A 144,179-nucleotide genomic window follows, 5' to 3' on the forward strand; every position below is an offset into this window, starting at 1 on the left:
TTCTCACGTCTGCGCTGCTCGTCTACAATAGCCTCTTTTGTTGGGCATTTTGCAATGTAGGCATGCAACGACAATGAGTCCACTGGATCATTTCATCCTATTTTAGATGTATGCAATCACCTGCTTCATGTATAATCTCTTTCGTTAGCTTTCCCTTTTTAGCTAATTGCATGACATTTGGCCAAATTTGACCATGATGGTCACTCACCTCTTCATCACTAAGATGCTCAATTTTTACTCCATAAGTAGCTACCTCAACTGAAGAGGTGGCATGGTTAGTTGCCATATCTTCAACTAAGGTTTGCATTCGCCTCTTCCCTAAGTTAGTTCTCAAGGGTAGACCTATCTCTTTTAATTGGATTTTACCATCCTTAAAAAAGACAATATCTTTTGGCAAAGCATCACTAAAATCATCACAATCCCTTCTTACATGGTCTGTACTATCACACCAAATACATCTATTAACAAACCCTTCTTTGGGCTGTTGTCTTTGCCTAGGAAGTGGCCCTGACGGTTGGCCTTTTTCTCCAAGCTTTGCAAGCTTCACCTTCAAGTCACGCATTCCCTTCACAAGCTCATCTACCATGGACTCATCAAACTTAGGAGCGATAAAAGTAGGCTTTACCATTTTATTAGAAGTTGAGGCGGAAGGACTTGTAGTGTTTACTACCATCTTGTACCTTCTTCTTTGTCGTTTGTCAAGCAGTGAGATAGCACCTTCAACCTCATTCCAGTCGGTCTTTAGTCCTTACTCAACATTTTTATCTTGAAGAAGAAGCTCCAAATTTTCTTGAAACTCTTTATCTGCATCTTGTAAGAAAAGATCTGTCTTCTCTGCATCTAGTGTGGCCCTTTCTGTCCTGGTGAGTTGTGTATAGTGCTACTCAAATTCCCTAAGTAGCTCTGTTATTGATAGTCCTTGCTTTGGCTTGACTACCCATTCTAAGAATGTCCTTTTGGTCACTCTCTCAGAGTCGTCCATGAAATATTCCTCCTTTAGAGCTACTTTGAGTTCTTCCCAATTTCTCCCATGCCCATCTTTAATTCCCCTAACATGTTCTCTAATTTCTGGAGCAACAACTAGCACAAAGCTTTGAATCATCTCACCTTCTGACACGGGATGCAGCCCCATCTCCTTCACATACTCGCATAAGTACTTGGTTACATCTTTGCCATTAAACTGATCCATTCTGTTGATGACCGCTTATATGGCCTTCGTTGCTGAAATCTCCCTTCTTTCAGTGGCATGTTGTTGTTGTACGAACATTGTAAATGCTTGAAACATTTGTATTGTTGCTTGGTCAAAATGCATATCGTGTGTCATAAAATCTAATATCTAACCAACCCAAATGATTTTCTCATATTAAATTGATCACTTAATGTGGGAGAATAAACGGGAACAAGTGTTAAAATATAGATATGTGCTTATAGATCTATCTCAACACGGGGCCAATAGTAAAGGGGCCCAAATGGGAGATGGTCTATCAAGAGCAAGGCTAACCAATGGAGCATAAGACCTTAGGGTTAGCTTCATTAAAAACCTCCAATAATGTGTGTAAAAGTCCTTTGACCTTAGGTAAGCTAGGGTTGAGCTTGAGGTGGGAACCCGACCCAAGCTCAAGGTGCTTGTCGTGCTTAAGGTGCTTGATTAAGATGCTTGAGGTGCTTGACTGGCTCCATGCTTGAGGTGCTTGACTTGATGCATGATTAAGGTGCTTGAGGTGCCTTGAGAAGCTTGCCTGAGATGCTTGTGGGAACACCCCCTACTTCAAGTGCTTTGTCATGCTTGATGACTAAGGTGCTTGAGCTCCTAAAGTCAAAAGCATCCCTACAAGAGGGGGGGCGAGCCCTTTTCCTAGGGATTAGAGAGAGAGAACACACACTCACACTCACAAGGGAAGCCCCAGCTTGAAGAGGCAGCAAGGACACATGTCAGGTCCCTACCCATGTTACCTTCATGTGTTGCTTGAAGCCTATTGGCTAGGCTTCAAAGGGGTCCAATGATAAATTACTTGAATTATCTAATTGATTTTGCATTTATCAAGTCCTCTCTCTCAAAGGGGAAAGGGGGACGCTTGTCCCAAGGCTACCCATGTTGCTTGTAATGGCTCTCCTGCTTGTGATTGGCTAGGCCTGGAGGGGTCCAATGAGCTTCAAGCATGAGCTACAAGGGGGGGTCGAACCAAGCAAGCTAGGGCGGTGCTTAGGGGGTATACTCACCCACACACACTCACAAACACTCTCATTGTGTACTATGCAAAGTGCAAGAGCTCCCTCTCCTTCTCCAAGCAAGTAGAGGTTGAGAGCCTACACCAACACTCTTGGCTATGGAGTGCAAATCCAACCAAGAGCCATGCTTCAATGCTTAAGCTTGCCATCTCCTTCTTCTTCATTACTATGCTATTATGTATGCTAGCAAGAAGAGTATGATAAGTGAGGAACTAATTCTTTCTCCTATGAAATGTTTCTTCTTCCTCTTCCCTACCCTCATTCCCTGCTAGCTCTCTCCACCTTCGAAGGTGTTTGAGGTCTTGGGACTGAGGCTTGGGATAGTTAAAGATTTCTTCAAGTTTATTTTATGTTTATAATGCATGAAGCCTTCCATCTTCATGGCATCACCTAGGTCACAAGGAACACAAAAACTGTATTGTAACAAGTCTCTCTTTATGGGAGAAATCATAATACAAATGCCTATTGGAGGGGGGACCGGCTCCACATAAATCCGGTCCTCAACTGTTGTCATGTTCTCTAAACTCTCTCTCTTGCAAAAGTATTTTCTATGCCAAGTTAACTAATTGCTATGATTATGTTGCTATCTTCAATTATGTCAACCCGCTATGCTCACAAAATCATTTCTTGAAAGTACTCTCATTAAATTCTGCTACTCTCACATTGAATAGGTAAATTCCATTACATTGGTATCAGAGCATTTGGTTTCTCTTTTCTTGCTTAAGAAGAGAGGTCCTTAAGTAGCCTATAAATGGTTGACGTTGTTAATTATAATAGAGTAAGTGGAACTGTGATCTAATATCGGTTTTGTTAAGCCCACTATGTGGGGGATGGTGCACACCTCGGGAGCTTTGGACTTAATAATGGAGTCTTTTTAGACTTGCCTACGGCTTTACCATTATTGAGCCATAAGAAGTCCGAAAGGAGCTAGCCCTTGGCAACTCTTCTATGTTAGACCTAATCCTCTACTCTCTATAATTAACCACTTTGAGCCGTGGGTGTAGATACTTAAGAGCCGATTTTCAAAGGCTAAGAGGAGTGGCAACTAAGGTTTTGTATTGCCAAAGCATACACTAAGTATAAACATAAATTTTGTTAACATGGCTGACAATAATCAAGAGAGTAGAATGAACATTGATAGCTTTGATTTTGCACATGAAGGTGCTAATGATGATGCTCCCATGTTTGTGAATTATCTCGTCTCTAGGTTGCAACAAGCTATGGGCAACCCTGTTTTGCAAGCCGAAGTTACTCAACAACTTCGTGCTTATGGAATTTCCCTTCCTCTCCCAGAGGAGAGAGAGCTTAGGAGGCCTCTTGAAGAGACCCCCAAAAGAAGACTCTCTCCCATTCGAGAGGAGGAATCCAAAGAGAAAGAAAGCAATGACAGTCTAAGTTCTTCTGAAGATGTGGCTCCACGAAGACGGCGGTCTAGACGATCGCCTACTCCTCCCAAGAGGAAAAGAGCAACCTATAGTCCTTCTCCTCATCACTCTGAAAGGCAAGAGAGGAAACAAAGGAAGAAAAGGGCTAGGAAGAGGTCACCCTCTTCTCCTTCTTCTTCACCTTCCTCCTCTTCCGATGAAAGTTATGGCTATTCTCCTAGAGAATACAAGAGGGGAGGACATCGCAAATCATTTCCTGCATGGCGAAGGTCACAAAAGCGAAAGAAGTTCAAGGAGGGAGGAAAGAGTATCTCTTTTCTCACCGACGATGGCACCTTTGGTGCTACCGACAAAGTGTTGGCCTTCATCCAGCAATTTGATGCGGCCTTTGGGGACGAGGGCTTCACAGAGTCCTCCAAGATATGCCATGTAGCTATGCACTTCCAAAAATCAGCTCGTCAATGGTGGGCTAGCCTTCGTGGCAATGGAGAAGCCCCAAAGACATGGAAAACTCTACGAGTCTCCATCATGAAGCAATTTCTTCCAAGCGATACTAAAGATAAAGTTCTTACCGAATGGCGCGGCTTGAAGCTTCTCTCTCATGAGTCTATCAACAAGTATGTAGACAAGTTTTGGGATTTACATCTCAAAGCTACTGTCTTTCAAAAGATAGACTTTGCCGAGCAAAGACAACAATTTTGTGCGGGATTACCTGAAGAGATGGCCGAATACATCAACTCTCAACGGCCTGGTACTATTACCGAATTAATCCATCACACCATGGTTGCTTCACGCATCAATTTCCATCAAGGGGCTAGACGTAATGTCAAGCCCATGGAAAACAAAGATAAAAATGATGCAAAGGGGAAATCCAATGCTTAAAATAATTCCCAAGGCACTTCCAACAACAACAATCAGTCCAAGGAGAAGGGAGTTTACAAAGGTAAAAACAAACTCTCTCCTGAAGAGCTTGAAGCTTTTTGCAAGGACCATAAATGTTTCAAGTGTGGGGAGCAAGGACATGGCTATCGTTCTTGCCCCAAGAAGAATACTCGCAATGAGACTCCTAGGGCTTCCACCATCGAAGCTCCAAAAGAGGATGCTCATTGCAAAGGATCATCACTCTCCTATGCTTGGGGAAAGGTAAGAGAGCATGATGCCTTCATCTTGTTTGACCCTGGCTCTACTCTCAACTTCATATCAATAGAGTTGGCCACCAAGTTGGGCATTCAAGCTTTTGAGATGGGAGATATAGTAACAGCCGATGCAGCTTTCAAGGGACAACAAGCCTCTGTTACTCCCTTGATTGGGAAGTTGAGGCTTCATGTCCAAATCTATGTCGACAAAGAAGACTTCTTCATCTCTCCTCTCCAAGATCAGGATGTTATCCTAGGGGCACCATGGTTTGATCGCATGGCTGCCAACATGAAGTTCCCTAAAAGGAGAATTTACTTCACCTACAGGGGAAAGAACATGTATATAGATGCTAGTGAGCGTGGTTGCACTATTCCACTTGTAAATACTCTTTCTTTTGATAAATCAATGAAGAGCTCAGTTTCTGCGTAATGATTTATGTCAAAGAGTCTCTAAAAGCTAAGAATGTTTCATCAAATGAAAATGATAGGAATCAAGAAGAGTTAGACTTGTCTACTTTTCTAAAAGGATTCCAAGATGTGTTCGTCGATGATATCCCTATGGACCTACCTCCAAAACGAGGGGATGATGACCATTGTATTGAGCTCCTTCCAGGAAGCTAACCGCCTAACAAACCTCCTTATCGAGTCTCACAAGCTCAACAAGAGGAGATTATGAGGCAAGTACAGGAATTGGTAGACAAAGGGATGGTGAGGCCTAGTTCCTCTCCCTTTTGTTCTCCAGTCCTTTTAGTGCAAAAGAAAGATGGTACATACCGTATGTGTGTGGACTATCGAGCACTAAACCATATCACTATCAAAAACAGATTTCCCGTGCCTCGGGTAGAAGATCTGTTTGATAAGCTACAAGGCTCTACCTACTTCAGTAGGATTGACCTTAAGAGTGGCTATCATCAAATAAGGATAGTGGATGAAGATATCCTAAAGACCGAGTCTTGGGCATTTATGAGAAAGAGCTTTTAGCTGTTCTACATGCCCTAGATACATGGAAGCACTATGATTGGGTCTTACTCAAGTTTCCTAAGGCTCGATTAAGGCAAACGACGGGCAAAAATCCTACGGGCCATCAAAAGTATTATGCTAAACTAGCAAAAAGATACTATGGTCCTTTCCAAATCTTGAAGCCTATCAATGAGACGGCTTATCAACTCAAGTTGCCCAACCATTGGCTTATACACAATGCCTTTCATGTAAGACTACTTAAGCCCTACAAAGGTGAGCCACCAATTGAACCAATTATTGAAGACCAAGAAGAGAGGTGCTACAACCCGAAGCTGTCCTTCGGCATGAAGACAAGGTACTACGACATGGTAAGATAATCCGACGGTATCTTATTAAGTTCAAAAATTATCCTTTTGAAGATGCTAGATGGATGGAAGGAGTACAACTTAAGGATAGTATGAACCTTGTCAATGCTTACAATGCTACATTAGAGTAAGCAAATGTACAAATTTCTTTTAAATGACTCATATTTTTGTCTTATATGACTAGTCCTCTTTTTAATTGTGCACAAATTTAACTAGTATGCATGCTTAGAATCATGTTTATGATGACGACGTCTCTCAAACACCAAGTAGAATTTGTCACTCTACTTTGGGAGAATGAAATGGACTAAAGAGCAGACATGCTTGCGGCAGCTATGTCTCCCAAGCACCAAATGGATTAGTAATCCATCTTGGAAAGATGTCGTAGGGTAAAAAAGGGATCCTCTACCCGCTAAGTACGATTGACTAATAACTAAGGATTTATCTCTTCTACCTCATAGTCGAGGACGACTATGATTTCAAGAGAGAGGTAATGTCATAAAATCTAATATCTAACCAACCCAAATGATTTTCTCATATTAAATTGATCACTTAATGTGGGAGAATAAACGGGAACAAGTGTTAAGATATAGATATGTGCTTATAGATCTATCTCAACACGGGGCCAATAGTAAAGGGGCCCAAATGGGAGATGGTCTATCAAGAGCAAGGCTAACCAATGGAGCATAAGACCTTAGGGTTAGCTTCATTGAAGACCTCCAATAATGTGTGTAAAAGTCCTTTGACCTTAGGTAAGCTAGGGCTGAGTTTGAGGTGGGAACCCAGCCCAAGCTCAAGGTGCTTGTCGTGCTTGAGGTGCTTGTCATGCTTGAGGTGCTTGATTAAGATGCTTGAGGTGCTTGACTGGCTCCATGCTTGAGGTGCTTGACTTGGTGCATGATTAAGGTGCTTGAGGTGCCTTCAGAAGCTTGCCTGAGATGCTTGTGGGAACACCCCCTACTTCAAGTGCTTTGTCATGCTTGATGACTAAGGTGCTTGAGCTCCTAAAGTCAAAAGCATCCCTACAAGAGGGGGGGCGAGCCCTTTTCCTAGGGGTTAGAGAGAGAGAACACACACTCACGCTCACAAGGGAAGCCCCAGCTTGAAGAGGCAGCAAGGACACATGTCAGGTCCCTACCCATGTTACCTTCATGTGTTGCTTGAAGCCTATTGGCTAGGCTTCAAAGGGGTCCAATGATAAATTACTTGAATTATCTAATTGATTTTGCATTTATCAAGTCCTCTCTCTCAAAGGGGAAAGGGGGACACTTGTCCCAAGGCTACCCATGTTGCTTGTAGATATATCACAAGCAGGAGCCTTAATGGCTCCTGCTTGTGATTGGCTAGGCCTGGAGGGGTCCAATGAGCTTCAAGCATGAGCTACAAGGGGGGGTCGACCCAAGCAAGCTAGGGGGGTGCTTAAGGGGTATACTCACCCACAGACACTCACAAACACTCTCATTGTGTACTATGCAAAGTGCAAGAGCTCCCTCTCCTTCTCCAAGCAAGTAGAGGTTGAGAGCCTACACCAACACTCTTGGCTATGGAGTGCAAATCCAACCAAGAGCCATGCTTCAATGCTTAAGCTTGCCATCTCCTTCTTCTTCATTACTATGCTATTATGTATGCTAGCAACAATTAGAGTATGATACGTGAGGAACTAATTTTTTCTCCTACAAACGTTTCTTCTTCCTCTTCCCTACCCTCATTCCCTGCTAGCTCTCTCCACCTTCGAAGGTGTTTGAGGTCTTGGGACTGAGGCTTGGGATAGTTAAAGCTTTCTTCAAGTTTATGTTATGTTTGTGATGCATGAAGCCTTCCATCTTCATGGCATCACTTAGGTCACAAGGAACACAAAGACTGTATTGTAACAAGTCTCTCTTTATGGGAGAAATCATAATGCAAATGCCTATTGGAGGGGGGACCGGCTCCACATAAATCCGGTCCTCAACTGTTGTCATGTTCTCTAAACTCTCTCTCTCTTGCAAAAGTATTGTCTATGCCAAGTTAACTAATTGCTATGATTATGTTGCTATCTTCAATTATGTCAACCCGCTATGCTCACAAAATCATTTCTTGAAAGTACTCTCATTAAATTCCGCTACTCTCACATTGAATAGGCAAATTCCATTACATCCTGTTGCTCAACATGATCACCCATGGTTACCCACAAACTCTCACCCTGGCAGTTTCGCGTCGGGTTCACCAAAAATATGTTGAGAAATTTGCGGTCTTGCTAGGAAAGCACCGTATAATCGGGCTTTTGGCTGTGAGAGTTTGTGAGAGAACTCCAAAACTATATGAAGGAGTTAAACCATAGATGCCATGAAGTTTAGGGTTTGGAAAGAAGTGCAATCAAAGAAGCCCCACTTTCTCTTTGACAAACCCTTCGTCACCATTTTTGATGGAGAGAGAAGAAGAGGAAAGACTTTCACTTTGATTGATACACCAAGTTCAAGACCTTCTTTGATTACAGTTGATCTTCCAAGGATAGCTTACAAGAATGGCTAGTCTTCCTCTAGGAGAAAGTGTAGGCTTAGGCTTATGTTAATAGCTAAGTACAGTTAGGCATTACTACTCTCACTCCCTCATGAATTCATCTCATCAATGGCTTGAATGGTTTTCAAGGAAGAAGAGGTCCCCTTTTATAGGTGAAGGAAACCCCCAAGGGTTTACACAAGAAGAGAAGAGCCAGTGTGAACAGAAACTGGAAAAGTTTAAAATGAGTTGTCCCTGCATGATATGGGCAGACTTGGGTCCAGTATTTTGATCATATCTCCTCAACCATGGTTCCAAATAAAAAAGTAAAAACATGAGCAGAAAATTCAGCTCATTAGCTACGACTCCCATTTTATATACTTTTTTCAATTCAGATTGGAGCATTGTGTAAAAAAATCATCAAAATAGGGTACAGTTTTGGCAGCAAAAGTCTGTTTGTGGTCCCCTTAACTTAAACTTTTATTTGATTCCAATGAACACCTCATGCATGAAAGCATGACATTGCTCCTTGACAGTGTTTTGTAATCATGCTTGCAATAATGCATTAAAATAAGTGTATCTTTGAAAATCATGCCACCTAGTGTCCCACTAGGATTTGATTCCGTCTTAGTAGCTATTTAAAAAGAAATATAAAAAAAATACATAGAATATATATATATATATATTGTAATTTACCCTAGATATAAAATCTAGCTAGGTTGTGAGATGATAATGAGATAGTAGAAATATAGAATCAACGTTTTTTGCCCCAAGTTAAAGAGGCGGAGCTATTGACGCTTTTTTCATAGTACTTTTTGACGATAAAGTAAGAACATGTTACCCTTGAGATAAATATAGGATGAGATAGAAAGATTATTATATATTAGATATGCATATACATCATTATAAAAAATATAATTATGTATCTAAAAAGTTTCAAGATAGATCTTGTAGCATGCGTTCCCACTATGTACATGTCACATCATGACGGCGAAGTGTTGTAGTGATTAATCCATATCATTACCTACTCATCACCTACTCAGCATCCTAGTAGACACAACGGCTCGCATCCCAAGATATCACACGACCTCGTAACTCCCTTGTAACTTCCATGCATTTGTGTATATAACCACAGTCTTAGATTGAATACAGTATCACATTGTCTCCCGGCTTCTTGCCTCCTCAATTCTGCCTTAACAGCCTCTCTCTCTCTGGCCACTGCCTTCTCTACATGGTATCAGAGCCTTGCGAGCCTCATCGCATTGCACATTGCTTTCTTGTTTCTTGTCTACGCCTTTGCGTGCTCTCTCTCTCTCTCTCTCTCTCTCAGGCCACTGCCTTGTCACATGGTATCAGAGCAGTAGGCCATCTTGGCTGCCCTGTGAAAAACCCCACCGTGTAGCCTCACGCACATTCCTTGCTATGGCAAAGAACCTCCTTCTTGGTTCTCCTCGTTGTGCTAGAGAGGGCTCGCCATGATATGCCTCCTCCGCCAAGCTATTCGTAGGCACCAATGAGCATCCCTTGCCTAGCTCGGGATTTCTTTAAGCCTTTCCTCATGGACACTGCTCACGACCCCCAAGCCAGTAGACATCGACGTTGTTGCAAACTCTCTAGACAGGCCATTCACGAACCCAACATCCTGCTGACTTCCACATGCTGTAGTAGACAGAGGTGCCGTCGCACCAGTGAATGACGTTCGTGCAACACAATCTATCATTGCCAACATTGCTGCAGAATACGCAACTTACACCCCTCTTGGAGAAGAAGACGATGTTCAAACTCCTGGTGCAGACAACTTTGAAACTCCTACCGTAGATGTCACCTACTGCAACAGTACATCCCTATTTGAAGATAATACTACTGCAACTCTTATAACAACCTTTCTCTCTCTCTCTCTCTCTCTCACACACACACGCCACTGCCTTCTCTACAAGCGGTGGCCAGCTAAAGTTAGTAAGAGTGTATGTGCGTGGCCATGACGTCCATGCACCTGCCTCGACTCCAGTGCTATATTTAACCAGCCACCACAGCGCCGTTGTTTGCTGCAATGGAGGACATGCAGCAACCTGCACTGTGGAGCGTAATCCTCTTAGCCGACAATCATTAAGGACTGCACTCATGCTTGGGCACGACACTAAATTCCTTTGCTGCCAACTGCAGTTGCGCTATCAGTTGTTCACTCGTAGTGTCTAGAGACTTGTTCGCTCGTGGTGTTGAATGCACTGCTCGCAAAATCCAGAGTTGGCTGCTCGTGCGTGCAGGTCGGTAAGAGACTGGTAGAGCACTCACCGACGAGCATGTGCACTGTCTTGGCGGCCGGTGTAAGACCGGTAGAGCACTGGATCATCGTAGCGGCATGTGCGTGACAACGGGTAGTCCAACCGATGGGAGACTAGCTTGGAGCTATTGGTGGGCAAAGCGCATGTGCGCCGTCTATCGGTGCGCCGTCTAGCGCTAGACTTGATTTGGCTTGGGCAACAACAAAAGAAGGAGCATATGAAGAAAATTAATTCTCTCGCTCGCTATCTGTCTTCCTTCCCCTTGGACAATCTTACTCTGAGCACTAGCGCTTGCCTTGTACAACTATGAGTTTTGCATACTTCGCTGGCTGCCGGGAGGTGGCTCCAATATGGAAATAGAGGGTGGTAGGCTACCGAGAAGGAGTGCTGCATGCTCTATACGGGGGGTGGAAAGCTGCACGCCATAGAGGGGCCGTGAGCAGCAAGTGGGGAATGCAGAAAAGCTTGAGAGCAAGGCCTCTCGGGGCTACTGAGGTGGGCCATGAGCAGGCCAGGGGGAGAAAGGCGTAGCATCTAGACGAAAAAACGACAAGGGTAGGAGATAAGGCATGTGCTACTGCAAGTTCCAAGGAAGAGTCCAAAACCAGCAAAAAAATGCTAATGCACCATTAAGAGTTTGCAACACTGTGTGTGTGTGTGTGAGAGAGAGAGAGAGAGAGAGAGAGAGAGAGACATCTTCAAGAAACACTATTAATAAGAAGTAATTACGGTTATATTGCAAGCTCTCCCTCTCTTGCAAGTGAGCGCTACTTCCTCCAAACACAAGTGAGATAGAGTGGGATGGAGGGAGGGTGAGAGATTGCATAACTAATGATGTGCATTATTAATAAGCTCGTTCATTAACATAGCTAATGATCTTTGGAGAGAGAAAGGATTAGGAAGAAGAGATAAAGTTAGAGAGAGAGAGAGAGATAAACGAAGGAGATAGAAGGAGAGAGGGAAAGAGATAGAGAGAGATGAGGGAAAAATAGGGTGAAAGAGATACAAGAGGAGAAAAGAGAGGCAGCGATAGGGATATAGAGAGAGAAAAGAGGGAGGGAGAATGAGAGTGAGAAAAGAATGAGATAGAAAAGTAGAGAGAGGAGATAGAAAACCATGGAGAGAGAGAAAAGAGGGGAAAAGAAGGAGAGACAGAGAAATTGAGGAGGAGAGAGAGAGAGAGAGAGAAGGGAAAAGAGGGAGATATATATATATATATATATATATATAGAGAGAGAGAGAGAGAGAGAGAGAGAGAAGAGGTATAGAATGTGAAGGAGACCGGAGGGAAAGAGGAAAATAGAGAGGGAGATATATATTGTAGAGTGGAGGGAGATGGAGAGATCAGAGAGAGCAAGGGAGAAAACTAGAGAGAGGGGAAAAGAGGGAGAGATGTAGAGAGAGAGAAAGGAATGAAGAGAGAGAAGAGGTAGAGAATGTGATGAAGACGAAGGGAAAGAGGAAAATAGAGAGAGAGATATGTATAATGTAGAGTGGAGGGAGATGGAGAGATGAGAGAGAGCAAGGGAGAAAACTAGAGAGAGGGGAAAGTAGGGAGAAATGTAGAGAGAGATAGAGGAATGGAGAGAGAGAGAGAGAGAAAATGAGAAATGGCAGGAGAGGGATAGGGAAAATGATGATAGAGGTGTAGGAATAATGAAGGCGAGAGAAAAAGGGGGGTAAATAGAATTCCAGAGAATAGAGAAGAAGACAAATAAAGAAAGATTTCAAAAGATAGATGTAGAGAGAAGAGAGGAGAAATTGATACTGGTTGAGTCTTGGACCAACAGGGTTTCTCCTAGATCTTTTTGCAACTAGAGTAACATGGATAGAGCTTCATCGTATGTATTTGACTATGTGGATTGTCTATAAATATAAGCTAGGGCATCAGCTTAAATATAGATATCTAGACAGCCAGGAAGCTCTAAAATATTCAACAGATGATGGCTTCCTCTTCATCAAGCAAGGTGAGTTTGTTCTTGAATACTATTAGTGATGAACCTTTGTTTCTTGATTGCCCAACAAGATTTTCCATGGTGAATCATGGAGATTATGGGGATAATAGTAATAGTAAGATGTGTGCCATCATTCCCACTATGGATGGTGACATTCATATATTTAGCCATAAACAAGGGTGTTGATAATTCCTCAAAAACAAGTGTGGCAATAATGGACTTATTTGACAGCTCCATTGATGAGAATGAAGGCTTTTTTGGTTCGTAACTCACCCAATAAACATCGGGACTCATTTTCCTTTTGCAAGCAAGCAATAAGTGATGATTGGAGGCAAGATGAAAAGAAAGACCGCAAAATATCCTCCGGATCAAACGAGGTAGAAAAAACAAAGAGTATACTGGAGTACATTGTGCTAATTAAATAGCCACAAGTACCCAAAGTTGAGCCAAATTCTTTCTAGATGTTTGATTAAGAAAAAGGTTGATGAAGTTCTCCAGGTGTAAAATGGAGACTACGTTTATGAATTGGACGCAGTGCCGGGTGGTGTCCCCAAAGTGTAAGGGATGGATCAAAAGTATGATGGCCATCGTTAGGTTAAGCCTATTCATTCTAGAATGGGATCTACATCTTTAATCAAGAGAAGTAAACGTGGTAGACATCTCTTTCAATCAAAAGTATGATGGCCATTATTAGGTTAAGCCTGTTCATTCTAGAATGGGATACCATCTTTAATCAAGAGGAGTAAACTTGGCAGACATCTCTTTCAATCAAAAGTATGATGGCCATTATTAGGTTAATCCTGTTCATTCTAGAATGGGATATCTAGCTTTAATCAAGAGAAGTAAATGCCAAGAAGCAAAAAGAGGTTGGGACAACCGTTGTTGTATGGCATAAAACAAAAATGTGATTAGATTGTTTTGATCACATCCCCTAGTGTTAATTGTAATTGTAGGACACAAATTGTAACTTCAAATTTAATGGAGTCATTCTTTCTGAGGAAATTCATGATTTGAGAAGGTGGTTTGTGTCTTCCTATTCTTCTGCTATGTGGGAAGCATATTTTCTAGTTATTACATGTGAGCTACTAATGTAATAATGTAATTTTATTTGAAGAATTTTGTGATTTAATACGGTGGCTTGTGTATTCTTGTCCTTCCCCTATGTTCAAAGCATTTCTTTTTCCAGATGTAGATGTTAGTTTCAAGGTTCAATTGGATTGAGAAATAACAAAGAAAGCTCCCTCCAAAAAGCTATCTCCACTTTATCCTTGCAAACAGTACTGAAGAAAGGCTTAGAAAAAGCTCCCTCCAAAAGCTCTTTCCATTGATCCCACCCCCAAAAAATTTAACCTAGAGATTAAACGGATAAGCAATCTCTGTAAGCAATTTCCATGTACGAATGTATTGCAATGAGGGGGAGTAAACTCTTATACAAAAGGTAAGTAACCCAAGTTTACATCCGCAACAAGGTCTAAAATGCTCTTTTAATCTCAGGTCCCTAGATTAATGGAGGCCTTTGATCCCATCTCCCATGCCCGTGTGAGATATATATCACCTACTACCACTACAAGAGGTACTTCACATTAGCGATGCTCGCAGTGCGACGCTCAAAAATGAAAATCCACAGCGTCGCTATAAGCGTCACGATGAGCGTCACTATGGACGTCGCTATTCTATTTGTTGCATAGCGATGCCCATAGCGATGTCGATAGGGGTAAACAATAAACACAGCGAAAAACTCAGATCTCAAATCTGAGTTTTCGATGCTCAAGCGAAAGAGGTAACGCTCTCTCTCTCTCTCTCTCTCTCTTCCCTCCCCCCCCCCCCCCCCCCAACACACACACACACACACACACACACACACACACGAGGAGAGGAAGGAGAGCCAGGTATGCTCCTTCCCTCTCCTCTCTCGCATGTTCCCTTCCCCTCTTTCTCTCTTTCTCCCTCTCTCTCTCTCTCTCTCTCTCTCTCTCTCTCTCTCTCTCACACACACACACACACACACACACACACATTGTGTCTTTGAGAGAGAGAGAGAGAGAGAGAGAGAGAGAGAGAGAGAGAATAAAAAACCAAAGAGAGAGAGAGGGGGAGAAGACAAAAGAGAGAGGTAAGGGGAAAAAACAGAGAGAGAGAGAGAGAGAGAGAGAGAGAGAGAGAGAGAGAGAGATTAGATTAAGATTTAAATTAAATTTAAAATTACGTTAGATTACATTGAGATTCATGTTTATATTGAGTTTAAGATTATGTTAAATTTAGATTTACATTGTATTAAGATTAGGTTAGATTTAAAATTAGGGCAAGATTTAAGATTAGCTAGCTCTGTTAGATTTAAGTTAGATTACATTTAGGTTTAAGATTTAACATTGGATTAGATTTATATTTATGTTGAGTTTAAGATTAGATTAGATTAGATTTAGATTTAAGATTAACTAGATTCAATTTAGATTTAAGTTAGATTACATTTAGGTTTAGGTTAGATTTTAAGATTAGATTAGATTTAGGTTTATTTTGAGTTTAAGATTAGATTAGATCTAGATTTATGTTCAATTTAAGATTAGATTAGATTTAGGTTTAGAGTTTAAGGTTAGATTAGATCTAGATTTATGTTCGATTTAAGATTAGATTAGATATAGGTTAGATTTTAGTGCATGTGAATGAAGGCGTGCTTTGCCCAAAGAGCAAACATTGATTACACAACAATATGTATATTCCCATCAGAATCTGATCATGACACCTATTAATTCACACACTAACCATATTCAATTAGCCACGAATCACCACATGTTCAATTAGGTTATCTTTAAGATTAGATTTTGGATTTAGTTTTTATATTAAAGTCTACATTCAAGATTACGGTAAAAAAAATAGAGTTAGGCGAACGGTGATCCCTCTCTTCCTCTCTACGGATGCGACCTTAAGTTGAAAAGCTTTCAACGGCATGATACTCAGATTGGGGGCCAACATGTAAGGTGATAAGTAATCCTTCGAACAAAGATATGTTGTGAAGAGATGTTAAGATGTTGTGAATTGCTACAACTAGAGAAGCCTGGCAAAGGGGTTTTGTCCACTACATGCACTATCATGTAGACATGGGTGTGTAGATTTTTCGTACCCACAAATATAGGCATTGACCAATAAAGACGAGATTATACCCTGGTGATTCTGATCTTTGTGCACCTCTAGACCGAGGTATGCGGGGATTGGACATGACTAGAGAATGTGAGGTAGGTTACAGTATGAATATATATATAGAGAGAGAGAGAGAGAGAAGACGGAGTATGCCAATAGAAGATAAAATTTATGTCCAGGTTATAAGGTTTTTACCTTCATTATGAGTAGTGACGAGGATGTGGAACCTATCTCTCAACAAGGATCTTATGTCCTTGGAATCAATGCAAGCATGTTGTGCGACGGACAAGACACGTTTTTTTGCAGCACGTTCACGAATTTAGAGAATTTGATCCATCTATTATAGATCTAGTTGTTGCCAATTATAACTCGTCGGACTCTAACGCTGGCCAACAGGCAGCAATCTTGCAACCCAATAGACGTGTTCGCAAGCGCTTTGGTCAAGCAGCATACGTGAAGCCACAAGATGTAGCCTCTGACAGCTCGGAGGATGATCATGCAGACCACACTCCCAACGAGGCAATGTTTGAGCCCGAGATCAATGAAATGATCGAGATGATGATGGATTCAGAAAGGCTTATCTATGATGATATGAAAAGTGAAGCCGATATGGCATTGTATTATGGAGCACGTGTGTCTAGATTGAAGGCGCTCCTGGTTCTTCTCAACATGTAGGCAAAGTTTGGACAACGCTTTTCAGATGATCTATTACAATGTGTTTACTTTAATAAAAAACTCTCCATGTATAATGATCTGATAGATTACTTACACAAGTGTACCGCATTTTTTTTGTTGTGTGGATAATTGCTCAAAGAGTACATACTGCCAATTGATAATGTGATGCCAGATTCCAGAGAGGAAGCAAGAAAGATCTTGCGAAACTTGGGGATGGATTACAATTCAATCCATGCTTGTCCTAACTACTGCATTCTTTTCAGAGGGGAATACACAGACATGGAGAAGTGTCCGAAATGTGATTTCGAGAGATATCGAGTAGATCTCCACGGAACAAAAATTCCACAAAAGGTTTTTTGAAATTTTCCTCTGCTTCCTCGCATCAAACATTTTTTTGAATGTAAGTCCATGGCCCCCCTAGCATCATGGCATGAGGAGAATAAATCTTTGGATGGTGTGCTACGGATTCTAGCAGATTGTGCAGCCTGGAAACATATAGACGAAACATGGCTGGATTTTTCCAGGGAAGCTCGAAATTTGCACCTAGGCCTGGCTATGGATGGCATAAATCCATTTGACCAGAGATCAACATCTTACAGTGTATGGCCCGTTGTCATCGTCAACTACAACATTCCCCCGTGGTTGACTACCAAGAAGGGGCACCTGTGGCTAAGCTTGATTGTGCCGAGGCAGTATAAAGTGAAGAATATGGATGTGTATCTTTGTCCACTATTCGAAGAGCTACAAGAATTGTGGATTGGCAGAGAAGTGGTGGATATGAACCGACACACACGTCGACGCAATGCTTTGATCAGAGGCATTCTAATGTGGACCATGCATGACTATCCTGGACTAACAGAATGCTCAGGTGATTTACACTCAAAATCAAATACCGTGAATCTTGGTTTTTCTCAAGCTTATCTATTGTCATGTGTATACATGCAGGGCTTCAAACAAGCGGATACATAGCATGTGTCACATGTGGACCTAGACTGAATGCACATCGGGCGCCCTCATTAAAGAAGCAAATCTACGAAGGGCATCAAGCGTATCTTCCAGAGAATCATGTGTTATGTGACGACTTTTTGGAAAGAGAGCCACCGAGGATGTCTGCACAAGCATGCGTAGAGCAGAAGGAGATATGTGATGACGGTTTGCCCCTAGGGATGAAGAGACTCTCTTTATGGTACGAGTTATCATATTTACCCCGACTCATGATCAATCACTTGCTCGATCCAATGCACATATTCAAGAATGTGGGTAATCTGCTATTGGACCATCTTACTGGCAAGAAAGATACTTTGGGAGCCACGGTTGACCTTAGAAATGTGGATCGTATGGAGCAATATTGGCCACAGACAGCATCCAATGGATCGATAAAACTCCCTAAAGCGCCATGGATTTTGATAGGACGAATGACCAGTAATTTCTGGAAGGGTCTCTTTGAGAATTTAGGGACAAGGCTAAACTTCTCTTCGGCCTATCATCCACAAACGGATGGCCAAAGTGAAATAGCTAACCTAACCATTCTCGATCTACTAAAAGCCTATGTAACGGAAGTAGATCAAATATCCCAATGGGAGAAGTACTTACCCTTAGTGGAGTATGCTTACAATAACACTATACATACTTCCACGGGAAAAGCACCTTTTGAGGTAATTGAGGGGAGATCAAAAAGTCCCTTGCTACTTAAGGTACATGGGAAGATCTGAAGGAGTACGAGCGGAAGTGCGACGCGAGAGAGAGTGCGAGAAGAAGAGCACGACGATATGGTGAACTCGCTCTGCTGTAATGTGTAGAGCATAGTGAGTTCTTATTAGGTTTTTACAAAAGAACATGTGTACATACCTGGCGGCCCGCCCACTTACCTGGGCGATCACATTGGGCTTTATACCCCAACAACCTCCCACTTAAAGTCCAATGTGGTACTTTAAGTGTGAAAGAAGCTACTATACAAGCTAATATACAAGAGATGTAGAGAAGTGATGTACTACCCTACACCTAACTGCTTGCGAAAATGCGCAAAGCTCTTTGAGGGAAGTCCTTTTGTAAGTAGATCAGCAGGATTTTCTGTGGTGTGAACTTTGACAAGCTGAAGTTGCTTATCCTCGAGCATTTCCCTGATGAAATGATACTTCACATCCACATGCTTTGTCTTTGAGTGATAAACTGGATTGCGAGCCAATTGTATAGCACTTTGACTATCACAATATAACACAAGCATCTCTTCTTTGATTCCCAAATCTATTACTAGTCGATTAAGCCAAATTGATTCTTTGCATGCCTCTGATGCTGCAACATATTCAGCCTCTGTAGTAGACTGAGTAACACAATCTTGTAATCTAGAATGCCATGATACTGCTCCACCAGCCAATGTAAAGACATACCCTGACGTAGACCTTCGGTTGTCTAAGTCACCTGCATAATCTGAGTCTGTAAAACCCTTACACTTAGCTCCTGACTCCCATAGCATATACGCATACTCTTTGTAGCTTTCAGGTATCTCAATATTCCTTTCACTGCCTCCCAATGTTTCTTGCCTGGGTTTGACATGTATCGACTTACTACTCCCACTGCAAATGCAATGTCTGGGCGAGTAGCAATCATTGCATACATCAAACTACCCACTGCAGACGCATATGGAATCTTATCCATTTCAGCCAGTTCTTCCTCAGACACAGGACAATCTTGTTTGCTAAGTTTCACATATGGTGGCAATGGAACACTCAGTGCCTTTCCCTTCTCCATATTGAAACGTTGCAAAACCTTGTCAATATACTCTGTTTGAGATAACCAAATCAACTTCTTTGATCTGTCTCTCTCAATGCGCATACCAAGTATATGACTTGCCTCACCCATGTCTTTCATGTCAAACGATTTTTCCATCTTTGACTTCAAAGCTAAAATTTCTTCCAAGCGCTTGCCAGCAATCAACATATCATCCACATACAAAATAAGGATCAGCCAACTACCATCCTTAGCCTTCTTTGTATACAGACAGTGATCGAACTCACTACGTTTGTAGCCTTGAGAAAGCATAAACTTGTGGAATTTATGGTACCATGCCCTCAGTGATTGTTTTAAGCCATAAAGACTCTTTAACAACTGGCATACCCAATCTTCCTTGCCTTTCTCAACAAACCCTTCTGGCTGCTGCATGTAAATTTCCACATCTAAATCACCATGCAAGAATGCTGTCTTGACATCCATTTGGTGCAACACCAAATCTAATATGGCAACCGATGCAAGAAAGCATCTCAATGTAGTCATCTTGACCACCGGAGAGAAGACTTCATCAAAGTCAATGCCTTGTTCTTGCTTAAAGCCCTTGGCAACAAGCCTTGCTTTGTACTTTGGCTGACTATCATGAGCGGTGATCTTATACCTGTAAACCCATTTACAGGGTAGAGCCTTTTTCCCCCTTGGTAATTTAACTAGCTTCCATGTCTGGTTTTTATGTAGAGCTGTCATCTCTGACTGCATGGCCAATTGCCACTTCCCGGAGTCCTTCATTTGGACTGCGTCCTTGTAACATGAAGGCTCATTGCAATCAGTCAACATGACATAATTCATAGATGGAACAAACCTATCAGGAGGTCGCGTGACACGTCCAGATCTACGCACAATAGGTGGCTCAGGCTCAGCCACAACCTGTGGTTCCACTCTATCCTGTCCTTGCTCCTCTTGAGCCCTGACATTTTGTCTTGCACGTGCAGGTCCATCTTCTTGGAAGACAACTCTTCTAATCTCCTCAACCCTATCTGGTTTAGAATGATATTTGGATTCATTAAAGTGAACATCATTGCTGCGGACAACCTTTCTGGATTCGGGATCCCAAAGTCTGTACCCCATCTCACCAGAATTACCATAGCCTAGAAAGATGCACTTTCTACTCTTTGGCTCAAGCTTGTTCCTAAATTCTTTTGGAACGTGAGTATATGCCTCACAGCCAAAGACTCTGAGATGCTTGTATGAGGGTACCTTGCCTGACCATACCATCTCTGGCACTGAATCCTTCTGCAAAACCTTGCTAGGAGATCTATTTACAAGATGAACAGCTGTTGATACAGCTTCAACCCAAAACCCATTTGGCAGTTGTGCATTAGACAACATACTTCTGACCTTCTCTTGTATGGTCCTATTCATCCTCTCAGCAACACCATTTTGAGGAGGATTGTAAGGAGCAGTAAGTTCACGTTTTATACCTTTTGACTCACAAAACTCCTGAAAGGCCTTTGAAACATACTCTCCACCATTGTCAGTGCGTAAGCATTTGAGCTTCTTGCCACTCTGATTCTCCACAAGTGTCACAAACGTTTTGAAAACACTAAACGCTTCATCCTTGTGCTTGAGAAAGTAAACCCATACTTTCCTCGAGTAATCATCTATAAATGTCATAAAGTAAGAAGCTCCCCCTAGAGATAGGTTAGGCATAGGTCCACACAAATCACTATGAACAAGTGCCAAATGTGTATCTCTTCTATTGCTTCTATGCTTATGTGGCTGCTGTGTTTGCTTACCATACAGACAATGTTCACAGAATTCAAAATCATTAAATGAAAAGCCAGGCAAATAACCAAAACAAGACAAGATTTCCATTCCGTTCTTGGACATATGTCCTAACCGGCTATGCCACAAAGAAACGTTCGGCTGCTCGGTTACATTGATTACATTTTTAGAGACATTTGATACATAAATCATGTAAAGTCCTCCAGACTTTACTCCATGTGCTATTGTCATAGAACCCTTGGATATCTTCCACATGTTCTGTCCAAAAGTGGTGACGTAGCCAGCATCATCAAGTAAACCTGTGCTGATCAAGCTCTTTGTAATTGCGGGAACATGTCTCACATTCTTCAGCATGAAAGAAGAGCCATTCTGAAACTTCAATTGAACATCTCCAACACCTAAGATCTCACATGTCTGCCCATTGCCTAGCCGAACATGATCTTTAGTGGTCACATAAGAAGTAAACCACTCCTTGTTTGGAGACACATGAAGTGATGCCCCTGAGTCTATTATCCAGTCACTCAGTGCATTTCCATCAAATGCTGTAAGAAGAGCTGAGTCCATTGTATTCTTCAAGAAGTAGATGTCTCCTGACACTAGACTGTCATCCTCTGCAACAGTGTTTGTCACATTTATTTCTTGAATCTTCACTGAGGACTTGTTCTTCTCACCATGGTCTTCAGCTTTCTCTTTGCCTTTTTCTGCTTTCCATTCTCTGTAGTCTCTTTTCATGTGACCCTTCTTGCCACAATGGTAGCATTCTATGTCACTCTTGCCTTTAGCACTGCGGGACTTGCTACGAGACTGATTCCTCTTTCCACCTTTGTACTTTTCTTTGGTCCTTCCCCTGACAACTAAGGTTGTTCCTTTGCCTTTGTCCATTGTCTTTCTATTGGTTTCTTCAGTAAGCAGACTTCCTTCTACACCTGCTATGTTCAAACCATCTGGAGGTGCAGAATTACTCAAAGCTGTGCGAAAAGTGTCCCAACTTTCCGGCAATGTGATCAACAGGAACATAGCTCTAACAGGTTCATCAAACTTGACACCTTGAGCTGACAACTGACTGTAGATTGTGTTGAATTCATTCAAATGATTGGACATAGGTGTCCCTTCTTTCATCTTCAAGTCAACAAGCTTCTTAAGCCTGTATACCTGTGAAGCTGCACTCTGCTTCTCATAAAGATCACTTAGCTTTAGCCATGCTTGATAAGCCGACATCTCGTCTGCTACATTGAAGTAAACGCTTTCTGCCAAAGTCAGCATAATTGTAGAAAGTGCCAATTCATCCATTTCGCTCCATTCATCTTCGTCCATATCTTCTGGTTTTATCCCCTTGAGCTTTATAGGTTTTATCTGCTTCTTTTGTACCAACACGTGCCAAATCTGCTTCTTCCACAATGGAAAATTGGTTCCATCCAGCTTCTTGATATTGTAAAGAGCAGTGTCCTGTGATCCATCCATAGCTACGCGTCACAGTAGTTTACTTTCCTGGGAAAAATTCGGCAGAGTTTCCCCTGTAAACTGACCTTTGAACCAATATCAACCTGTCAAATGAACCAAGAAAGCTTCAGATTCTGCAGAAATTTTGGCAGAGACTCCTTTGTAAAATGGCTCTGGTGTACTAAAAACAGACCAAAAAACAGCTCAAAAAACCACTGTCTCTCTAACACTGTAAGTTGTGGGTAAACCTGTCCTGCACCTGTACTGTCTCGGACTGTCCTGTCACTGTCCTGTAAGCATAGACTGCGACAATGCCTCAATGGCAGTAAAGCAAAGATGCAATCCCAACTGTCTAACTCACAGTCAATACATCCTAGCTGCCTATCTAAGGGTGCTCGAGGGATCGCTCCAAGACCTGTATCACCGAAAGGATCTCAACATTCGAGAATCCCCCATCTCAATAAAACCTCACTCGACCCTGAACAAAGGCTGCAGTAAATCTGACAGTACATAGACTTCCCACAAAGTCATACATCCACAAATTTCTCACTGTATGCTGTAACCGCTGGGGCGGTTGTTTGCTGCGTGACTCACAGCCAGCAAACCCTCAACAGACATACATCATCTCTGACAATACATCCCATGTGGAAGTACCTGCAATGTCAGGATGAAATCTGGAATATCAAGCAGCAAACACAAGCTACCTGATGAACTAGTGGATGTCGCCTACAGTCTGTGTGTAGATGCGCCCGTGTCGTATGTGACACGCCTCTAAGAACTGTGAGCCGTCCTTCGATGTGTAGACAGCCACAAATCAACACTCTGGGAGTGTCGATATCCTCAGCACCTGCATTCGCAGGCCGAAAACCCCAAATTTGCAGAGTCGGATCTGCACCCGCTGAGACCACGTAGTCGAAAATGGCCTGCGTAGAACTTTGTCGAAGCCGAACGGTGACCGAGATGACCTCATAATGAAATTCTGAGCACCCCAGGACCTACGGGTTTTCCCACAAGATTTGGGGCCGTGTCTTTGCCTGTCGAATTTCACTCCAATCTGAGGTGGTGACTCTAGCCTCCTGCAGTGCTGCCCCGAGCCTCGATCTGAGCTCTGATACCAGTTGAAGGAGTACGAGCGGAAGTGAGACGCGAGAGAGAGTGCGAGAAGAAGAGAACGACGATATGGTGAACTCGCTCTACTGTAATGTGTAGAGCATAGTGAGTTCTTATTAGGTTTTTACAAAAGAATATGTGTACATACCTGGCGGCCCGCCCACTTACCTGGGCGACCACATTGGGATTTATACCCCAACAAGATCTTCGCTGCAGATGAGTATAGCCGAGACCTACAAGAATCTTTTCAAAAGATTAAGGATGCTATCTCTATCTCACAGCAAAGGCAAAAGGCTGCTGCTGACAAGCATAGAAGAGCCCAAACCTTTAAAGAAAATGATTGGGTCTTATTAAAGTTTCCCAAGGCTCGATTAAGGCACACGATGGGCAAGAATCCTATGGGACACCAAAAGTACTATGCTAAACTAGCAAAAAGGTACTATGGTCCCTTCCAGATTCTTAGGCCAATCAATGAGATGGCCTATCAACTCAAGTTGCCCAATCATTGGCTCATACACAATGCTTTCCATGTGAGCCTATTAAAGCCTTACAAAAGAGAGCCACCTCAAGAACCAACTATTGAAGACCCACCAGAGATCGAGGACCAAGAGGAGGTGCTGCAGCCCGAGTCCATTCTCCGACATGAAGACAAGGTATTAAGAGGCGGTAAGACTATCAGACGATATCTTATTAAGTTTAAGAATTATCCTTTTGAAGATGCTAGATGGATGCAAGGCATACAATTAAAGGATAACCTAAACCCTGTCAATGCTTACAATGCTTCCCAAGAGTAAGCAAATGTACAAAATGTTAAAAATGAACAAAGTTTTTTTTTGTCTTATAAGACTCTCTTTTTCTTTATTGTGCACAAAAATGAAGTAGTATGCATGCTTAGATCAAGTTTGCGGAGACAACGTCTCCCAAACACCAAGTAGAGCTTGTCACTCTAATATGGAAGATTGATAGGACTAATGTGCAGACATGCTTGCGGCAGCCTCAGGCTCTCAAGCGCCAAATGGACTAGTCATCCATTGTGGAATGATGTGTAGGGTAACATAGGGATCCTCTACCCGCTAAGAAAAGGACTCATGAATATGCTTTATCTTCTCTACACCATAGTCGAGGACGACTATGATTTCAAGAGAGAGGTAATGTCATAATAATCAATATCTAATTCTCCTAAATGATTTTCTCATATTAAACTGATCATTTAATGTGGGGAAGTGCCACGGGAGAAAAATCTAGAATATTGGTTAAGCTAGCAGACCGGCCACAGTAGGGATCCAAAGGAGGGAAAATAGGGATCCAAAGGGGGGGGGCGTATGCAAAAGAGCCATGTGCAACAATGGGCTAAAAAGACCCTAAGGTTCAACCCATTAAGACTTCCAAAATGCTAAGGTTCCAAAATTCAAAGGTTGTGTCCAAAGGTCAACCCTAGGGGAATTGGATGCTTTGTGTGTGTCCAAAAAAGTCTTTGCACATCCCTACATAGGATGGGCGAGCCTTGCATGTAGGGGATGAGAGAGAAATCCACACACACACACACACAAGCTCCCTTTACACAAAGGGAATGAGGGACACATGTCAGCTCCCTAGGCCAAATTCCCACATGGTGTATTCCTATTGGATGGCCTTGGAGGTGGACCAATGAGAATTAGGCTAGAGTAAATCTAGTTTAATTAAGTTAAAAACACTTAATAAAAGAATCAATGAGACTTAAGTCCTCTAGAAGACTATTGGACAATCTCCCAAGTGGTCCAATGAGCATTCAGCAGCCCAATGGCTTGCGTGATTCCTATTGGCCAGGAGGCAAAGGGGTCCAATGAGAGTTTAGATGAATTATTAAATTACCTTAAGCTCTCACAAAAGGGGAAAGGGGGGCACATGTCAGAAGGCTATCACTTATGCTGCTTATTTGTCACGGGCTAGCTCTAGGGAGGTCCAATGGGAGGACAGCAAGAGCAAATAGCAAGAGGGCTCGCCCAAGAGAGAGAGAGAGAGAGAGAGGGGGCTGATTTTTGCAAGGCATTATCACACACACACACACAATCTCATGTGTGAAGTAAAGAAGACTCTCTCTCCTTCTCAAGCTTTAATGGAAAGCTTACCACCTACTCCAAGCTTGTGAGAAGGGAGGCCTACACCAACAAATCTTGGCTTTGTGATGCAAATCCAACCAAGATCCAAGATTCAATGCATGCTCATCTCCTCTACCATGCTAATTACTAAGATAAGCCATGCTAATATGAGTGATTATGTGAGGAGATGTACATCTTTCTCGTAAGATACTCCTTCTTCCTCTCAATCTACTCTCATACCCTGCTAGCTCTCACCATCTTCAAAGGTGTGTGAGGTCTTGGGTCTGAGACCGGGGATAATTGATGTTGTGTTTGCTAAGCGTTTTGCTTAGTGCATGAAGCTTTCATCTTCATTGCACTAGCTAGTCTTGAAGGAACACAAAGAATTGTATTGTACAATGTCTCTCTTGATGGGAGAAACCATAATACAAGGCCTTTTGGAGGGGGGACCGGCTCCATGCAAATCCGGTCCTCAACTGTTGTCAATAGCTTAATTTCTCTCTCTTTTGAAATTAAGTATTGTTCATGCTATCTAACTAGGTGTTATGATTTTTGTTGCTCTCTCCACCCAAGCACTCTTGTAATTCTCATTAGGAATCTATTCTAATGAAATGCCCACAATGTTCATGCTAATTTCCGCTACACACAAGTTTTTAAGCCATTAAATGTTACACCAATTAAGGGAGTAACAGAGGCTTTTTGTCCCTTGAAACCTGTGTCAGCGGTTACCATATCTCCCATCTTGAAAGCTTGAATGCCCAACTTGGTGGCCAACTTCATTGATATGAAGTTGTGAGTAGAGCTAGAGTCAAACAAGATAAATGCATCATGCTCTCTTACCTTTCCCCAAGCATAGGAGAGTGATGAGCCTTTGCAATGAGCATCCTCTTTTGGAGCTTCAATGGTGGAAGCCCTAGGAGTCTCATTGCAAGCATTCTTCTTGGGGCAAGAACGATAGCCATGTCCTTGCTCCCCACACTTGAAACACTTATGGTCCTTGCGAAAAGCTTCAAGCTCTTCAAGAGAGAGTTTGTTTTTACCTTTGTAAACTCCCTTCTCCTTGGACCGATTGTTGTTGTTGTTGTTGGAAGTGCCTTGGGAAGAATTTTGAACATTGGTTTTCCCCTTTGCATCATTTTTGTCTTTGTTCTCCATGGGCTTGACATTACATATAGCCCCTTGATGGAAATTGAAGCGTGAAGCAACCATGGTGTGATGGATTACTTCGCTAATAGTACCAGGCCGTTGAGAGTTAATGTATTCGGTCATCTCTTTAGGTAGTCCCGCACAGAATTGCTGCCTTTGCTTGGCAAAGTCTATCTTTTGAAAGACAGTAGCCTTGATATGTAAATCCCAAAACTTGTCTACATATTTGTGGATAGACTCATGGGAGAGAAGCTTCAAGCTGCGCCATTCTGTAAGCACTTTGTCCTTTGCATCGCTTGCAAGAAATTGCTTCATGATGGAAACTCGTAGAGTTTTCCATGTCTTTGGGGCTTCACCATTGCCATGAAGGCTAGCCCACCATTGACGAGCTGGTTTTTGAAAGTGCATAGCTACATGGCGTAGCTTGGAGGACTCTGTGAAGCCCTCGTCTCCAAATGCCGCATCAAATTGCTGGATGAAGACCAACACTTTGTCGGTAGCACCAAAGGTGCCATCATAGGTGAGAAAAGAGGTACTCTTTCCTCCCTCCTTGAACTTCTTTAGCTTTTGTGACCTTCGCCATGCAGGAAATGATTTGCGATGTCCTCCCCTCTTGTATTCTCTAGGAGAATAGCCATAACTTTCGTCGAAAGAGGAGGAAGGTGAAGAAGAAGGAGAAGAGGGTGGCCTCTTCCTAGCTCTTTTCTTCCTTTGTTTCCTCTCTTGCCTTTCAGAGTGATGAGGAGAAGGACTATGTGTTGATCTTTTCCTCTTGGGAGGAGTGGGCGATCGTCTAGACCGCCGTCTTCGGCGTCTTCGGGGAGCCACATCTTCAGAGGAACTTAAACTTTCATTGCTTTCTTGCTCTTTGGATTCCTCCTCTCTGATGGAAGAGAGTCTTCTTTTGGGGGTCTCTTCAAGAGGCCTCCTAAGCTCTCTCTCCTCTTGAAGAGGATGGAAAATTCCATAAGCACGAAGTTGTTGAGTAACTTCGGCTTGCAAAGCAGGGTTGTCCATAGCTTGCTACAACCTAGTGACGAGATAATTCACAAACATGGGAGCATCATCATTAGCACCTTCATGTGCAAACTCAAAGCTATCAATGTTCATTCTATTCTCTTGATTATTGTCAGCCATGTTAACAAAATTTATGTATGTACTTAGTGTATGCTTTGGCAATTCAAAACCTTAGTTGCCACTCCTCTTAGCCTTTGAAAGTCGGCTCTTAAGTATCTACACCCACGGCTCAAAGTGGTTGATTATAGAGAGTAGAGGAGTAGGTCTAACATAGCAGAGTTACCGAGGGCTAGCTCCTTTCGGACTTCTTATGGCTCAATAATGGTAAAGCCGTAGGCAAGTCTAAAAATACTCCATTATTAAGTCCAAAGCTCCCGAGGTGTGCACCATCCCCCACATAGTGGGCTCAACAAGACCGATAATAGATCCCAGTTCCACTTAACAACATCAACCATTTATAGGCTACTTAAGGAACTCTCTTCTTAAGCAATAAAAGAGAAACCAAATGCTATGATACCAATGTAATGGAATTGGCCTATTTAACTTGAGAGTAGCGGAAATTAATGAGAGTACTTTTGAGAAATGACTTTGTGAGCATAGCGGGTGAACATAATTGAAGATAGCAACATAATCATAGCAATTAGTTAACTTGGATGAACAATACTTTTGTGAGAGAGCAATTTAGAGAACATGACAACAATTGAGGACCGGATTTATGTGGAGCCGGTCCCCCCTCCAATAGGCATTTGTATTATGATTTCTCCCACTAAGAGAGACTTGTTACAATACAATCTTTGTGTTCCTTGTAACCTAGGTGATGCAATGAAGATGGAAAGCTTCATGCATCACAAGCATAACATAAACTTGAAGAAAGATTTAACTATCCCAAGCCTCAGTCCCAAGACCTCAAACACCTTCGAAGGTGGAGAGAGCTAGCAAGGAATGAGGGTAGGGAAGAGGAAGAAGAAACATTTCATAGGAGAAAGAATTAGTTCCTCACTTATTATACCTCTTCTTGCTAGCATACATAATAGCATAGTAATGAAGAAGAAGGAGATGGCAAGCTTAAGCATTGAATCATGGCTCTTGGTTGGATTTGCACTCCATATCCAAGAGTGTTGGTGTAGGCTCTCAACCTCTACTTGCTTGGAGAAGGAGAGGGAGCGCTTGCACTTTGCATAGCACACAATGAGAGTGTTTGTGAGTGTGTGTGGGTGAGTATTACCCCTAAGCAACCCCCTAGCTTGCTTGGGTCAACCCCCCCCCCCCTTGTAGCTCATGCTTGAAGCTCATTGGACCCCTCCAGGCCTAGCCAATCACAAGCAGGAGGCATTACAAGCAACAAGGGTAGCCTCAGGGACAAGTGACCCCCTTTCCCCTTTGAGAGAGAGGGGTTGATAAATGAAAAATCAATTAATTAAATCTCCTAAATTATCATTGGACCCCTAGGGTGGCCAACCAATAGGCTTCAGGCACACCATGAGGGCAACATGAGGAGGAACTTGACAAGTGTCCCTTTTGCTTTCTTTGTACCATGCATGCCTTGTGTGAGTGTGTGGGTCTTCTCTCTCATCCCCCCTCATGTAAGGCTCGCCCCCTCCTTGTAGGGATTGAATATTTTGACTTTTTGACACCTCAAGCCCCTCATGCATAGGCCCAGTTCCCACCACAAGCTTGGCCCTTAAGCACTTTAAGCTTGGGATGGGTTCTCACCTCAAGTGCAACCCTAGCATCTCAAGCATATCAAGCACCTCAAGCATCTCAATCATCAAGCACCTCAAGCATCTCAAGCACCTCAATCATCAAGCACCACAAGCACCTTAGTCATCAAGCATGACAAGCAGGATAAGCACCTCGAGCTGGGTCGGGTTCTCGCGCCTCAAGCTCAATCCTAGGTTACCTAAGGTCAAAGGACTTTTACACACATTATTGGAGATCTTCAATGAAGCTAACCCTAAGGTCTTATGCTCCATTGGGTTAGCCTTGCTCTTTGACATACCATCTCTCATTTGGGCCCCTTTACCATTGGCTCCGTGTTGAGATAGATCTATAAGCACATGTCTATATCTTAACCCTTGTTCCCGTTTATTCTCCCACGTTAAGTGATCAATTTAATATGAAAAAATAATTTGGTTTGGTTAGATATAAGAGATTATATTTTATGACAGAAACACTATTTATTGGGGACTCCATTCATTTTACAAACAAACCACCAAAGTGTCAAGTACTTCATGACGCAAACCAAGCTTTCCGACAAAAATCTTTGAGGAGTAGAGACGTACTTCTATTGGCCTACCATGAAAGTGGACATACAGGAGTATGTTTCAAAATGTGTGGTATGCCAAAAGACTAAGTATGATAGAGGGAAGAAACCTGGATTACTCCAGCCATTGCCAATCCCTAATTCACCATGGGAGATTATATCTATGGATTTTATCTTTGGGAATACAAGAATATGGAAAATAATCGACAGTTTTAGCAAGCAAGCACACTTTATTCCTGTCAAAAAGACTATTAAGACACACCAAATGACAACCCTCTTCATATCTTAGATTTTCAAGCACCATGGATTATGAACATCCATTGTGTCAGATAGAGATCCTAAAATGACCTGTAATTTTTGGAAAGGTCTCTTTGATAATCTAGGTACAAGATTGAATTTCTCTTCGGCCTATCACCCACAAACGGATGGCCAAAGTGAGATAGCCAATCTTACGATACTCGATCTACTAAAGACTTATGTTATAGAAGTAGATCAATGCTCACAATGGGAGAAGTACTTACCCATTGTAGAGTACACTACAATAATACTATCCATACTACTATGGGAAAATCACCTTTTGAGATCATAGAGGAAAGACCTAAAAGTCCCTTGCTACTTAAAGTACATTGGGAAGATCTTCGCAGTTGATGAGTATAGTCGTGACCTACAAGAATCTTTTCAAAAGGTTAAGAAGGCTATATCCGTCTCTCAACAAAGACAAAAAGCAGTTGCTGACAAGCATAGAAGGGCCTTAATATTCAAAGAAAAATATTGGGTCTTACTTACGTTTTCCAAGGCTTGATTGACGCAAACGACGGGCAAAAATCCTACGGGCCATCAAAAGTATTATGCTAGACTAGCAAAAAGATACTATGGTCTTTTTCAAATCTTGAAGCCAATCAATGACATGGCTTATCGACTTAAGTTGCCCAACCATTAGCTCATACACAATGATTTTCATGTGAGCCTACTTAAGCCCTACACAAGAGAGTCACCAAGAGAACCAATTATTGAAGACCCTCCAAAAATCGAAGACCAAGAAGAGGTGCTACAACCCAAAGCTATCCTTCGGCATGAATACAAGGTACTACGACATGGTAAGATTATATGATGGTATCTTATTAGGTTCAAAAATTATCCTTTTAAAGATGTTAGATGGATGCAAGGAATACATCTTAAGGATAGTATGAACCTTGTCAATGCTTACAATGCTACACTAGAGTAAGCAAATGTAAATGCTTTTTCTAAATGAACAATGCTTTTGTCTTATAAGACTAATCCCCTTTTGTGCACAAATTTAAATAGTATGCATACTTAGAATCACGTTTGTGATGATGACGTCACTCAAACACCAAGTAAAATTTGTCACTCTACTTTGGGAGTATGATATGGACTAAAGAGCAGACATGCTTGTGGCAGCTACATCTCCTAAGCACCAAATGGACTAGTCATCCATTCTAGAATGATGTCGTAGGGTGAAAAGGGATCCTCTACCCGCTAAGAAACGTAAACTAATGACTAAGAATTTATCTCTTTTACCTTATAGTTGAGGATGACTATGATTTCAAGAGAGAGGTAATGTCATAAAATCTAATATCTAACCAACCCAAATGATTTTCTCATATTAAACTGATCATTTAATATGGGAGAATAAACGGGAACAAGGGTTAGAATATAGACATGTGCTTATAGATCCGTCTCAACATGGGGCCAAGGTTAAAGGGGTCCAAATGAGATGGTTTGTTAAAGAGAAATGCTACCTAATGGAGCTTAACGACCTTAGGGTTAGCTTCATTAAGACCTCCAAAAGTTAGTGTTAAAAATTCCTTTGATCTTAGGCAAGCTAGGACTAGCGTTGAGGAGGGAATCCTACGGTGCTTGTCGTACTTGCTAACTAAGGTGCTTAAGGTATTTGTGGGAACCTTGCCCAAGCTTGAGGTGCTTCTCATGCTTAAATGACTAAGGTTCTTGAAGTGTTCAATTCAAACATGATCTCTCAAAAGGCATAAAAGATTTTCATGCTTAAATGACTAAGGTGCTTGAAGTGTTCAATTAAAACATGATATCTTAAGAAGCATAACAGACACATGTCAATATCCTCCCCATTTGGCCCTCATGATGTGTTTGAATCCTATTGGATAGGATTTAAAGGGGTCCAATGAGAATTTAGATGCATAAAAATAAATATTTAAGTTCTTTCTCTCAAAAAGGAAAAAGAGGACACATGTCCAAATGATATAATTAATAAAGAGAGAGAGAGAGAGAGAGAGAGAGAGAGAGAGAGAGAGAGAGAGAGAGAGAGAGAGAGAGGGGTATACTCTCCCCCCCCCCCCCCCACACACACACACACACACACACTCTCATTGTGTGAAGTGCAAAGTGCAAGAGCTCCATCTCCTTCTCCAAGCTTGTTGAGAAGTTGAGAGCCTACACCAACACTCTTGGCTATGGAACGCAAATCCAACCAAGAGCCATGCTTCAATGCTTAAGCTTGCCATCTTCTTCATCTTTATTACTATGCTATTATGCTATGCTAAGCAAGAAGAGTGATGAGTGAGGAACTATTTCTTTCTCCTATGAATGATTCTTCTTCCTCTTCCCTACCCTCATTCGCCGCTAGCTCTCTCCACCTTTGAAGGCTTGGGATAGTTAATGCTTTTTGCAAATTTTATGTTATGCTCGTGATGCATGAAGCTTTCCATATTCATTGCATCACCTAGGTCACAAGGAACACAAAGAGTGTATTGTACCAAGTCTCTCTTGATGGGAGATTCTATAATACAAAACGTCTTTTGGAGGGGGTCCGGCTCCAAGTAAATCCGGTCCTCAACTATTGTCATGTTCTCTAATACTCTCTCTTGCAAAAGTATTGCTCATGCCAAGTTAATTAAGTACTGTGTTTATGTTGCTACCATCAATAAATTCACCCTCTATGTTCTCAAAGTAATCTCACAAAAATGCTCACTCTAATTCTCTTAATTCTGCTATTTTTAAAGGTCATAGGCCATTTCCATTTGCAGCAACTAAAGGGAGGATAAAACGATTTGCATGATTGATTGATCAATTGTCTGCACTATGCATCAAGAAACATTTGGCAGTAGTAAACACAATCCAGGCACATGTGTGTTTTATTGCTTCTAATATACTGGCTGCAACTTGAAGTGGACATACATATTTGAGCTAGCACAAGACCGATTATTTGATTAGGCTACCATTTTCTACCTTGTGTTGAAGGGTTAAGTGGAGGTCTGCCGTTTGTAAGCTGGTCATTAATGGTTTTGACGTGTACTAGCTCTAAAAGAGAAGAAGGGTTCTAATAATTCAGATAGCTAGTTTTGGGCATTTGTTCTTTTTGTTTTGGATTGTGTATGTACATACATACATTTGAATGATTGGATTTGGTGTTCCGTTAAGGCTAATCCTTAATAGAGTTTGCATTTAGGTTTTCAAGCCTTTTAAGGGAGTAGATCTCGCTCATATTTGTTGGCTACCCAAGATGGCCTTATCCCCAACAAACGCCCCCTTAAGCCAAACTTGGGGCAAATTATGACAATCACTTGAGGATTCTATGTTTTACAGTATGGGATCTCTTGGATACAACATGGTGGTTCTCTCTGGATTTAAGTAAACACGGTTCCATATGCTACATTGTGGCGATTCTCAGAGAATTCAACATGTCATGGTTTTACTTAGATACATCCACCATACTCACACATGTAGACTCGTCACATCCAACTTCCTTTTCTCTTGCCAGAGCAATGTCTAGTCCTTTACAAATTTTGATAAAAATATAAACATGGGGATGAATGTGCGATTTTTTCCAAACAAGCATACATATCACGGCATACACAATGTAACACTAGTGTGATGATTGGTCATTGAGAAGCCAATAAAATGTTGATGGGACGTTCGACGTCGAATTGCTGAGTCAAACATGACTCTGTGCTATATGTTGTTAAACCATGATATAACAAACTTATTTGAAGAAGTTGTATCTAGGTTGATCTATGTCATTCATTCTTTGTACACATAAGTTACATGTGGCTTGGGTGTCAAAAAAATAAGTTTCAAGTTGTTGCAAATTAAGAATAAATCGGGAACACATCAACCCCCCCCCCCCCCCCCCCCCCCCCCCCCCCCCCCCCCCCCCCCCCCCTCCCCTCCAAGACTAACACAGAATGAGGATTTTGAGCAATGGCTCAAGTTATGCCTTGTTATAAAAATTGATATTTTTGATTCTATCCATAATGACCTTGTGTTGAAGCCCTACTACTAAATTTAATTTGTTGTCATTTGTGCACACTTCTTGCTTCAAAAGCATTATATTCACATAGGTTTGTTCTTCTCTGAAGCATTATCTTTGCTAATAGGCACCATTAGAGCAGATAAGATAATAGCAGGACATGGATCAATACTGTAGGACAATGTCCAAGATTGGGACAGATTCAACTCAAACAAAATTTGTTCTTGTTATGATTTTGGATACATGATGGGGATAGCCTTTGGCAAGAGGGGAGCTTAACATGAGCTTAATTTTCTCGTCATTTTGATTCAAAATGGCCAATCATAGCAAGAGATTGAGTCATTAGAATTTTGCTTTCCCAATGTTGGATCTACAATTTATGAGTGCCTCCTCTACAACACCAAAGCCCACAGGGTCTTTAATGAAGACCTTGTCATGGGATCGACGGCCCACAACAATGCGTACGGATCTTGAGGAGATCGGACGGCCAACAAAAAGTGGTGCGATAGGTGGGTATCGCTCGTGGTAGCCCAATGCCTTAACCACGTGCGCGCGTGGCTTTTGGTGTCCAGAGCGTAAGCATTAATATATAAAGTGAACATCGACAGGCAAAAGTAAACTAGGACAAAAAAAAAACTCGAATGCGCTTGAAAAAAATTGGACAGCTAGCTTTCTCTCGAAGCTCCTACGTGCCAATTGGTCGTTGTCGATCCCTTGACGGAGTCTTCATTAAAGACCTCGTGGGATTTAGTAACGAGCCCTAAGTTCAATCATAGGTCACTCCTGGATTTGGTCTTTTGTCACTTAGTCGGATGGTTGGAAAGATGCCTCAACACTCATTGGACTATTGCTGAAGAATGTGAACGTGAGAGCTTTTACTTACTTTTTACTTTTTACTCGGCCTACATGGAGGAGCAGAAGACTGTGGATACTCGTTCGTTCGTGTGCTGCAGTCGCAGGTTGCTTCAAGTCTCAGCAAACACAAACCCATCTTTCCCCTTCACCAAACACAGTCCCCACCTCGCATGATTTGCTCTGATTAAGTAGCTGCACTGCACGGATTCCAGACGTAAATGGATGCGTCAGACGACGGGGGAAGCGACGGCTCAGGTTGAAGAACTTACAGATCTTGTGTATGTGCGTGCGTGTATGTGTGTGTGTGTGTGTGTGTGTGTGTGTGAGAGAGAGAGAGAGAGAGAGAGAGAGAGAGAGAGAGATCATAATTTGCTGTTGTTGTAGAACATTCTAGTAGGGAAATTCTTGGAAGGAGGTGCATGAGGAGCGCTGATTGCCTTTCTTGAGGAATCCAATATGTCTAGCGGTGCTGTGGATGTAAGCGCAAGCATTGAAGCGCGGTTTGAGTCCCTCGAAATCATTGGCAAGGGATCTTTCGGGGATGTGTACAAAGGGTAACTTATTATTTTCTCTGTTGCCATTAAATTTACAATGTACTTCATAATATAGTGATTCAGAACTTCGCATTGAGATCTCTTATCAGACACATAGTTGCAAGTAGAGTGACCTACTGTACCTATCTTATAGGGCATCAAATTTTTTTTGAGAGTTAATCAAGCTTAACTCGTTGAGAGCGGACTTCCTTCTGCACTCTTCAATGAGCCAATGAGAAGCTTTCTATGCTCTAAATAACCAAGAATTAACATGCTATTATTTTATATATTTGGTTGTTTCTACTCAATGTACGAGTAATACATCATTTTGCATTTTGACTTCATAATGTCTTAGCAAGCCCTCTTGTGCGAGCAATAAATACACTGGTGTGACTACCACATTAAATTAATCGCCAGCCAATGTAACCTTTAGTTCTTGACCCGGCCACTTTGGTTACACACTCTTGGTGCTTGCTGGAATGGTTCTCAGTGCCTATTGGCTGGTACTATGGTTGTCAGCCAAAGTACTTCAGCTTTTCAAAGGGTGAAAGCAGGGTAAATGACTATGCAAGATGTGAATTAGGATCCATAGTTGTACCAATGGTCCACATTTTGTGGGATGGTACAAGGCGAAAATATATTCTCTAAGCTTACAATGGCTGTTAAAAAGAGTGCAAAATGAACCACAAGTAGGGCAGTTTAAGTCCAGATCATGGAAGTCTTGCTGCTTAGCCATAGTGAATTTGGCTCTTGAAGGTTGCGAAGAGAACAAGGGAGGTCTTGCTAGATCCGTGGCGGAGGCATCACTGAGTATATGGAAGCGATGAGCCTTCCCAGATGCACCGCATAACAAGGTTGGTTTTGACACCAAGTAGCAAAGTTTGGTTTGTATTCCAAAGGAAGAAAGACAACTTGTGGTCTAAGAGGAGTGACAAACTGTCAAAGGTACAACGGACAAGGTGAATTGGATGATGATCAAGTCTGATACTACAAGCAAGCCTCCTCTCGGAATCGGGCAGCTGTTGGATCTCAAGTCTATCGTGACAGATCCCCTCCTTAACGTCCTCCGTGTCGACGGCCCATCGAAGAGGCCTCGGTTGCAACACTTGCAAGGAGGGGGAGAGTAGAGAGTGAAGCGCTAGAGAGAGCAACTGAGATTGCAAATGAAAATGCAAGCATAGAGAGAGAGATGGCAGCTAGAGAGAGGCGAGAGAAAATGCTAGAGATTGGTAAACCCCAAACATTGGCTATAATCTGCAATGACAACATAAGAGAAAGTACAAAGGGGTGGGGTCCCTATAGGGACTCTTAGGTTTGGCCTACCTACTTTTCTACAAACCCCACGACCCAAAAATTGGAGGAGCCCTGAAATAACGCCACTTCATCTCAAGTGAGATATCAAACCATAAGAATAGTCCCACCTCATGCTAGCCTATCGGGTGTGCACAACACATGTTACCGTCGAGAAGGTGCATCTATCTCAGATATGGTTGGGTGTAATCACAAAACAGCCCGTCCTCACTCCCTAATTTGCTCGTGGGAGACAATGGAGCCACCACCAGACATGGAGATGTAACTCACCCCCTCTCAGGTCACGGATAGGGAATCGATCCAAGGGAGCTGGCATGAAGGGATAATGTCACAAGTTTCGGACATGGCATCATAGTTACCGGGGAACGTGTTCCGTAGGCTTTGGAACGCCGGAATGCCGTTCCCTTCCCCTCTGCCGTTCCGGGGTGACCACCTGATACTGAAACGGCTCCGGAACTGCCTCGGAACGGCCAACTCTCAAAAATGGGGAGAAATAGGCAGTTTTTTGCAAATTTGTAGCGAACATTAGGTGTTTTTTTAAGTGTGCAAGGACTCAAAAATTAAAATGCACCCCCTCACACCCATTCCCTTCTCAAGCATTATTTGGGTGTTCTTTATGCCTCCTGTTCCGCGCCGTTCCCGTTCCGAACCCCTGGCCGTTCCCCCGTTCCGTGGGGGTCCCCGTCGTCGTTCCCGTTCCACGTTCCGGGTCACTCTGCGTGGCATAGCTTCCAACTTGCATATTCTAGCCGAGGGGCCAAAGGGGGTTATCAGAGTTGGTCGAGGGGCCTAAAACCTCTAGAAGAAAAGTTGAGGCCCCAAATTGTATAGAGGTGCTGACGTGGCAAACTGTACAGACGTCCCTTGAATTTGCGGAAAAGTGCTGACATGGCAATACGTGTGGACAAGCTTGCTTTTTGCGCAAGTGATCAAAGGGGGCCAACTTGTGGGAGTCCAACTTTTCATAGCCGTTGCTTAAGGGGCTCGAGGCCATTGCAAAACATTGATAAGTAGAACCACGGTCTCTCTCTCTCTCTCTCTCTCTCTCAGGCAAATTAGCTTGGGAGCGTTGTGAAAAGAGGACCCTCGGTTATTGCACCTTTGTGAAGCAATAATAAAGAATTATTGGAATGAGGTCAGTCTTTGGGGCAAGTGCATTTGGAAGCAGAACTCCGCCACCTAATGTGTTACAATGAACCTAAATGTTGAGATGCTGATGGGTGATGCTTGCTACTACTGAGATACTGATGGGTACTGCTGTAGATGCTGACGGGTATTGCGGTGGATACTTGGTACGGCGACGATGTTGAGACTGAATGCTGGAAACGCTTACGATGAAGGTTGAATTCAGAGGGCTGAATCTAAAGCTGTCACGTGCACATCTAACCCTATGTGTACGTGGACAAGCTACTTCATGGCATGGGTTCAGTTCAGTTAGATTAGGAAGTGTTTTGGCACTTTTGTGAGTCTGTTCGCAAACCGTGCATGTCCAGACACTTGATTAGATGCATTCACTTCCGCTGCACCTTACATTGGTATCAGAGCTGTTCTGTACCACTCAAGGAAAGAACCACAAGAACCACATAATTTATTTTTGCTTGTTGCGGTCGCACATAACCCAAGTCTTCTTGGGCGAGTCGATTCCTAATCGTGTTTTTGAGGAGTGACAGGAAATCCAAGAAAGAAGGGCTTGTCAAGTCTCCCCTTGCTCTCTTCTCACTCACTGCAAGCGGACCGTGCACTTAGCGGCTGGCCAATCAACATGAGGTGGAAAAAAGCAACCTTGGTGTGAGTGCAAGGCCGTCAAGGGGTGCGCTCGCAGGAAAGAGTATAGCTTGGGTAAGAGAAGATCCTTCTCTAACACAGATTACAAGCTAAAGATCAACCTCTAGAACCTCAAGAACTCAAGAACTTCAAGACCCCCTAGAACCCAAGAACCAAGACCCACAAGAACCCAAGTTCCTGGTGAACTTAAGAACCAAAGATCTTAGTATATGGTCATCACCCGAAGCGGAATGGATACTTTGCATGAAGGTGGTGAGCATGAAGAAGGTGAAGAAGAATTTTCCCCACCAGGAGGTTTTTCCGGACCTCCCCCTTCCCAATCTATGCCACGGTTTGCACCAAATCCTATGGAGGCTTTGGTCAAGTAGATGATGGACATGGTGGCACAACAACAAGAAGCGAATCGCGTTGCGATGGCACAACTAGAAAGAAAAGCAGAACGACAGGAAGCCGTGGAGCGTGAATGCCAAAACAGACAAGAAACCTTGGATCGCAAAGCGCGCTTGGCGGCCAAGGAACGAAAAGAAAAAAGCAGAAAGAAAGGCAGCTATTGAGCGTGAGCGTGAGCAAGCGCGCTTGGCGGCCGAAGAAAGACGAGCGGCATTGGAGGTAGAGCGTGAGGTGTAGAGAGACCTCCGCATGCAAGAGTTGGTCCGACATGTTGGAATTAGGGTTGCAGAGAAACGCACACAACTTGGAGAAGACGAAGGAAGCTCAACAGAGTGTATCACTTAGTGTGCAATGGAAAGATAGATAGCCCTAGAGTGATGGGCGTATATACAGTGCACAGGGAAAAAACCTCCTAAAGAGGGAAAAAATGCCCCGGCGGTCCTAGTGTGTTCACACACATCACTACCACATGTATATGGTAACTGTAACAAACTGCTGACGTGTCGACCAACTGAAGAACCAAGCTACCGGCCGAGGGGCCTAAACCCTAAGAAGAACAAGCAACAGAAGAAGTGTCACAGAGTGGTGACGTGGTTGCCCGAGAGCAAAAACCCTAGCCCTAATTTCTGCCAAAAACCCTAACTGCTGAAACCCTAATTCTGAAAACCCTAACCCTAAAACCTGCAAACCCTAATTTCTACCAGAAACCCTAATTGCTGCAAACCCTAATTCTGGAAACCCTAACCCTAAAACCTGCAAACCCTAATTCTGCTGCCAGAAACCCTAAAACTTCAGAAACCCTAACCCTAACCCTAACCCTAACCCTAAGGGCAGATTTCTGCGTTTTGCGCTGGCTGATGACGTGGCAGGTTGTACAGATTTCAATGATTTACGCTGACAGCTTTTGGCTTTGCTTTTTGGACCAGAAGCTTTTGAGTTTGAAAGCTTTTCATGTAAATTGCTTTTTGGACCAGAAGCTTTTGAGTTTGAAAGCTTTTCATGTAAATTGCTTTTTTGGACCAGAAGCTTTTGAGTTTGAAAGCTTTTCATGTAAACTACTTTTTAGGCCAAGGGCCTTTATATATGAGGCTAGGGCTCATTCTCTAGCATGCTTCAGTACGAAGGTGCAGAGTCTGGAGTACCGGCTTGTACTGTGTTGATGCAATATAAAGAAATACCGAAAGGGGCGCCAAGGTTTGGGGCCAATACTCCCTGGGGTGGAATTCCGCCACTCCGTGTCGCATGTCGTCTCTCTCCATTTCAGTTCAGTTGTTATTTGAAGTGCTTAAAGTTGTTCAGTCTGTTCTTTTCTATTGGCACGTGGTGCCCGCCTTGTGACAGTGGTATCAGAGCATCAGGCGTGTGCTTTTCTAAAAGCATACCGGTCCCACAAAAGAGCAGACAGAGCTATTGAATTTGATTCGAGGTATCTTCGCCCTCCAACCCAGACCAATCAGCCACCCCCACCCTTACTTCATCACGCATCGGGCGCGCTCCCGTCTTCACCGTAGTGTCTTAGAGGGCATAAGCCAATTAAGATCACTTGCAAGAGAAGGATCCAGATTTGTTTCAAGTCACTGTTTTTTCGGAAGCAGTGCCATGCAGATGTTGATGTCTACAGCTACCAAGCAGCATACTCAAAGTACTTGGCAAGCTTTCAAGAAATTTTTTGCCCGAAGTTATATGGTTTTTGACATCTTCCTTCGGAGTGCAACTTCTGGCAGAGTGAGGTATCCTTAAATGCTTGCCATGGAAACCCTAGTAGATTATAACTTGAAGTTTCTCGACATCTCCCAGTAGATGTCTCTTCACGAGCAGATGAACTTGGAGACCGAGTGCGATTGCTATCTTGGGACTACTATCGCCGCCAAAGAAACACTGTTTGTCCAAGAGCTGATGGACCATGCTGTGCTCGGCTACGACCTTATGGAAGAAACCTAACCCTAATTTTTGGTGCAGGTTTCAGGATGGAAAGTCAGTCGACTTTTCGAGCTCGACTGATGTCGAGATTGCTTTTTAAGTTTGAGTTCTGTTTGAGCTTGTTTGGTGATCCTGTTTGGAATTTGTTTGAAATGGATGGTATCTGTTTTTAACCTGTTTTGGTGCCGATTTGAATTGTTTGACTCTGGTTTGATACTGGTTTCAATGATTGGTGATTTTACTCCCGGGTGGAGAAGTGAGAAATACTGTTTTGGTATTGTTTGAACCTCGGAACGACACATGCCGATGCGTAGGGAGCGTTTCGTTGTATGTTTGAAAACCTCCGAACGACGCAGGCCGATGCCTGGGGAGCGTTTGGTTGTATGCTTGTAAAATAATTGTTGTTGTGACTCCCGGCCCGGACCTGGATGGTTATGCGGGAGGAGTATTAAGAAGTCTGAGCAGTGGTTACTCTCAGCACCTCCAAACGACGCAGGCTGCGGTCTAGGGGGCGTTTGGTTGTAAAAGGCCTCTATATCTCTCGGCCCGGACCTTTTTAGGTTATGCGGGAGGAGTGATGAGGGAGTCGTTGAATATCTCCCGGCCCGGACCTTGTTAGGTTATGCGGGAGGAGTGTTCATCGGCGGCTTTATGTTTCTATGTCTTGTAACATGCATATGTGAGCATTTGTGTTGCATTGTGATGTGCCAACCACTGAATATTCCTAATTGGATGAGATTGCCTGGGTATGTAATTTTAGTGCATCAAGACACCCGAGGAAGATCAGTACGGTATGGGTGTGATGGCTAATTTTACTACGCCGGAATATCAAGAGTTCCGATCTGGACAAAAGGAGAAGCTAACTCCTTGATGAAAACAGCCGATAGGAGCAACTAACTCCTTGATCAAAAGAGCAGAAAGGAGAAGCTAACTCCTTAATAAAAAGAGCAAATTGATTGTCCCTCAAAATGACCCTCGGAAATTTTTGAACTAACTTGAGTTGTTTTGCAGATATGCTGTAATCGCGGACGATTACTCTCTTTCAAGAAGGGGAGATGTAACAAACTGCTGACGTGTCGACCTACTGAAGAACGAAGCTACCGGCCGAGGGGCCTAAACCCTAAGAAGAACAAGCAACAGAAGAAGTGTCACAGAGTGATGACGTGGTTGCCCGAGAGCAGAAACCCTAACCCTAATTTCTGCCAAAAACCCTAACTGCTGAAACCCTAATTCTGAAAACCCTAACCCTAAAACCTGCAAACCCTAATTCTGCCAGAAACCCTAATTGCTGCAAACCCTAATTCTGGAAACCCTAACCCTAAAACCTGCAAACCCTAATTCTGCTGCCAGAAACCCTAAAACTGTAGAAACCCTAACCCTAACCCTAACCCTAAGGGCAGATTTCTGCGTTTTGCGCTGGCTGATGACGTGGCAGGCTGTACGGATTTCAATGATTTATGCTGGCAGCTTTTGGCTTTGCTTTTTGGACCAGAAGCTTTTGAGTTTGAAAGCTTTTCCTTTTTGGACCAGAAGCTTTTGAGTTTGAAAGCTCTTCATGTAAATTGCTTTTTTGGACCATAAGCTTTTGAGTTTGAAAGCTTTTCATGTAAACTACTTTTTAGGCCAAGGGCCTTTATATATGAGGCTAGGGCTCATTCTCTAGCATGCTTCAGTACGAAGGTGCAGAGTCTGGAGTACCGGCTTGTACTGTGTTGATGCAATATAAAGAAATACCGAAAGGGGCGCCAAGGTTTGGGGCCAATACTCTCTGGGGTGGAATTCCGCCACTCCGTGTCGCGTGTCGTCTCTCTCCATTTCAGTTCAGTTGTTATTTGAAGTGCTTAAAGTTGTTCAGTCTGTTCTTTTCTATTGGCACGTGGTGCTCGCCTTGTGACAGTAACAAACCCCCCCTGGAGTCATGCGGTAAATGAGAGCTGGCACATGAGTAAAGGGAAGTGCCATGCCTTGACGACATGATCAGTCCACAAAGGGAAGTAAGCCCAGAGCTTTGCAGAAAGCTTCGAGCTTCTCACGAGACAATGCCTTTGTGAAAAGATTTGCAAGGTTGTCCTGTGTTGGTACATAAGCCAAGCTGATCTCTCCTGCTGAGAGCCTCTCCCTGACATAGTGGTAATGGCAAATGCACCTGAATGTGCTTTGTGCGAGCATGAAAAACTTGGTACCTCGCAACTGCCAATGCGCTCTGACTGTCGGTGTAGATAGTGTTGGTAGTGTCCTGTCCAACACCCAAATCAGCCATAAGGCGTATGAGCCATACACACTCAACCGTAGCTGTGAAGACTGCCCTGTACTCAGCCTCACGACTCCAAGTGGCCACAGTAGGTTGCTTCTTGCTCAACCATGATATACATGAACTACCAAGCATGAAACAGAAACCACTTGTGGACACTAGCCCAATCTGAGTTCAAAAAAGCATGTAGGTCTGGCGGCAATGATCCCCCCTTGGGATAAAACAAGCCAAGATGTAAAGTGCCACTAAGGTAGCGGAAAATCCTCTTGACAGCCTGCCAATGCTTAGATCATAGGCTATGCATAAATCTGCTGACCTGTGAGACTACAAACTGAATATCTGGCCTCTTGTTGCATACATAAATGAGGCATCCAACAACAGTTTGGTAAAGAGTGACATTAGCAGGATCACCAGCGTCATGAAGACTCAATTTCAAACCTGTTTTTATGGGAGTGGCAATAGGTTTGCAATCCTCAAGTCCAAACTTGCATAGCAATGTCTCTATGTAACTTTTCTACACAAGGCAATACCACCATCACACTGCATAAACTGTATGCCCAAACAATGATGCAACAGCCCCAAATCTTTCATCTTGAAAGTAGCATTCAAATCAGCCTTAAATTTTGCAATATGTCTCTCATTTTGGTCGAGTGATCAGCAAATCATCGACATAAAGAAACCACATAAGAAACGTGCATCTCTCTCTACACATTTACAAAACGTCTTATTCTGTTGGACTGTTAAAAGCCTTGTTGACCAAATGAGTATCAAGCACACTGAGATCATTCATAAAAGCTTTTTATATTGTCTTCTTGAGTACCTCATCCAACCTTGACAACCACAGACATACTAAACTTTCATTAAATGTCAAAGTTGCAAAAAGTACTCCAATCTATGATGTACATCTCATCAAAAATGAGCACAATGACAACATAGGAGAATAAACATCTCAGCAAAATGTCGCCATTGCATAATCTTTCATAACTCTTTGTGTGCATAATCTAACCTTTGCAACTAGTCGAGCTATGGCATCAATCGATCAGTTGGTTTTTAATTCTTGGTATAATTGCACCACTTCGTACCATGGCCTTTTTGCCAGAGAGCAAATCACATAAAGTCCATGTGTCATTTCCTTAAGTGCATCATATTCGATTGCATGGCAGCCATCCAAATTTCAAAGGGAGTGCCTTTGAGTTTATAGTGAGAGAGATGCAATGGACACAAAAAGTGGTGGACACTGTGAATGAATGCTGAGACTGAGAGATAAAAGAAGAGAAGAGATACGACACCACTGAATGTTGTCAAACCCTCCTCCGAAGGCCACTACTCTATATTGCGAGAGCGGTCTACTATTGATTGCACAAAACTCTACAAACTTGGACTTGCTGACGATGTCGATGACGGACGACTGAGATCTGACAACGCTTAGTCTGAATGAATTCTGCGATCTGTACGGTCGGACGATGTGGATGAGAACGTCGAGACGACGCGAGAAAACGCAGAACTGATGCTGAAATCTGTGTTTTCCGGGCTGAACTGCAAACTTCAATGGATCCCATCGTACGGCGAGGAATTGCTGTGGGAAGGTGAGATTTGCGAGGTTTGGGACTTCTTCTGTGATGTCTGACTGCTGAAAACTGAAAACGCTGAGTCTAGGGCGAATCTGTCGCGAAGATCTGCAGAAACGTTGGTTGGTCTTGCTGATCCAAAAACGCTAGGCTGAATTCTGTGCTTGCGGTGGAGATCTGCTAACGCTAGGTCTGATCTGCTGTCATGTTGTGGAATCTGCTAACGCTAGGGCTGATCTGCTATCGTGTTGTGGCCGGGGCTGATCTGCAATGCAAAAACGCTGGGCCTTTTGATGGTTGAAAACGCTAGGTTTACCGCCGGCGGGGGATCTTGTTGAGAAGGTGCGTGTTGAACGCGAAGTTCCTGCTGCCTCTTCTGCCAGAAATGCTAGCGCTAGGGTTTTCTTATGTACTTGGCTAGTCAAATTGCCCTACCCAGTTCCCAACAAAAGTCACTTAAAAATAATAAGTGAAAAATGTCAAAAATAGGGAAAATAGGTCTATGCAGTGTAAAAATGCTCCTGATGGGTTTTGATGGAAATTTGATGATGGTGTGTGCAACCAGAGGATATGGCATATGCATCTAATTTAAATGCTGGACATGCACGGTCTACGAACAGACTCACAAAAGTGCCAGATTACTTCCTATTCTAGACTGACTAAACTGAACTGAACCCTGGTCATGCTGTAGCTTGCCCACGGACACATAGGGTTGGATGTGTCACGTGACATGCCCTCCTTTTCAAAGTGAGGTACTGGTACCGAACTGTATGGCGTCGAGGGAGATCGTCAACAACATCCGGAATCCTCGAAAGGACTCTTCGCCGGCCCACTCTGAGGTGTGGGTCGTGCGATACTTGAACTTCATAAAGGTCTGCAAAGCTTGCTTCTTTGGGCCGCGTCGAAAGCGACACAAAGTAATCTATGGCTCCTTCAATGCTTCAACTTCGTCTTTAGTCATGCGTCTACCTTCTTCAAGAATCTCCATGGCTAAAAATTCTTGAAACCACTTCCAACACAAAAACATATTCTATGTAAAGTTAGTGAAGAAAATCTCGCCTTCCTCAAAGACTGTGCATGCAATGTAGATGAACAAATAGACGGAGTGCCAAACCGTTCACCACACACACGCAAACAATGAGATCGAATCTTGTCTTTCTGATCTAAATCAATCAACTGTGGCAATTCACAACGGAAATGCCCATGCTTGGTGCTCATACTTTCTTGTGCTCTTTCTACGAATATGTCAAGCCAAAGAAGAGACATGGAATGTGACTTCCTTGAATGCAAACATTTTAGCTTTCCATGAACAATCCGCATACATCCATATGAGTGAAATGTGCTCAACGTACAATATGTCATGCCTAGGAAAAGGGATCACATAAAGACGCTAATTAAAATATAGGAAAGCATCACGAATGAAACACTCGAACAATGCGTGCTGACTAATCATTTGAACACATAATACTTCCTGTGGGGTACCTAGGCTCAAGAGCCAAGATCGGTTCTTCCTAAGGGGGTTCTTTGGACCTAGACTCGAGAGCCAAGTTCTGTGCTTCGTGATTGATCGTCTCTGCAATGAGGTTAGCTTCACTAGAGAAAGTATCAACTAACACATCATCCTTGTGAACAATCACATCATCTTCATGTAAATCATCATGCTTGTCATTATCATGCAATTCATCATGCTTGGCATTATCATTTAAATCATCATGTGTCACAAACTGATGATGTGTCTGCCCGAGAGCATGCGGGAAACCCTAATCCTGATTGCTGCTGAAAACCCTAATCTTGCTAAAACCTGCAAACTCTAATATCTGCCAGAAACCCTAAAAACAGCAAAAACCCTAACCCTAACCCTAAAATGGCAGTAGGCTGAATCTCGGAAAAAGCACTGACATGATGACGTGTCACCGTACGGAACTTTCCGGATTTTGCGTTGGGAAAAAGCAGCTTTTGCTTAACGCAAATTATGAGAGAAAGAGAGAGAATCTCTTGCTTTATTCAAAAAAAAACTCGAGAGCTTGAGAGAGGAAATAGCCTTTGCTTTTATTAGGCTTTTGATTTGAAGCTTTTCGGGGCTCTGCTTTTGGCATCCCTTGTAAACATTAAATAAGTGGTTTGGGCTCCCACTTTGCAGAGCATCAGGACGCAAAGTCCGAGAGTGAGACCCGAACCACTCTTGTACTTTGAACATTGATTAATACATAAAGAAATACCGAAAGGGGCGCCAGTCTTTGGGGCCAATATCTCTAGGCACGGAACTCCGCCGGGCCAGTGCAAATCTATTGTGAACTATGAACTGTTTTGAAGTGGTTATTTGGCGCTGTTGTGATTGATTCTTGACTTGGAGTGTCCAAGTCTGTTACAGTGGTATCAGAGCACGACCGATTTCTCTTCTACGGGAAATCTGATCCGAATTTTTTTTCCGCGGCACCTATGGCTTCGTGCAAGGATCAGTCGACTCCCTCTGCATCCAGAGATGCGGACAGGGATCACAACGAAGATTCCGACAGAGAGTATGGCCCGCCTCGGCCTACTGAGGTGGAGCAACGAGAGATGAAGCGTCGTCAATTGATCGACGATGCAACAAAGATGATGCTTAGTTTTGCAATTGGCAAAATATATGAGCGAGACTTCTTTTCAGGAAATGCACGAGTAGTGGCAGAAAACCACAACACCACCACCGAAACCCGCTCTCAAGAAACCTTCAGACATATTTAGAGAAGGAATTAGAAGAGGTGGTTGATGCACGAATTGCTCAGCTTTTTGACGCGCAGAACAAAGCCAAAAAGCACGACAAAAAGCAGAAGAAAGGCACTGACTTCCTGGGTTATTTGGGTCGTCAATCGACATTTGATAACGCAAAGAAACAGAAGAAGCGTGTTTGATTTGAAGGAGTACCCAGTTCTTCTTCTTCTTCTGTTTTTGACAGTTCTTCTAGCTCTTCAGATTCGAGCGAAGAAGATAGAAAAGGCAAAAAGCGAAGCAAGAAACAACGCTTCAAAAAGGGCAAGAAAATGGCAAAGAGGTCTAAATCTCGCCCAGTGAGTGACACTGCTACAGAGGACTCGTCTACAAACAGTTCAAACTCTGATGACGGCAACTTTTATGCGAACAAGAAGAATTTTTATAAAGCCAACCAGTATGACTTTCTGGAAGATAGAAGCAAGAAAGTCCGAGAGTTTAAGGAAGGTGGATAGTCGATCAAATTTGACACTTTTTCAGGATACAAAGATGCTTCGAAGGCTTTGTCCTTTATACAGCAGTTTGACATCGCTTTCGCGTTAGGACGTGTTGACGTGTCGACCTACTGAAGAACGGAGCTATCGATCGAGGGGCCTAAACCCTAAGGAGAACAAGTAACAGAAGAAGTGTGTGACGTGGTTGCCCAAGAGCAAAAACCCTAACTGCTGAAACCCTAATTCTAGAAACCCTAACTCTAAAACTTGCAAACCCTAATTCTAGAAACCCTAACCCTAACCCTAACCCTAAGACAACAGGGGGATTTTCAAAAATTGCACTGGTTGATGACGTGGCAGGCTGTACGGATTTTCGTGATTTATGCTGACAGCTCTTTGGCTTTGCTTTTGGGCCAGAAGCTTTTGAGTTTTAAAGGCTTTTTACTGTAACTACTTTTCAGGCCAAGGGCCTTTAAAATATGAGGCTAGGGCTCATTCTCTGGCATGCTTCTTGGAGAAGGTGCAGAGTCTGGAGTACCGGCTTGTACTTTGATGATGCAATATAAAGAAATGTCGAAAGGGGCGCCAGGATTTGGGGCCAATACTCTCTGGGGTGGAATTCCGCCACTCTGTGTTGCGTGTCGTCTCTCTCTCTTTCAGTTTAGTTGTTATTGAAGTGCTAAAAGTCTGTTCAGTCTGTTCTTTTCTATTGGCACGTGGTGCCCGGTCTTGTGACAGTGGTATCAGAGCATCAGGCGTGTGCTTTTCTGAAAGCATACCGGTCCTACAAAAGAGCAGACAGACTTTTGGAATTTATTCGAGGTATTTTCGCCCTCCAACCCGGACTTATTAGCCACTCCCACCCTTACTTCATCGCGCATCGGGCGCGCTCCCGTCTTCACCGCTTGTCACAAAGTGATGACGTGGCGGACAACAGAAACCCTAATTTCTGCGAGAAACCCTAAAATTCCTGCAAACCCTAATTTTTGCCAAAAACCCTAAATTCCGGAAATCGCGGAGGCGGATTATTATTATTATTATTATTATTTTTTTTTTTTGGGAAAATGATGAGTGACGCGAGTTTTGCTTTTGCTTTTTTGTTTATAAAAAAAAGAGAAAAGACTCTCTAAGAGAGAGAGAGAACTGATGCTTTTGATTTTAAAAGCTTTTGGGGCTCTGCTTTTGGGCATCCCTTGTAACCTTTAAATTAGTGGTGAGGGCCTCACTTCTCAGAGCATCTGGACGTAGAGTCTGAGAGTGAAACCCTAACCGCTCTCTTGTACTTTGATGATTGATTAATACAAAAAGAAATACCGAAAGGGGCGCCAGTCTTTGGGGCCAATATCTCTAGGCACGGAACTCCGCCGGGCCAGTGCAAATCTATTGTGATCTGTGAATTGTTTTGAAGTGGTTATTTGGTGCTGTCGCGGTTGATTCTTGACTTGGAGTGTCCAAGTTGGTTACAGTGGTATCAGAGCACAGCCGATTTCTCTTCTACGGGAAATCCGATCCCCGAATTTTTTTTCCGCGGCACCTATGGCTTTAGGCAATGATCAGTCGACTCCCTCTGCATCTAGAGATGCGGGCTAGGATCACAACGAAGATTCAGGCAGAGAGTATGGCCCGCCTCGGCCTACTCAGGCAGTGTCACAAAGTGATGACGTGGCGGACAGCAGAAACCCTAATTTTTGCCAGAAACCCTAAAATTCCTGCAAACCCTAATTTTTGCCAAAAACCCTAAATTCCGGAAATCGCGGAGGCGGATTATTAAAAAAAAAAAAAAATATTTTTTTTTTGGAAAATGATGAGCGACGCGAATTTTGCTTTTGCTTTTTTTTAAAAAAAAAAAAAAAGAGAAAAGACTCTCTAAGAGAGAGAGAGAACTGATGCTTTTGATTTTAAAAGCTTTTGGGGCTCTGCTTTTGGGCATCCCTTGTAACCTTTAAATTAGTGGTGAGGGCCTCACTTCTCAGAGCATCTGGACGCAGAGTCTGAGAGTGAAACCCTAACCGCTCTCTTGTACTTTGATGATTGATTAATACAAAAAGAAATACCGAAAGGGGCGCCAGTCTTTGGGGCCAATATCTCTAGGCACGGAACTCTGCCGGGCGAGTGCAAATCTATTGTGATCTGTGAATTGTTTTGAAGTGGTTATTTGGTGCTGTCGCGGTTGATTCTTGACTTGGAGTGTCCAAGTTGGTTACAGTGGTATCAGAGCACAGCCGATTTCTCTTCTACGAGAAATCCGATCCCCGAATTTTTTTTCCGCGGCACCTATGGCTTCGGGCAATGATCAGTCGACTCCCTCTGCATCTGGAGATGCGGGCTGGGATCACAACGAAGATTCAGGCAGAGAGTATGGCCCGCCTTGGCCTACTTAGGCGGAGCGGCGAGAGATAGAGCGTCGCCAGTTGATAAGCGATGCAACAAAGATGATGCTCAATTTTGCCAAGGACCCGAAGATGGCAAAATATATGAACCAGACCTCTTTGGAAGAGGTACAGATGGAGTGGCAGAGAACCACAACACCACTCCCGAAACCCGCTCTCAAGAAACCTTCTGCCTCCAAGAAATATACGGAGAAGGAATTGGAGAACGTGGTTGATGCACGGATTGCTCAGCTTTTTGACACGCAAAAGAAAGCCAAAAAGCACGGCAAAAAGCAGAAGAAAGGCACTGACTTCCCGGGATATTTAGGTCGTCGGTCGACATTTGACAAGGCAAAGAAATTGAAGAAGCGCGTCAAGTTTGAAGACCTACCCAGTTCTTCTTCTTCTTCTTCTAACAGTTCTTCTAGCTCCTCGGATTCGAGCGAAGAAGACAGAAAAGGTAAAAAGCGAAGCAAGAAGCAACGCTTTGGAAAGGGCAAGAGAAAGGCAAAGAAGGCTAAATCTCGCCCAGAGACTCACAGTTCTACTGAGGACTCGTCTACAGACAGCTCAGATTCCGATGACGGAAAGTTTTATGCGAACAAGAAGGATTTTTACAAAGCCAACCAATATGACTTTCTCGAAGATAAAAGCAAGAAAGTCCGAGAGTTTAAGGAAGGTGGCCACTCGATCAAGTTTGATACTTTTCAGGATACTCAGATGCTTCGAAGGCTTTGTCTTTTATACAGCAGTTTGACATCGCTTTCGCGGGAGGACGCTATTCAGAGCACTCCAAGATTCGGAGAGCTGCCTCTTACTTTAAGGGGAATGCTCGTACTTGGTGGTCCACGCTTCTATTAAGCAAGACTGTGCCAGTTACATGGCTGAAATTCAAGAGGCTTTTTATTTCTTCTTGGTTGACTCAAGAGTTTGAGCGAGATATACGAGCTGCTTGGAACCATCTCCGGATGACCAAGAGCGATACAGTGAATTCTTATTGTGAAAGATTCTGGAGCTCTTTTCTACCCGCCTCTTCATTCAAGAAGATCTCGTTCAGAGAACAAATTGAGCGGTTTACCTTGGGTCTACCTACAGAGATCCGAGATCACTGCTTGGAACAGAAGTCAGCTTCTATTCAGGAGTTGATGAGTCATGCGAAGCGGGGCTTTGCCATTCACTCTGGCAGTCTGACTTACCACCCCACAGATGAGGCCATGACACAACAAGCCAAACAGACTTCTGGGAATGAAAGTAGAATGAAAAAGAGCAACCCAGAGAAAAAAAAAGGATGCACGACCCAAGCTTACTCCTGAGGAGAGAGCTCGCTTCATCAGAGAGGGGAAGTGCTTTGGATGCGGGAAACATGGACATATTTCCGCAAAGTGCCCTGATAAGACACAGAAAGAACAGAATGATAAAGACGACGACAGGTCTGAGAGTTCGAGAGCAGCTGAGGAATGTGGCAGAAAAGGCAGATAGAAAAGCAGAACTGGTACCACATGGCGTGGGACTTGCACCGAATCAAATGAATGAAAGTACAAACTTTGCCGTTTTTTTTTTGGGCAAAGTGAAGGATGTAGAAGCTCTTTTGAAGGAGCCAAGGCCAACTTCTTTTCACTTGGAATTGGCGGCTCGATTTGGAACTGCGCCCGACAGACTGACGCCACTGGCGGAGGTAGTTCGACTGGCACCCGGATGGGATGTTGCCATTACACCGAGCATTGGCAAACTTCGTTTGCAATGACAGGGGTGTTCAGGGCACGTGAGTGACGTTCTACTCGGGATCCCTTGGTACCACAAGAACTACGCCGTGGTTGACTACCGGGCCGAGAAAGCGACTTTGATAAATGAAGGGCTTAGAGATTGTACTTGATGAACTTCAGTTTTCTTACTCATTCTTTTGGGAGAACTGAACCATGGATAAAAGTTGAATATGTTTTGACCTGAAGAAAAGAACACCAAGATTTTTTTTCTCCACGCTCATGCCGATTGCTTTTGAGAGGGCTTGAAGATCATACCATTGATCTGATATCTGGAAGCACACCACGGAATCGGCCACCTTATTGTGTGAGCCGAGTACAGAATGAAAAGATTATGAACTCAGTGAAAGACCTCTTGGAAAAGGGTCTTGTCCAGCTTAGTACTTCACCGTATTGCTCTCTAGTGTTGTTGATTTTGAAGAAAGACAGATCTTGGAGAATGTGCATCGATTATAGCACTCTCAACGAAATCACCATCAAGAACAGATTTCCGATTCCTAGGATCGATGATATACTCGACAGGTTACAGGGATCCTCGTGCTTTAGCAGGATTGACTTGAAGAGTGGATATCATCAGATCAGGATAGCGCCAGGAGATGTCTACAAGACAGCTTTTCGGACGACTTTTGGGTTATTTGAGTTTTTGATGATGCCTTTTGGCATAACCAATGCTCCTGCGACATTTAACCGGATGATGGACAGGATTTTTTGAGAGTACAGGCTATTTTTTTTTTTTGGCACTTTCTATCATTGTTTTCTCCAAGAATGAGGCAGAACACAGAGATCATCTGCTTCAAGTCTTTCAGGCATTACGAGATCACACGTTAGTGATTAATGCAAAGAAAAGTGAATTTTTCCTACCAGAGATACACTTTTTGGGACACATTGTGTCAACAGCAGGAGTGCAAATGAACCCGGCCAAGATAGAGACTATCCGTGATTGGCCCGATTTGAGGAATGTCCATGAAGCTAGAAGCTTCTTGGGACTGTGTTCGTACTACAGGTGGTTCATACGAAAGTTTGCAGAGGTTGCTTCCCCTTTGCATACCTAGACACAGAAAGGAGTACCTTTTTCGTGGGGACCCACAGAGGTGACTGCCTTTCGGACATTGAAAGAGAAATTGACTACGGGACCTATTTTGACTTTGCCGGACTTGCAGAAGTCATTTGAAGTATTTTGTGATGCTTGTGGTCGTAGTTTGGGTACGGTCTTGATGCAAGAAGGCCATGTCATAGCTTACGAGAGCCGTTTGTTCTCTAGGCCGGAGATGACAGCACAGATCTATGGGAAAGAGCTTTTGGCGGTTATCCACGCTCTTACTCAGTGGCGGCATTACCTACTCGGAGCGGATTTCATTGTCTTTACAGACCATCAGAGTTTGCGCTACTTCTTGTCACAGAAGCAGCTTTCGGAAAAGCAGATGCGGTGGCGAACATCTTGTCACAGTTTCACTTCCAGATTGTCCATGTGCAGGGTCAGAAGAATGTGGTGGCAGATGCTTTGTCTCGGAAACCGTTGGTTCTGGCTATTTCCGCGATACATCATAGGAGCTTCGAGGATATGGTCGATCAGTGTGCCACAGATACAGATTTTGCAGATATTTTCACACGGATACGGGATGGGGAGACAGTAGCTGGATACTCCCTTCGGGAAGGCTACTTGATGAAAAAGACTATGTTGTGCGTTACACAGCCGTTGAGGGAAAAGGTTATGACTGATTGCCACTGTCCACCTTTTACGGGTCACCGCAGCATTGCTACCACCATGAAAGGGGTAGAGAGAGATTTCTTTTGGCGAAGACTGAAGAAGGATGTGGAAGAGTTTTGTGCGCAGTTGCTTGGTATGCTAGAAGGTCAAGTTTGACAGGCATAAGGCACAGGGATTGTTACAGCCTTTACCCATACCCACCACCCCTAGGAAAGTATTGCAATGGATTTCATTTATGATCTCCCGAGAACACAGAATGATCACGATGATTTTCCGATTACATGGCACGTCTGAGACGATTCTCTTCGACATAGACCCCAGATTTATGAGTTGGTTTTGGAAGGCAATTTGGGAGAACATTGGCACGTAGTTGCAGTTCTCATCATCGTTCCACTTGCAGACTGACGGGCAATTTGAGATTGCCAATTCAGTGATTTTAGATTTATTGAAGTCTTGTATCTCGCATCAGAAGACTCAATGGGAAAAGAACTTACCTTTGGTGGAATTTGCCTACAATAACACGATACACTCGTCGACGGGGAAGACGCCATGAGAGATTGTTGAAACTGCTGCGAAGGTTCCATCCTTCCTGAGCATGAAAGATTAGAAATTTGAAGCGGATGAATATTCGCGAGATTTGGATACGGCTTTTGCCAAGGTTCGCGAGATTTACAGAAGTCTCAAGAACGACAGAAAAAGGCAGCGGATCGCCATCGTCGCGACTGGAAACTGAAGGAGGATGATTGGGTGCTCTTACTTTTGAGAAGGCACGCCTAAGAAAGAAAAAGGAAAGGAGAGGCTTTTTCCAAAGCTTAGTATGTGATACTACGGACCTTTCCAGATTACTGACAAGATAAATGATGTCTCCTTCCGATTGAAACTGCCAGATACTTGGAGGATTCATAATGCATTGCATGTGAGTCTCTTGAACCTTGTTAAGGGTGATGTGCCTGATGATGGGAGCCTGATCACCACCCAAAGTGGAAGAAAACGAGGAGATCCTGTTCCTGAACAGATTTTGGCACATAATGATACGAAGAAAGGTACAGTCTGAAGGCAGTTCTTGGTTAAGTTCAAGAACTTTCCTGCATTTGATGCGAAGTGGATGGAGGAGGAGAACCTAGCAGATACTCCTCGGATTGTGAAACTTTCCCTCGATGTTTTGGTTTAGCATAGTCTACTCCAAACGGAACCCAAAACTCAGCTTGGCCGAAGATCTGGTGGCAGTGGGATGCACAAGAGGGGAGTTACTCCACTCCTTTGTCAACAGATGCCTCGATTTTGATACTAAAGTCACTGATGTCTCTTTGAGCTTCAGGGATACTGAGAGCTGACAGTATTCTGCTGGATAACTTTATGAAATGGAATTCCTGATTATGATACTGATTTGTTCTTGACTTCTTGTGAGTACAGGAACTGATAGCCGAAATGACTGCAGCATTTTGGTCTGATTGATCTCGAATAGACATGGTTGCAATAGGGGTTAGTCAATCGGACATCGATGAGGTCCCGATTGGACCTAGATGTGATTGCTAGCTACATTGCCGATAAATCATGGTCTAAGATCCGAATGAATGTTGAATGTCATGTGATGTCCTGTGATGTCTGGTGATGTCCTGTGATGTCGTGTGATGTGACTGTCGATTTTGTACATGTGCTAGATGTGTGTTCCTAGTACGTAGGTACTAACAGTCAGTGTCTGCTAAGACGGTTTATGGCTTTTGTCGGTTTTGCAGGCGTAATCGCGGTCGATTACAATGCTTTCAAGAGGGGGGTATGTCACAAAGTGATGACGTGGCGGACAGCAGAAACCCTAATTTCTGCCAGAAACCCTAAAATTCCTGCAAACCCTAATTTTTGCCAAAAACCCTAAATTCCGGAAATCGCGGAGGCGGATTATTAATTTTTTTTTATTTTTTTTATTTTTTTTTTGGAAAATGATGAGCAACGCGAATTTTGCTTTTGCTTTTTTTTTATAAAAAAAAAGAGAAAAGACTCTCTAAGAGAGAGAGAGAACTGATGCTTTTGATTTTAAAAGCTTTTGGGGCTCTGCTTTTGGCATCCCTTGTAACCTTTAAATTAGTGTGAGGGCCTCACTTCTTAGAGCATCTGGACGCAGAGTCTGAGAGTGAAACCCTAACCGCTCTCTTTGTACTTTGATGATTGATTAATACAAAAAGAAATACCGAAAGGGGCGCCAGTCTTTGGGGCCAATATCTCTAGGCACGGAACTCCGCCGGGCCAGTGCAAATCTATTGTGATCTGTGAATTGTTTTGAAGTGGTTATTTGGTGCTGTCGCGGTTGATTCTTGACTTGGAGTGTCCAAGTTTGTTACAGGCAGAGCAAAGAAAGATGGAGCGTCGTCAATTGATTGGCGATGCAACAAAGATGATGCTCAATTCTGCCAAGGACCCGAAGATGACAAAATATATGAACCAGACCTCTTTGAAAGAGGTACAGATGGAGTGGCAGAGAACCACAACACCACTCCCGAAACCCGCTCTCAAGAAACCTTCTGCCTCCAAGAAATATACGGAGAAGGAATTGGAGAACGTGGTTGATGCACGGATTGCTCAGCTTTTTGACACGCAAAAGAAATCCAAAAAGCACGGCAAAAAGCAGAAGAAAGGCACTGACTTCTCGGGATATTTAGGTCGTCAGTCGACATTTGATAAGGCAAAGAAACTGAAGAAGCGCGTCAAGTTCGAAGGCCTACCCAGTTCTTCTTCTTCTTCTTCTTCAGACAGTTCTTCTAGCTCCTCGCATTCGAGCGAAGAAGACAGAAAAGGTAAAAAGCGAAGCAAGAAGCAACGCTTTGGAAAGGGCAAGAGAAAGGCAAAGAAGGCTACATCTCGCCCAGAGACTAACAATTCTACTGAGGACTCGTCTACAGACAGCTCACATTTCGATGACGGAAAGTTTTATGCGAACAAGAAGAATTTTTACAAAGCCAACCAGTATGACTTTCTCAAAGATAAAAGCAAGAAAGTCCGAGAGTTTAAGGAAGGTGGCTACTCGATCAAGTTTGATACTTTTTCAGGATACTCGAATGCTTCGAAGGCTGTCTTTTTTCAGCAGTTTGACATTGCTTTCGCGAGAGGACGCTATTTAGAGCACTCCAAGATTCGGAGAGCTGCCTCTTACTTTAAGGGGAATGCTCGTACTTGGTGGTCCAACGCTTGTTTTAAACAAGACTGCGCCAGTTAAATGGCTGAAATTTAAGAAGCTTTTTATTTCTTCTTGGTCGACGCAAGAATATGAACGAGATGTACGAGCTGCTTGGAACCATCTTCGGATGACCAAGAAAGATACAATCAATGCTTATTGTGAAAGATTCTGGAACTCTTTTCTACCCGCCTCTTCATTCAAGAAGATCTCGTTCAGAGAACATATTGAGCGGTTTACCTTGGGTCTACCTACAGAGATCCGAGATCACTGCTTGGAACAGAAGTCAGCTTCTATTCAGGAGTTGATGAGTCATGCGAAGCGGGGCTTTGCCATTCACTCTGGCAGTCTGACCTACCCCACAGATGAGGCCATGACACAACGAGCCAAACAGACATCTGGGAATGAAAGTAGAATGAAAAAGAGCAACCCAGAGAAAAAAAAAAGGATGCACGACCCAAGCTTACTCCTGAGGAGAGAGCTCGCTTCATCAGAGAGGGGAAGTGCTTTGGATGCGGGGAACATGGACATATTTCCGCGAAGTGCCCTGATAAGGCACAGAAAGAACAGAATGATAAAGACGACGACAGGCCTAAGAGTTTGAGAGCAGCTGAGGAATGTGGCAAAAAAGGCAGACAGAAAAGCAGAACTTGTACCACATGGCGTGGGACTTGCACCGAATCAAATGAATGAAAGTACAAACTTTGCCGCTTTTTTTTGGGGCAAAGTGAAGGATCAGGAAGCTCTTTTGAAGGAGCCAAGGCCAACTTCTTTTCACTTGGAATTGGCGGCTCGATTTGGAACTACGCCCGACAGACTGACGCCACAGGTGGAGGTAGTTCGACTGGCACCCGGATGGATGTTGCCATACAACGAGCATTGGCAAACTTTGTTTGCAATGACAGGGGTGTTCAAGGCACGCGAGTGACGTTCTACTCGGGATCCCTTGGTACCACAAGAACTACGTCGTGGTTGACTACCGGGCCGAGAAAGCGACTTTGATAAATGAAGGGCTTAGAGATTGTACTTGATGAACTTCAGTTTTCTTACTCATTCTTTTGGGAGAACTGAACAATGGATAAAAGTTGAATATGCTTTGACCTGAAGAAAAGAACGCCAAGATTTTTTTCTCCACGCTCATGCCGATTGCTTTTGAGAGGGCCTGAAGATCATACCATTGATCTGATATCTGGAAGCACGACACCGAATCGGCCACCTTATCGTGTGAGCCGAGTACAGAATGAAAAGATTATGAACTCAGTGAAAGACCTCTCGGAAAAGGGTCGTTCCAGCCTAGTACTTCACCGTATTGCTCTCCAGTGTTGTTGTTTTGAAGAAAGACGGATCTTGGAGAATGTGCATCGATTATAGCACTCTCAACGAATCACCATCAAGAACAGATTTCCGATTCCTAGGATCGATGAATATACTCGACAGGTTACAGGGATCCTCGTGCTTTAGCAGGATTGACTTGAAGAGTGGATATCATCAGATCAGGGATAGCGCCAGGAGATGTCTACAAGACAGCTTTCGGATGACTTTTGGGTTATTTTAGTTTTTGGTGATGCCTTTGGCTTAACCAATGCTCCTGCGACATTTAACGGATGATGGATAGGTTTTTCGAGAGTACAGGCTATTTGTTGGCACTTTCTTTGACGACATCATTGTTTTCTCCAAGAATGAGGCAGAACACAGAGATCATCTTCTTCAAGTCTTTCAGGCATTACGAGATCACACATTAGTGATTAATGCTAAGAAAAGTGAATTTTCCTACCAGAGATACACTTTTTGGGACACATTGTGTCAGCAGCACAGCAGGAGTGCAAATGAACCCGGCCAAGATAGAGACTATCCGTGATTGGCCCGATTTGAGGAATGTCCATGAAGCTAGAAGCTTCTTGGGACTGTGTTCGTACTACAGGCGGTTCATACGAAAGTTTGCAGAGGTTGCTTCCCCTTTGCATATCTTGACACAGAAAGGAGTACCTTTTTCGTGGGACCCCCAGAGAGACTGCTTTTCAGACGTTGAAAGAGAAATTGACTACAGGGCCTATTTTGACTTTGCCGGACTTGCAGAAGTCATTTGAAGTATTTTGTGATGCTTGTGGTCGTAGTCTGGGTACGGTCTTGATGCAAGAAGGCCATGTCATAGCTTACGAGCCGTTTGTTCTCTAGGCCGGAGATGACAGCACAGATCTATGGGAAAGAGCTTTTGGTGGTTATCCACGCTCTTACTCAGTGGCGGCATTACCTACTCGGAGCGGATTTTACTGTCTTCACCGACCACAGAGTTGGCGCTACTTCTTGTCATAGAAGCAGCTTTCGGAAAAGCAGATGTGGTGGACGAACATCTTGTCATAGTTCCACTTCCAGATTGTCCATGTGCAGGGACAGAAGAATGTGTGGCAGATGCTTTGTCTCGGAAACCGTTGGTTCTGGCTATTTCCGCGATACATCATAGGAGCTTCGAGGATATGGTCGATTAGTATGCCATTAGATACAGATTTTGCAGATATTTTCACACGGATACGGGATGGGGAGACAGTAGCGGGATACTCCCTTCGGGAAGGCTACTTGATGAAAAAGACTATGTTGTGCGTTACACAGCCGTTGAGGGAAAAGCTTTATGACTGATTGCCACTGTCCACCTTTTACGGGTCACCGCGGCATTGCTACCACCATGAAGGGGTAGAGAGAGATTTCTTTTGGCGGAGACTGAAGAAGGATATCGAAGAGTTTGTGCGCAGTTGCTCAGTATGCCAGAAGGTCAAGTTGACAGGCATAAGGCACAGGGATTGTTACAGCCTTACATCACCCATACCCACCCACCCCTGGAAAGTATTGCAATGGATTTTATTTTTGATCTCCCGAGAACACAGAATGATCACGATGATTTTCCGATTACATGGCACGTCTGAGACGATTGTCTTCGACAGAGACCCCAGATTTTATGAGTTTGTTTTGGAAGGCAAATTGGGAGAACATTGGCACGCGGTTGCAGTTCTCGTCATCGTTCCACTTGCAGACTGACGGCAATTTGAGATTGCCAATTCAGTGATTTAAGATTTAGTGAAGTCTTGTATCTCGCATCAGAGACTCAATGGGAAAAGAACTTACCTTTTGGTGGAATTTGCCTACAATAACACGATACACTCTTCGACGGAAGACGCCATGTGAGATTGTTGAAACTGCTGCGAAGGTTCCATCTTCCTGAGCACGAAAGATTAGAATTGAAGCGGATGAATATTCGCGAGATTTGGATACGGCGCTTTTGCCAAGGTTCGCGAGACTTTGCAGGAGTCTCAAGAACGACAGAAAAAGGCAGCGGATCGCCATCGTCGTGATGGAAACTGAAGGAGGATGATTTGGGTGCTCGTTACTTTTTGAGAAGGCACGTCTAAGAAAGAAAAAGGGAAAGGAGAAGCCTTTTCCAAAGCTTAGTATGTGATACTACGGACCTTTGCAGATTACTGACAAGATAAATGATGTCTCCTTCCGATTGAACTGCCAGATACTTGGAGGATTCACAATGCATTGCTGTGAGTCTCTTGAAACCTGTTAAGGTTTATGTGCTGATGATGGGCGCCCGATAAGCAACCCAAAGTGGAAGAAAACGAGGAGATCCTTGTTCCTGAATAGATTTTGGCACATAATGATACGAGAAAGGTAAAGTCTGAAGGCGGTTCTTGGTTAAGTTCAAGAACTTTCCTGCATTTGATGCGAAGTGTATGGAGGAGGAGGACCTAGCAGATACTCCTCGGATGTGAAACTTTACCTCGATGTTTTGGTTTAGCATAGTCTACTCCAAACGGAACCCAGAATTCAGCTTGGCCGGAGATCTGGTGCAGTGGGATGCACAAGAGGGAGTTACTCCGCTCCCTTGTCAACAGATGCCTCGATTTTGATACTAAAGTCACTGATGTCTCTTTGAGCTTCAGGATAGTGAAGCTGACATATTGTGCTGGATGACTTTATGAAATGGAATTCCTGATTATGATACTGATTTGTTCTTGACTTCTTGTGAGTGCAGGAACTGATAGACAAATGACTACAGCATTTGGTCTGATTGATCTCGAATAGACATGGTTGCAATAGGGGTTAGTCAATCGGACATCGATGAGGTCCCGATTGGACCTAGATGTGATTGCTAGCTACATTGCCGATAAATCATGGTCTAAGATCCGAATGAATGTTGAATGTCATGTGAAGTCCTGTGATGTCTGGTGATGTCCTGTGATGTCCTGTGATGTCGTGTGATGTGACTGTCGATTTTGTACATGTGCTAGTTTTGTGTTCTAGTACGTAGGTACTAACAGTCAGTGTCTGCTAAGACGTTTATGGCTTTTTCGTTTTGCAGGCGTAATCGCGATCGATTACAATGCTTTCAAGGGGGGTATCACAAAGTGATGACGTGCGGACAACAGAAACCCCTAAAATTCCTGTAAACCCTAATTTTTTGCCAAAAACCCCAAATTTCCGAAATCGCGGAGGCGGATTATTATTTTTTTAATAATTTTTTTTTGGGAAAATGATAAGCGACGCGAATTTTGCTTTTGCTTTTTTTTTTATAAAAAAAAGAGAAAAGACTCTCTAAGAAGAGAGAGAGAACTGATGCTTTGATTTAAAAGCTTTTGGGCTCTGCTTTTGGGCATCCCTTGTAACCTTTAAATTAGTGGTGAGGCCTCACTTCTCAGAGCATCTGGACGCAGAGTCTGAGAGTGAAACCCTAACCGCTCTCTTGTACTTTGATGAATGATTAATACAAAAAAGAAATACCGAAAGGGGCGCCAGTCTTTGGGGCCAATATCTCTAGGCACGGAACTCCGCCGGGCCAGTGCAAATCTATTGTGATCTGTGAATTGTTTTGAAGTGGTAATTTGGTGCTGTCGCGGTTGATTTCTTGACTTGGACTGTCCAAGTTTGTTACACACGCTCATGTCTTACAGGGCATAAGCCATTAAGATCACTTGCAAAAGATATGTTTGAGCCATTGTTTTTTTCTCAGAGACAGTGCCATGCAGATGTAGATGTCTACAGCTACCAAGCCGCACACTTCCAAGGACTGGCAAGCTTCAAGAAAATTTTGCGCGAAGTTTGTATGGTTTCTGACAACTTTCTTCAGAGTGCAACTTTTGGCAGAGTGGGGTATCCTGAAATGCTTGCCATGGAAATCCTAGTAGATTATAACTTGAAATTTCTTGACATCTCTCAGTAGATGTTCTCTTCACAAGCAGATGACCTTGAGGTTCGGTGTGATTGCTATCTCTTGGGACTACCATCGCCGCCAAAGAAACACTGTTTGTCTAAGAGCTGATGGACCATGCTATACTCGGCTACGACCTCATGGTTGAAACTAACCCTAATTTTTGTGGCAGGTTTCAAGATGGAAAGTCAATCTACTTTTCGAGCTCAACTGATGTCGATATTGCTTTTTAAGTTTGAGTGCTGTTTGATCTTGTTTGGTGATCCTGTTTGGAATTTGTTTGAAATGGATGGTATTTGTTTGAACTTGGTTTGGTGCCGATTTGAAATTGTTTGACTCTGGTTTGATACTGGTTTCAATGATTGGTGATTTTACTCCCGGTGGAGAAGTGAGAATACTGTTTTGGTATTGTTTTGAACCTCGGAACGACGCAGGCCGATGCTGGGGAGCATTTCCTTGTATGTTTTGAAAACCTCGGAACGACGCAAGCCGATGCCTGGGGAGCGTTTCGTTGTGTCACCAGCGTGTGACTACTATCTGTCCTTTTTGTTGATTTCTTTCTTATTATCTATTTACTTTCACTTTTGGAAACCCCCTCGGGAAATCTAACTGCCCTGCATTGCATAGCTAGTGTGGAACTGTCCAGAGGGAGTCCAGGCCTGAGGGCAAAGAGAGCACTAAGGTTGGACAAGGACTATGGTTAGCCAAAGTGGGTCATTGACTAGCCAAAGTGGAATCCTTTGCTACAGAGGCTACATTTCAGTTCTGGATGTGGCCGCAGTGTACAAAGAGGGTCGATGACCTAGAAAGATACAATGGCAGCATCTCCTAAAATTTAGGGAACTGCTATTTGGGACCTGAAAATGTCTTCGCGTCATTACGTGCAGTTTGACCATGGGGATCATTTTGTTACTCTGTGGCCAAGTCAACAGAGGCTGCAGGTGAGATATTTTAGACCCGAGGGTCTATAGCGGGAAAATGCACAAATGAGTGACCTGGCACTCTGAGGCCAGTTTACTACTTATAGAGAAGCAAAAACGTGATTTATAGCTGGGAGCTCATTTTGCAAGTCTCTGTCACAGGTTAAGAGCTATGGAGTGCTTGCTTTCCTCTATGCACAGTGCGGTGCTAGGAGTGATGCCCTGCACGCTACGCACGCCCTCTCTCTCCCCTTTGGCAGTATGTTATGCCCCTCTAGGGGCTTTTCATTTGACCAATGTACAGTTGTGTGGGTTCATGCGCGATTGCCGAGGCAAGAGCTCTTGCACAGGTACTGGATTAGCTAGCGGCTAATCCCCCAAGGTACAAGTGAATTCGGAGAGGTTTCACGCCAAAAATCTCATCCGATTCAAAGGCAAGTAGCCCTACAGGTGCGGGAGCTCGAGGACTTGCTAAGGATGCGACCGGCACGCGAAACGGAGCCCGAAACAGTGAATTACAGCCTGCTGTGTATTTTGCAGGTTTAGGGTTTTGGCCATAAACGACCCTAAACCCCCAGAGGTTCGGGACGCAATGGGACCGCTGTACAGGTGATCTGGCGCAATTTCAGGGCTGAAAAACAGAGAATTCAGCATGCTGCAGATTCTTGCCAGGTTTTGCAAAGTGCCCGTATGCGTCGGGAAAGTCATTTAATGCGTGGGAATACTGACCGTGAAGGGTTCTAGTACAGTTATGCTGCCGAAATCGGGCTGGAACAGTGGAAATTCAGCCGAGTTTGTGCGGGGCAGCTTGTAGGGAACCACAACGTTTATTCCCTCTTTTGAACAATAAAGAAATACCGAAAGGGGCGCCTAAGTTAGGGCCAATCTGGTGTCCCGTCCTACTCATTCAGTGCAATCTAGCAGCCTGTATCCCTCTCCCCTTTGTTTGTGTCTTGAAATACAGGTAAAATAAACGACTAATAATGGGTGAAAAGCTAAATCAAGGTTTAAAGTAAAGTCTACCGCCATTTTTGGATTGAACAGGCCGTTGCATGGTTCCATCGACGGGATGAAATCACTTTTTCCCATAGAAGTGACCCTTGGTCAGTTGTTGGGCTTGAAGACACAGGGGATCATAGACCAGACACAGGGAATTGCAATTATGGCTGACAGACCAGATGATGTGACTGAAGAGGTTTCCTCTTCACGGGGTCAGCAGACACATGAAGTGGGTGAGCCCCAAGACCACCACAGACAGATGACGATATATTCAGACCCAATTGCTACTGCTGTGGCTATGTTCACACAAGTAATGTAGAACCCGATGTTTTTAGCCTTTCTGCAACCTCATGTTCCGTCTCAGCAAGTTGGGTCAATGGATTATATTCAAAAGCCTGTTAAGGCTCGAGCACAGGTGATTCCTACCGCACAGTCAATGGAAACACCTGCACACTTGACGGAGAACATGCAGTCTCCACAACCTGTGCCTAAGGTCCAAGAACAGGTGGCTGAGATGCCATTTTTTCAAGCTGTACCAATTCAGCCCGCCACCTTTCAGCAGCCTATAGCTGGTTCTAATGGCAGGGAAGCAACTTACAGGCTATGCAACAAGTCTTCCCACCACCTTCAGTACACCCTGGCTATTTTGAGGTGGATCGGTATTCCAGAGCATGCTGGTCATGCACCTGGAAATCAATTTTATACGCCAGGAACAGTGTTTGGGGGTGCTCAAACGATGATGCCTAACCCCATGTACAGTGTTCATGGGTATGCAACTAGGGTGTCAGAGCACTCAGGGCCAATTTGGGATGCCACAAGCAAATTTTTGGTATGGCTGGAATTACAAATCAGCAGCGAAATATGGCATTTCCAAGTCAAGTTAATAGCGGCCAAGGAACACAGATGAACCTAATAGTGTTTCCCATGTTTTCAGTCACTTCCATATGACAATTTAACGCCGCTGGAGAGGCCAACTTCGTACAAAGAAGGTGGGCAAAGGTTTGCCATTCACGACCTTTACAGGTTTGATGACAGAAGAAGGCTCTCTCATTCCTCTAGCAGTTTGACAAGGCCTATGCATGGGGAAACTTTACAGAGGCTTCAAAGGTCCGCAAGGCAGCCACTTTCTTGACAGGAATGCGGGACAATGGTGGACAACTTTATTGCTTCAAGGGCAAGCTCCGTCCACATGGATTTACTTCAAGCAGATTTTTGGCAGCAACATAGTTATTTGATGACTTTGAAGCAGATGTCATGACAGAATGGCACCATCTAAAATGCTGCCACTTGCAGAAATCTGGATGATTACAATCGGAAGTATTTGGAAAGCTCTACTTCCAGAAACTTCCTATCGGTTTTGTGCCATTGACAGAGCAGATTGAAAATATTGTTGTGGCCTACCGAAAGGATTGAGAAAATACTGCACGAAGACAAAAGTCACTACTTTGAACGCAGCTCATCGAGGTAGCAAACACTGGCAATGGTTTGCTCAAGGGAGAAGATTGTGAATTTAACACTGCGTCAAGGCAGGATCAGGGAAGAAAAATTCAGCCAAGAAGCACGTCCCAATGAGGCTCCTAAAGGACTCAGGAGTCAGCCAACGCAGGAAAGATAAAGCTACCGTTGAATCAAAAAAGGGACCCAGCGAAGAAATGGAAAAGACTTTTCCTCGCAAGTCAGAAAAGCAAAAGAAGGTCCTGAGGACAGAGAACAAATGCTTTATATGTGAGCAGCCTGGCCACATTGCCTACAACTGTCCTACAAAGAAAAGGCCAGCTGATTCTGAAGACAAGGAAGACTGGAAGGAAAGAAGCCCATGGCTGGTCTAGTGCCAGATATGGTGGGCGACAAGCCAAATTTAGATGCAAGTGAGCTTTGCAGAGCATCGGGAAAGGTCAGGATCGAATAGTGCTTATTCTTCTTTGATCCAGGTGCCAAAGCCACTTCATTTCCCCAGAATTGGCTTCAAAGTTGGAATCAGACCTGAAGAGATGGGGTATACAGCTGAGGCAAGGTTGGCATGTCCTGGCCAATACAGAGGCGGTGACGCCCATCATTGGAAAGTTGCGTCTACATATCCATTCCTATGTAGATGCTGAAGAATTTTACATCATGCCACTGGACGTGTGATGTGTTGTTAGGTATTCCTTGGTTATTTCGTGTATAGGGAATCATGGAGGCCTACAACAAAAAGATCACTGTACAGAGCAGGGGAAAGACTCACATTCTGGATGTAAAGCTTAAAGGGGAGTCTATTCCTACTGTATCAGCTTCTGCTATTACTTCTGTAATGAAAAAGCATCTTTCTGCGTACTTGGTTTTTGGCAGGTGAAGTGTCAGATTGTGATGAATCAAATTTATCTATGCTAGATAAAGAAAGGTCAATGTTTTTACAACAATATAGTGATTGTTTTTTCCGATTCATTACCGTCTCAATTACCGCCAGAGAGACCCGAGGACCATGCGATAGATTTGGTGCCAGGCAGTAGCCCACCAAATAAGCCTCCGTACAGGTTTAGTGCGGCTCAGCAGAAAGAGATAATGGGCCAAGTACAGGAGGTTGTTAGAAAAGGGGCTGATTCAGCCCAGTTCATCTCCATTCTGTTCTCCAGTTGTTGTTGGTGCAGAAAAAGGATGGCTCATGGCGTATGTGCATCGACTACCGTGCACTGAACAAGAATACCATCAAGAATAGGTTCCCTATACCTAGAATTGATGATATTATGGACAAATTAGAAGGAGCAGCTATGTTTAGCAGGATAGATCTAAAGAGTGGGTACCATCAGATCCGCATTAGATCAGAGGATGTGCACAAGAGTGCTTTTAGAACGACGTTTGGCCTTTAACGAATTTTTAGTGATGCCCTTTGGTCTCACAAATGCTCCTGCTGCTACGTTCAATAGGATGATGGACAGAATTTTCCGTCCACCCCAGCAGTTTGTTGGTACATTCTTTGATGACATGATAGTCTACTCAAAGAATGAAGAGGAGCATAGGCATCACTTGGCCATTGTGTTCAAAGAGCTACGCATCATAGTTGCTCATCAATGCAAAAAAAGTGAGTTTTTTTCTAGAAGAGATTCACTTTCTGGGACAACATTGTCTCAAAGGATGGTGTCAGAAAGGATCCAGCAAAAGTTGAAGCGATCAAGTCATGGCAAATTTGAAGACGTGCATGATGTTCGAAGCTTTTTGGGACTATGCTCCTATTACAGAAGGTTTATCCGAATTTTTGGGACTATGCCCTATTACAGAAGGTTTATCCGAAATTTCGCTGAGATTGCTTCACCTTTACATGCTCTTCAAAAGAAGCAGTCACCTTTAGATGGACACAGAAAGAGATTTCAGCTTTAATCTCTTAAAGGAAAAGATGACTTCAGATCCAGTCATTGTGTTGCCAGATCTTAGGAAGTCATTTGTGGTCCAGTGTGATGCCTGCGGTAGTAGCATTGGTGCAGTGCTAATGCAAGATGGTAGGGTTGTAGCCTATGAGAGCAGAATTTTGCAAGGGCCAAAGATGACCATGCAGGTCTATGAGAAAGAGTTACTGGCTGTGATTCATGCGCTCTTAAGTTGGAAACACTACCTGCTAGGTGCAGACTTTGTTGTCCAAACGGACCATCAGACCTTGCGATACTTCTTGACACAGACAAAGTTATCTGAGAAGCATATGCGATGGGCAAATATTTTGTCCATGTTCCATTTTCAGATTGTGCATGTGGAAGGCAAGAAGAACGTTGTGGCTGATGCCTTGTCAAGGAAGCCACAAATTTCAGCTGTGTCAATTCCTTATCATCATGAACTTGATGATATGAGAGAACAGTATGCAAATGATGAAGATTTTGCAAGGGTCTTCGAGCAGCTAATGCAAGGACAACGTCATGAACACTATCTTCTTAAAGACGGGTTCATGATGATGCATGGCAGATTGTGTGTCACAAAGCCGTTGCGACGCAAAGTTATGGAAGAGAGTCATGTCCCACCTTATGCAGGGCATCGTGGTATTGATGCTACAGTTAAAGCGGTTGAGACATTCTTGTATTGGCCTACATTGAGAAGGGATGTGGATGCCTTTGTGTGAGAATGCCTAATATGCCAAAAGGTCAAGTTTGACAGGCAAAAGGCACCAGGGCTATTGCAACTACTACCTATTCCAGATAAACCATGGGAAAGTATTGCTATGGATTTTATCTTTGATCTTCCGAGAACGCAGACAGAAAACGATGGTATTTGGACCATTATTTGCAGATTCAGCAAACAGGCTCATTTTATTCCTGTCAGGAAGAAGATAAAGCCAGATCAGATGGCACGCTTGTTTATGAGCAATATTTTCAAGTATCATGGCATGCCACAGTCAATTGTTAGCGACCGTGATCCACGCATGACAAGTTTGTTCTGGAGAGGCTTGTTTGAGAATATGGGCACCACGCTCAAATTCTCTTCGTCATTTCATCCTCAAACAGATGGGCAGTCAGAAGAGGCAAATTCTACTGTCCTAGATCTGCTGAAGTGCTATGTGTCAGAGCATAAAGGAAAGTGGGAGCAGTATTTGCCATTGGTGGAGTATGCATACAATAATACAGTGCATTCATCAACTGGCAAGGCACCCTTTGAGATAGTTGAAGGTGGCAAGAAAGTTCCTCCCATACTGCATACAAACGACAAGATATTTGAAGCAGATAAGTATGTTCAGGACATGGATGAAATGTACAAGAAGGTCAAAGTGGCCTTAGAAAGGACTCAGGCAAAGCAAAAGAAAGCAGCTGATCGTCACCGTCGTGAAGTGGTATATTCACTTGGTGATTGGGTTCTTTTACGCTTTGAAAAGGCAAGGTTAAAGAAGATGAAGGTCAAGGAAAGATTGTTTCCAAAGCTCAGCATGCGTTATTATGGGCCTTTTCAAGTATGCGACATAATCAGTGCTGTTGCATATAGGCTGAAATTGCCTGAGAGTTGGAAGATTCACAATGCGTTTCATGTGAGTCTTCTCACACCCTATGTGGATGTGCCAGAAGATATGCCAACTGAAGATCAGCCGGAAGTCGAGGAACTTGACGAGATCTTGGTCCCTGAATAGATTTTGGCACACAAAGAAAGGAATGTGAAAGCCAAGGTTGCTAGGCGTTACTTGGTAAAGTTCAGAAACTATCCACCAATGGATGCTAAGTGGATGGAAGAAGGTGAACTTGCAGAGTCACCAACTGTGTTATCAGTTTACCTGGAAGCCTTCGATTTGCAACCTACCTTGACCCCTTGAGTTTCAAAGCTACATGGATTGTCAGTGTGACAATGGCTTCTGAAACAAATGATGTACATGGTATTTAAAGTGAGCTCAAATCAAATACCTGTTACATGAATGTTAGAGCTGTACAGATTGTCAGTTTGGCAATTGCTCTTATGGAATGTCCAAAAGTTTGGTTAGTGCTATAGAAGTGAGTATTTCTTGTCAGTTTGTCAAGGATACAGTGATTGCTTCTATTGAACAGTACATGTGTAACTGCATTCTTAAACTATCGGTTTGGGTATGCTCGAAAGTGTTACAGGATCCAACGTGTACTATAAGACAGTGGCAAAATGTGCAGCTACCATTTTGTCATTGGAAAGTTAGTGACTCAAAGCAATGGCACAGTGCGCAGCTACCACTATGTCATTGGGACAGGGTTCACACGCAGGCAATACATGAGTCGACGAGGTGTTGAATACACGAGGGTTGACAATGAGCATGTATGTGTCGTACATGTGTCTACAGGTGTTGAATACATCAGTGTTGACTAGGAGCATGAACGACATAGATGCAAACGAGGACGTTTGAGATTTCAAGAGGGGGGTATGTCACCAGCGTGTGACTACTATCTATCCTTTTTGTTGATTTCTTTCTTATTATCTATTTACTTTCACTTTTTGGAAACACCCCTCGGGAAATCTAACTGCCCTTCATTGCATAGCCAGTGTGGAACTGTCCAGAGGGAGTCTAGGCCTGAGGGCAAAGAGAGCACTAAGGTTGGACAAGGACTATGTTAGCCAAAGTGGGGTCATTGACTAGCCAAAGTGGAATCCTTTGCTACAGAGGCTACATTTCAGTTCTGGATGTGGCCGCAGTGTACAAAGAGGGTCGGATGACCTAGAAAGATACAATGGCAGCATCTCCTAAAATTTAGGGAACTGCTATTTTGGGACCTGAAAATGTCTTCGCGTCATTACGTGCAGTTTGACATGGGGATCATTTTGTTACTCTGTGGCCAAGTCAACAGAGGCTGCAGGTGAGATATTTTTAGACCCGAGGGTCTAAAGCGGGAAAATGCACAAATGAGTACACTTGGCACTCTGAGGCCAGTTTACTACTTATAGAGAAGGCAAAAGCGTGATTTATAGCTGGGAGGCTCATTTTGCAAGTCTCTGTCACATGTTAAGAGCTATGGAGTGCTTGCTTTCCCTCTTATGCACAGTGCGGTGCCAGGAGTGATGCCCTGCACGCTACGCACTGCCCTCTCTCTCCCCTTTGGCAGTATGTTATGCCCCTCTAGTGGGCTTTTCATTTGACCAATGTACAGCTGTGTGGGTTCATGCGCGATTGCCGAGGCAAGAGCCTCTTGCACAGGTATTGGATTAGCTAGCGGCTAATCCCCCGTAGGTACAGGTGAATTCGGAGAGGTTTCACGCCAGAAATCTCATCCGATTCAAAGGGCAAGTAGCCCTACAGGTGCGGGAGCTCGAGGACTTGCTAAGGATGCGACCGGCACGCGAAACGGAGCCCGAAACAGTGAATTACAGCCTGCTGTGTATTTTTGCAGGTTTAGGGTTTTGGCCCTAAACGGACCCTAATACCCCCAGGAGGTTCGGGGACGCAAGGGGATTGTTGTACAGGTGATCTGGCGCATTTTCAGGGCTGAAAACAGAGAATTCAGCGTGCTGCAGATTCTCGCCAGGTTTTGCAAAGTGCCCGTATGCGTCGGGAAAGTCATTTAATGCGTGGGAATACTGACCGTGAAGGGTTCTAGTATAGTTATGTTGCCGAAATCGGGCTGGAACAGTGGAAATTCAGCCGAGTTTGTGCGGGGCAGCGTGTAGGGAACCACAACGTTTATTCCCTCTTTTGAACAATAAAGAAATACCGAAAGGGGCGCCTAAGTTAGGGGCCAATCTGGTGTCCGTCTACTCATACAGGTGCAATCTAGCAGCCTGTATCCCTCTCCCCTTTGTTGTGTCTTGAAAGTACAGGTAAAATAGACGACTAATAATGGGTGAAAGCTAAATCAAGGTTTAAAGTAAAGTCTACCGCCCTTTTTGGATTGAACAGGCCGGTTTCACGTTGTATGCTAGAAAACCACCGAACGACGCAGGCTGATGCCTGGGGAGCGTTTGGTTGTATGCTTGAACCTCCAAGCGATACAGATTGCGGTCTGGGGAGCGTTTGGTTGTACAGTCCTCTGAGCTCATGGCCCCGACCCATTTAGGTTATTTGCGGGGGGAGTGACGAGGTAGTTGTTGAGTAGCTTTATACCGCAAACTGTTTGTCTTGGGGGAGTGCTCAGTGGCGCTCTTTGTTGTGTCTTGTAACATGCATATGCAAGCATTTGTGTTACATTGTGATGTGCCAATCACTGAATATTCCTAATTGGATGAGATTGCCTGGGTATGTAATTTTAGTGCATCGACACCCGTGGAAGATCAATACTGTCTGAGTGTGATGGCTAATTTTACTACGCCGGAATATCAAGAGTTCTGATCTGGACGAAAGGAGAAGCTAATTCCTTAATCAAAAGAGCAGAAAGGAGAAGCTAGCTCCTTGATCAAAACCAGCCGAAAGGAGAAGCTAACTCCTTGATCAAAAGAGCAAAAAGGAGAAGCTAACTCCTTAATCAAAAGAGCAAACTGATTGTCCCTCGGAATGTCCCTCGGATATTTTTGAGCTAACTTGAGTTGTTTTGTAGATATGCTGGACGATTACTCTCTTTCAAGAAGGGGAGATGTAACAAACTGCTGACGTGTCGACCTACTGAAGAACGAAGCTACTGGCCGAGGGGCCTAAACCCTAAGAAGAACAAGCAACAGAAGAAGTGTCACAGAGTGATGACGTGGTTGCCCGAGAGCAGAAACCCTAACGACCCAAGCTTACTCTTGAGGAGAGAGCTCGCTTCATTAGGGAGGGGAAGTGCTTTGGATGCGGGGAACATGGACATATCTCCGCGAAGTGCCCTAAGAAGGCACCGAATGAACAAGATGAAGAAAGGTCAGAAAGTTCTGAAGCAGCTGAGAGATGTGGCAGAAAAGGCGGATAAAAAGCAGAACTGGTACCACATGGCGTGGGACCTGAACCGAATCAAATGAATGAAAGTACAAACTTTGCCGTTTTTGGGGCAAAGTGAAGGATCATGAAGCTCTTTTGAAGGAGCCAAGGCCAACTTCTTTTCACTTGGAATTGGCGGCTCGATTTGGAACTACACCCTACAGGCTGAGGCCACATGCGGAGGTAGTTCGGCTGGCACCTGGACGGGATTGCCATTACACCGAGCATTGGCAAACTTTGTTTGCAATGACAGGGGTGTTCAGGGCACGCGAGTGCCGTTCTACTCGGAATCCCTTGGTACCACAAGAACTATGCTATGGTTGACTACTGGGTCGAGAAAGTGACTTTGACATATGAAGAGCTCAGAGATTGTACTTGATGAACTTCAGTTTCTTTACTCATTTTTTTGGGAGAGAATTGAACGACAAATAAAGGTTGAATATGTTTTGACCTAAACAAAAGAACGCCAAGATTTTTCTCTACACTCATGCCGATTGTTTTTTAGAGGGCCTGAAGATCATACCATTGATCTAATACCTGGAAGCACACCACTGAACCGGCCACCTTACTGTGTGAGCCGAGCACAGAATGAAGAGATTATGAACCAAGTGAAAGACCTCTTGGAAAAGGTCTTGTCCAGCCTAGTACTTTACCGTATTGCTCTTCGGTGTTGTTGGTTTTGAAGAAAACGGATCTTGGAGAATGTACATTGATTATAGAGCTCTCAACAAAATCACCATCAAGAACAGATTTTCGATTCCTAGGATCGATGATATACTTGACAGATTACAGGGATCCTCGTGCTTCAACAGGATTGATTTGAAGAGTGGATATCATCAGATCAAAATCGCGTCGGGAGATGTCTACAAGACAGCTTTTCGGACGACTTTTGGGTTATTTGAGTTTTTGGTGATGCCTTTTGGCTTAACCAATGCCCTGCGACATTTAACCGGATGATGGACAAGATTTTTCGAGATTACAGGCTATTTGTTGGCACTTTCTTTGACGATATCATTGTTTTCTCCAAGAATTAGGCAGAACATAGAGGTCATCTGATGCAAGTCTTTGAGGCATTACGAGATCACATGTTAGTGATTAATGCAAAGAAAAGTGAATTTTTCCTACCAGAGATACACTTTTTGGGACACATTGTCTCAGCAGCAGCAGGAGTACAAATGGATCCGGCCAAGATAGAGACTATCCGTGATTGGCCCGATTTGAAGAATGTCCATGAAGTTAGAAGCTTCTTGGGACTGAGTTCGTACTACAAGCGGTTCATTTGAAAGTTTGCAGAGGTTGCTTCCTCTTTGCATATCTTGACACAAAAAGGAGTCCCTTTCTCGTGGGGACCCACAAAGGTGACTGCCTTTCAGACATTGAAAGAGAAATTGACTACGGGACCAGTTTTGACTTTGTCGGACTTGGAGAAGTCATTCGAAGAATATTGTGATGCTTGTGGTCGGAGTCTGGTTGCGGTCTTAATGCAAGAAGGCCATGTCATTGCTTACGAGAGCCAATTGTTCTTAAGGCTGGAAATCACAACACAGATTTATGAGAAAGAGCTTTTGGCGTTTATCCATGCTCTTATTCACTAGCGGCATTACCTACTCGGGGCGGATTTTACTGTCTTTATAGACCATCAAAGTTTGTGCTACTTCTTGTCACAGAAGCAGTTTTCGGAAAAGCAGATGCGGTGGGCGAACATCTTGTCACAGTTTCACTTCCAGATTGTCCATGTTCAGGGATATAAGAATGTGGTGGCAGATGCTTTGTCTTGGAAGCCGTTGGTTCTGGCTATTTCCGCGATAATCATAGGAGCTTCGAGGATATGGTTGACCAGTATGCCACAGATACAAATTTTGTAGACGTTTTCACACGGATACGGGATGGAGAGACAGTAGCGGGATACTCCATTCGGGATGGCTACTTGATGAGAAAAACCATGTTGTGCGTTACATAGCCGTTGAGGGAAAAGGTTATGACTGAATGCCACTGTCCACCTTTTACGGGTCACCGTGGCATTGCTACCACCATGAAAGGGGTAGAGAGATACTTCTTTTGGCCGAGACTCAAAAAGGATGTGGAAGAGTTTGTGCGCAATTGCTTAGTATGCCAGAAGGTCAAGTTTGACAGGCATAAAGCACAGGGATTGTTACAGCCTTTACCCATACCCACCCGCCCCTGGGAAAGTATTGCAATGGATTTCATTTTTTGATCTCCCGAGAACACAGAGTGGTCACAATGGTCTCTGGACTGTCCGAGACTCAAAAAGTATGTGGAAGAGTTTGTGCGCAGTTGCTTAGTATGCCAGAAAGTCAAGTTTGACAGGCATAAAGCACAGGGATTGTTACAGCCTTTACCCATACCCACCCGCCCCTGGGAAAGTATTGCAATGGATTTCATTTTTTGATCTCCCGAGAACACAGAGTGGTCACAATGGTATCTGGACTGTTATTGACAAATTTAGCAAACAGGCTCATTTCATTCCAGTGAAGAAAACAATCAAGCCGGATCACTTAGCAAGACTGTTTGTGGCCAAGATTTTCAGATTACATGGCATGCCTGAGACGATTGTCTTCGACAGGGATCCTAGATTTACGAGCTTGTTTTGGAAGGCAATTTGGGAGAAAATTGGCACGCGGTTGCAGTTCTCGTCATCGTTCCATCCGCAGAGTGACGGGCAATCTGAGATTGCCAATTCAGTGGTTTTAGATTTATTGAAGTCTTATATCTCGGATCAGAAAACTCAATGGCAAAAGTACCTACCTTTGGTAGAATTTGCCTACAATAACACGATACACTCTTCGACGGGGAAGGCGCCATTTGAGATTGTTGAAGGTGCTACGAAGGTTCCACCCTTCCTAAGCACGAAAAATAAGATTTTTGTAGCGGATGAATATACGTGAGACTTAGATACGGCTTTTGCCAAGGTTCGCAAGACTTGGTAGAAATCTCAAGAACGACAGAAAAAGGCAACGGATCGCCATCGTCGCGACTTGAAATCGAAGGAGTGTGATTGGGTGCTCTTACGTTTTGAGAAGGCACGCCTGAGAAAGAAAAAGGGAAAGGAGAGGCTTTTTCCAAAGCTTAGTATGCGATACTACGGACCTTTCTAGATCACTCAAAAGATAAATGATGTCTCCTTCCGACTGAAGCTGCTTGATACTTGGAGGATTCACAATGCATTTCATGTGAGTCTCTTGAAACCTTTTAAAGATGATGTGCCTGATGACGAGGAGCCTGATGAGCAATTGGAAGTGGAAGAAAACGAGGAGATCCTTGTTTCTGAACAGATTTTGGCACACAAGGATACGAAGAATAAAGGTAAAGTCCGAAGGCGGTTCTTGGTTAAGTTCAAAAACTATCCTGCATTGGATGTGCAGTGGATGGAGGAGGAGGACTTGGCAGATACTCCTCAGATTGTGAAACTTTACCTCGAGGCTTTTGGTTTAGCATAGTCTACTCCAAATGGAACCTAGAATTCAGCTTGGCCGGAGATCTGGTGCAGTGGGATGCACAAGAGGGGAGTCACTCCGCTCCTTTGTCAACAAATGCCTTGATTTAGATACTAGAGTCACTGATGTCTCTTCGAGCTTCAGGGATACTTAAAGCTAACAGTATTCTGCTGTATGACTTTATTAAATGGAATTCCTGATTATGATACTGATTTGTTCTTGACTTCTTTTAATTGCAGGAACTGATAGACGAAATGACTGCAGCATTTTGGTCTGATTGATCTCGAATAGACATGGTTGCAATAGGGGTTAGTCAATCGGACATCAATGAGGTCCCGATTGGATCTAGATGCGATTGCTAGCTACATTGCCGATAAATCATGGTCTAAGATCCGAATGAATGTTGAATGTCATGTGATGTCCTGTGATGTCTAGTGATGTCCTGTGATGTGACTGTCGATTGGTACATGTGCTAGATGTGTGTTCCTAGTACGTAGGTACTAACAATCAGTGTCTGCTAAGACGATTTATGGCCTTTGTCTGTTTTGCAGGCGTAATCGAGGGCGATTACAATGCTTTTAAGAGGGGGGTATGTCACAAAGTGATGACGTGTCTGCCCAAGAGCATGCGGGAAACCCTAACCTTGACTGTTGCTGAAAACCCTAATTCTAAAAACCCTAACCCTACAACCTGTAAACCCTCAGATCTGCCAAAAACCTTGAAAACACTAACCCTAATCCTAAGAGGACAGCAGACTGAATCTCGAAAAAAACACTGACATGATGGCGTGGCACCGTACGGAACTTTTCGGATTTTGCGCGGGGAAAAAGCAGCTTTTGCTCAACGTAAATTATGAGAGAAAGAGAGAGAATCTCTTGCTTTATTTTTAAAAAAACTCAAGAGAGCTTGAGAGAGGAAAGAGCCTTTGCTTTTATTTTTAGGCTTTTGATTTGAAGCTTTTTGGGGCTCTGCTTTTGGCATCCCTTGTAAACATTAAATAAGTGGTTTGGGCTCCCACTCTGTAGAGCATCTGGACGTAGAGTCTGAGAGTGAGACCCAAACCACTCTTGTACTTTGAACACTGATTAATACATAAAGAAATACCGAAAGGGGCGCCAGTCTTTGGGGTCAATATCTCTAGGCACGGAACTCCGCGGGGCCAGTGCAAATCTATTGTAAACTGTGAACTGTTTTGAAGTGGTTATTTGGTGTTGTCGTGATTGATTCTTGACTTGAAGTGTCCAAGTCTGTTACATCATGCTTATCATTGTCATTCAAATCATGTGTGTCATGCTTGGAAGAAGAAGAGACAGAGAGAGTCTCCTTTTCCCGAATCTCTTGCATCTGTGCCTGCACTTGAGAAAAGAGTCGCAACATCTCTTTCATGTGTCGGTCGTTCATTGTTGTTCTTGCTTTGTTCTCGCGATCAAATGTTGCTTCTCTTACTTCGCGCTCACAATCAAATTCGGCTTGTCTTTCTTTGGCTTCCAAGCGTGCTTGCTCGCTCTCACGCGCTATGGTTGCCATTCTTTCTTGGTACTTACGATCAATTTCTGCCATTCTTTCTGCTGTTCGTGCTTCGCGTTCTAACTTCCTTGCTTCGCGTTCTAACTTCCTGTTCTTTCGAAAGCCTCCATAGCAGTTAGTGCAATCCTTGGCGTAGATGGGGAAGAGGGAGGGTCGGAAAAACCTCCTGGTGGGGAAAACTCTTCTTCGCCACTTCCATGCTCACCTCCTCCATGCAAAGTATCCATTCCGCTTCAGGTGATGACCATCCACTGAAGTCTTGGGTTCTTAAGTTCACGTGGAACTTGTGTTCTTGTGGGTCTTGGGTTCTTGGGTTCTTGAGGGTCTTGAGGGTCTTGGGGTTCTTGAGGTTCTTCTTTCGCTTGCAATTTGTGTTAGAGAAGGATCTTCTCTTCACCCGAGTTCTGCTCTTTTCCACGGGCGCACCCCTTGGCGGCCTTGCGCTCACACCAAGATTGCTTTTTTCCACCTCACGTCGATTGGCCGGCCGCTAAGTGCACGGTCCGCTCTCAATGAGTGAAAAGAGGCGTAAGGGGAGGTTGGACAAGCCCTTCTTTCTTGGGATTCCTGTCACTCTTCAAAAACACGATTAGGAATCGACACACCCAAGTGGACTTGGGTTACGTGTGACCGCAACAAGCAAAAAAAATTATGTGGTTCTTTCCTTGAGTGATACAGAACACTGCCAAAGCTCTAATACCAATGTAAGGTGCAACGGAAGTGAATGTTGAACTTTGCTCAAGATGAGTGCTCCGAACTGTGCTCGAGGGTTCCTTTTACTTACGAAAGGGAGAGCCTTCCGTTCCTTTATTGAGAGAGTGCAATGGACACAAACAAAGTGGTGGACATTGTGAATGAAGGTGCTGAGACTGAGAGATAGAGAGAGAAGAGAATACGACACCAGAATGTTGTCAAACCCTCCTCCGAAGGCCCCACTCTCTATGGCGAGAGCGGTCTACTATTGATTGCACAAATCTCTACAATGCTTGGACTTGCCGACGATGTCGATGACGATGAGGACGACGACGAGAGGGGCTGAAATCTGCAAATCTTTATCTGCTGAATTCTGACTCTATGTCGGTGACGATGTCGATGGCGACGATACGGCGACGACGCACTGAAAACATAGATGCTGAAATCTGCGTTTTTGGGGCTGAAACTGCAAACTTCGATGGATCCCACCATGCGGCGAGGAACTGCTGCGGAAAGGTGAGATCTGCGAGGTTCGGGACTTCTTCTTTGATGTCTGATTGCTGAAAACTGAAAACGCTGAGTCTAGGGCTGAATCTGTCGCGAAGATCTGCAAAAACGTTGGTTGGTCTTGCTGATCCAAAAACACTAGGCTCAATTCTGTGCTTGCGGTGGAGATCTGCTAACGCTAGGTTTGATCTGTTGTCATGCTGTGGAATCTGCTAACGCTAGGGCTGATCTGCTGTCTTGTTGTGGCCGGGGTTGATCTGTGATGCAAAAACGTTGGAGGCTGATCTTGATGCAAAAATACTAGGCCTTCTGATGGCTGAAAACGCTAGGTTACCGCCGGTGGGGGATCTTGTTGAGAAGGTGTCTGTTGAACGCGAAGTTCCTGTTGCCTCTCTTGCCAGAAATGCTAGCGCTAGGGTTTTCTTATGTACTTGGCTAGTCAAATTGCCCTACCCAGTTTCCAACAAAAGTCACTTAAAAAATAATAAGTGAAAAATGTCAAAAATAGGGAAAATAGGTCTATGCACTATAAAAATGCTCATGATGGGTTCTGATGGAAATTTGATGCTCATGCTGTGTGCAACCAGAGGATATGCATGTTAGGTGCAGCGGAATGAATGTTTGCGCTTTGCTCAAGATGAGTGCTCCGAACTGTGCTCAAGGTTCCTTTTTGTTCTTATGGAAGGGAGAGCCTTCCGTTCTTAATGAGAGAATGCTATGATCACAAACAAAGTGAATGGACACTGTGCGTGCAAGTGTATGAGACTGAGAGATAGAGAGAGAAGAGAATACGACACCAGAGACGTTGTAAAACCCTCCTCCGAAGGCCCCACTCTCGTCGGCGAGAGTGGTCTACTTATGATTGCACAATCTGGTACAAACTGAATGCATGTGAATGATGCAAGTCTAGGCTATGTTGACGACTACGACGGGAATGACGAGGCCGACACTAGGGCTGAAATCTGCAATCTTTCTACTGCTGTCCAAAAACACTATGGGATGAAATCTGCTGCGGGTCCAAAAACGCTGATTTGGGGGCTGTTTTCTATGGATCTTTGTCGCTGAAAATCTGCAGGTTTAGGGCTGAAAACTGAGGTTCTTCAAGGCTGAAAACCGATGGTCTTTCTGGGCTGAATCTGCTACTTCTTTATGGCTGAATTTGAAGGTCTTCTACTGCTGCAAATCGTTGCATATGCTGGATCTGCAAAGGTTGAAGTTGGGACCAAAAACGCTAGACTGATGTGTTCCAAAAACGCTAGGCTGAGGTTCTGCAAAACGCTAGGCTGAGGACTTCTGCTGGCGAGAGTGCTGATGCAAAAACGCTAGGCACTGGGGCTTGCTGGCGATGGTGTGCTGGTGCAAAAACGCCAAGCAATGGCCGATGAAGAATCGCTAGGATGGGGGGATCTGCCACTTGGAGGGAATCCACCAAGGCTTGGTCTTGCTGAGAAGTTGCCTGCTGAGCTTGGCTCCTATTGCCTCTTTTGCCAAATAGTACTAGCTCTAGTTTGCTTATATACAAACTTAGCAAAATTGCCCTACCTACTTTCCAACAAAAGTCACTTAAAAATAATAAGTGAAAAATGTCAAAAATAGGGAAAATAGGTTAAATGCACTGGAAAATTCCCCTGAAGGATTCTGATGATCAAGCTGTGTGCAACCAGAGGATATGCATCTACACTAAGTGTCTGGACATGCACAGTCTACGAACAGACTCACAAAAGTGCCAGATCACTTCTAAATCTAGACTGACTGGACTGACTGAACCCTTGTCGTGCTGTAGCTTGTCCACGGACACATAGGGTTGGATGTGTTAGGTACAATGCATCTAATCCAAGTGTCTGGACATGCACGGTTTGCGAACAAACTCATAAAAGTGCCAGATGAAACCGGCCTGTTCAATCCAAAAAGGGCGGTAGACTTTACTTCAAACCTTGATTTAGCTTTCACCCATTATTAGTCGTCTATACTACCTGTACTTTCAAGACACAACACGGGGGAAAGGGATACAGGATGCTAGAATGCACCTGTATGAGAAGACCGACACTAGATTGGCCCCTAACTTAGGCGCCCCTTTCGGTATTTCTTTATTGTTTAACAGAGGGAATAAACGCTGTGGTTCCCTACAAGCTGCCCGCACAAGCTTGGCTGAATTTCAACTGTTCCGGCCCGATTTCGGCAACATAACTGTACTAGGACCCTTCACAGTCAGCATGCTGAATTCTCTGTTTTCAGCCCTGAAAATGCGCCAGATCACATGTACAGCGGTCCCCTCGCGTCCTCGAAGCTCCTGGGGGTATTAGGGACCGTTTAGGGCCAAAACCCTAAACCTGCAAAAATACACAGCAGGCTGTAATTTACTGTTTCGGGCTCCGTTTCGCGTTCCGGTCGCATCCGTAGCAAGTCCTCGAGCTCCTGCACCTGTAGGGCTACTTGCCCTTTGAATCGGACGAGATTTCTGGCGTGAAACCTCTCCGAATTCACCTGTACCTACGGGGGGATTAGCCGCTAGCTAATCCAGTACTTGTGCAAGAGACTCTTGCCTCGGCAATTGTGCATGAACCCACACAACTGTACATTGGTCAATTGAAAAGCCCACTAGAGGGGCATAACATACTGCCATAGAGGAGAGAGAGGGTTGTGCGTAGCGTGCAGGGCATCACTCCTGGCACCGCACTGTACATAGGAGGGAAAGCAAGCACTCCATAGCTCTTAACCTGTGACAGACTGAAAATGAGCCCTTCTCCTCTCTAAAATCAGCGCCCCCTTCTCTTGCATGAGGAAAGTGCACCAGAAGGTGCCACTTGGCATATTTATAAGCATTTTCGCGTTTCGGGCTTGCCGCCTAAAAATCTCCCAACCGGTTGCCCAGTTGACTTCACGGCAGAGTAAGAAAATGTTCCCCTTGTCATTCCGGAGGTAATGACGCAAACACATTTTCAGGTCCCAAAATAGCAGTTCCCTAAATTTTAGGAGATGCTACCATTGTATCTTTCTAGGTCATCTGACCCTCTTTGTACACTGCAGCCACACCCAGAACTGAAATGTAGCCTCTGTAACAAAGGATCACTTGTTTGGCTAGTCAATGACCCCACTTGGCTAACCATAGTCCTTGTCCAACTTTTAGTGCTCTCTTGCCCTCTCCCTCTGGACAGTTCCACACTAGCTATGCAATGCAGGGCAGTTAGATTTCCCGAGGGGTGTTTCCAAAAAGTGAAAGTAAATAGATAATAAGAAAGAAATCAACAAAAAGGATAGATAGTTGTCACACGCTGGTGACATACCCCCCTCTTGAAATCTCAAACGTCCTCGTTTGCATCTCTGTCGTACATGCTCACGGTCAACACTGATGTATTCAACACCTTTCGACAATTGTACGACACATACATGCTCATTGTCAACCTTGGTGTATTCAACACCTCGTCGACTCATGTATTGCCTGCGTGTGAACCTTGTCCCAATGACATAGTGGTAGCTTCGCACTGTGCCATTGCTTTGAGTCACTAACTTTCCAATGACAAAATGGTAGCTGCACATTTTGCCACTGTCTTATAGTACATGTTGGATCCCGTAACACTTTCGAGCATACCCAAACCGACAGTTTATGAATGCAGCTACACATGTACTCTTTAATAGAAGCAATTACTGTATCCTTGACAAACTGACAAGAAATATTCATTTCTATAGCACTAACCAAACTTTTGGACATTCCATAAGAGCAATTGCCAAACTGACAATCTGTACAGCTCTAACATTCATGGAACAGGTATTTCATTTGAGCTCACTTTAAATACCATGTACATCATTTGTTTCAGAAGCCATTGCCACAGTGACAATCCATGTAGCTTTGAAACTCAAGGGGTCAAGGTAGGTTGCAAATCAAAGGCTTCCAGGTAAACTGATAACACAGTTGGTGACTCTGCAAGTTCGCCTTCTTGCATCCACTTAGCATCCATTGGTGGATAGTTTCTGAACTTTACCAAGTAACGCCTAGCAACCTTGCCTTTCACTTTCCTTTCTTTGTGTGCCAAAATCTGTTCGGGGACCAAGATCTCGTCAAGTTCCTTGACTTCCGGCTGATCTTCAGCTGGCATATCTTCTGGCACATCACCCACATAGTGTTTGAGAAGACTCACATGAAACGCATTGTGAATCTTCCAACTGTCAGGCAATTTCAGCCTATATGCAACAGCACTGATTATGTCGCATACTTGAAAAGGCCCATAGTAACGCATGCTGAGCTTTGGAAATAGTCTTTCCTTGCCCTTCATCTTCTTTAACCTTGCCTTTTCAAAGCGTAAAACCACCCAATCACCAAGTGAATATACCACTTCACGACGGTGACGACGATCAGCTGCTTTCTTTTGCTTTGCCTGAGTCTTTTCTAAGGCCACTTTGACCTTCTTGTACATTTCATCCATGTCCTGAACATACTTATCTGCTTCAAATATCTTGTCCTTTGTATGCAGTATGGGAGGAACTTTCTTGTCACCTTCAACTATCTCAAAGGGTGCCTTGCCAGTTGATGAATGCAGTGTATTATTGTATGCATACTCCACCAATGGCAAATATTGCTCCCACTTTCCTTTCTGCTCTGACACATAACACTTCAGTAGATCTAGGACAGTAGAATTTGCCTCTTCTGACTGCCCATCTGTTTGAGGATGAAATGACGAAGAGAATTTGAGCGTTGTGCCCATATTCTCAAACAAGCCTCTCCAGAACAAACTTGTCATGCGTGGATCACGGTCGCTAACAATCGACTGTGGCATGCCATGATACTTGAAAATATTGCTCATAAACAAGCGTGCCATCTGATCTGGCTTTATCTTCTTCCTGACAGGAATAAGATGAGCCTGTTTGTTGAATCTGCAAATAATGGTCCAAATACCATCGTTTCCTGTCTGCGTTCTCAGAAGATCAAAGATAAAATCCATAGCAATACTTTCCCATGGTTTATCTGGAATAGGAAGTGGTTGCAATAACCCTGGTGCCTTTTGCTTGTCAAACTTGACCTTCTGGCAAATTAGGCATTCTCGCACAAAGACATCCACATCTCTTCTCAATGTAGGCCAGTAGAAGAATGTCTCAACCACTTTAAGTGTAGCATCGATACCAGGATGCCCTGCATACAGTGAGACATGACTCTCTTCCATAACTTTGCGTCGCAATGGCTTTGGGACACACAATCTGCCATGCATCATCATGAACCCGTCTTTAAGAAGATAGTGTTCATGACGTTGTCCATCCATTAGCTGCTCGAATACCCTTGCAAAATCTTCATCATTTTCATACTGTTCCCTCATATCATCAAGTTCATGATGATAAGGAATTGACACGGCTGAAATTTGTGGCTTCCTTGACAAGGCATCAGCCACAACGTTCTTCTTACCTTCCACATGCACAATCTGAAAATGGAACATGGACAAAATATTTACCCATCACATATGCTTCTCAGATAACTTTGTCTGTGTCAAGAAGTATCGCAAGGTCTAATGGTCCGTTTGGACAACAAAATCTGCACCTAGCAGGTAGTGTTTCCAACTTAAGAGCGCATGAATCACAGCCAGCAACTCTTTCTCATAGACCTGCATGGTCATCTGTGGCACTTGCAAAATTCTGCTCTCATAGGCTACTACCCTGCCATTTTGCATTAGCACTGCACCAATGCTACTACCAGAGGCGTCACACTGGACCACAAATGACTTCCTAAGATCTGGCAACACAATGACTGGATCTGAAGTCATCTTTTCCTTTAAGAGATTAAAAGCTGAAATCTCTTTCTGTGTCCATCTAAAGGTGACTGCCTTCTTTTGAAGAGCATGTAAAGGTGAAGCAATCTCAGCGAAATTTCGGATAAACCTTCTGTAATAGGAGAAGTGTCCCAAGAAACTTGGGACATCATGCACCGTCTTCAAATCTGGCCATGACTTGATCGCTTCAACTATTGCAGGATCCATTTTGACACCATCCTTTGAGACAATGTGTCCCAGAAAGTGGATCTCTTCCAGAAAAAACTCACTTTTCTTTGCATTGAAGAGCAATCTATGACTGCGTAGCTCTTTGAACACAATGGCCAAATGATGCCTATGCTCCTCTTCATTCTTTGAGTAGACTATCATGTCATCAAAGAATGTACCAACAAACTGCTGGTGTGGACGGAGAATTCTGTCCATCGTCCTATTGAATGTAGCCGGAGCATTTGTGAGATCAAAGGGCATCACTAAAAATTCGTAAAGACCAAACGTTGTTCTAAAAGCAGTCTTGTGCACATCCTCTGATCTAATGTGGATCTGATGGTACCCACTCTTTAGATCTATCTTGCTAAACATAGCTGCTCCTTCTAATTTGTCTAGAATATCATCAATTCTAGGTATAGGGAGCCTATTCTTGATGGTATTCTTGTTCAGTGCTCGGTAGTCAATGCACATACGCCATGAGCCATCCTTTTTCTGCACCAACAACACTGGAGAACAGAATGGAGATGCATTGGGCTGAATCAGCCCCTTTTCTAACAGCTTCTGTACTTGGCCCATTATCTCTTTCTACTGAGCCGCACTAACCCTGTACGGAGGCTTATTGGTGGGCTACTGCCTGGCACCAAATCTATCGCATGGTCCCCGGGTCTCTCTGGCAGTAATTGAGACGGTAATGAATCGGAAAAACAGTCACTATATTGTTGTAAAAACATTGACCTTTCTTTATCTAGCACAGATAAATTTGATTCATCACAATCGGACACTTCACGTGCAAAAACCAAGTACGCAGAAAGATGCTTTTTCATTATAGAAGTAATAGCAGAAGCTGATACAGTGGGAATAGAGTCCCTTGTAAGCTTTACATCCTGAATGTGAGTCTTTCCCCTGTTCTGTACAGTGATTTTTTTGTTGTAGGCATCCATGATTCCCTGTACAGGAAACAACCAAGGAATACCTAACAACACATCACATCCGTCCAGTGGCATGATGTAAAATTCTTCAGCATCTACATAGGACTGGATATGTAGACGTAACTTTCCTATGATGGGTGTCATAGCCTCTGTATGGCCAGGACATGCCAAACCTGCCTCTGCTGTATACCCCATCTCTTCAGGTCTGATTCCCAACTTTGAAGCCAATTCTGGGGAAATGAAGTTGGCTTTGGCACCTAAATCAAAGAAGATAAGCACTGTTTGATGCTTGACCTTTCCCCATGCTCTGCAAAGCTCGCTTGCATCTGAATTTGGCTTGTCGCCCACCATATCTGGCACTAGACCAGCCATGGGCTTCTTTCCTTTCCAGTCTTCCTTGTCTTCAGAATCAACTTGCCTTTTCTTTGTAGGACAGTTGTAAGCAATGTGGCCAGGCTGCTCACATATAAAGCATTTGTTCTCTGTCCTCAGGACCTTCTTTTGCTTTTCTGACTTGCGAGGAAAACGTCTTTTCCATTTCTTCGTTGGTCCCTTTTCTGATTCAGCCGTAGCTTTGTCTTTCCCTGGGTTGGCTGGCTCCTGAGTCCCTTTAGGAACCTCCTTGGGAACATACTTCTTCGCTGAATTTTTCTTGGCTGATCCTTCCTTGACGCCAGTATTGAATTCACAATCTTCTCCCTTGAGCAAACCATTGCCAGTGTTTGCTACCTCGATGAGCTCGTGCAGTACTTTCTCAATCCTTTGGGTAGGGCACAACAGTATTTTTCAATCTGTTCTGTCAATGGTACAAACCTATAGGAAGTTACTGGAAGTAGAGCTTTCCAAAACTTCCGATTGTAGTCATCCAGATTCTTGCAAGTGGCAGCATTAAGCTGGTGCCATTCTGTCATGACATCTGCTTCGAAGTCATCAGATAACCATGCTGCTGTAAAAATTTTCTTGAAGTAAATCCATGTGGACAGAGCTTGCCCTTGAAGCAATAAAGTTGTCCACCATTGTCCCGCATTCCCTGTCAAGAAAGTGGCTGCCTTGCGGACCTTTGAAGCCTCTGTAAAGTTTCCCCCTCCATAGGCCTTGTCAAATTGCTGGAGGAATGAGAGAGCCTTCTTCGTGTCATCAAACCCTGTAAAGGTCGTGAATATCACACCTTTGCCACCTTCTTTGTACGGAGTTGGCCTCTCCAGCGGCGTTAAATTGTCATATGGAAGTGATTGAAACATGGGAACACTGTTAGGGTTCATTTGTGTTCCCTGACCGCAAATAAGTTGACCTGGAAATGCCATATTTGGCTGCTGATTTGTAATTCGAGCCGTACCAAAATTTGCCTGTGGCATTCCAAATTGGCACTGAGTGCTCTGAAACCCTGGTAGCATGCCCGTGACACCATACATGGGGTTAGGCATCATCGTTTGAGCACCCCCGAACATTGTTCCTGGCGTGTAAAACTGATTTGCAAGTGCATGACCAGCCATGCTCTGGAATACCGATCCACCTCCAAAATAGCTAGGGTGTACTGAAGGTGGTGGGAAGACTTGTTGCATAGCCTGTAGGTTGCTTCCTTGCCCATTAGAACCAGCTATAGGCTGCTGAAAAGTGGCGGGCTGAACTGGAACAACTTGAAAGACTGGCATCTCAGCCACCTGTTCTTGCACCTTAGGCACAGGTTTGAAGACTGCATGTTCTCCGTCAAGTGTACAGGTGTTTCCATTGACTCTGCAGTATGAATCACCTGTGCTTGAGCCTTAACAGGCTTTTGAATACGATCCAGTGACCCAACTTGCTGAGACGGAAGAGGAGGTTGCAGAAAGGCTAAGAACCTCGGGTTCTGCATTACCTGTGTGAACATAGCCACAGTAGTAGCCAACTGGGTCCTGAATATATCATCATCCGTTTGTGGTGGTCTTGAGGACTCACCTACTTCATGTGTCTGTTGACCCTGTGAAGAGGAAACCTCTTCAGTCACATCATCTGGTCTGTCAGCCATAATTGCAATTCCCTGTGTCTGGTCTATGATCCCTTGTGTCTTCAAGCCCAAACTTACCAAGGCTCACTTCTATGGGAAAAAGTGATTTAATCCCGTCGATGGAACCATGAAACCGGCCTGTTCAATCCAAAAAGGGCGGTAGACTTTACTTCAAACCTTGATTTAGCTTTCACCCATTATTAGTCGTCTATACTACCTGTAGTTTCAAGACACAACACGGGGGAAAGGGATACAGGTTGCTAGAATGCACCTGTATGAGAAGACCGACACTAGATTGGCCCCTAACTTAGGCGCCCCTTTCGGTATTTCTTTATTGTTTAACAGAGGGAATAAACGTTGTGGTTCCCTACAAGCTGCCCCGCACAAGCTTGGCTGAAGTTCAACTGTTCCGGCCCGATTTCGACAGCATAACTGTACTAGGACCCTTCACAGTCAGTATTCCCACGCATTGAATGACTTTCCCGACGCATACGGGCACTTTGCAAAACCTGGCGAGAATCTGCAGCACGCTGAATTCTCTGTTTTCAGCCCCGAAAATGCGCCAGATCACATGTACAACGGTCCCCTCGCGTCCCCGAAGCTCCTGGGGGTATTAGGGACCGTTTAGGGCCAAAACCATAAACCTGCAAAAATACACAGCAGGCTGTAATTTACTGTTTCGGGCTCCGTTTCGCGTGCCGGTTGCATCCGTAGCAAGTCCTCGAGCTCCCGCACCTGTAGGGCTACTTGCCCTTTGAATCGGATGAGATTTCTGGCGTGAAACCTCTCCGAATTCACCTGTACCTGCGGGGGGATTAGCCGCTAGCTAATCCAGTACTTGTGCAAGAGGCTCTTGCCTCGGCAATCGTGCATGAACCGACACAACTGTACATTGGTCAATTGAAAAGCCCACTAGAGGGGCATAGCATACTGCCATAGAGGAGAGAGAGGGTAGTGCGTAGCGTGCAGGGTATCACTCCCGGCACCGCACTGTACATAGGAGGGAAAGCAAGCACTCCATAGCTCTTAACCTGTGACAGACTGAAAATGAGCCCTTCTCCTCTCTAAAATCAGCGCCCCCTTCTCTTGCATGAGGAAAGTGCACCAGAAGGTGCCACTTGGCACATTTATAAGCATTTTCCCGTTTCGGGGTTGCTGCCTAAAAATCTCCCAACCGGTTGCCCAGTTGACTTCACGGCAGAGTAAGAAAATGTTCCCCTTGTCATTCCGGAGGTAATGACGCAAACACATTTTCAGGTCCCAAAATAGCAGTTCCCTAAATTTTAGGAGATGCTACCATTGTATCTTTCTAGGTCATCTGACCCTCTTTGTACACTGCAGCCACACCCAGAACTGAAATGTAGCCTTTGTAACAAAGGATCACTTGTTTGGCTAGTCAATGACCCCACTTGGCTAACCATAGTCCTTGTCCAACTCTAGTGCTCTCTTGCCTTCATGCGTGGACTCCCTCTGGACAGTTCCACACTAGCTATGCAATGCAGGGCAGTTAGATTTCCCGAGGGGTGTTTCCAAAAAGTGAAAGTAAATAGATAATAAGAAAGAAATCAACAAAAAGGATAGATAGTAGTCACACGCTGGTGACACCAGATCACTTCCTATTCTAGACTGACTCAACTGAATTGAACCCTGGTCATGCTATAGCTTGTCCACGGACACATAGGGTTGGATGTGTCACGTGACATTTGGACATATGAGATTGGTAGATTGAGTGATTGAAACATAGGGTTCAATGTGAACTAAGTTTGTGATTTGAAGGTCTTGTCTTGTGGACTCTAGGACATGGGTACAAAGAGTTAGTGTCTATTGAAGAAAGTTTCTGTCCTTTAGCTGTTTTGCAGGTGTAATTGAGGACGATTACTTTTCTTGAAGAGAGGGGTATGTGACAAGTCAGTGACGTGGCACCACCAAGTTCCCGACTGATGGAATAGATCTTGGTTGAGGTGCCTAAGTGTGCCACTGCCTCTGCTCTTGGCAGATGAGCTTGGGAGCATCACTGGAGAGAGGACCCTCGAACATTGTACCTTTATGAAGCAATAATAAAGAAATACCGGAAGGGATGACAGTCTTTGGAGCCAGTTCATCTTGGCTTGGAACTCCCATCGTGCCATGTCGACTCTCTCTCTCTCTCTCTCTCTCTCTCTCTCTCTCTCTCTGTCTCTCTCTCTCCCCCGCCCTCTATTCAAGTTTAGTTCAATTGTTTGCAGTTTTCCCACGTGTGTTGCAATAGATCTTTGCCTTGGACTGTCCAAGGCTATTATAGTGGTAACATAGCTTAGACGTTTCTTCTTCTACGAAGGGTTCGATCCCTTTTCCCGTAGCACATACGGATTTAGGCATTGAATCCGGCAAGGAGGAAACTGTTTCACGTACTCACACGAGTGAAGAAACCAATAGAGGTTCTAGTTGGCCTCTTTTCTGAGGAATTAGGGGAAGAGCATGGCCCCGCCAAGCGACTTCGACAGGATGGGGTTTCAGCGTCAACTGCAGGTTGACACTTGTGCTAAACATATGCTCAAGTACTCCAAGGATCCACACTATGCAAAGTTTTGAAGAATCACCCACTTGACGAGATCTATTTGCGATAGCGTGCAACCGTCCACTCACCCCTCAAGTCCGCCATGAAACAGAAAGCAAAGTCGGGCGCAGACAAGCAAAAGCTGTACTCGCAAGATGAATATGACGACGTTGTTGAGCAATAGGTCAATAAACTGATGAAGATTACGAACAGTCCTCAAGAAAAGAGTTGATGAGCAAACTATCGCGCTATTTGGGTCCGGAAAAAACTTTCGAGGCCACCAGCAAATCCAAGAAGCGCTTCTGCGTTGAGTGTAACAGACTTGGACAGTCCAAGTCAAGATTCTACCGCGACATGATAGGATTTTCACTTCAAAAAAGTTCACAGTATTGATTCGACACTGCTCGACGGAGTTCTGTGCCTAGAGATATTGGCCACAAAGACTGGTGCCCCTTCCGGTATTTCTTTTTGTATTAATCTGTTGCACAAAGTACATGCGAGTGGCTGGGTCTCACTCTCAGACTCTACGTCTAGATGCTCTGAGAAGTGGGAGCCCAAGCCACTATTATAAAGGTTTACAAGGGATGCTAAAAGCAGAGCCCCAAAAGCTGCCATAAAATAAAGCATTAAAAAAGAAAGCAAGTTCCAAAAGCTCTCTCATGGTATTTGCGTAGGAGTTTTTGCGTAGCGTTTTTTCAGCCTTGCATTGCGTAGGAAAAACAGTCCACGCATCATTCAGTACATCCCTTTTGCCACGTCAGCAATCCTTGATTTCCGCCGTGAAATGCGGGTGCCACGTCAGCAATCTAGCAAGGCGGGTGTGTGTACCGGGCAGCCATGTGTGTACAGGGCAGCCACGTCACCAGTTTGTGACATACCCCCCTCTTGAAAGCATTGTAGTCGCCCTCGATTGCGCCTGCAAAGCAAAGGCCATAAACTAAATTAGCAGACACTGACTGTTAGTACCGATGCACTAGGAACATACATCTAGCACATGTACCAATCGACAGTCGCATCACACGACATCACAGGACATTACTTGATATCACAGGACATTGCATGACAAATCACATTCAAAATTCATTCGAATCTCAGACCATGATTTATCAGCAACGAATTTAGCAATCGCATCTAGATCCAGTCGGGACCTCATAGATGCCCGATTGACTAATCCTTATTGCAACCATGTCTATCGAGATCGTTCAGACCAAAATGTTACAGTTGTCACAAATATACGGAAGCGTAAACTGACTTTTAGTTTTACTTCAAATACTCAAGAGAATTGGGGAGAGAGAGAGAGAGAGAGAGAGAGAGAGAGAGAGAGAGAGAGAGAGAGAGAGAGCTTGACACTTCATTGGGGACCAAAAGATGGGCTGGTCTTCCCCCATAAAGAGATTATCTTTATTACTAAGGGAGAATCTTTACAAGCACAAGAACTGGGCAAAAGCCCGTCCTCTATTCTTTCTTTTTTGCTTCTGACTGAGAGTGTGCGAAAGCTACTCTTTTTGAAACGGCCGAAGCCGATACAATAGGGACAGGCTCGCCCTTAAGTTTTACATCAAGTACAATAGTTCGGCCCTTCTCTGTAGTCAAAGTCGCTTTTCTCCCCCGATAGTCGACCACGGCGTTGTTCTTGTGGTACCAGGGAATTCCCAAGAGGACATCACAACCTTCCAAGGGCATTATGTAAAAGTCCTCGTTCCCCAAATACCCCTGACAATGCAACCGAAGTTTGCCAATGACAGGTGTAATGGCTACGTCCCTGTCGGGTGCCGCTAGAACTACCTCTGCTAGTAGAAAAGAGCTCTAGAATCTCTCGCAATATGCGTCCAAAGTATCCTTCTTGGTCATCCGAAGATAGTTCCAAGTAGTTCGTATGTTGCGTTCGTACTCCCGAGTCAACCAAGAAGAAATAAAAATCCTTTAAATTTCAGCCATTTAACTGGCGTTGTCTTGTTCAATAGAAGTGTGGACCACCAAGTTCGAGCATTTCCCTCGAAGTAAGAGGTAGCTCTCCAGATCTTGGAGTGCTCTGAGTAACGCCCTCTTGAGAAAGCTATGTCAAACTGTTGTATGAAGGCCAAAGCCTTCGAAGCATCTCGATATCCAGAAAACTTGTCAAATTTAATTGATTGTCCACCTTCTTCAAACTCTCGGACTTTCTTGCTTTTATCCTCCAGAAAGTCATAGTGGTTGGCTTTATAAAAATTCTTCTTCTTTGCATAAAAGTTGTTGCCGTTAGAGTCCGAACTATCCGAAGACGAGTCCTGTGTAGAACTGTCAACAACTGGGCGAGATTTAGACTTCTTTGCATTTTTTTTTGCCCTTTCCGAAGCTTTGCTTTTTGCTTCACTTTTTCCCTTTTCTGTCTTCTTCGCTCGAGTCAGAGGAGCTAGAAGAATTGTCAGAATAATAAGAAGAAGAAGAACCGGGTACTCCTTCAAATCGCACATGCTTCTTCTGCTTTCTTGCCGAGGAAAAATGTAGATTGACGATCCAAATAACCCGGGAAGTCCGTGCCTTTCTTCTGCTTTTTGTCGTGCTTTTTGGCTTTGTTCTACGCATCAAAAAGCCGAGAAATCCGTGTATCAACCACCTCTTCTAATTCTTGCTCTGTAAACATCCTTGCAGTAGGAGGTTTCTTGAGTGCTGATTTAAGGGGTGGTTCTGTGATTTGCCGCCACTGTGAATGCACCTCGTCGAAGGAGGTCTGGGTCATAAATTTTGCAAATTTCGGGTCCTTCGCAAAATTTAGCATCATCTTTGTTGCATTGTCGATCAATCGTCGACGCTCCATCTCTTCAAGCTCCGCATGAGTAGGCCGAAGCGGGCCGTACTCGCATGAATCTTCTTTGTGAATTGGAGGCAGGCCGTACTCCTCTCTGTCTGAACCCATAAGTGCAGCGTAAAAAGGATTGGATTTCCCGGTAGAAGAGAGATCAGCCGTGCTCTGATACCACTGTAACAGACTTGGACACTTCAAGTCAAGATTCTACCGATTTGACAGGAATTTCGCTTCAAAATAGTTCACAATTCACAATTGATTTGACACGGCCCGACGGAGTTCCATGCCTAGAGATATTGGCCCCAAAGACTGGCACCCCTTTCGGTATTTCTTTTTGTATTAATCTGTTGCACAAAGTACACGGGAGTGGTTGGGTCTCACTCTCAGACTCTGCGGCAAGATTCTCTGAGAAGTGGGAGCCTAGGCCACTATTATAAAGGTTTACAAGGGATGCTAAAAGCAGAGCCCCAAAAGCTGCCATAAAATAAATCATTCAAAAATAAAGCAAGCTCCAAAAGCTCTCTCATGATATTTGCGTAGGAGTTTTTGCGTAGCTTTTATTTGCCTTGCATTGCGTATCAAAAACAGCCCACGCATCCTTCCATACAGATCTTTTGCCACGTCAGCAATCTGTGATTTTTACTGTGAAATGCGGGTGCCACGTCAGCACTCCAACAGTGTTAGGTGCAGCGGAATGAATGTTGTATTTTCTCAAGATTAGTGCTCTTTATTTCTCAAGGTTCCTTTTAGTTCTTAGGGAAAGAGAGAGCTTTCCGTCTTGTAGAGTACTGTGGTCACGAACAAAGTGAGTGGATTGTGCGTGCAAGTGAATGAGACTGAGAGAAGGAGAGAGAAGAGATACGACACCCGAGAGGTTGTAAAACCCTCCTCCGAAGGCCCCACTCTCGTCGGCGAGAGTGGTCTATTATTTGATTGCACAAAGGTGTACAATGCGTATGCAATGGACTATGCAACTTGGTCTATGCCGATGACGACGACGGTGACGATGACGACGACGACGACGACGATGACTGAAATCTGAGATCTTCTAATCGCTGAATTTCGGGACTGTTTCGGTGGCTGAAAATGACTGTTTTGGCTGCGTTTTCTTGGCTGAAAAATGAGGTTTCTTAGGGCTGAAAACTGATGGTCTTTACGGGCTAAATGTAACAGACTTGGACACTCCAAGTCAAGAATCAACCGCGACAGCACCAAATTACCACTTCAAAACAATTCACAGATCACAATAGATTTGCACTGGCCCGGCGGAGTTCCGTGCCTAGAGATATTGGCCCCAAAGACTGGCGCCCCTTTCGGTATTTCTTTTTATATTAATCAATCATCAAAGTACAAGAGAGCGGTTAGGGTTTCACTCTTAGACTCTGCGTCCAGATGCTCTAAGAAGTGAGGCCCTCACCACTAATTTAAAGGTTACAAGGGATGCCCAAAAGTAGAGCCCCAAAAGCTTTTAAAATCAAAAGCATCAATTCTCTCTCTCTCTTAGAGAGTCTTTTCTCTTTTTTTTATAAAAAAAAAGCAAAAGCAAAATTCGCGTCGCTCATCATTTTCCTTTTTTTTTTTTTTTAAATAATAATCCGCCTCCGCGATTTTTGGAATTTAGGGTTTGTGGCAAAAATTAGGGTTTGCAGGAATTTTAGGGTTTCTGGCAGAAATTAGGGTTTCTGCTGTCCGCCACGTCATCACTTTGTGACACTAAATCTGCTACACTTTAGGTGAATAATGCCGGTCTTAATTTGCTGTTGAAATCCAAAAACGCCAGGGGCTGAAATTGGTCCTTCTGTCGTCGGGGTTCTGCAAATGCAAAAACGCTAGGCTGATCTGCTGTGTCGTGATGACGCCGGGGCTGATCTGCTGTGTTTAAATCGCCAAGGCTGATCTGATGCAAAAACGCTAGGTCTTCTGTGGAGAAAACGCCAGAGTAGTCGCGGGGGTTGGTCTTGCTGAGAAGTTGCCTGTTGAGCAAGGTGCTCCTGCTGCCTCTTCTGCCAGAAAGTGCTAACTTGGGTTTGCTTATATATTAACTTAGCAAAATTGCCCTACCTATTTTTGTTGGAAAGTCACTTAAAAATAATAAGTGAAAATACCAATAAATAGGAAAATAGGCTAAATGCATTGGAAAATTCCCCTAACTGATGCTAATGGATTCTGATGGGAATTCCGATGATCATGCTGTGTGCAATCAGAGGATATGCATCTATGCTAAGTGACTGGGCATGCACGGTCTACGAATAGACTCACAAAAGTGCCAGATCAGTGCTAATCTAACTGACTTGGCTGACGGGAACCCTGCCATGGTGTAGCTTGTCCACGGACACATAGGGTTGGGATGTCACGTGACATCCCCTCCTTTTCAAAGTGAGGTACTAGTACCGAACTATATGGCGTCGAGGGAGATCGCCAACAGCATCCGGAATCTTGGAAGGGACTCTTCGCTGGCCCACTCGGATGTGTGGGTCGTGCGGTACTTAAACTTCATAAAGGTCTACAACGCTTGCTTCTTTGGGCCGCGCCGAAAGCGACACAAAGTCTTCAGAATCTCCTTTCTTGCTTCAACTTCGTCTAGAGTCCTGCTTCTTTCGTCTTCAAGAATCTCCATGGCTGAAAATTCCTGAAACCAACTCCAACACAAAACCATGAACATACCCATTCCATGTAAAGTGAAGGAAAAAAATCTTGTCTTTGCTAAAGACTGTGTATGCAATGTAGATGAACATAGAGACGGAGTGACAACCCGTTCATCAAATATATGCAAACAATGCGCTCGAATCTTTTCCATTTGATCGAAATCAATCAACTATGGCAAATCACAATGGAGATGTCCATGTTTGGTGCTCATACTATCATGTGCTCGTTCGGAAACTGTGTCATGCCAAGGAAGAGACCTGGAATGTGACTTCCTAACATACAAACTTTTCAGTTTTTCATGAACAATCTGCATACATTCGTGCTCATCCATGAGAGAAACGTGCTCAACATACACTATGTCATGCCTAGGAAAAGGGATCACATAACGATGCTGACTAAAATACAGGAAACCTTCACGAATGAAACATTCGAACAATGTGTGCGTATCAATCATGCGAACACATAATACTTCTTGTGATGGTTCTTTGGACCAAGGCTCGAGAGCCAAGATCGCTTCTTCGGGATCTATCGAATCTTCTTGTGGGGGATCTGTGGACCTCGACTCGAAAGCCAAGATCGATTCTTGGTGATTGATCGAATCTACAACGAGGTTAGCTTCGCTAGAAAAAGCATCAACTAACACATCATCCTTGTGAACAATCACATCTTCTTCATGCAAATCATCATGCTTGTGAGAAATCACATCTTGATCATGCAAATCATCATGCTTGTCATTGTCATTCAAATCATTATGCAAATCATTGGCATCCAAATCATCATGCTTATCATTGTGCTTCAAATCATCATGCAAGTCATTGTCAATCAAATCATCATCATGCTTCGCACAATCATGCAAATCCTGTGTGTCATGCTTTGGAGAAGAAGAGACTGAGAGAGTCTCCTTTCCCCAAATCTCTTGCATCTGTGCCTGAACTTGAGAATAGAGTCGCCAAAACTCTTTGTTTTGGTCGCTTTGTTCTTGTATTGCTTTTCTTTCTGCTTTGTCTTTTGCGTGTCTGCGATCCATTTCTGCTTTTCTTTCTTTGCATTCACGATCAAATTCTGCCATTCTTTCTGCATTTCTTGCTTCGCGTTCTAACTTCCTTTCCATAAACATCTGGTCTAAAGCCTCCATGGGAGTTAGTGCAATCCTTGACGTAGATGGGGAAGGGGAGGGTTGGAAAAACCTTCTGGTGGGGAAAATTCTTCTTCGCCTCTCTCATGCTCATCACCTCCAAGCGAAGTATCCATTCCGCTTCGAGTGATGACCTTTCTGCAATCGTGGGTTCTTGTGGTCTTAATTTCACAAGGAACTTGGGTTCTTGAGGGGTCTTGGGTTCTTAAGTTCACGAGGAACTTGGGTTCTTGAGGTTCTTGAGGTCCTTGATTCGTGAGAATCTAGGGTTCTTGAGGTTCTTGAGTTCTTGGGGTCCTTGATTCGTGAGAATCTAGGGTTCTTGGGGTTCTTGAGTTCTTGGGGGTCTTGGGTTCTTGGGGTTTTCTTTCGCTTGCAAATCGCGTTGGAGAAGGATCTTCTCTTCACCCGAGTTTTACCCTTTTCTGCGGGTGCACCCCTTGGCGGCCTTGCGCTCACACCAAGGTTGCTTTTTCCCACCTCACGTCGATTGGCCGGCCGCTAAGTTCACGGTCCGCTCTCAATGAGTGAAAAGAGACACAAGGGGAGGCTGGACAAGCCCTTCTTTCTTGGGATTCCTGTCACTCTTCAACAAAACACGATTAGGAATCGCCACGCCCAAGTAAACTTGGGTTCGTGCGATCACAACAAGCAAAAAAATTCTTGCGGTTCTTGTGGTTCTTTCCTTGAGTAATGCATAACACTTCCAAAGCTCTGATACCAATGTTAGGTGCAGCGGAATGAATGTTGTATTTTCTCAAGATTAGTGCTCTTTATTTCTCAAGGTTCCTTTTAGTTCTTAGGGAAAGAGAGAGCTTTCCGTCTTGTAGAGTACTGTGGTCACGAACAAAGTGAGTGGATTGTGCATGCAAGTGAATGAGACTGAGAGAAGGAGAGAGAAGAGATACGACACCCGAGAGGTTGTAAAACCCTCCTCCGAAGGCCCCACTCTCGTCGGCGAGAGTGGTCTATTCTTTGATTGCACAAAGGTGTACAATGCGTATGCAATGGACTATGCAACTTCGTCTATGCCGATGACGACGACGGTGACGACGACGACGACGACGACGACGACTGAAATCTGAGATCTTCTAATCGCTGAATTTCGGGACTGTTTCGGTGGCTGAAAATGACTGTTTTGGCTGCGTTTTCTTGGCTGAAAAATGAGGTTTCTTAGGGCTGAAAACTGATGGTCTTTATGGGCTGAATCTGCTACACTTTAGGTGAATAATGCCGGTCTTAATTTGCTGCTGAAATCCAAAAACGCCAGGGGCTGAAATTGGTCCTTCTGTCGCCGGGGTTCTGCAAATGCAAAAACGCTAGGCTGATCTGCTGTGTCATGATGACGGTGGGGCTGATCTGCTGTGCACAAATCGCCAAGGCTGATCTGATGCAAAAACGCTAGGTCTTCTGTGGAGAAAACGCCAGAGTAGTCGCGGGGGTTGGTCTTGCTGAGAAGTTACCTGTTGAACAAGGTGCTCTTGCTGCCTCTTCTGCCAGAAAGTGCTAACTTGGGTTTGCTTATATATTAACTTAGCAAAATTGCCCTACCTACTTTTGTTGGAAAGTCACTTAAATAAGGGAAAATTACCAAAATACCCTTCCAATTTGCCGAAATTCCCAAAATGCCCCTCATATTTTCAAAATTCCCAAAATTCCTTGTATTCTCTCAGGATACGATATAGTCGAGAACTATGCAAAACTGTTTAGCAAAATAAAAAAAAGCGGGGAGCAGAGCCACAGTGCCGCGCGAAGTCGAGCTGCTGCATGCAAATCGCAGGCTGAAGTGGCCCCTAATGCTTACTCGCCAGCTCTGAGGCAACTAAAACGCAGGAACCCAGCTCTGAGTGCAAGCGTTCTAAATCTATGTTAATTATTACTGACGACAGGTTCCAGCTTTGGCTCCTGCGTTTTGGTTGCCGCAACACAGGCCACTGGCTAGTGGATCTATGGGATAGGTGACAGGTTCCGTTGAGGGCGACAGGTTACAGAAACGATGCTAGGCTTGGGAATTTTCGAAAATTTTAAGGGTATTTTGGGAAATCTTAGGTGTATTTTGTGGGCAGATTGGGAATTTTGAAAATACGAGGAGCATTTTGGGAATTTCATCAAATTAGAGGGGTATTTTGGTAATTTTCCCTAAAAATAATAAGTGAAAATACCAATAAATAGGAAAATAAGCTAAATGCACGGGAAAATTCCCCTAACTGATGCTAATGGATTCTGATGGGAATTCTGATGATCATGCTACGTGCAATCGGAGGATATGCATCTATGCTAAGTGACTGGGCATGCACGGTCTATGAATAGACTCACAAAAGTGCCATATCACTACTAATCTGACTGACTTGGCTGACGGGAACCCTGCTATGGTGTAGCTTGTCCACGGACACACAGGGTTGGGATGTGTCACGTGACAAACAGGGCGGGTGTGTTTGTACCAAGCAGCCATGTGTGTACATAGCAGCCACGTCGCCGGTTTGTGACATTGAGGGTGATCCAAATTCATCATTGCCTTATGATAGCTCGGAGAGTTCCTCTTTTTGTGACTCCAACGTGGACAAAAGGAAGCACCAGAAGCGTATCCGCTTTGAGGATGATCCCAGAGTGCTCGGAGTAATGCCCTCCAGAGAAGGCTATGTCAAACTGCTGGATGAAGGCTAAAGCCCTCGACTGTCCACCTTCTTTGAATTCTTTTACTTTCTTGCTTTTGTCTTCGAGGAAGTCATATTGGTTGGCTCTGTAGAAGTGCTTCTTCTTTGCATAAAACATATGGTTATCGGAGTCCGTACTGTTAGAGGATGACTCCTCTATAGAACTGTCAGAAATTGGACGAAATCGAGGTTTCTTTGCCTTTTTCCTGCCCTTTCCGAAGCTTTGCTTTTTGCTTCGCTTCTTGCTTTTTCTATCCTCCTCGCTCGAATCAGAAGAGCTAGAATAACTGTTTGAAGGAGAAGAAGAAGAAGAAGAAGAAGAAGAAGAAGAACTGGGTAGTCCTTCAATTTGTACACGCTTCTTCTCCTGTCTTGCAGATGCAAAAGAAGATTGTCGGCCCAAATAACTAGGGCAGTCAGTCCCCTTCTTGCGCTTTTCACTTGCTTTTTGGATTGATTGTTTGTGTTCAAAAGCCGACTGATCTGTGTCTGAACCACCTCGGAGAAGGAGGTTGCTTGATTTCCGGTTTGATGGGTGGTTCTGTGGCTTTCTGCCATTGGGTGTGCACTTCTGCGATGGATTGCCGAGACAAAAAATTTTGCAAACTGAGAGTCCTTCGCAAATTTAATCATTTGCTTTGTGCACTCGTAGACCTGCTATCGACGTTTCATCTCTTGAAGTTCGTACTGAGTAGGCCGAGGTGGCCTGTACTCTTCCTCTGTTAATTCGGTTGAATCTTCTTCATGATCTCCTCCCGCATCAGCAGATGCAGAAGAAGTCGACTGATTCTTCTTGGAATCCATAAGTGTCGCAAGAAAAGGATCGGATTCCTGGTAGAAGAGAAATCGTCCGCGCTCTGATACCAATGTAACAGACTTGGACACCCAAGTCAAGATTCTACCGCGACACAGTAGAGATTCACTTTAAAATAGTTCACAAAAGACGACACGGCCCGGCGTAGTTCCGTGCCAAGAGGTATTGGCCCAAAGACTAGCGCCCCTTTCGGTATTTCTTTTTATATTAATTTGTGTGCAAAGTACAAGAGTCCGCGGGAACTCACACTCAGACTCTGCGTCTAGATGCTTTGAGTGATGAGGCCCAAAAGGCTTATTTATTTTTACAAGGGATGCCCAAAAGCAAAGCCCCAAAAATCTTTTAAACTCAAAAGCTTCTCAAAATTAAAGAAATTTGTCCCAAAAGCTTGCCAACGTAATTTCAGCCAGCCAAAAGCAGTAGCGTAATTTTCGAAAATCCGTACACTATCGTGCCAGCATGTCAATGGAAATTGCGGAGATCCATACGGCCTGCCACATCAGCCTCTCGATGTGTTTTCTGGCGCGTTTTTCGTTGACCTGTTGCCACGTCAGCCTGTCGGTGCATTCACGGTGCTATGCCAGTAGGGTGTGTGTTCGGGGGCGTGCCACGTCACCAGTTTGTGACACAATACCTCTGGGCACGGAACTCAGTCGAGCCGTGTCGACTTTCTCTCTCTCTCTCTCTCCATTAAAGTTCAGTGATTATGAAGTTTTTGTTCGTGTGTTGCTATCGATTTCTCACTTAAAGTGTCTAAGTCGGTTACAGTCTTCTAAGGAAAATACAGAATTAAGCGGACTAGGTGATAATTCATGAGAGAAATATGAAGAAGTAAGGGAATTAGCTCATAGTTTATTGGAGAATTTCGAAGATTTAGATTGAGGTGCTAGTGAACAGGGAAGGCGAGGGCTACCAACAGGTCACAGGATTCAAAAAGAAAAGAACAGAAAGGTAAGCTAGGTCCACCGGATAATTTGGTCAAGGGCACTTTTTGGCTCTTAATGCAAAGTGGATGGTGGAGGAGAACTTTGTAGATTCTCTTTAGTTTTGAGTTGTACATGAGGCTTTTTGGATTCTTAGCTGTGTTTATTCCGAAAGTTACCGATGAATTAGTAGGCTGAATCTTGTGCGGTGCAGACTGCACAAGAGGGGAACCACTCCACTCCTTTGTCATAGATTACCTAGATTGAATAAAGTCACTAGTTTCCATTTGAGATATTAGGGATACTAACAAGCTGATAGTATTTTGTGGAATGACTTTATAAAAATATGTACATTGATTTGGAAATTTCCTGGATTGAACATGCTCTTTCATGTGTGTATTGTTAGACTATGTCGTGCATCTAGACATCTGTTAGAGGTCAACGAGATCTGGAGGTGCATGAGAAGTGAATGTGATTCTACTGCATGAAGATTTCTATTTGGATGAGATGATTAGACATTGTTAAGAGTGCATCAAGAGTCCTAGAAGGATACGATGGCCACATAGGGATCTAGGTGCTTCAAGAGTTTTGGACGGAATGAGATGGCTAGATTGTATGATTGAAACACAATGTTCAATGTGAACTAAGTGTGTGATTTTGTGAATTGCATGCTTAGTAAATGTACTGTCTTGTGGGAATGGTCAGGGGTATGGTTTGCTTGAAATATGAAAAGACAGGAATGAATCTGATAGTATTGAGATTTCATAAATCAAGACATCCGTAAAAAGATCAGTGCAATTTGGATGTGATTGATAAATAAGTTATAATGATCATGATTTCTAGAGTTAGTGTTCGTTGAAGGAGGTTTTTGTCCTTTGGCCGTTTTTGCAGACGTAATTGAGGGCGATTACAATTCTTTCAAGAGGGGGAATGCCACAAAGTGATGACATGGCATGCCCAATTGGAAGGAAAAATGGCCGAGAGGACAAGAAACTAATCCCAAAAGAACTTGTAGAAGGATTAAAAATCCTAACCCATACAACTTAAAGAACTTATGTAGCACCTGTCGAGGGGCCTAAAACCCTAAGATCAAAAGCTTGACCTTTGGGAGTAATTTGCGTAAATTGCGTTGGCATGTTGACGTGGCAGGCCGTACGGATTTCCGTGTTTTGCGTTGTTGATGTTGACGTCGCAGGTTGTACGGATTTCCACTTTTTGCGTTGCTGGTTGTTAGGCAGTTTTATGAGGTGCTTTTGAGAGCAGTTACTTTTAGGGGAAGTGCGTTTAAACTTGATGCTTTTGGGGCTCTGCTTTTGGGCATCCCTTGTACTGTTTATAAAGACCCTTGGGCCTCTCACTTCGGAGCAGAGGACCGTCGGGAGTTGTATTGTTGCGAGCATAATAATGAAGAAATACCGGAAGGGGTGCCAGTCTTTGGGGCCAGTGCATCGGGCGTAGAACTCTGTTGTGCCATGTCGACTCTCTCTCTCTCTCTCTCGCGTAAAGTTCAATGATTTTGCAATTTCAATGCTGTGTTGCTATTGATTTCTCGCTTGGAGTGTCTAAGCCTGTAACAAGTACCCCCTCCTTTGGCACCAAAAAGTGCAAGAGCCTCTGACCGGCAATTCTCTTAGTAGCCTTCTATTCCAATCGGGGGAGTCTTTAGGAACATGGTGCAGTCTCCGATCTTGATCCAAGGCAACCGCCTTTGCCACTGCCGTTGCCATCACCTCCCCTACCACCACCGTCTCATGGAATACAATGGTTGGAGCCCGTATGGATATCCCTACTATCCACATCTAGGATTTGCACCTAACCAACCCAAGGATTTCAAGGATGGCGGGACAATTGTAAAATTTTTCATGCTCTCTGGGGTGAAAGATCGAAAGAAAGCCTTGCAGTTTGTACAACAACTTGACAACATCTATGCCTTGGGAATTATATAGAAGAATCAAAGATTTCTCGAGCTGCGGGATTTTTCAAAGATAATGCTATGCAGTGGTGAAGTCAATCGCGACCCAATCGCATGCTCCAAGGACTTGGCAAGCTTTAATAACAACTTGATAACATCTATGCCTTGGGGTATTATACAGAAGAATCAAAGATTTCTCGAGCTGCGGGATTTTTCAAAGATAATGCTATGCAGTGGTGAAGTCAATCGCGACCCAATCGCATGCTCCAAGGACTTGGCAAGCTTTTAAGACTTTTTTTTGCATGAATTTATATGACCTCCTTGTTCGAAGGCCAGATTTTATGTGAATGGGGAAACTTGAAAATGCTTGCCACGGAGACCATGGATGACTACAACCAAAGGTTTCTTGACGTCTACATTCTGGTGTCTTGCTTCATGTTGATTCCCTTAGAGGACCAATTCGGGTGATATACCATTAGATTGCCATCATTTTTATAGGAGTACCGTCTTTCTAAACAAGTATGAAGGGGAAGCTAGAGTTTACTACAAAAGAAACTCCGGCAAACAATCTGAACTCTCGGCAACAACAAACAAATTCTCGAGAATCTTGTGAAAATCAACCTCAAAGGCCTCGTTTGACATAGCGTTGACGGAGACACCCTCTTACAAGAAAGTTGATGCTTTGAATGTTTCAGACATGGAATTATTACACTTCATGTGCTCAAAGAGCAGAGACATCCGCAGATGTCAGGTGCACATGGCTATGTCTAGAATCCTAGGAAGATTAGTACCAACAATTTTGTGAGCCTGTTCGTAGGACCTGCATGTCTAGATGAGTCCATTATATTAGGTTTTCTGATTTTGGGATGCTCACAAATGAATTGTACAAGCGTTTTGAGAGATAATGTTACACTACGGTGGGCATCTGGCATGACGTGCATGTATGTTTAGGTTAGAGGAATTGAATGGTTTGCTTGAATTGTGAAAAGAAGGGATATGAATTTGATAGTAGCAAGATTGAAAAGAAAGGATATGACTGTGATAGTAGCAAGATTTAGTAGATCAAGACATTCGTGAAAAGGTCAGCGTGGTCTGGATGTGATTGGTAGCAAGGTTACAATGATCATCATTTGTATCTGAGACCTCGACAGAAATGTGATTGATCAATGAGTGATGGCTATGTAGAAGTGTTGGATTTGTGGAGTTTAGTGCATGCGTACATAAGAGTCAGTGTCTCTTGAAGAAAGTTTCTGTCCTTTGGCTGTTTTGCAGGCGTAATCAAGGGCAATTACAATTCTTGAGGAGAGGGGGGGGGGAATGTCACAAAGTGATGACGTGGCATGCCCAAGTGGAAAGAGTTAATGTCACGTGACACATCCAACCCTCTGTGTCCATGGACAAGCTACAGCATGACCAGGGTTCTGTTCAGTCAGTCAGTCTAGAATAGGAAGTGATTTGGCACTTTTGTGAGTCTGTTCGCAGACCATGCATGTCCAAACACTTAGAATAGATGCATATCCTCTGGTTGCACACAACATGACCATCAGATTCTAGTCAGATCCCAAGAGTAGCATTTTTACAGTGCATAGACCTATTTTCCCTATTTTTGACATTTTTCACTTATTATTTTTAAGTGACTTTTGTTGGAAAGTAGGTAGGGCAATTTTGCTAAGTTTGTATAAATAGAAACCTAGCGCTAGCACTTTCTGGCAGAAGAGGCAGCAGGAGCACACGCTCAACATGCAACTTCTCTGCAGAACCCCCAAGAGGCCTAGCGTTTTTGCATCAGAGCAGAAGGCTGGCGTTTTTGGACCAGATCAGCCAGCGTTTTTGCATTGGCAAGAACTTGGTGACAGCAAGAAGCAGAAGACTCCTAGCGTTGGCAGATTTGCACAACGACAGCAGATCAGTCCTAGCGTTAGCAGATTTCCACCGCAAGTCAGATTTTCAGCCCTAGCGTTTTTGCATCTGCCAGGCATTTCAGCGTTTTGCAGATCTACCGCGACGGAACCAACACAAGCACCAATGTTTTCAGTTTTCAGCACTTAGACATCGCAGAACAAGTCCCGAACCTCACAGATCTCACCTTCCCGCAGTAGATCCTCGCTGCACGGTCAGATCCCGCAAAGTTTACAGTTTCAGCCTGGAAAATGCAGATTTCAGCATCTGCGTTTTCAGCGCATCGTCGTTGCATCGTCGCCATTGACATTGTCATCGACATAGAGTCAGAATTCAGCAGATAAAGCTTTGCAGATTTCAGCCCTTAGCGTTTTCAGATTTCAGCCCGTCTCGTCGTCGTCCTCATTGTTGTCGACATTGTCGGCAAGTCCAAGCATTGTAGAGATTTGTGTAATCATAAGTAGACCGCTCTCGCCATAGAGAGTGGGGCCGTTGAAGGAGGGTTTGACAACATTTTGGTGTCGTATTCTTCTCTCTCTATCTCTCTGTCTCAGCACCTTCATTCACAGTGTTCACCACTTTGTTTGTGTCCATTGCACTCTCTCACTAAAGGAACGGAAGGTTCTCCCTTCCGTAAGTAAAAGGAATCCTTGAGCACAATTCGGAGCACTCATCTTGAGCAAAGTTCAACATTCACTTCCGTTGCACCTTACAGTTAAACTCTAACCCTACCCAACTTTGTTTACGTGGTAGGTTGTACGGATTTTTGGGAGATTTTGGCATGATTTCTACGTGGATTTTGAGATGATTTTGGGTGTTTGTGCTTTTAGAACTGATGCTTTTGGTCATCCCTTGTAAGTTTAAAAGCGTCCTATGGGCGACTCTTCATAAAGGATTTGGACGTAGAGTCTCGGAGAGAGTTGGACCCTTGGGAGTTGTACCTTGACGAAGCAATAATAATCTGAATACCAAAAGATGTGCAAATTTTTGGGGCTAGTGTGTCTGGGGATGAAACTCCGCTGTTCCATGTCTACTCTCCTCTTCTCTCTCTATCTTTATTCAAGTTCTGTTCAATTATTTGCAGTTTTTGTTCGTGTGCTGCTAGTGATTTCTCGCTTGGAGTGTCCAAGCCTGTAACAACTTGGAATGTGAAAGACAAGATAATAGTTTGATTAACGAGATGTAGTAAATCAAGACATCTGTGAAAAGATCAACACGGTTTGGATGTGATTGCTAAATATGTTACAGTGATCATGATTTGTATCTGAGACCCTCGATAGAAATGTCTTTGTAAAAGTATTGGATTTATGTATTCTAGTGCATGGGTACATCGAGTCAGCGTCTACTCAAGAAAGTTTCTTTCCTTTGACTATTTTGCAAGTGTAATCGAGGGCGATTACAATTTCTTTCAGGAGGGGAGAATGTCACAAGTTGGTGACATGGCATGCTCAATTGGAAGGACAAGCCGAGAGGCCAAGGGGTTAGAGTTAAAAACTATAACCCAAAAGATGTGTGGAACAGAAGATGGAGTAGAAGTTCTAGTTCTATACCCACTATTAGGCACTTATGACCTTAGTGGGGATGTCGTGGTATTTAGCCAATACTATGTATGATGGAGTTGATGGTTATATTGTCTTGTGGGTGACTACCATGGGTCTATACCTTACACTTACCTTCAAGGGTGAATCTGGGCTTAAGAGCGCGAGGGCATAAGAGCACCAGGGCAAGCAGGTTTCAGGAGAGGTTTCTCCACTCTCGACCAGATTCTGACACTCAGAGCTATTATTGAGGAGGGTAGACACCATGGCAAGAGGATATATTGTAGCTTTGTGGATTTCCGCAAAGCTTTTGACACAGTGCCGAGAGCCAGACTTATACGCAGACTACAGAGCTGATATGGGGCATTTTGGCTTTATGCAGGACAGTGATGGGGCGAGTACGCACCATTGAGGGAATGTCCGACATGGTCCATTCCACTATTGGAGTAAAGCAAGGATGTCCCCTATCCCTGACTCTTTTTGGGATGTATGTGGATGAGTTTTCGGACTATGTAGAGCGTCAGGGAGACATGGGGGCTCATTTAGCAAGGAATGGATTCCGTTGTTACTATATGCTGATGATATTGTGTTGATTTCAGACTCTCCAGAGGGGATGCAACGTCATTTGAATGCTCTGCATACATTTGCTCGTGATAGTGGATTGGCTATCAACCTGGGGAAAACCAAGGTTATGATGTTCAACGCCACACCACAGTGGGTTAGGAGGTCAGCACCCACATTTACGTATGGCCAGGAGACTGTGGAGTACACAGATGCATATACTTATCTTGGGGCAATTATCTTGGGGCAATCTTCGGTGGACCGGTGTTTTCACTAAGGAGAGCATTAGAGACTAGACTGATGAGAGCATATGCAGCTTTGGGAGGACTGGAGAGGATGTGTTTGTAGGTTCAGTTTGAGGAATTGGGAACAACGCTCTGGCTTTTTGACACACTAGTGACTCCAGCTATGCTCTATGGAGTTCAAGTATGGGGATCCTCAGTAGACCACCATGGGAGATTTGGCAACACAGATGGATGGAGATGTATGGAGAGGCCTCGTCTCAGTGCCGCATGAGATTATCCGAGCCGAGCTAGCCGCCCCCCCTCCCCCCCCCCCCCCGTGGTGGAGGCATTGACTAGGTCAGTATCCTTTATGCACGGTCTATGGGATCTCCCCAGGGACAATGTTGCTAAATGGACTATTTTCTTATTTTCTTAGAGTAATTTCTTTTTATTGAAATTAGGATATTTAAAGATGTGCACTTGAACCGTAAGGTTAGGAATTGTAGATCTATTGGAATTATTAAAAAGCCATTAGGAACGGAAAACTCTGATGCGTCATAATGGGTAACATTAAGCATCGCGAAGGGGTTTTACTATTAGTTCAGAAGGAGAGACAAGGAAACGAGTATTCTTGATGCGTCACGTGATGGGGTGACGGAAGCATCAGAAATGGAATATCTCGTTGGTTTGGCAGGAAATCCGAATTGGAAAGAGGAATACGCGTAAAGGCGCAAGCACAAGAATAAAGATGGGTTCTGAGAAGCTTTTCTTAAAAAGCGGAATATTTTAAAAAGTTTTCCTGGAAAAGCAGGCGCTTTCCCGTGAGGAATCTATGTCTGCATTGCATTTGTGCATGTGGTTGCATCCAGGGACGCTTGGGAAGTGCTGTGAAAAGCATTGTTTTTAACTTGTAAGGTTTTATTGAGTTTTTGCGTAAGTTCAGACCAATTTTAAATTATGCCGGCCGCCCACTTGATAAGTGGGCAGCTACTTAGAAAATAAAGCAACAAAACCAGCCAGCGAATTCTTTCTCCCTATTACGGGTAGAACAACCAAACAAAAAAAAAAAGTAAATAATAAAAGAATAATAATTAAAAAAATCCGCCGCGATCTCTACGCGGGCATCCTCCACTCAGTTATTCCAACCGTGGCCAAGGAGCTATAAAAGCATCCCATGCTCTCACTCAGAGGAAGGAGTTGTCAGCGCTAGCAAGAGAAGACTCTGCCGCCAGAAGACGCAAGAGATCGCGAGATTGCGAAGCACGGGTTGCTTTTCCCACACAAGAGCGAGAGGTATCTATTGTGTATTCGCCATACAAATTGTTGTCCCGTGTTTGTGTGTGTGTTTGCAGGTATTCATCGCGAAGGAGAAGCGGCAAGGCTTCGGCGTACACTTGGGAATTCCGGGAACGGAATTCGAAAATTATCTGCGGAGTCTCGACGCTGAGTACAAATGGAAAAAGGATTGAGAGTTCGTCTCTCGGATTTCCCTTACGGGAAGGAACGACCATCAAGTGAGAGAATTAGAACGGAGGGGTTTTCTCCGGTTCTTGTGCTCGTAAAAAGATTCTCCCTAATAAAGGATTCTCTTTAAAAGGGGGGACCAACCCATCTTCTCGTCCCAAATACTATGTCGAACTTCTCCCTCAACTCTGTTTAGTTGAAAGACTATTTATTTTCATCTTGTTGATTATTCATGTGCGCTCCCGTTTGTGACATTGGTATTAGAGCTCGGATTCCTCTCTTTCTCTGCAAAGGAGGACGATTTTGGGAAGGAACGGGAAGAACCATGACAAGCTACGGAAGAACCGCTGAAGACGATGTTCAGCAATTGCGAGCCCAACTCGCGGAATTGCAACAACTTATTTCGTTGCTGGTTGTCCGAAAGGCTTTGGACGGAATCAAGAAGCCGCAAGGAACGTATGCCGATGGGCGTCAAGAAAATCCTGCTAATGGAAGTAACCCGCAGGTAGATGTTGCGGAAAGAGGTGCCGAAACGCACAAGGGATCTCCGGATCAGGACAAACGGCCTTCCAAGAGCAAGGGCCAGGAAAAAGAACTTTCTTTGCTTAACAAAAGCAAGGATGTCTCTATCTCTTCTCCATCATACTCTCATGACTATACTACTACATCTACTTCTCATACAGTATCTAAATCTTCTCTCAAGAAGAAAACTCCTACTACTTCCCTACATACTACTAAAGAGAAGCCCTAGCTCAAGAGGGATAACCGCAGATGTCACCGCAAGATGCGGATTTTCAAATCCGGTGACAAGGATGTGAAGTTTGATAACTACACAGGACAGCGAGATATCTCCAAGGCATTGTCTTTCATCAGGCAATTTGAAGTTGCTTTTGCCGACGGAAACTTTATTGAAAAATCCAAGTTGCGTCATGTTGGGATGCATCTCAAGGAGACTGCAAGCAACTGGTGGTTAGCCAAAATTCTGGAAGGTACTCAAGCCAGAACCTGGGCTCAATTCAAAGCTGAATTCTATGAACAATTTCTTCCACCTGATTTCGAGAAGGACATTCGAAAGGAATGGGATTGGCTCGCCCAAAAGAAACATGAGTAAGTCACCACTTATGTTGACAAGTATTGGTCGGTTCTTCTAAAGGTTACTCCTTTCATGAAGATCTCCGACGAGGAAAAGATGTGAAAATTCGAAGCGGGTCTCCTACCATAGCTTCGGAAGAGCATGAAGATGTATCCTAATAATACCCTTCAGAGGATGATGGAGTCAGCAATCATTGCTGAGGACCTACACTCTAACTATAGAAGAGAAATCCCAACGGGAGCAGATTATCCATCATCAGGACCGGACACTTAAGTCTGGAAAGATTTCACTCTAGATGCGCAGTGGATGACCAAGCAGGAATTAGCATCCTATCCCAAGATTCTGGAAGGATATGTATAAGCACTACAGTTGAGGACAACTGTTTAGAAGCCAGAGGGATGTTGCTAAATAGACTATTTTCTTATTTTCTCGAGTAATTTCTTTTTATTGAAATTAGGATATTTAAAGATGTGCACTTGAACCGCAAGTTTAGGAACTGTAGATCTATTGGAATTATTAAAAAGCCATCTGGAATGGAAAACTCTGATGCATCATATGATGGGTGACATTAAGCATCGTGAAGGGGTTTTACCGTTAGTTCGGGAGGAGAGGCAAGGAAATGAGTATTCTTGATACGTCACGTGATGGGGTGACGGGAGCATCAAAAAGGGAATATCTCGTTGGTCTGGCAAGAAATCCGAGCTGGAAAGAGGAATACGCGTAAAGGCACAAGCACAAGAATCAAGATGGGTTCTGAGAAGCTTTTCTTAAAAAGCGGAATATTTTAACAAGTTTTCCGGGAAAAGTAGACGCTTTTCCGCGAGGAATCTATGTCTGCATTGCATTTGTGTATGTGGTTGTATCTAGGACGCCTGGGAAGTGCTGTGAAAAGCATTGTTTTTAACTTATAAGGTTTTATTGAGTTTTTGGACAGGTTTAGACCAATTTTAAAATATGCCGATCAAGTGGGCAGCCACTTAGAAAATAAAGCAACAAAACTAGCCATCGAATTCTTTCTCCCTATTTCGGGTAGAACAAAAAAAAAAAAAAACTAACAATAATAAAAAAAATCCGCCGTGATCTACACGTGGGCAGCCTCTGCTTAGCTATTCCTACCGTGGCCAAGGAGCTATAAAAGCATCCCATGCCCTCACTCAGAGGAAGGAGTTGCCCGCGCAAACAAGAGAAGACTATGCCGTCAGAAGACGCAAGAGATCGCGAGACTGCGAAGCACGGAAGTCGCTTTTCCCGTGCAAGAGTGACAGGTATCTATTGTGGATTCGCCATACGACTTGTTGTCCCGTGTTTGTGTGTGTGTTTGCAGGTACTTCATTGCGAAGGAGGAGCGGGAAGGCTTCGGCCTACGCTTGGGAATTCCGGGAACGGAATTCGGTAATTGTCTTCGGAGTCTCGACTCCGAGTACAAACGGAAAAAGGATTGAGAGTTTGTCTCTCGGATTTCCCTTACGGGAAGGAATGACCATCGAGTCAGAGAATTAGAACGGAGGGGTTTTCTCCGGTTCTTGTGCTTGTAAAAAGATTCTCCCTTATAAAGGATTCTCTTTAAAGGGGGGGACCAGCCCATCTTCTGGTCCCAAATACTGTGTCGAACTTCTCCCTCATTTGTGACAGACAGATACGCTCGGCTTGCCCTAGAGTCATCTCGGCAACTAGCTCTACAAGGCGATGCATCATGTTGGTATGGATAGATGACGGCATGGTTTCAGTCGCATGGCTTCAACATGGATAGATTGCCTCCGTTTCAATACTCCCTAGATGCACCCTCCCTGTTTCTCACCCGGACAGAGATCACCAGACTCATACGCCAGGATCTAATTCCTAATTCCAAGAGCACATGGATACAGCTGACATAGGAGTTGGGCACGAAGATGGCCTTCTGCAGAGAGCATCTTCTCCAACTTATGGAGGATGACTTTGTGACTAGGCCTGCATACATGGATACGCACTTGTCTCATGGAATAAGATGCTGGGCAGATACGCACATCCTCACACCAGCTCCAGATCGAGACTGGTCGATTTCGAGGGGTGCCAGTAGGGGCCAGGATATGTCACTTATGTAACTTAGAGCCAGAGACAGAATTGCACTACACATGTCATTGCCCGGCGTATTATGAGATACGCGGCCGCTTCCATTGCCTGTTGAGAAAAGGTTTCGGGCCTTTTTCTAGAGTCATGAGATACAAGGATCAGAGATGTCTTGGATTGTTCTTGCTAGAGTTGCGTAGACTTAGGGAGAGCTTGCTGAGGACATCAGGGGAAAGACAGTCTCAGAGACAAATCACAGATTTCGTTACACCAGCCAGGGGAGAGCCAGAGGAGCAGTCATTACAGCAGATCTCAGAGCCCACCCATACTAGAGGTATGCTGCTTGACCGAGCCACTGAGCTAGGCAGATCCAGACGCCCACGACCTCGGGGGGTCTCCCACCACGACGAAGGCTGCAATAGAAGATACAAACCACTCTAGCTCGACATGCAAGACGCCCAACCAGACTACTGACCATGGAGGAGGTTACTGAGATTCGACAGCGATGGATGAGAGATTTCATGTGAACCCCCCCCCCCCCCCCCCCCCGGTACGTCGTTTCTTTCCTTTCTCCTCAGTGTTAGTTTAGTTTTAGTGTTAATTCTTTGTAATTTCCGTACTCAGACATGATATCAGATTCACCAATTGTAACTTTTTGGTCTCATAGGTCATTTTGGCCTTTCGAAGACGTTAATATAACATTTCATTTCATTTTCATTTCTTCAAGTTCAATTTAGTTGTTTGCAGTTTTTGTTTGTGTGTTGCTATTGATTTCTCGCTTGGAGTGTCCAAGCCTGTAACATCGAAAGTGAGTAGCCGTCGTGAGCATGGTCAATAAGTTGCTGAACACTTGTAGACTACAACGGTAGGATACCATTTGCTTTTTTAAAGAGACCTTCCTGAAAGAAGCTACTGGGAGAAATGTGTCCCAAAATCTATGAATATTTGAGAGTGGGTGCATGTGTAGAAGTGTATGCGTGTATCTATATAAATATATGTGTGCATAGGAATATTGATGTCAGTGTACATTGTGTACAGACACATATATACATTGTCATACACACACAGATGTATGTATATATGTGTAAATAAATATAAATATGTGCAGATAATATAAAATTATCTGTATTGCAAAACCCTTTTTCACTTTTTTCTTGTCCCGTAATGAAACGTTTCATGTCTCTCTGGTGGAAGAAGCCCTTGAGCATGACTCTTGGACGCGTGATGTGCATTTGAAGTTGACACGATAGAGCAGAATGGCACTTGGATGTTGGTTCCTCAGCCTACAAAAGGGAAATTCATCGGGACCAGATGGATCTTTCAAGACGAGGTACAAGGTTGGTGGTTCCATTGAGAAGGCAAGGTGAGACTTGTGGCTAAGGGCTTTGCTCAGCCTCTTGGCATGGACTTCGACGAGATTTTTGCTCCTACTTCTTGGATGACTACTATTCGGATAGTGATCTCATGAGCAAGTCCATCACACTGGCCTATCCATCAGATAGGCATGAAGAGTGCGTTCCTCAACGACACTCTCCCTATAGAGATTTATGTGGAGCAACTGCCTGGCTTCTGAGTTGCAGGCAAGGAGGATCATGTGGATTGATTGCAAAGAGTACTGTACGGCCTCAAGCAGGCCCCTAGAACTTGGTACCAGAGGATTGAGCCCCCCCCCCACCCGATTGTTGTCGACTGGTCACCAGAAGCTGTTAGGTTGGCTGTTTCTCCTGGTTGTTAGCATCTAACTCTAGGTTTCTCATCATCAGTAAGCCATGACCCGGTGTCCATTTGTATCTATGTTTCTGGTCTCAGGAAATGGTATCTTTTGAATTTGTTTTTCGCAAGAATAAGTTAACTGGTCAATACTTTAAAGTTGAGGTTGAGTTGATTTTCTTGCATAAGCGGGCCTTTACAACCCAATTCTATGTGCAGATTCGACAGAGAGTTAGGCAAGGACGTAGCTATCAAAGTAATCGACCTTGAAGAAGCGTGAGTATTCTTTCAATGACATTTTGGACATAAAACTGCCAGCTTGTTACAGTCAATTTGCAGAAAATTAATTGTAGGTATCGGGGCTTTTGTGAATAGCTATCTGGGATTTTGTTGCTAGATTTCTTAAGCTTACTACGAAGGTTCTTTTTGTTGCTAGACTGACTACCAGATTTTCAGGAAGGATAGACTTATACAAAGGTGTTTTCATTTTGTAGAGCTGTGTTAATGTGCATAGTAGTGAGTATGTAATTCCTTTTTCCTTGCCCGTTTTGGCCTGCCATGGGCCATAGCATTTGTTTTGGTTCTTGGCCTGGGGAACTTGCAAGGCACATCATTAAGACTACTATAAGAAAATAATGTTTATTCTCAACTTGAGGTTTTAGCATGCTAAGTTATAGTCTTATCACCTTGAACTAAAGATTCTTGATAGAAAGATTCTGAGAGTTTTGGAAAACACATGCGAGATTATCTTGTTTTCCGACTACCATCTACTATTTTTTTATTATTGGAAAAACATGATGTGAGAGGTCGTCAAAATGATGTTAAAGATTTAAGGAGAAGATAGTAGCATGCATCTATGCACCACGAGTGTGCATTTACAACAAACCCCCCCCCCTCCCCCCCCCCCCCCCCCCCCCCCCCCAAAAAAAAAAGAAAAGAAAAAAGAACAAAAGAATAAAAGAAAAAAAAAAGAAAGTGAATACACTGAGAATATTTTTACTTGGTCTAGAGGCTCTTTGATTGCTATGAGCAACTTTAAGGCTTTGCAGGGGATGTTCATATGGTACAGCTGGGGGTTAGCTGCAAAATCTATAAAACATATTGTTTTAGCGAAGTAAAGTGTGTAGGTGCAGTTGTCACCTCTCTCAAAGGAAGTGCACTGTTTTATTTTGTCATTGCAACTAAAGCTAACACATGTTCAATATTTTTTGTTGACTATTGGCAGTGAAGACGAAGTGGAGGATATTCAGAGGGTAAAGACTGGCATCACTGTTTTCCTGAACCAGTCGACATTACATTCATGTAATTGGCAAACTTCATATTTCAGTATGGCTGTTTATGTAGGAAATATCAGTTCTTTCACAGTGCCGCTCTCCTTATATTACTGAGTATTATGGGTCCTATTTGCATCAAACAAAACTCTGGATTCTCATGGAATATATGGCTGGAGGCTCTGTATCCGACTTGGTATAATGCTTTAGGCCCTGATTACATAATTGGCATCTTCTGTAATCCTTATTATTGCGTTTATACAGGCTATGCTCTGTTGACAGTTGCACACAGGGCAGCCTTTGGATGAAGCGTCAATAGCGTGTATTTTGAAAGATCTTCTTCATGCCTTGGATTATTTGCACAATGAAGGGAAGATTCATCGAGATATCAAAGGTGAATATTGTATAAACTTGTCAAAGCCTAAAGCAATTGAATAATTGGGTTCATTTAAGCACAGCTAGATGGAAACTTCTGAAATTCATACACTACGTTTTTCCAGCTGCTAATATTCTCCTTACTTCGAATGGAGATGTGAAGGTAGAAAGATGTTCTTTATAGATTCATTCATAAACAGGATATTGTTTACTCATTAGGGTTGGTTGCATGTATCTTGTAGGTGGCAGATTTTGGGGTCTCTGCTCAACTGACAAGGACCATGTCCAAGCGTAAGGTGTGGCTTTAGCTGGCCCTGACTAATGTGGTCTTTGGAACAAGATTTTGGGATAAGATTTATCATAAGTTTTATGGCAAGGTTTTGTGATATTCTTGTGTGAAGTAACTCATAGTTGACTAGGACAGGGAATAGAGTTGTTTCAAGTTTGAATGCTAGGGACACTAGAGAAATATAGAGGCAGGTTTGCAAAGCACATGTAGTAGTGGGTTTTATGGGTCTAGAAGGCAACACTTTCTAAATTAAGCAAGGTCGTGTGAGGGCTTTATTTGTCCTCAGATTGTGTAGAGGTGGAAAATATGATTGATACTGTTTGATTGTGTTCTTGTATGATAGAAACTCAGTACGCAAAACTTTGTATTGATGTATGCTCGTATTGTGTGGGTGACATTAAACTGATCTTCCCAGAAATTTCTCAGATGGTTGAGAATCCTCACATTGGGCTTGCAATCCATTGAGGTTTAAGATAACTGTGTGACTTATATGCAGTTGTTAGCATGAACATCATCATCAAGTGATGTAACAGAAGTCATGCCATATTTTTTGTACATTGATTTGTTTATCTAAAAAGCTGTATACTTATGATCCATTGATTGTTAGTATTTTGTAATGCAGACATTTGTAGGCACGCCGTTTTGGATGGCACCTGAAGTGATACAAAGCTCAGAAGGCTATAATGAAAAAGTAGGCAAAAGATAGGAGATTTCAGCTTTTTCCAGTGTGGCTTTGGCAACGAAGTGCTTTTTTTCTTTTTCCGGAAAAATCATTCACAGCAACATTGCTTTCAGGCAGATATCTGGTCCCTAGGCATCACTGCCATAGAAATGGCAAAAGGGGAACCACCATTTGCGGATCTGCACCCCATGAGGGTGTTGTTCCTCATTCCAAAGAATAACTCTCCCCAGGTTTCTACTTCTTGTTATGTTGTTGAACCCTATGTTTCCTAGATGCAGGTTGGGTCTACTTGTGTGTATCATGAGCTGTAGCTCTTTGTAAATTAGAGAGTAATGGCTTTGTTGAATGGGGCAGCTTGATGATCATTTCTCGAGATCAATGAAAGAGTTTGTCTCCTTGTGTCTCAAGAAGAACCCTGCAGAGGTGCGCCTTTATCTATTTTTGCAAGTGATGCTTCTTGGTTTTGAAGCTGTGTTACTTTTGTCTTTACTTTTTCATTTCATATCTTTTATCTTGAAGAAAGTGCTCTGTGATGCATGCGGAAGCAGGGTGTTTGTTATTTTGTGCTATGATCCATCTTACTGTTTTAGACAGGTTGGATCACTTGTTAGGCTTTCTTCAATGGTATAGAGACCCTGTCCTCTGTGCTTCAGGAAGGCTCCAGATGCAAAAAGGAGCCCAAAACTGTACTGTCTTTATTTGTATTGGAGATTTCTGTTTGCTGTAGTGGCATTGTGTCCCAGTCTCTTTTGAGAGTGGGGCAGTGGGGCCTTGGTCGGGTGCTCATGGTGGCACTTCTAAACCAGGTTGAGCTAATACAAATATTTTCCACCTATGTTTTTCTTACTTGGGCGTTGCAGCACAAGTACCCACATTCGCTGTATCGTAAACACAAGTCCAATGTTGTCTTGTTCTTGGTTTTTTTTTGGGAGCGAGGGGTGATAATTGAATTTGGCTTGATAGCAAGCATTTATCTCGCCCTTAACCAGAGACCGAGTGCAAAAGAGTTGTTGAAGCATCGTTTTGTCAAAAATGCGCGAAGGACCTTAAGGCTTCTAGAAAGAATAAGGTATGTGTGTAGGATGTTCAAATGCAAGAAATCTTTTGAAGACCAACGCCAATGTAGGAAGCAGCCTGAATGTTCTGTTGTTGCATGAAAACTTGCAGGGAGCGTCCAAAAAGGCAGTTCAAGGATTCTGAAGAATTCTCTACTCTAGACCGGGTGCCTTTCGAAGAAGCTACTGTCAAGGCAGTGTAAGATGTTATTACTTCAAAGTTGACGGTGTTTGACTTCATGCGTTTCTTGAAAGAAAGGGTGCTCACAGGAGTTTTTTGATTGTTTTCTTTGACAGTTCTCGAAAAACTTCAAGCAACGCAACATGGGATTTTGGCACTGGAACAATTCCTAGTGCAGGAATGGTCCTCAGTGGAAAGGACGCCGATGCAAGTCCAGCATCTCCAGATGCTGCTTCTAGCCGAGTGCCGAGATCGTCCCAGCATGGGGAAGGGGAGTGGCAATTAATTCCGAACACTCTCAGCCCTTTGAAAATTCGGAGCGCGAATGGAGATCCACATGATTATGTGATGGGGGGAAGAGACGGCAAAACCATGGAGGACATGGTGTCTGCCGAGGAAGTGCGTTATTTTGTACCTGACCTCATGATCCCATGTTTCGAGCTTCATGCTCGCCTAAGTTAGTATATGTTCTTAGCCCTGGAAGTTTGTGCAGGTTTTGGAATCTCGTACTGGTATATTAAGTTTGAACTCACCAAGTGAGCATCAGTCTCCTAGAACATCGGTGGACCTGGTTCTCTCTCCTGTAAGGCCCTGCTCGAATTGTGAAGTCACAGATGCTAAATCAACCATATTAGCTGATTTTGGTTTTTGCAATTTTTCTAGGGGCAGGAATTGGGGTTGTCTGCCTCCACTGAAGAAAGTTTTGGCACTCTTGTTCGTCATGCTCATGATGGAACAACCTCGGCATCAGGAACGCCAAGGTCTCGTCAACCCTCGCAGGAAAGACCAGCCCAATCTATGTTCAGGGAGGACAGTGCAACTAATCTTGCAGAGGTCGTCTTCATAAATGACTTGTTTTTTCTTTTATTAATGTAGCTATATAGTGAAATTTTTGACACTAGTTTGGTACCAAAAAGGACACTTCACTATCCTTTTTTTATGAATTTAAATAAGCAGGTGCATGAAATTAAAAAAATGCTTTTGCAAACTTATAAACCTTGAAATCTATGCATAAATGTTATTTTTATGAGAAGTTATGTTCAATTTATGGAAATTTGTTAAAATTGCACTAAATTTCTATGATTTTTTCATCTTAAAACTTATCACCATAATCTTAATATGGCTTTTATTTTGGCAAAATTAAAAATTTGGCCATGTTCTTCGCTTCATAACTGACCTAAGGCATGAATGACCTATAAATAGCTTCACCCAATAATTATGACAAGTTACTGAAAAAATAGAACATTTTAGTGTCTCAGGACGCTTGAGTGTCCAATTATAGAACTAACCTTAACGTTGTAGCTTACTGTCTTCCTCCATACATGGTTAGTAGGCAAAGGCTGCTATTGAGGCTGGATCGAGAAGTCGTCGCCATCCTCCCTCAAAGCTTCGTGTGGAGGGCCCTGGTAGGGCGGCAGAAACTACCAGTAGCTCAGAGTCCTTAAGGTACCTTCAACTTTTTATGTCGTCAGACGGATTGCGTGGCTCACCTCTGGCTCAACTCTTTAGGTCAGGTTCGGCTAAAGTAATCATGCCTGGGTATTTGTGTGATTGCAGAGATGTGCAAGATTCCAGGGGGCCTCCGAAATTCTCGTCCAGAATGGCTGCTCGGCGTGGCAGTGAGGATGAAGATGCTGCTCGAGCAGCTGCTGCTGGATTGTCTCCTGCTCTTTCTCTGCTCTTGATACCTGCATTGAAAGAGGTAGAAGCTGCAGTAAAATTGCTTTAATATTTCATCAAGGAAGGTACCTCATCATAGGTTTTCAATTTCAAACTTTTAATTCCTAGTTTAAGAGGAGAGAGAAGCCCTCTTGGACACTACTTCGAAACCATAAACCTATAGACTCTGTCTTAAATTGGTATGTCCCTGCTGAATTAACTGGTGAAGGACTTCTATGTAACTTATAACAAAACTCCAGTTCAATGATATGGACCCCTGAAATGTAGAATTCGTAGAACCACGCGAATGCAAGGAGTAGCAATTTTTTTGAAGTGAGCAGCTAATGCAAGGTTTCCTCATAATTTTCATTGGTCTATTGTGTCATATCTGCCCATTGGGAATCGGGATGGTAGAGAAAAATACGATACTATTGAATGTGGCTTGTGAAAACAAGTAGCAAATCGCAGAAAATGATGATATGACTTTTCATAAGGTGGTGTGGCCTTCTTGTTGTAGGCACTGCCTGATATGGGCTTTCATATCGCAATTGGAAACTTGTAATCGCTGAGGTTGCTCACTTTTCTCCACTGAATTTTTGGCTTGATAAATTTGCAGACAGCAGCAGAGCAGTCTGAGGGCCCTGCATTACGAGCCGCTGCAGATGCCGCAGACTCGCTAATGGATTTAGAGAGGCTAGCTCCTGGGGCTTGTGAAGTTCTTGTCAGCAAACTCCTGCAACGACTAGGGAGGTAGGCTTTTCTCATGCGTGCTCACACAGGAATAACCACATGCATATGCACTCACATATACGTGGACATACATGGATAACTTTTGCCCCCTCCGCAAGGCCGCAGGCACACGTGCACACGTGCACTCACTGTTTGTCAGGGTATGCATTGAAAGATATTCTTGGTGAGCTTGACTTATCTCATGGGACATGCAACGCCAACACCTGTGCACGTGTGCGTGTATTTGCAGTTACAGTTTTCCTTAAAATGGTTTGTTTGGTGAGTTTTTCTCAGCTCCAAAGAGTCGGCTGTAAAGGGGCTCCAAGAGATAGCCAGCAGGGTTTTGCTTCCTAAATCGAAGGATGAGGCCTTGAGTAGCCATCTGCAAAAGACAGATGGGCAAGGGAAAGGGCAGGCACGGAATGATCCAATGGAGAAGTCTGGTCTAAGCCCTCTTGCTAGTTTTCTTCTTTCACGGTAACTACCCAGAAACTTCAATCTTTGTGTTAGAGAAGAGAAATGTACCATGCAGGTAAATAAGAAGAACCCCTGAAGAATTTGGAAGTGTGAATGGGTTGGGGAGTATAATTTATCCATATACCTATAAGAAAAGGATTTGGGGCGAAATTTTTCAAGTTTTTGACAAAATAGGCACTTTACAGCATATTTTAGGCGGTTTTATCTCCAAAAACCACGAAGTTTGGAAATTTTGTGTTATTCTTTTGATAGGTGATTTTTGTAAAAGAATTACCAAATGAAGGCCTTTCAAAAATAGCCGCTATTTTTATCTTGACACAATTTGAATATAAAATCAGAGAAAAGTTATAACCCAACAAGAACTCTATGGAGTTCGTAGCTGGCCCAAGCGTCTGGACTCCATTTGTCCATGAGATTGCTTTTGAATCTAGCTGTGTTCTTGGGGGGTGTACCTCCAAATACATATGTATAGCACAGGAGTTCAAAATAAGGGGTATTTTATTTTGCAGAATTTTTGAAATTTAACAGAATTACATTTACGGTAGGAGTTTTTTAATGGCATTTTTAGTTAAATTGCATAAGCTTCCTAAGAAAAAGATACCCCATAGTATGTAAGTAGAGGGGTTTTTATGATTCCCTTTGAACTAACTCTTCATAGGAGCTTTGGTCTTGTGAATCTACAGGTGGCAGACACAAGCAACACGGGACATCAATACACATCGTTGAATTCATGTTCGTCGATTCAGATCACAAATATAATTTTTGGAGTTTCATTAGCACATCCGTAGCAAATATATTTTGTAAATTAATGAAAGAAGCGAACATAGCTCTGTTTTTTCTCGCAGCTCCCGTTATGTATTTTGTAGGCCATCTCTTCTTTCTTTTGTTCTTTTAAATTCTTACCGTGTAGAAGGGAAGTTAGCTATGAAGCTAACATTCATATGCCTACAGGCAGCATTGAGTTACTCTTATTTGTAAATTTAGCAATCTCCAAATTTTATTGTGTGTGTTTGTCTAAGGTCTGGGCAGTTAATTGTAATGTGAATGACACTTTTGTCTCTCAATTATCAATTATGACCTCTCTCTCTCTCTCTCTCTCTCTCTCTCACACACAACTCTTGAGGCAGATACGCCTTTTGAGGTCTCTTTCACGTGCATGGGTGCGTGCTCATGCACACGAACACACCACATGCTTGCGCATGTCTGCACATGCATTGAAATATGCAGGCTCAAGTTCATGCACGTGCATGTGTGCAACCCATACTTGTAGAGGGGCACTCTCATCAAGCCATAGAACTCTTGTTGATTCTATGGATTTTATGTTGATTGTTAGAGTGGAAAACGATTTGTATCAAATTTAAAAAGAAAAAAGCTCGTATTAACTACTTGGCGCAGCGCTGATATTCCATCTGCCTACTCAATTTTGTGGGATGTTTACTTTGGTCTGGTGAAAAAGGGCCAAGAATTGCTCCATATTCTCTGTGCCACCATGAATGGTATCAAAAATAAAATAATCCTCACACAATCAATCTACCCAACAATCGGAAAAGGCATGGGACTAGCTACTTAGTGGTTATCAATGCAATTGCACTACACACACTCAAGTCCTTGATGGCACTTTGAGACATCGAAGTGAGGTCTTAAGAACATTTATTCCTTGTCAAGCAGAGGGTCCTTGAGTAGATGATGGTATCATCCATCCTCAGTAGTATGGCGACTTTGGAAAACCTTCCAAAAGCCCATTGTTGGCATGTTCATAGAGAAGTTGTCCACAAACAAACTTGCTTCATGCATTTATGGACCATGGGGTAATGAGAGCACAAGAAGCAACTTGACGGCTCCATTGGAGAAAGCTTGAAGGCAAGCACTTCAAGTTATCCATAGCTAATTTATCTCCATGATCTTGAGAGGAACCCTACTTTCAAATGCTCAGAGGCTAAATGCACATAATTGTGTGAATGTTGAGCACTTGATAATCAAAGGGCCATTGTGCACATACATGCATCTCAAACATGGTGACGAGGAGTACAACAGGCTAATACTATTTATGGTAGAGCAACAATGTTACGATCAAGCAATAGTGGGAGGGAATAATGAGCAATTAAAATATTAGCTTTAAGGGGTGATGATATGTAAAGTCCTCTTGAGGTAAGGCTGTAGGCTTTTCATGCGCCAAGGTTAAGTTGTGATGAGGGGTGTAGATGGCGGAAATAGCTCACGGATCGTGTGTTGACGAAGCATGTGGATGCAATACAAGCTTATTATTGGTGGCTAGTGGAAATCTACAAAGGTGCGCATTGGTAACCTCGAAAGGTTGGCAAGTCTATGAAAAACAACATAGATTTTGTCCCCCATCACTAGCTACATGAGAGAGAGAGAGAGAAGTGTAGATTATTGGGAGGATAAGTAGGAAGTTGTATTTCGGTTGATAAGCTATTGGGTTATTGCCTACCCAGGAATTTGTAGAAAGTTTCCTATCAAATAGCCTTAATGTGAAATTTTCCTCTAATCAATCTTACAAAGTAGCATTGCTCTCTTTGGCTTGTCAAAAAGAGGGAACTCTCAGCTCCTATGTTCAAAACAAATTACTTGCCAAAAGACTTATGTTTTGAAATTCTTATGTTTCCTAAGCTCACTGGTCAATGCCATCTATTAGACATAGATAATAATAATCAACAATAACCTTTATATCTTAGGTACTCAAGGGTTTTCCTTTCTATGTATTTTTTGTTCAAAGGTTGCATTTTCACGATTGTCCTTTATTTCACAAGCCTCGTGGACAACTTCCATCACTATATCCATGTAATTTTAGTTTCCAATCAAGCCTTCTCAAATAGTGCTCATTCTTCACTCTATGCCATGTGTGACCCAAAGGAAGATGCATCTCACACAAGCACACAACTCTCATACACAAATAACCTTGTCGGGCCTATCGAAAATGGAATGATAAAACTTCAGTGAATTTGCAAATCCAATAGGAAAATGGATGACTGTGATATTGTAATAACAACCTTTAATCAGATTTTCATGAACTCAATGGACGCCCCTAGGCAAAGGGATGAATGTTGGTATTTGTGATGACAATCTTGCTTCTTTCTTTTAGAACCACCTTAGATTTGAGCTAACAACACGAGTGTACATTGGCACAAGTCTAGAATATTAGAACATTGTGGGTTTTCTTTTTCATCACACAACTTTTTTCATCACACAACTTTTTTCATCATAAATGTAAGCTAACAAAACTAGTGTTGATGTCCTCAGATAATGGAAAGAAACCTGATATGTGGGTTGTGAATTTGTGTGGCGCCTCGCGCACACCTAGCTTTGAAGGAAAGTAGGTAGAGCGCGGGCCCACGTCCCTACTCTTCTTGTTCTTGTCACTTGCAAGCTCAAAATAAGGTCGTGGGGTTTCAAAAAAGTTTCATTGGAAATATTATCACCCCCCCCCCCCCCCCCCCCCCCCCCGGCCCCCAACACACACACACACACACACACAAACAATTGTCGTTGCCCAATTCTTATGTGCAATCCTAAAGTTTCCTACCGGAGCTTATACTCCAAAATATCCCACTTTAAGGCTTTAAAAGATCCTTCTCCAAAACTCAGAACCCTAGGTGATAAGGGGATAGAAAGTTACGATATATTAAAACCTGAGCTGCCGATTATCTACTGTATGCAATTCTAAAGTTTTTGGTCTATATTGAAACTCACACCTGAAAATTTCCTACTTTAAAGTTAAGAAGAACACTTCTCCATTTCTCAAATAGCCCAATCTAGTAATAGGTTTTAAAAAAACCCCACCCATCACACCCCATCCCAAACCAAACACAATCAACAACCTCCCCCCCCCCCCCCCCCCCCCCCGCCCCATCTCTCTCTCTCTCTCTCTCTCTCTCTCTCTCTCTCTCTCTCTCTCTCTCTCTCTCTCTCTCTCTCTCTCTCTCTCTCTCTCTCTCTCTCTCTCTCTCGTTCACTTGGTAGTTTGCACCTTTTTTGGTTCTAAGTGGTTGAATACTCTCTCGATACAATACCCTATGGGCACAAGCCCTATTGCCTTGGTTAAAACTCGGATGGTAATCTTTTTACCATGACCTTAAATAGTACTATGGATTTAAAAGCCTTTCTCTCCCCCCCAATTGGGTGTGTAATTAATCTCCTCCTTCTTGCTGTACCACCTGCAACCCCTTTACTCTGTGTACCCTTGCAGTTTGCAAATTGCGTGCTAAATTTATTCTCTCCCTAAGAAGATGCATTGTGTGATATTCTTTGCCTATGAAGCATCTACCCCTTCACCCGCTTTGCATATCTAGCTGTCTCGAGATGTGGGCCGATTATGGAGGCTCGTCTTGTGGGATTCCTGGTGCTCAGAACTGATGGCGCATCTCCCCGCAACCTATACAAATGAGGTGAGAGATGCCCTTCCCCTCACTTAGCATTGGCATACTTGGGTGTGTGTTTTTGAAAGAGAGTTTGAGTGCATTGTGTATGGTGCTGATATACTTCTCATGGAGCTTGTTGAACAAAGCACAACATCGCAGGTCGGTGCTTGCCTTATAAACGTACACTTTTGCCTTCTGGTTTATTTGTTGCACGTTGAAATATCCTTTTTTATATGTGTTAATTAACCCTCCTCCGGTTTCTAATTGACTGGTTTAAATACACGGTGGTACGTACTTTGGTTTTTTTCGGTACTAGTTGCACTAAGAAAGGGCGCTTTATTTTAGACAAGGGGAAGCTCCTCTCTATCTCTATCGTTGGTTTTAGCTTACATGACTGATCATAAATGGTGTTCTATGTTAACAAAAACAAACTGCAGTATAAAGTTGTCTATATTTTCTTTATGAGATCTGCCGTTCACAAATGTATATGGTATATAAAAAAAAAGGTGTGTTGGGAGATTGATTGAGCAAATGTAGCTCCATCCCCTTGATTTTGTGGCAAGCAGGTGGTTATTAAACTCTTATAGAAGTGAAATTGCAATTTAATATGAGATTTTTCGGTGTGTTCTAATTCCTATGATTGGGTTTTTTCATCCTTGACATTGTTGGCTAGCTTTGAAAAGGTTAATACTGATTTTTTTCGTAAATAGATCAGAGTGCTATTGGGGATTTTGCATTACATATTCGGGCATGAAATTTCTGTTTTAAAGACTCTCATGGGATCATGTAGGGGAATTAAGTTGATTTACACATAACTATCTCTGTTGAGCAGTCAAAATGGACACAAGTTTTTGAAGCTTGACCAATATAATGCTTGCTTTTACCACACCATGTAGGACTATTATTGGTTTAGAGGATTGATCACTTTATTGTTGGGCATTTAGTAGTTGCATACTACTACCTCCGTCATAACATAAGTGTCAAATACTCTCATCTTATGTGATCATTTAGGGAATATTATTCTACCACTTCTCAGCACACTAAATGATTGGTTCTTTAAAAACACTTGCTTATTACTTAGTAATAAAACATAGAGCACTTAATCACCTTGCTTGGTGTTCTTGCATTATGATACAAAATTATTTAATTATTTACCTTTATTTACATGCCTAAATACATCTTGTAAAATATCATATTTAGAGGTAAAGTCATATTAGCTTATACCATACTTTGACTAAATACCCAAGTGATTTCTACTACTTTAAGTGGTTCTTTTTATGCCATACTCTCTTTGTTATATCTCTTATGGCTGTAAATGCAAATTAGGGAAGATTGTTTGGATCATTTTAGCCTGATGGATTTAAATAGACAAAAACCCTATGGGACAGTGATTTTGGTAAGACATTTGGATTAGAAGGGGTAATGGCCTTTTGATCAGAATTTACTCTATAAATATAAACTCTTTTCGAAAAGAAGGGTCAATTACTATCTTTATTTATAACCTATGATGTCATTTTAATAGAAATTGAAGGAGTGATGACCTTCAGTTCATAAAAAAAGAGTAAAAATAATGAAATCCTCTCAGAAAAGTCATGTGACAAAGAAACAATATTGGATGGTAGGTTTAAGGTAAAAAGATTTTAAGTAGGACATGGATGACAACTGATAAGTACTTGGTTTAAGTTAAAAATATTTTAAGTAGGACATGGATGACAACTGATAAGTACTTGTAATATGTATTCAAGGCTAACGAATTTGTTAACTTGTTTTTATGGATGTAGGTGAGGACTCTATCTTTACTTAGGGTCTTTTTGGCTTAAAGCTGGTTTCTACCATCGGTGCACCTTAGCCCTTTCTACTATAGACATCACTACTCGTAACTATCCAGTGTACAAAAACATTAGAGTGATACTTCAGTCTCATTGAAAAGTGCAAAGATGAATCAAAGACTGAGTCGTTTTTGTGCTTCTCGCTGTCCTTTTTTGTAAAGCCAGCTATTTTTTGAATTGATATGTTTTGTTGTGTATAAGTATTAGTTTAAAATAGCAACACACGCACACACACACACACACACACACACACACGCACACGCACACACACACAAACAAACAAATTCTTTGACATTCACACAAAAGTACATCTACAGGCACATAAATACACTAAAACGGGCACTTTATGTGTGTGAGGACTATCATGGTTAAACATGTCATGCCTTCACAACATTGTGACCTTGATAAACAAGCCAATGTAAGCTTGTTTTAGCTACTTTGTTTCATCACGTGCACATCAAGAAAACTAATTGGTTTATTGATTTTTTTTAAAATCTATGTAATTATTTTAAATATTCCTTTAAATATTTAAAGAGCCTCATTATTTAGCACCAAAATTTTGAAGATGTAGAACTTATTTTGCAAATTTAATGGTTATTTGATAGATTATGACCCAAAGAATGTGATCATGCAAAAAAAAATAGAACAATTCAATTTTGATAGATCTATTCAAAATATTATAAAAGCTTGTTAGATAGCTCTGTTAGAGATTATATAACGTCTAATAAATATTATTTTGCATCATTTCTTTTGGTTTCACATATATTATAGCCTTTATTATAAAGTCTCCATATAAAATAATCTCACTTATTTTGAATACTCAAAGCCTACCTTTCTCCTATTTTAATTTCTATCCCTTATCCAATTCGCTTGGGGTGTCCCCTCTTAGGGTTGGAAATGTGCCAAGCATGTGAATTTTGACACTTTCCCTTTCATGCAAAGTTTGGTCCTAGCCTCCCAACCTTACTTAGCTAGTCCGTGTCATACATGAGAGTTGCCATATCACAAAATTTCCATGCCATCACACCATATCACCTGCCACATCACAAAGTAAAATCTTTCACTAGACCACCTTGCATGCCACATCATTCTAATTGTCAATCATCCACCACTTCAAGTGCCGCTTTGTTCACGTGGCAGCATGACATGCCACAACACCCACCACCCCATGTGCCACCTTGCATGCCACATCACCCAAGCTACTATGTCATGCACTACCTCACGTGTCACCTTCTACATGGTGCTTGAATGGCATGCCACATCACCCACCACCCCATGAGCCACCTTGCATGCCAATTCATCCCCCAACTGATTCCCTGTCACTTATTTGACACATCATCATCCAACATGGCTAATAAGAGTCTCCTCTTGGTTAGATCACCATTCATATATTCTATCCACATGTATATTTGCATATATTCATACACACACGTATAGCCATGCGCGCGCGCACACACACACACACACACACAACATAACTAATTACATATTATAGAAGTATTTAACATTTGAAAAATATTCAATACTAAAGTATTGAATAATTATGTAAGAAACGATAAAATACTAGATATTATATATAGTAACTTTTTTCTAAAAAGAGTGGTCTAATCTCATTTTGATGTATGACATTAGTGAGAAAAGGTATATAAACCTTCATGTTTTATGCTCAATTGATTTGTACATGTTAGTGTGAGTTTTGGACGCCTCAATCCATTCTTGCTTAAATTGCTATCGTAGTTCTAACAAGTCATTCTCTAAGTAAGCATGGGTTCACATTTATGAAAGTCTCAAAAAGCACAATAAACAACATACCCACAAAGTTTGAGAGTTGAAGAGATTGCTCTCGCGGAAAAGAATGCATGGAGAGTTTGGGAACACAAGCAATGATCAGGAGCCAATCGTTGTAAGGAGGAGCTGCAAGAGTCCATTGGCCACCTTGAGGACGGGGCTTTAAAGAGAGTTTAAAGATCATTCCTATGTAGGTAGCACTTTTTGAGCTTGGCACTGCATCTCTACCTCTTTTGACAACCCATCATTTTTCATCCCATTCCTTAGTCCTTGCTCTAGTGAGCTTATCTTTGATAGTGCCACTAGTTGATGCGCCACTAGTCATAGAGATCACGCCACCCACAATGAGAGTCTTTGCCTAAGTTCATACGTGTCTCTCATTGTGGAGCATTTTAGCACATCATCGACTCAACACAATCACATTGTTTCTTTGACAAGATCATTGTATGAACCGAGTGAATCTCCCTTTCTTGCACTAGGAGCATCCTTTGGAGTTGACATTGAGATACATGTCTAGCTTTTCAGTCATTCGCTTTTGCGATGGTGCTCAAACCTAGCATCTTTAGGGGCTAGATATCATGCATGCATTATTATAGATGTACATCAGTGACACTGATCTTGCTTCATATACTCAAATCCTTAAATAGGTTTTTCATTAGCCTTGTGCCAAACGGCCTCCATAGTTACTCAGTTTTGTTGTCCAAGGAGCTGCAGGGCCACCGCAATAGTGATGATAGGTAGTGTTAGGTGCTTGTAAATCACACTATATAGGAGAGACTCTAGAGATGCACTTGGTACTTATTGTAAACTCACAAAAATAGCTACTGCAAGTGTGAACATGCCATGTATTTATCGAGCCATTTTTTGTGTGTTATCTAGTCTTCAATCATGGAACGACGTATTTTGCATTCATGTGCTAGAGAGGTTCCTTTGAAGTCTCGAGACTTTGTCCACTCTTTGTCATGTGAGCGTGTGGAGGGAAAGTATGCCTAGTTTGGATGTTTGTCATGACTTATATTGGGATTTAAATTTTAATTCCTACATTTTGGAAAAGCAAAAGTATTTTCTTACTCTACCATTTTTTACACGGCAAAAGAATGACCACAAAATTCTCCTAATGATACACCAATAAGAAATTTTCTCCCTTCATTGTGAAGGGGCTCAATGACCCCATGAGACTCTATGATTTTATAAATGTTTTTTTGACTAACGAAAATGAAATTTTATTGGTGCAAGAATCTAATCTCCATAGTAAAATGATGCATTTCAGAGATTATCATATGGAAAATGGGGGCAAGGAAAAGGGCTACTCTAGTGTTCCAACTTGTGTCAAATCCTCTATACACCCTCAATGGGATCAACTAGATCATGTCTAAGGAAGATGTTCCATTGTTTCAATTCTCTCCCCACTTGGGAATATTTCTACTATAAATGTGCTTGCTAATGTTTATTGGCCTGAATGAGTCTACCTTTGGTAATGGCTAAGAAATTTTAATTTGGACTATGGCCTCTTTGGTGGAGACTACAATATGGTTACATCCTTGTATGAAAACACCTCTCCTACAATTCCCAATAGAGTAGAAGCTAATGCTTGGGATGAACTAACTAGTAAACGGTCCGTGGTAGATGCCTAGTTTACATGGAGGTAGAAAGAATGCTAGATTCACTTTCCATTCTTCCACTTACCTACCCTCTTTGTCTAGATTGGATAGGTTCTATTATATTAATACTGATTGGTTGCTTGACAATGATGATATATATGCTGAGCTATGTTTGACCACATCCACTAATGCTTTCACTAAATGATTGTATTAATGATAAGTTGATGAATATTGGTAGGGTTTAAAGACCTCTCATGATTAATAACATGTTGCTTCAAAATGCGTGGTTCATTAATATAATCTTAGAGCTAATTTTTGATATTAAATGTACTAATAGTGTTACCATATACATGTGGTAGTGATGTGTGTGAACACACTTAGGACCGCCGATGCATTTTTTCCCTCTTTAGGAGGTTTTTCCCTCTGTGCATTGTACATATGCCCCTCTAGGGCTAACTTATCTTTCCATTCCACACTAAGTAAGACACTTTATTCTGTGCCTTGAGCTTCCTTCGTCTTCTCCAAGCTGTGTGTGTTTTCGTGCAACCCTAGTTCCAACAATTGGTATCGGAGCAGGTTGCGTCCTCCTTGGGGCTTAGTCGCCAGCAACTCCATCACATGCCTGCTCACTTTCTCCGATTTCTTCGAGCTTTGGCGAGCGTTCGTAGGTGGATAAAAACTTTGTGTCATAAAATCTAATATCTAACCAACCCAAATGATTTTCTCATATTAAATTGATCATTTAATGTAGGATAATAAATGGGAACAAGGGTAAGGATATAGGCATGTGCTTACGGATCTATCTCAACACGGGACCAATGGTAAAGGGGTCCAAATGAGAGATGGTCTGTCAAATAACAATGCTACCTAATGGAGCTTAAGAGACCTTAGGGTTAGCTTCATTAAAGACCTCCAAAAGTTAATGTTAAAAAGTCCTTTGACCTTACGTAAGCTTGGGCTAACCTCGAGGTGGGAATCGAAACCAAGCATGAGGTGCTAAGACGCTTAAAGTGGTTGTGGAAACTTTGTCCAAAGCTTGAGGTGATTTTTATGCTTAAACGACTAAGGTTTTGAAATGTTAACTTCAAAGATAAGTTCTCAAGAGGCATGAACGTCCATGCTTGATTGACTAAAGCTTGAAGTATTCAATTCAAAAAAAATGACTTAAGAAGCATAAAAGACACATGCTTGCTTGATTGAATAAGTCCTTGAAGTATTCCATTCAACCAAATGACTTAATAAGCATAAAAGACACATGTTCAAAGGATCCTCCACATGCGACCCTCATGATGTGCTTGAATGCTATTGGTTAGGTTTTAAAGGAGTCCAATGAGAATTTAGATACATAAAAATACATAATTAAGTTCTTTCTCTCAAAGAAGAAAAAGAGGACACATGTCCAAATGAAATAATAAAATAATACGAGAGAGAGAGAGAGAGGTGTGAACCAAGCATGAGAGGGGGGGTATACTCTCCCACACACACACACACATTCTCTCATTGGGTGAAGTGCAAAATGCAAGAGCTCCATCTCCTTCTCCAAGCTTGTGGAGAAGTGGAGATCCTACACCAACACTCTTGGCTATGGAATGCAAATCCAACCAAGAGCCATGCTTCAATGCTTAAGCTTGCCATCTTCTTCATCTTCATCACTATGCTATTATGCTATGCTAAGCAAGAAGAGTGATGATAAGAGAGGAACTATTTCTTTCTCCTATGAATTGTTTCTTCCTCCTCTTCCCTACCCTCATTCCCCACTACCTCTCTCCACCTTCGAAGGTGTTTGAGGCCTTGGGACTGAGGCTTGGGATAGTTAATTCTTTTTGCAAATTTTATGTTAACATTAACATAAGTTTAATTAACATGGCTGACAATAACCAAGAGAGTAAGATGAACATTGATAACTTTGATTTTGCACATGAAGGTGCTAATGGTGATCATGCCCCCATGTTTGTTAATTATCTTGTTACTAGGTTGCAACAAGATATGGGCAACCCCGCTTTGCAAGCCAAAGTTACTCAACAACTTCGTGCTTATGGGATTTCCTTTCCTCTCCAAGAGGAGAGAGAGCTTAGGAGGCCTCTTGATGAGACCCCCAAAAGAAGACTCTCTCTCATATGAGAGGAGGAATCCAAAAATCAAGAAAGTAATGAATCCTCCGAAGATGTGGCTCCACGAAGAAGTTGGACTAAACGATCACCAACTCCTCCCAAGAGAAAACCCATAGTCCTTCTCCTCATCACTCCAAAAGGGAAGAGAGGAAACAAAGGAAGAAAAGGGAAAGAAAGAGGTCACCCTCTTCTTCTTCTTCTTCACCTTCCTCCTCTACCAATGAAAGTTATGGCTATTCTCCTAGAAAATACAAGAGGGGAGGACATCGCAAATCTTACCCTGCATGGTGAAGGTCACAAAAGCTAAAGAAGTTTAAAGAGGGAGGAAAGAGTATCTCTTTTCTCACCTATGATGGCACCTTTGGTGCTACCGACAAAGTATTGCAATGCCTTCATCCAAAAATTTAATGTGGCCTTTGGAGAGGAGGGCTTCACGCAGTCCTCCAAGCTATGCCATGTAGCTATACACTTCCAAAAATCGGCTCATTAATGGTAGGCTAGCCTTCATGGCAACGACGAGGCCCCAAAGACATGGAAAACTCTACAAGTTTCCATCATGAAGCAATTCCTTGCAAGTGATGCAAAGGACAAAGTGCTTACCAAATGGCGGAGTTTGAAGCTACTCTTCAATGAGTCTATCCACAAATATGTAGACAAGTTTTGGGGTTTACATCTCAAAGCTACAATCTTTCAAAGTGTAGACTTTGTCAAACAAAAGCAACAATTTTGTGTGGTATTACCTGAAGAAATGGCCGAGTATGTCAACTCACAACGGCCTAGCACTATGACCAAAGCCATCCACCACACTATGGTTTCTTGAAGGATCAATAATCAACAAGGGGTGAGAAGAAATTTCAAGCCCATGGAAAACCAGGATCGAAATGAATCTAAAGGGGAGAGTAATGCTCAAAACTCTTCCCAAGGCAACACCAACACCAACAACAACAAGGCCAAGGAGAAAGGATCTTACAAAGGTAAAAAAATAAGCTCTCTCCCAAAGAATTAGAGGCCTTTTGTAAGACCATAAATGATTTAAGTGCGGGGAGCAAGGACATGGTTATCATTCTTGCCCCAAAAGAAATGTTTGCAATGACACTCCTAGAGCTTCCATGGTTGAAGCTCCAAAAGAGGATACTCATTTTTGCAAAGGCTCATCCCTCTCCTATGCTTGGGGAAAAGTAAGGGAGCATGATGCCCTTATTCTTTTTGACCCTGGCTCTACTCACAACTTCATATCAACGGAGTTGGCCACTAAGTTCGGCATTCAAGCTTTCAAGATGGGAGATACTGTAACTACCGATGGAGCTTTCAAGGGATAGCAAACCTCCATTACTCCCTTGATTGGGAAGTTGAGGCTTCATGTCCAAAGCTACGTCGACAAAGAAGACTTTTTTTTAATCTCTCCTCTCCAACATGAGGATGTTATCCTAGGGGCACCATGGTTCAATTGCATGGCTGCCAACATGAAGCTCCCTGAAAGGATAATCTACTTCACCTACAGGAAAAAGAGCATGTACATAGATGCTAACGAGTCGGGGAACACCATATCCCTGGTAAATACGCTTGCTTTTGATAAGTCAATGAAAAGCTCTATTTTTAAATATATGATTTTTGTTAGAGAATCTGTAAATGATTCTAATGTTTTTACAAGTAGCAACAATAAAGGGAATCAAGAGGAATTAGAGTTGTCTAGTTTCCTAAATGGAATCCAAGGTGTTTTTAATGATGACATCCCTAGTGAGCTACCTCCAAAACAAAGGGATGATGAGACATGCAATAGAGCTTCTATTAGGAAGCTCACCTCCTATAATAAACCTCCTTATTGAGTTTCACAAGCTTAACAAAAGGAGATCATGAGGCAATTGCATGAATTGGTGGAAAAAGGGATGGTGAGGCTTGGCTCTCTCTATTCTATTCACCAGTACTTTTAGTGCAAAAGAAAGATGACACATATCACGTGTGTCGACTTTAGAGCACTAAATACGATCACTAACAAATTCTCCAGCTGCATTCAAACTTACGATGGACAAAAATATTTAGGCCACTTACATTCTCTTGAGGAGTACAAGTGACACCTCCAGGTAATCTTTCAAGTTGTGAGAGAAAATACGCTTTTCATTAATCAAAAGAAAAGTGAATTTTTCCTACAAGAGGTTCAATATTTAGACCACATTATCTATCAAGATTGTATATTTATGAATCCATCAAAGTTGGAGGTAATAAAAGCATGGCCTAATCCAAGGAATCTATATGAGCTAAGAAGCTTTATTGGTATGTGTGCATACTATAGATGCTTCAGAGCAAAATTCTCTCAAATAGCAGGACGATTGCATGACTTAACAAAGAAGAACATTAAGTACACATGGACAGCTAAAGGACAAAATGCTTTTGACAAGCTCAAAGAGAAGCTTATCTCTCAACCATTCCTCATGCTTCTGGATCTCTCAGAGCCATTTGAGGTCCAATGTGATGCTTGTGGTGATTTTGCCTTGGAGTGATCTTGCTTCAAGAAGGGCATGCCATAGCATATGAGAGCTGAAGGCTCAATATGGATGAACAGGTCTTGGGCATTTATGAGAAAGAGCTTTAAGTTGTTCTACATGCGCTAGACACATGGAAGCACTATCTATTGGGGACTCCATTCATTTTACAAACAGACCATCAAGTCTCAAGTACTTCATGATGCAAACAAAGCTTTTCGACATACAAATGAGGTGGGAAAATTTTCTTTCGCAATTTAATTTCCACATTGCTCACATTGCTGGTAAGCACAATCAAGTGGCTGATGCACTTTCACGACGACCAAAAGTTAATGTTGTGTCTATAGAAACTCTCAATGATCTATCTGATAATGAGTATGCTACTGACCCTGACTTTAAAGACATAATGTGAGTCCTTGCTGTAGGGAAGAAAGAGGAACCATTTACCTTGCAGGATGGTTATCTTCTCCATGGCAATAGGCTATGTGTTTCCCACTCCCTTCGTGAGAAAGTCATGTATGAATCCCATGCTCCTCCCTATGCGGGGCATAGAGGCATTCAACCTATTCTTCGAGGAGTAGAGACGTACTTTTATTGGCCTACCATGAAAGTGGACATACAAGAGTATGTTTCAAAATGTGTGGTATGCCAAAAGACCAAGTATGATAAAGGGAAGCAACCTGGATTACTCCAGCCATTGCCAATCCTTAATTCACCATGGAAGAGTATATCCATGGATTTTATCTTTGGATTACCCAAGTCTATCCATGGGAATACGGGAATATGGACAATAGTTGACAGGTTTAGCAAGCAAGCACACTTTATCCCTGTCAAGAAGACTATTAAGGCACACCAAATGGCAATTCTCTTCATATCCCAAATTTTCAAACACCATGGATTTCAACATCCATCGTGTCAGATAGAGATCTTAGAATGACCAGTAATTTTTGGAAAGGTCTCTTCAAAAATCTAGGTACAAGATCGAATTTCTCTTTGGCCTATCACCCACAAACAGATGGCCAAAGTGAGATAGCCAATCTTACGATTCTTGATCTACTAAAGACCTATGTTACAGAAGTAGATCAACGCTCACAATGGGAAAAGTACTTACCTCTTGTAGAGTATGCATATAATAATACTATCCATACTTCTACGGGAAAATCACCTTTTGAAACCATAGAGGGAAGACCTAAAAGTCCCTTTTGCAACTTAAAGTACATGGGAAGATCTTCGATGTGGATGAGTATAGCCGTGACCTGCAAGCATCTTTTCAAAAGATTAAGGAGGCTATATATATCTCTCAACTAAGTCAAAAAGCTGTTGTCTGCTGACAAGCACAGAAGGATCTTAACGTTCAAAGAAAATGATTGTGTCTTACTTAAGTTTCCTAAGGCTCGATTGAGGCAAACGACGGACAAAAATCCTACGGGCCATCAAAACTAGCAAAAAGATACTATGGTCCTTTCCAAATCTTGAAGCCCATCAATGAGATAGCTTACCAACTCAAATTGCCCAACCATTGGCTCATACACAATGCTTTTCATGTGAGCCTACTCAAACCCTACAAAGGAGAACCACCAAGTGAACCAATTATTGAAGACTCTCCCGAAGTTGAAGACTAAGAAGAGGTGCTACAACCCGAAGCTATCCTTCGGCATGAAGACAAGGTACTACGACATGGTAAGATTATCCGACTTTATCTTATTAAGTTCAAAAATTATCCTTTTGAAAATGCTACATGGATGCAAGGAATCCAGGTTAAGGATAGTATGAACCCTGTCAACGCTTACAATGCTGCATTAGAGTAAGCAAATGTACATATTTCTTTTAAATGATCAATGTTTTTGTCTTATAAGACTAATTCTCTCTTTATTGTGTACAAATTTAAGTAGTATGCATACTAAGAATCATGTTTGTGATGATGACGTCTCTCAAACACCATGTAGAATTTGTCACTCTACTTGGGAGTTTGAAATGGACTAAAGAGCAGACCTGCTTGCGGCATTTATGTCTCCCAAGCACCAAATGGATTAGTCATCCCTCTTGGAATGACGTCGTAGGGTAAAAAGGGATCCTCTACTCGCTAAGACAAATTGACTAATGACTATGGCTTTATCTCTTTTACCTCATAGGACGACTATGATTTTAAGAGAGAGGTAATGTCATAAAATCTAATATCTAACCAACCCAAATGATTTTCTCATATTAAACTGATAATTTAATGTGGGATAATAAATGAAAACAAGGGTTAGAATATAGACATGTGCTTACGGATCTATCTCAACACGGGGCCAATGGTAAAGGGGGCCAAATGAGATATGGTATGTCAAAGAGCAATGCTACCTAATGGAGCTTAAAAGACCTTAGGGTTAGATTCAATAAAGACCTCCAAAAGTTAGTGTTAAAAAGTCCTTTGACCTTACGCAAGCTAGGGCTAACCTCGAGGTGGGAATTGTACCCAAGCATGAGGTGCTAAGAAGCTTAAAGCGGTTGTGGGAACCTTGCCCAAAGCTTGAGGTGATTTTCATGCTTGACTAAGGTTTTTGAAATGTTAAATTCAAAGATAAGTTCTCAAGAGGCATGAAAGTCCATGCTTGATTGACTAAGGCTTGAGTATTCAATTCAAAACAAATGACTTAAGAAGCATAAAAGACACATGCTTGCGGATTGAATAAGTCCTTGAAAATTCCATTCAACCAAATGACTTAGTAAGCATAAAAGACACATGTTCAAATGATCCTCCACATGTGTCCCTCATGATGTGCTTGAATGCTATTGGTTAGGTTTTAAAGGGGTCCTATAAAAATTTAGATACATAAAAATACATAATTAAGTTCTTTCTCTCAAAGAGGAAAAAGAGGACACATGTCCAAATGACATAATAAAATAATGAGAGAGAGAGAGAGAGAGAGAGAGAGAGAGAGAGAGAGAGAGAGAGAGAGAGAGAGGTGTGAACAAAGCATGAGAGGGGGGGTATACTCTCCTCCCCCACACACACACACATTATCTCATTGTGTGGAGTGCAAAATGCAAGAGCTCCATCTCCTTCTCCAAGCTTGTGGAGAAGTGGAGAGCCTACACCAACACTCTTGGCTATGGAATGCAAATCCAACCAAGAGCCATGTTTCAATGCTAAAGCTTGCCATCTTCTTCATCTTCATTACTATTCTATTATGCTATGCTAAGCAAGAAGAGTGATGATAAGAGAGGAACTATTTCTTTCTCCTATGGAATGTTTCTTCTTCCTCTTCCCCACCCTCATTCCCCGGTAGCTCTCTCCACCTTCGAAGGTGTTTGAGGCCTTGGAACTGAGGCTTGGAATAGTTAATGCTTTTTACAAAGTTTATGTTAAGCTCGTGATGCATGAAGTTTTCCATCTTCTCAGCATCACCAAGGTCACAACGAACACAAAGATTGTATTGTAACAAAGTCTCTCTTGATGGGAGAATCTATAATACAAACGCCTTTTGGAGGGGGGGCCGGCTCCAAGTAAATCTGGTCCTCATCTATTATCATGTTCTCTAATACTCTCTCTCTCTCTCTTGCAAAAGTATTGTTTATGCCAAGTTAATTAAGTACTATGTTTATATTGCTACCATCAATTAAGTTCACCCTCCAAGTTCTCAAAGTAATCTCACAAAAATGCTCACTCTAATTCTCTTAATTCCGCTATTCTCAAAGTTCATAGGCCATTTTCATTACATTGGAGAGGACATCGCTATTCTCAAAGTTCATAAGCCATTCCCATTACACTTTGGGTGTGCTCGAATAGCTTAGTCTGCTTAGATTTGTGATTCGGGCTCATTTTGGCCTCCGTTTCCACTACAAGTAGTACTGCACATACTATTTCATCATTTTGTGTATAATTTTTGTCAGTGCAGTTTTTGCGTAACAGGGCCCTTATAGTCTTCTATGGTTTGTGCTATATAGCACGTGTTGTTTGAGCTTTATTTATTCTCTTTTTGGGTAGTTTTCATATTAGGTACAACATTTACCATGGCTGACAACAACACAAATGTGTTCAAGATGTTTGCTACTGAGGACAAATTGGATGGGGACAATTACCCTATGTGGGCTTATATGATGCAACATGTTCTTGTGGTTAAGGGTGTTTGGAACATTTGTGCAGGGCATTGACGTACGTCCTAGTTCTGAGGATACAGGCGATGTTGAGGATGTTGCAGGGTCTTGCTTCAAGGATTGCATTTGTTAGAGTTGTTTTGCCTACAACAGAACAAGCTCGTTGGGATGTAAAGGATGCACAAGCTCATACGTTGATTGTGTTGTCTGTAAAGCGCACCATTACTTACTCGTTCAATGAAATTGGGAAAACAGGCTTTGGGACATTCTGGCTGGTCTTTATGCAAGTCGCACAATGAGGCTAAAATTGCATTGCTCCGTAAAGAGATGGAATCAAAGATTATGCATAAGAAAGATGATATGGACACTTCACTTGCTGGTGTTAAGGATATCAATGAGCAAATTATTTCTACAGGTGAAGTCATTTCAAATAGCTCCCTTGTGAAGACTGTTTCTGATGCCTTGCCAGATTCTTACCAGACTTTTGCCAGTACTTGGATACTTATTACCTAAGGAAATCCTGAAGTTGTCAAGTTTGATGCATTCTGCACATTGCTATTGCAAGAGTCACTTTCAAAAAAAAAAAGACAGGACTAGACAGCGTGCAGTTGAACAGGCCTTTAATTTTTCCCCAAGAAAAGGTGGTAACAGTAATGCAACTACTTCTCATGGTTCTTCTGCGAGTGGAAAATCACCTATTCCTAATGCTTCTGCTTGCAGCAGTTTGTCTGGAAATTCTGGTGATACGGTAAAAATAAGATGCATTGCCATTATTGTAAAGCAAATGATCACTTGATCAAGCAATGTCCTAAGTTGAAGGCCAAAGAGGCTAAGAAGAAAGAGGGTGGTTCCATTGCAAATGCTGGTTCCACTACAAATGTAGCTATCGTTGAGTCTTCTGTGAAAGGAAACTGTGATGCTAATGTTGATGCAAAATGGGATTTTAGTGTAGAGTGTACCTATAATCCTGTTGTCCATGATGCATGCATGTCAGTTTGCTATAGATTCACATGTGTGGTATTTTGACAATGGTGCTACAAAGCACATTACCTCACATCATGATTTGTTTACCTCTCTTGAGTCTGTCCCTCATGGGAATTCAGTTACTTGTGCCAATAATGCCTCTTATCCGATTTAGCAAGTTGAAAAGATTGTGCTTACTACTACAAGTGGCAGTTCTTTCACACTTGTTGATGCACTTTATGTACCTGGGATCAAGAAGAATATTTTGTTTGTATTTGCACTTGCTAGACTTGGTCTTGTAGTCAAATTTTTGGATGACAGATCTACAATACATGATCTCAATTTCGGTGATGAAATTGTAGCATCTGACATTTTATGCCATGGGCTATATAAGCTCACTTTGTATGACAAGTGTGGGCAAATTTTGCAAATGCAGTTGTGGATTCTAAGGGTACTTCAGATGCAAAACTTTGACATGTAAGTTTTGGACATTTGAATTTTACCAGTTTGCTGTGTTTGCAGAAATCTGATATGGTTGCTTCTTTGCCACCTCTTGAAGCACCTGTCAAACATGTTTTTGAAGGCTGTATTTTGGGTAAGATGCAGCATTCAAAGTTTCCAAAGGATGGTTCAGTTAGGGCCAGATGCAGGTTGCAGCTTGTGCATAGTGATGTTTGTGGGCCCATGCAAACTCCGTCCTTGGGAAATTACCTTTACTTCATGACTTTTGTTGATGATTACTCTAGGCATGCATGGGTGTATCCGCTTAAGGCAAAGTCCGAAGTTTTTATGAACAATTTCTGGCTATGGCTGAAAATGTCTCAAAATGTACTATGGACACCCTCCGTTCCGATCCAGGGGGGAGTATATGTCTCATGAATTTATGCATTTTCGGCTAGTCACACGATAAAACACTAATGTACGGTGCCTTATACATCTCAACAAAATGGTGTTGCTGAGAGGAAAAAAAGGTCACAAAAATGGCACGATGTATGGTCAAAAGTCAAGCTTTGTCGCTTTCGTTTTGGCTTGAGGTCATCATGTGTCCCACTTATATACTTAACAGGTGTCCTACAAAAGCTTATATACTTAACAGGTGTCCTACAAAAGCTTTCGTTTTGGCTTGAGGTCATCATGTGTCCCACTTATATACTTAACAGGTGTCCTACAAAAGCTTTGCCATATGAAGCATGGCATGATAGAAAGTCTTTTATTGAGCACATGCGTGTTTTTGGCTGTTTTGCATTTGCTTTGGTGCCACAAACACATCACAAAAAATTGGATGATAAGGCTGTCAAATGTATTTTTGTTGGTTATAGTGCTGAAAGAAAAGGTTACAGGTTGTATCATCCGCAAACCAAACATATTCTGGTTTCACGGAATGTTGTGTTTGTGAAAGATTCTATTCAACCCTTGCTGTCGTGTACTAGAGACAATAATGTAGGCTCACATGACATTTATGACGCTTTGTTGCCTCTTTTCAGTGGTGGAAGTTCGAATGTAAATTCTACTGAGGCAAATGTATAGCCTATTGGGGTTTCTAAAAATGTTACAGATCAGCCTATTACTGATGCAGATGTATATGAAGTACTTGATGAGGAAATGGCTGAAAATGAGCAGGCTAGAGGTATACCAAAATGGATGGTGCATGCTTTGTGTGACAGTAAATTGGACGCACTTTTGTCTAGTCGAACTCCTTCAGGCTCTCACCATGCATCTTATGCATCAGATTGTTATGCTTTGGTTGTGTCTAGCTTACATGATGTTGAGAAACCTGTGTCTTTTGATGAAGCACATAATTGAGAAAATTGGATGGCTGCCATGCAATCAGAATATGATGCACTTATAGAAAATGACACATGGACTTTATGTGATTTGCCTTGTAGAAAAAAGTCCATTGGTATGAAGTGGGTTTACAAGTTGAAACACAAGCCGGATGGTGAGATTGATCGTTATAAGGCACGACTTGTTGCAAAGGGTTATGCCCAACAAAAAAGCATAGATTATGAAGAGGATTTAGCTCCCACTTGATGACTACTGTGCGTTTTTAATGTGCATTGGAAGCTCATTTTGGTTGGGCTGTACATCAATCAGACATTGTTACTGCTTTTTTGAATGGTGACATATTTGAGGAAGTTTATGTAATGCAACCTCATGGTTCTGTCAAGAAAGGACAAGAGGATAAGGTGTGCAAATGTAACAAAGCTTTGTAGGAGTTGAAGCAATCTCCTCGTGCTTGGTATGAGAAGGCTGACACTCATTTGGTCAAACGAGGCTTTTGTAACAGTCCAACAAAAAGCACATTGTATGTAAAGCATGAGGGTGATGTACTTCTCATTGTGGTTCTTTATGTAGATGATTTACTGATCACTGGACCAAATGAGAGACAATTTACTGAATTTAAGGCTGATTTGAATGCTACTTTCAAGATGAAAGATTTGGGGCTGTTGCATCATTACTTGGGTATACAGTTTAAGCAGTGTGACGGTGGTATTGCCTTGTGTCAAAAAAGTTACATAGAGACATTGCTATGTAAGTTTGGACTTGAGGATTGCAAACCTATTGCTACTCCCTTGGAAACAGGTTTGAAATTGAGTCTTCATGATGCTGTGGTGATCCGACAAATGTCACTCTTTACCAAACTAATGTTGGATGCCTCATTTATGTATGCAACACAAGGCCGAATATTCAGTTTGCAGTCTCATAGGTCATCAGATTTATGCATAGCCCAGGGTCTAAGCATTGGCAAGCTGTTAAGAGGATTTTTTGGCTACTTGAGTGGCACTTTACATCTTAGCAGCATTGGCAGGCTATTAAGAGGATTTTCTGCTACTTGATACATCTTGGCTTGTCTTATCCCAAGGAGGGATCATTTCCGCAAGACTTACATGCTTTTTCGATCTTAGATTGGGCTGGTTGTTTTGACACACGAGTGTCGAAAAGTGGTTTTTGTTTCATGCTTGGAAGCTCATGCATATCATGGTTGAGCAAGAAGCAACCTACTGTGGCCACTTTCAATGATGAGGTTGAGTACAGGGGAGTCTTCACAACTACGGTTGAGTGTGTTTGGCTCAGACGCCTTATGGATGATTTGGGTGTTGGACATGACACTGCCAACACTATCTACATTGATAGTCAAAGCGCATTGGCAGTTGCGAGGAACGCAATTTTTCAAGCAACCTATTGTGGCAACTTTCAATTATGAGGTTGAGTACAGGGTAGTCTTCACAACTACGGTTGAGTGTGTTTGGCTCAGACGCCTTATGGATGATTTGGGTGTTGGACATGACACTGCCAACACTATCCACATTGACAGTCAAAGCGCATTGGCAGTTGCGAGGAACACAATTTTTCATGCTCGCACAAAGCACATTGAGGTGCATTACCACTATGTTAGGGAGAGGCTCCTAGTAGGAGAGATTAGCTTGGCTTATGTACCAACACAGGAAAACCTTGCAGATCTTTTCACAAAGGCATTGTCTCGTGAGAAGTTCAAAGTTGTCTACAAAGCTTTGGACTTACTCCCTTTTGTGGACTGACCATGTCCTCAGGGCATGGAACTTCCTTTACTCTATGTGCCATCTCTCATTCACTGCATCACTCTAGGGGGGATTTGTTACCGTATACATGTGGTAGTGATGTGTGTGAATATACACCCATCACTCTTGGGCTAGCTTTTCTGTCCATTGCACACTAAGTAAGACACTCTCTATTGTGTGCCTTGAGCTTCCTTCGTCTTCTCCAAGCTGTGTGTGTTTTCCTGCAACCCTAATTCCAACAAATATAAATGCTTTCGTGACTTGGAATAGTAGCTCTAGTCTAGTATGCAATAGTCTACTAGACTTGTGGGGAAAATAACAACTTTAATTATATGAGAGATCTTGGGGATTTCCTTTAAAATATAAAGATTCTTATAGGTTTGGTAGGTACCATTGCTATACGAATATTATGGTATTAGATGAAACAAGGGGTGTATTGAGGCAATATGAGGAGGAACAAGCATGAAAAGCCATACTTTTATGTAGACATCCCCATTTAGAGGATTGTAAAGGTATATTCAAAGGGTTTTTTTAGAAATTGAAAAGGAAACACAGAGGGGAAGCTATAACTTATGTTCAATGTGTTTCTACAGAAAACAATAACTGGGGACAAAGCATTTTGCTACCTTTCTTGATATATTGGGCCTTGTGTGGAGAACTCCAATGCAAACAAACTTGTGGCACTTTTTGAGGATAAAGAAATCCTTTATGCTGTTAAAAAATTGGGTTTTGATAAAGACCCTTGGCCTTTGTGGCATCTCAAAACTTTATCATAATTTTTTGGAATTCTTTTAAGGAAATAATTTCTCAAACAATCGATCCATGTATCAAGCAAGGCATTATTAAAATCTAATTCACAAGCAAATTTTCCCTAAATATTTGGGCCAATGAGACCTATCACCATGATGGGGATCCTATACAGGACAATGGATAAAGACATTGTTAGCAAAATTGGGTCTATTCTAACAACACACACACACACACAAGGCTCAATCAAGGTTCATGGATAACATTATTATTGTGAAACTTGCGATAGAGCATCCGATGAGGTCTAGGCAGGGCACTATACTAATGTACTTGGAATTT

At 43.0% G+C, this 144,179-nt stretch overlaps 1 protein-coding gene and 1 pseudogene across 3 annotated transcripts; both read left to right on the forward strand.

Annotated features, from left to right (window-relative positions):
* The first annotated feature begins 9,658 nt into the window (after window positions 1-9,658).
* Window positions 9,659-10,428, forward strand: LOC147428394 (uncharacterized; annotated as a pseudogene).
* A 24,832-nt stretch (window positions 10,429-35,260) lies between these two features.
* On the forward strand, window positions 35,261-121,341 carry LOC147428395 (uncharacterized). 3 transcript variants are annotated; one of them, XM_086496999.1, is made up of 21 exons: window positions 35,261-35,513; window positions 35,643-35,812; window positions 113,825-113,881; window positions 114,831-114,858; window positions 114,950-115,072; window positions 115,159-115,270; window positions 115,377-115,414; window positions 115,494-115,547; window positions 116,163-116,231; window positions 116,336-116,452; window positions 116,577-116,645; window positions 117,212-117,291; window positions 117,390-117,476; window positions 117,575-117,857; window positions 117,952-118,041; window positions 118,122-118,292; window positions 118,792-118,904; window positions 119,016-119,160; window positions 119,734-119,867; window positions 120,141-120,323; window positions 121,007-121,341. In XM_086496999.1, the coding sequence occupies exons 2-21, from the start codon at window positions 35,715-35,717 to the stop codon at window positions 121,047-121,049; spliced, it is 2,094 nt and encodes a 697-aa protein (XP_086353125.1). In that variant the 5' UTR covers window positions 35,261-35,513; window positions 35,643-35,714; the 3' UTR covers window positions 121,050-121,341. The 3 variants fall into 3 exon arrangements, with proteins under 3 accessions (XP_086353125.1, XP_086353126.1, XP_086353127.1); XM_086497000.1 differs by having other exon boundaries at window positions 35,653-35,812; XM_086497001.1 differs by lacking the exons at window positions 35,261-35,513; window positions 35,643-35,812 and having other exon boundaries at window positions 113,817-113,881.
* Window positions 121,342-144,179: the final 22,838 nt, after the last annotated feature.

The sequence above is a fragment of the Adiantum capillus-veneris genome, chromosome 23 (genome assembly GCF_014529385.1).
Source record: "Adiantum capillus-veneris isolate H3 chromosome 23, ASM1452938v2, whole genome shotgun sequence".
Lineage (NCBI taxonomy): Eukaryota > Viridiplantae > Streptophyta > Polypodiopsida > Polypodiales > Pteridaceae > Adiantum > Adiantum capillus-veneris.

Coding starts and splice junctions, on each gene's coding strand:
- LOC147428395 (XM_086496999.1), top strand. CDS start 35,715: ATGTCTAGCGGTGCTGTGGATGTAAGCGCAAGCATTGAAGCGCGGTTT. Junction 115,415..115,493: donor CTTCGAATGGAGATGTGAAG/GTAGAAAGATGT, acceptor TGTATCTTGTAG/GTGGCAGATTTTGGGGTCTC. Junction 117,858..117,951: donor ACATGGTGTCTGCCGAGGAA/GTGCGTTATTTT, acceptor AAGTTTGTGCAG/GTTTTGGAATCTCGTACTGG.